This window comes from Gopherus flavomarginatus, chromosome 2, assembly GCF_025201925.1.
Source record: "Gopherus flavomarginatus isolate rGopFla2 chromosome 2, rGopFla2.mat.asm, whole genome shotgun sequence".
Lineage (NCBI taxonomy): Eukaryota > Metazoa > Chordata > Testudines > Testudinidae > Gopherus > Gopherus flavomarginatus.
Window position 1 is genome coordinate 129,152,911 of NC_066618.1, and position 144,179 is coordinate 129,297,089.

Sequence of the window (144,179 nt, forward strand, 5' to 3'; positions counted from 1 at the left end):
TGGTGGCATGTAACATGAGCGTTGTCCGGTGTCAAGTTGGGGAACCCCTTCCAAAGCTAAAGTAAGAGCGTCCATTGACACCGGAATTTGGGAAGGATCGGCCACAAAAATGAATGGCAAATTACTTTGTTGTTGCTGCTGGTTAAGATTTAGCGGAAATTGATTCGGGTCCCAAAGTACTATGGAGGCGCCGGCAATGCCCCATATTAAGTCATGGGGCGTTTTAAGGCTGCCTGGGGGAATATACATGCCTTTAAAGCTTCCTCTCATAGCGAGGATGGCTGCCGCCGGGGTAGTAACCGGCCAAGTTCCATTGTTTAATAGAGCGTGACCAGGGAACCTCTTTGACCAATTGGCCGTTTTAGCCAAGACGGCGGCCTTCTCCCTATCTACTGCTTCTGCCCCGTGGTCCAGGGCCACACGGCCTAGCCACGCCAGGGGTGGCTCATTCTTCCTACGCTGGGTTTCCCTCATATAGTCTTTTAACTCGGCTTTAGACCGGGTGCGATATTTGGTCGTGGTGATGGTCTGACCCGTGTTAGAGTCGACCTTGCTCTTAGTCACAGCAACGGGCATGGCTTCTACTCTAATCCCTTCCTCTGCCGACGGGGGGGCCGTGGGCAGAGCGGGGTATAGCGAATGCTGAGGCGCCTCATAAGGCGGGGGGAAAAAATCGCTGTCGCTGCCGGCGGGGGTTTTCTTTACCTCCCCTTCCTCGCTTGCCTCGCTCTTGCTACCCATGAAAGAATCCGAGGCTGCTTGCTTTGCTGCAAACATAGTACTTCCGTGAAGCACAGCACAGAGATCTAACGCTTTATTTAACACACAGAACAGAACAGTGGAAACATCCTCTGACTTATATTCGTCTGGTCTGAGTTTTTTAGGCTTTTTGACCTTTTCTAGCTCTTCTAACAGGTGGGTTAATAGTTTGTGAGCCGGATCGCCGCCTTGTACCTGCGGTGGGGGAATAAGTTTGGATATGGCGCCTCCTGATTTTTTGACTATACGACTGCACTCTCTCCAAATTTGGGAGGAGGCTTCAGTCCGATTGTTCTCTGCGACCCCCGTGCACTGAAGTTGCAGAGAACAATCGGCTGGCTGACACCTGAACGTCGGGTGACAGTGGAGGAGGCACCCTACCGCAGTTACTTGCACATTCCACACAGATAACAAGGAACAGGCTGACCCATCCCAATAACAGGGCCGAAAGGGTAATATGGATAGAGTTGTTTTGTTCCAACAACATGTACAAGGTGAGAGGCGGCACCTTACTACATAGAGGGGTTGTACCTTGCTGCGTAGAGGGGTTGCACCTCAATACGTCAGGAGTGATGTGTAACTTGTTTGTACCTGTGTATAAGAATGCATCCCTGGGGCGGTGTCTTTGTCTGGCCGAGGGGGCAGTGGAAAGTCCCGCCACTGACTGAGTCGAGTCCATTGTCAAGAAGCACTTTCTCGTAGTATGCCCTGTAGAGTAACAATCTAGAGGGAACTACTATTCTGTTCGATACGGCAATAAACCTGGCCGACGTGCCTTCGTAATTTACTGGAGTCTGTGGTCATTGGGGGTTCTCTTCGGGTCTGCTGTATCAGCTATCTGCGCAGAGCTGGAACAGCACACAGAGGGAACACACGCACGCAGCCGAATGATAGCAACACTGAACAGAGCAGAGCACCACACCGGTAGCATCTGACAACACCCACCTTATGCACTCGAAGCACCAGAGTGGGGATTCAGCCTTGACAGACAGTAAAGGGTCCCTTTTGAAGTGTTAACAACTTTCAGGGTACTTATAGCTCCAGAACCTCATGTAAGCTACGTGGATCCTTTTGTAGTGAAACGGGATGTCTCTAGACTCATCATGATAGAGCCCCAATTTTCACTCAAAAAAGTTATCATGCAAATTCAATTGCCAGTGGAGAGGAACGATAGATAATGTACCAGCTTTGTGACTCCACTGCTTATGGGTTGGGGGCTTGGGTGAAAGGAGTAATGCTCATGCCTTCTCACAGCAGAACTAAACAAGACCTAGTAACAAAGGTACTAGGCGGAGTTGGAGCAGCACTGGGTGTAGCTTAAAACCATGGACCAACAATTTTTAGTAGGACATATTGGGTAACTGGGCCATGAAGTGGCTGGCATCTTTGTCAGGTCCCTTCTCTTTCACCCTTACTGAGTTAGCTATCACTGAAATTAACCTAATTAAAATCCTATCTCACTGGCTTGAGGTCCAATCCAGCTTCGAGTGATTGGAGCTGTCATAAATATAAAGGGAAGGGTAACAACCTTTATGTATGCAGTAATATAAAATCCTTCTTGGCCAGAGGTACAGAAACACTAACCTGTAAGGGGTTAATCAGTTCAATTAACCTAGTTGGCACTTGACCAGAAGGATCAATGGGGAAAGAAGATACTTTCAAATTGGGGCGGGAGGGGAGGTTTTGTTTGTGCTCTTTGTTTGTTTTTCCACTCGGACAGAGAGGGACCAGGGCAGGAAAAAAACATCTCCTAAAAACATTCCTGAAATGAGCATCTAAGATTGCAAAAAGTGTAAGTAAGCAAGGAAATGCATTAGATTGTCTTTTGTTTTAGCTTGTGAATTTTCCCTCTGCTAAGAGGTAATTTTATTCCTGTTTTGTAACTGGGAAGCAGAATCAGAGGGGAATTCTCTGTGTTTTAAATCTTTTTATTACTCTGTAAAATTACCTTCCATCTTGATTTTACCCAGGAAAAGGGGTGAAGGGGTTTGGGGGGATATTTTGGGTGACGTTAGGGCTCCAAGTGGCCTCGCCTCTCCCTGTTTGTTTAAATCACTTGGTGGTGGCAGCAATACCATCCAAGTACAAGGAAAGAAATTTGTGCTTGGGGAAGTTTTAACCTAAGATGGTAGAATATAGGGGGTCTTTCATGGGAGTCCCCAAATCTGTACCCCAGAGGTCAGAGTGGGGAGGGAACACTTACAGGAGCATTATATATCCCCCAATCCAATATGTCTGAGGCTTTAGCCCAGGGGTCTCAAATGCAAATCACCATGAGGGCCACATGAGGACTAGTGCATTGACCTGAGGGCCGCATCACTGACACACACCCCTTGCTGCCTCTGGCCCCACCTCCACTCCACCCCTTGCATTAGGCCCCGCTTCTCTCTACCCCTTCCCTGCCCCGTTCCAACCCCTTCCCTGAAGTCCCCACCCCAACGCTGCCCCAGGGGGTGCAGAAAGGGTGCAGGGTGCAGCAGGGGCTAAGGGCAGGGAGTTGAGGTGCAGGATGCAGCAGGGGGCTCAGGGCAGGAAGTTGGTGTGTGGGGTGCAAGAGGGTGAGAGGTGCGGCATGGGGTCAGAGTGCAGGGTGCAGCAGGTGGCTCAGGGCAGGGAGTGCAGGAGGTATGCAGGATGTGGTAGGGGGCTCAGGGCAGGGAGTTGGGTGCGGGAGGGGTGTGGAGTGTGGCAGGGGGCTCAGGTCAGGGAGTTGGTGTGTGGGGTGCAAGAAGGTGAGAGGTGCGGCACGGGGTCAGAGTACAGTGTGCAGCAGGTGGCTCAGGGCAGGGAGTGCAGGAGGTATGCAGGATGTGGTAGGGGGCTCAGGGCAGGGAGTTGGGTGCGGGAGGGGTGTGGGGTGCGGCAGGGGGCTCAGGTCAGGGAGTTGGTGTGTGGGGTGCAAGAAGGTGAGGGGTGCAGCATGGAGTTGGGGTGTAGGGTGCGGAAGGGGGCTCAGGGCAGGGAGTTGGGTGCAGGAGGGGTGTGGGGTGTGTCAGGGGGCTCAGGGAAGGGAGTTGGGTGCAGGAGGGATGCGGAATGTGGCAGGGGCTCAGGGCAGGGAGTTGGGGTGCAGGAGGGGTGCGGGATGTGGCAGAGGGCTCAGGGCAGGGAGTTGGTGTGTGGGGTGCAAGAGGGTGAGGGGTGAGGCACAGGGTCAGGGTGCAGGGTGCAGCAGGTGGCTCAGGGCAGGGAGTGCAGGAGGGTGCGGGATGCGGCAGGGGGCTCAGGGCAGGGAGCTGGGGTGCAGGAGCAGTTCAGGGTGCGAGCTCCAGTCCGGTGCCACTTATCTAGAGCAGCTCCGGGGTGGCAGCGGCATGCACTGGAGCCAGGGCAGGCTCCCAGCCTGCCTGCCCTGGCCCCGCGCCGCTCTGTTCCAGGAAGCAGCTGGAACCGTGTCCCTGCAGCCCCTCGGGGAGGGGGAGGGGCTCAGGGTTCCCCGCATCTGCTCCTCTTGTCGCTCCTCCAGGTACCTCACCCTAGGAAGCTCCCATTGGCTGAGGTTCCCTGTTCGCGGCCAAAGGGAGATGCAGGGGGCAGTGCCTGGAAGGAGGCAATGCAAGAGTCCTCTGCCTCCTCCTCCCCCCCCCCCGACCCAAAGGGCATGCTGTCAGCTGCTTCAGAGAGCGGTGTGGGGCTCACAGCGCCACAGGGGGCAATTCCGAGGGTAGGCAGAGGGACGGGGGTGCGGGGAGCTTGTGGGCCACATGTGGGCTGCGGGCCACAGGTTTGAGACCCCTGCTTTAGCCTATGTCCAGGCCCAACAGTGACTATTGGACATCGCTCAGTCTATTGTGAGAGATGGCCTTAATAGTGTTTTACCTATAGAATTAAAACAAATTATGCAGACTAATGTACGTAATTTTGAAAAAGAGCACCAGCAATGGTGGGAGCTTGTAAACATCACGTATCTCCCCCTTAACAAGACCATAGTTGCTTCTGTGATAACCCTAAAGAATGCAATTAACAAAACAATCTATCCGATAATCCCTTTGGGCATGTATGTTAATGAATCAATGCCCATGCCAATGGAAGCCAGCAAGTGGGTTCATGTTAGGGGAAAACAATTATTTACCCTCAATATGCAAGCATGCACAGAACAGAAGGGAATGGGTTTCACTTGTATCACAAGAATATTGGGAAGAGTCACGTGTGTTTTAACTCTCAATATGGAAAATGTTATTATCAATGGCACAGTTCTTCACTCTTTAACGGCTCAGTGGTAGTTCAAGTAGACAGACATTGCATACGTGTGCATAGTTTATGTAAGCGCTTTATTGTTAACATATTCCATGAAAGTATAGATAACTCTAGTTTCAATCTGTCTTCAATATTTTCTATCCAAGATTACATTACATAATGTGCAATCGGAAATGTTTAGGACTCATTATGCAGTGTACCAATATATTGAACTGGTGCATATAGGGGCAGATCTTAATGCCTTAAAGCACCTAATGCACCATAAGCATTTGGGATATTATATACAACGACTGCAGGTAGAGGGAATGAGCACTTTACTAACAGTATGTCACTCTGTAGCAGCAATAAAATGAGTGCTAAAACAAGTGGAGGAAGAAATTCATCCTTCGCACTGGTGGGAGAATATTTTCCATACCAATTCAGAGGATATTAGGCAAGTGTGGGAAATAATGATGCACCCCATCATAGTGGTACTGATCATTCAAACATTAATAATCTTCTACCTTATGGGTTTGACCATATATTCTTGTTGCTCTCATAAAAAGAAAGTTGTTACTATGCCTTTTGATTTAACAAAGTTCAATTGTTAAGGTTTGCACTTTACATGCATTGTAATAATCATTATATTGCATAGTTATATTGCACTTTGTTAAATGACAGTTTTGTATGATCTTAAGGTTATTTAAATTGTTCTATTGTTATAGCACTTTCCACCTCTATGTGTCTGTGCAATGATAGTACCTTCAGAATTTACTCAGGACTATCAAGGAGAGGAAATGTAACATGTTTTTGCATATTAAATAGAGATTGAGTTGTTTTGTGCTTTAAAATAAGTTACTCTTTATGCCTTTACATTTGATTAAGGTATTTGACTATGTATTAGATATGGAGTCTGAAATTCAAAATGGCGTGCCCGACAAACAACAGTTCGACTCCATCTTTGTTTAGCTTCTTCTTGAAGTTTTCGTGCCCTTTTGGAACTTTGTCAGGAAAAGCAGTTAACGGTCAGCACAGAACTAGTTCAAACAGGTTCCAACCGGGAGCTACCAATTTTACCTCAGAACCTTGGTGCACTTGTTGTGCCCATATAAACTTTGAGCACCCGCTGCCTAGTTGCCGTCCATCCGGGAGGCAGCTACAGTATCATTGTGTTTGCACAGCAACATGGACCAAAAGATCATCACCTGCAAGGTAAAGAAAGACATCAGCATTAAGAACTGCGACTGTGCTTACCGACCTCTGAATTCCACATCATTTTCTGAGAAAGGTATAGAGATCCTGTTGATCACTCACCCTTGGGTGATCGCAGAGCCAGGCCTGTCTTCAGTATCATCAGATTCTCTTGATCTCCCTCTAAGAAGTAGTTGAGACCCAGGGTCCATCAGCTGCCTGTGACAACAGTGTTATACCATCTACTGCCTATCAACACCTGGAAACGGTGCAGTATCTGGGTTATTTTTGTTTTAGGTTTGTTTATTGCCAGGGTACCTATTTGGTTGGGCCTGGGTTTTAAACTCAAACTGTCAAACCATATCTCACTGTTGTTTCTTATTAAGTTATCTGTTTAAATAAAAGCTGTTATCTGTTACCTTTTTTCTTCTCTCTTCTTTATCCATTTGCATCACGGGATAGGGAGGCACACTATCTCTCCTTTCTAATCCCTGAGTGATAGATAAGGTCCAAGATCCTGCTGGATCCTGCTAATGAGCTGCAAATTATAGCTGGCCTATACCATCCTCACCAACATAGTTAACATTGCAGGGTTAACACTCTGGATCCCTAGTTTTGAACCTATGACCCCCCACTCCTGAACCTGTTATTCCTTAGTTATCCCCCCATCATCAGTTGAGTCCCAGGTCCAGTGACTCCTCCCACAAGGCTGGGGGAGGGGCCTTTAGATATGGGCGGGTTTGCACCTTCCCTCCTCCCAGAATTTCAGTAAGGCTGAATGAAGTCAAGGCTTCTCCCACCCACCTGTGTGTGTCACCACTCTGCAAAGATTGCTTCCCCATCTCCCATAGTATGAGCCATGGTCTAGCTAGCCACTTAAAGTTAGTAAAAGTTCTGCATTAGTAAGGACAGTGACATTAGGTCGGCAAATTGTTTTAAATATAAATTTAGGCTGATACTATAAATACAACTTCTGATTTAAAGGAAGGGCTCATTTATGCTTACTATGGTGCAATGGAGGAGAAAGGCAGGAGGAACCTGCTCCTGGCTAATGCACCAGTCTCTTCTGGCCCTGCACCTCAGCTAGCAAAAGCTGGTGTGGGGCCATGAATACACTTACTACATGTTGTCCCTATGAAATTTGTACAGCATCTGAACTCCCTGAGGACTGGGGGAACGTTGAGCCTACCTTTCAGAAGTGCTGCATACCTCTTAAAATCAGCCCATTGTGAGGCGACATCTACACTACAGGATAAATTCGAATGAGCTTAAACCGATTTTATAAAACAGATATTATAAAGTCGATTGTGCGCGTCCACACTAGGCACATTAATTCGGTGGTGTGCGTCCATGGTCCGAGGCCAGCATCGATTTCTGGAGCGGTGCACTGTGGGTAGCTACTGTAAAATAATGAGGCCAATAACGTCGATTTGCGTCCACACTAACCCTAATCCGATATAGTAATATCGATTTTAGCGTTACTCCTCTCATTTTGTAGGAGTACAGAAATCGATTTAAAGAGACCTTTAAATCGATATAAAGAGCAGTGTAGTGTGGACGGGTGCAGCGTTAAATCGATTTAACGCTGTTAAAATCGGTTTAACAGCGTAGTGTAGACCAGGCCTACCTGTGGGAGGCTCAGTGCCTCCAAGAGCTGATGCTGAAGGGTCATCACCCGAGTGTAGGCTGCAGCTTAACAGGCTGTTTAATTTACAGTAGTAACTGTGTATAGCTGCAGGCCAATAAATGCTTAAACAGCTGCTATGCCATTGGAAAACTTCAGCATAAGTAAGCACGTGGTTTGGTACATTCGAGAGAAAGCACTTAAGCATCTCAGCAAAGAAAGGGACCTGCTTCCTTAAAGCCAAAGGAATGTTTGCAACTGTTTTATTTGGGGGAGGGGTGGGGCTGAGCCTTTATTTATCCAAATCTCAGAGTGGGGTTAACCTGAGAGCTCTCCCCAACGTGCCAGCCCATGCACCTTCCTTTACTCACAGGAGACTGAAAAACAGTCCTTGCGTGTGGGAAGTGCAATATAACGCCGACAGCCCGGGCTGTCTTGGGCCGGTGTAGTGTAGGCTAGATACTGCTCTGTGTAGTACAATCTCCACGTATCAATAAGTGCTACCGGTAGCACATTACTACGCGGAGCGGTATCTGCACTACACCGGCAGCACGGGCTACACGGGGGCTGTAAGGCAGAGCGCTTGGTCGGGATGCTGCAGAAAGGCTCTCGCGAGTAGGACGCATGGACCAGTCACGCCGAGGCTGCTGCTAGGACCCGCCCTTGCTCAACACTGCGTAGGGGCTGGCTGTGCCGGGGCGCTCCACGCCACTGCCCCTCAGGGTGTCAGGGGAGCCCACGGCTGGCGCAGGAAAAACCCCGCAGCAGCAGCCCCGCGAGCCAGGCTCGCTCCGGAGCTACAGACAGTTCCACGCGGCAGTGCGCAAGCGTAGTAGGACAAAGATCCCTACCCTGCTCGGATTTTCCGGACGGTTCCAAAATTCCACGCGCCGGGAGATGCCGAAGGAACGTTCCGAGCCACCTCCCTCAGCGAGCCGGCACCACCCCCAGTGCGCATGGGCGGTTGCCAGGGCGGCCGTATCCAGTGAAGGTTTAAAATCTTCTGCGCATGCGCACTACTGGTTCTGGCTCCGGCAAGGGGACGCCACATTAGGGCAGCGACCGCCGCGCTTCAGGCAAAGCCGGGCCGGGCCACCCCGCGCGGCCTCCCACACCCCGAGCACGGGGCGCCAGAGCCGGGCTCTCCCTGCCGAGCCTCCCTCCTGATGCCGCTGCCCGCGGCGCGTGTTTAGCGCCGCTCCGGATCCGGCGCCGGGCGGAGGAGCTGCGGCGAGCGGGGCCGGCCGGGGGCGCGAGCGGACGGGGTGGATGGATCCCCGCGTGGCCTGGATCCAGCCCGAGCAGAAAGGCCCCGCCAATGCGCTGTGGATGCAGATCTGGGAGACCTCACAGGGCGCGGGCGGCCGTGGCTTCCCGCACTACCTCTGCCTCAACTCCCCGGCCCTGGACCCCGCCGCCCGCGGCCACGCCAGGCTTGGGCCGCCCGGGGGCGGCCGCCAGTGCTGTTCCCCGCCGCCCTTGCCCTCTCCCCCGGATCTGCTGACTGGGCTGGTCACAGCCGCCGGCTCCGCGGGGGGCAGCAGCGAGGGAGGGAGGCGGCTGCAGAAATCCCCCTCCGTGTCCTCGTCGTCGTCCTGCTCCTCCGTGGAGTCCGGCACCGAGAGCCCCGGCTTCTCCTCCTCGGGCTCCTGCAGCAGCGGCTCCTCCTGTGGCCGGGCCGGGGCTCGCGGCAGCGGGACTGGACCCGTGGAGTTTTTTAACTTCAACGAGAGCAAAGTGAACAGCGTGAGCGGCCAGTGCCCTGCGCACCAGCCCCCGCAGCCCGCGGCGAGCAGCCCGCACCAACCTCCGCCCGCCTCCCCGCAGCAGCAGCATCAGTATCACCCGGGCCGCAGGAAACGGGAGAATAAAGCTAGCACATATGGGATGAATTACCTGCTATCCGGCAGCCGGGGGGCCGCGCTGAACAACTGTCCCCGCCAGCAGGCGCTTCGGCAGCAGCTACAGCCAGCGCCGCAGAGCCCCGGCACACCCTGGAAAACCAGGCAATACAGCTTGGGGGTACAGGGGTGAGTACCCCCATCCGGGGGAGGGTGAGCAGCCCCCCCCGAGGGGCACGCATGGAGTGGTGGAGAGACGGGACTCTGCCTCTTGTAACCATAAACTATAGGAAATTTTCTCTTCCCTTGTTGTAGCCAATTCGGGGGGAACAGTGTTGGCTCCTGCCAGGGGTAGGTTTGGGAGGCAAAAACTAGTCTGGAAAGGGCTCCGAGCCGGCTGTAAAAATCGTAATAGGGTAGGAGGATTAAATGAGCTGCTAATAAAAATCATTTGCATAAATCACTGCTTTGGGCCCTGTACTGCGATCATACGCATTCAGGTAGCTCCGTGCTGGCAGGACAGGCCCTGAGAGGAGGTAGAATTAAATTTGTATGGCCTTCTTTGGCCATAGACATGAATATTGTAGAGTGGGCATTGGCAGCCAACCAGAGGATCTGTCACACTAGACGGTGAGCCCCGTTTTCCAAATACGTGAAGGGAAAGGTTGAGATTGAAATGTCATGTCAAAAACACTTTTGGATTAAAGGAGCATTGTAAGGAAATAACTCTAGTGTACTACTGAATGATTTGAAAAGCCATTCTGGGTTCTGAAAAACAATTGTAGATGATATAAAATAATTCATTACGTTGCTTGAAGAGTTGAATTGATGAATGTTTGAATGGAGTTCTTTTCTCAAAAATAGGAAAACACTGTAACTAGAGAAATCTCTACTACTCCATAATGCATATTTTTCTTAATCGGTTGATATTGCCATTGATAGGCTTTAAGGCCAGAAAAGGACCATTAGATATTCTGTGCTCCTGCAGAACAAGCTGTAGAATTTCACCTAGTTACCCTTGAGCCCAGTTACTTTTGAATTAAAGCATATAATGCAAATAAATTAATCTTTCACTTCATTTACTCAGCTTACTTCTCTTCAATCAGAAGAAAAAATGTATATGTAGAAAAAGTATTGAACACACTTTTTTCATATCAGCTTTGGAGAAGGGAAATGAATAGTCTTTCATAAACTTGCTTTTGGAACATACGAAATCTAGAGCTGTTGAATGTAGATAGAAGTAACAGATGCAATTCGTTTTTTCTAAATCTTCTGTAAATAGATATCTCTTACTATGGTTAGTATACAATGAGAGACAAGGGAGGGGTGACTGAATATAATTTCTAGAGGTACAAAAGATTACACATTAATTTGATCTTGCTAACTTTACTAATCTAGCAACAAGAGTAACATTTCCTTGGTTGTGTTATGACTCAACAAATTCTGCATCTTGGCAGGGGATTGGACTAGATTGCCCTGGGTTCATTCTAACCCTGTGATACTGTAACTCAAAGCAGCAGGTTTTCATAGTGCTTGTCAAAAATTGTTAAAGAACAATATTAAGAATGTTATTTCTTGTAACTTTAAAAAAGAACCATACAACTGAATTAAACTGAAATAGTTTCACTTATTTAATTTTCTGGGCCAGTTTCAGATTTGTACTAAATGGTATCAAGAGGTAGCTAGCTGTGTTAGTCTGTATCCACAAAAACAACAAGGCGTCCTTAAAGGCACCTTACCGTAAAGGCTAACAGATTTATTTGGGTATAAGCTTTCATGGGTAAAAAATCTCACTTCTTCAGATGCATGCAATGAAAAAGTAATGTTTTTTACCCACGAAAGCTTATGCTCAAATAAATCTTAGTCTTTAAGGTGCCACCGGACTCCTTACTGAACGGTGTTTGTCAGTGTTTCTATAACATGTTCTTTCTCTGCACCACCCACACTGACACTTGAAAAATAAAAATTCATTGCGCACTGAGAACAGATAAGGGTGTTTCAGAAAGTATTCAGTTGTGTTCAGTGTTAGTGCTTTGAATTTAGTTCAGACTTTCTTCATCTTGCAAATGCAATTAGCTTCTATTTCAGTATTTCTTTTTACTCAATCTCACCATGTGTTAACCGTTTTCTGTCTTTGGGCACGTCTACACTTGCCATTTAAAGCGGAAAAAGTCCCTTTTTGTGCAAAAACACTTGCCAATGACTTTTTGTGGTGAAACTCAGAAGTTTCACCGCAAAAAAAACCCACCTCCACAAGAGGCATACAGCTCTTACTGGTGATGCTTTTGTGGTGATGTGCAAGTGAAGACACATCCTTCTTGTTTACACAGCTTTTAGCCTCGAGGATATCTCACAGTGCCTTGGTGACCACTCTGGCCAGCAACTCTGCTGCTCTGATGCCAGGTAAACAGACATCTACCGCTCCCCCTGTAAAGCCCCTAGAACTTTGGAACTTCCCCTTCATGTTTTCTTGGCAAGTGCTCACTTATCATTTGGCCAGGTGACAATGCCTGCTCCACCAAGCAAATGATCCCCTGCTTGGAGCAATGTTGAGCTACTAGAGCTGATCAGTGTTTGGGGAGAAGGATCAGGATGCCCCCAATTATGCCCCTCCTTCCCACAAGATTCATTGTCAAAATGTAGAGAGCTGCACTGTGGGATAGCTGCCCTAGAATGGTTACTCTCATCAGCGATGGAAGTTTTGCTAATGTAAACACAGTCTGATGCCTGAGGAATTAAGTGACTACACAAACCAGCGCTTTACTTTCACTGGTTCCCTATCACCAGTGAAACTTACAGTGCAAAAACTCTGCAAGTGTAGACATACCCTTAGTGTTAAGTGCTTTATTCTCTTCTTTCCTTCTCTTCTGGGTAATTCACTTTTATAGCGTGCCAGTGGGAGTATGATGTGGGTGTGGGTTTTTTGTTTTTTTTTGTGAAAAACCATGTTATGTTGACATTTGATTCTTGAAAGAATGGATGAGCTATATACTGTAACATGCTTTGAGCCTGTCTTTAGTCTTGCTGTGAATACTGTACTGGTAAGTAGGCATTCCACAGATTTGAATAATCATATTAATGTAATATAGGATGTCTATAAAAACTTCTATCAACATAAAGAACTATTCTGGTCAGCTCTCATTGTAAATAGAGAAACCACTACAGTAAAAGCTTTTATTTAACTGGCATACTGGGGGTGCCAGTAAATTAAAAATGCCGGTTAACTCAGAGGGACCTGGTGAGGGCAGAGGCCTGCCTTTCCCTCAGCATGGCGGTGGTGGGATGTGAGGAAGGTGCGCTCCTGGCTCTTCTGCTATGACTACACCCGAGGTGCCAGCCGAGGGAGGGATGTGGCGATAGAGCAGTTGGAACTGGAGGTATTAGAGCTGGAGAGGCATCTGGCCGCTAGCCCCAAGGATCCATCCCTCTTTGGAGCGTGCTGGGAGAAACAGGAGGATCTCCGGGCCCTCGAGGACCATCAGGTCTGGGGTGCCTTTGTTTGATCCCGCATCCGCTTCTTTCAGGAGATGAATCGTGACTCCTGCTTCTTCCGTGCCTGGAGAAAAGGAGTGGGGCCAAAAAGCATGTAACCTGCCTCCTGGTGGAGGACGACACCCCCCTCACGGATCTGGCGGAGATGTGTGGGAGGGCCAGGGCCTTCTATGCAGGCCCTTTCTCCCCGGATCCGACCGATCCTAACTCTTGCAGAGTGCTCTGGGACGGACTCTCGACGGTCAGCATGGGCGACTGAGATGGGCTAGAGCTGCCTCTCACTCTGGCCGAGTTCTCGGAAGCCCTCTGCCGCGTGCCCACCAATAAATCTCCAGGCATGAACGGGCTGAGTGCGGAGTTCTACTGCGTGTTCTGGGACATCCTCGGCCCAGACCTAGTCACCTTCTGGGCCGAATTCTTGCAGAGCGGGATCCTCCCTCTTTCGTGCAGGTGAGCCGTGCTCGCCTTATTGCCAAAGAAGGGGACTTCCGCAACTTATGGAATTGGTGTCCTGTCTCGCTCCTCAGCATGGACTACAAAATCATGGCCAAGGCCCTCTCGCTGCGGCTAGAGTCCGTGCTGGTGGACGTGGTCCCCCCAGACCAGACCTACACCATCCTGGGCCTTACCATATTTGGTAATCTGTGTCTGGTTGGGGACCTCTTGGAGCTCGGGTGTCGGGATGGTCTGTCGTTCGCCCTCCTGTCCCTGGATCAGGAGAAGGCATTCAACAGGGTGGGCTGCAGGTATCTCCTGAGCACTTTGCGAGTGTTTGGCTTCGGACCCCAGTTTGTGGTTTTTCTCCGCAGAGTATCTGGTCAGGCTCAACTGGTCATCTTCGGGTGAGGAGTGCGGCAGGGCTGCCCCCTCTCGGGCCAGCTGTACTCTCTGGTGATCGAGCCCTTCCTCTGCCTCCTCTGCAGGAGGTTGACTGGGTTGGTGCTGCGAGAACCAGAGCTGCGGCTAGTCCTGTCGGTGTACGCCGACAAAGTGCTCCTCGTGGTCCAGGACCCAGGCGACTTGGCGTGGGTGGAGGCTTGCCAGGCCGTCTGCTCGGCAGCCTCCTCCACCCAGGTCAACTGGGTCAAGAGCTCTGGCCTAGTTGTCAGGGACGGGTGGCAGGCAAGCTCCCTCCCACCTGTGCTTCATGCCATCCGGTGGAGCGCAGGTCAACTGGTCTATCTTGGCGTTTCTGTCTTACCTTTCTGCTGTGCATCCATCTCCGCCGGAAAACTGGTACAGTTTAACGGGCAGGGTGACGGAGCAGCTCTGGAAATGGACTGGATTACTCCGATGCCTCTCCCTCCGAGGAAGGACACTGGTACTTAATGAACTAGTCCTGTCCATGCTCTGATACTGACTCAATAGCCTGGTCCCAGCCCCGGACTTCCTGGCCCACCTCTGGACGGTGATTCTGGAGTTCTTCAGGCCAGGAGTGCACTGGGTCTCTGCAGGGGTCCTCCACTTTCCCCTGGAGGAGGGAGGGCAGGGCCTGAAGTGTCTACACACTCAAGTCCATGTCTTCCATCTCCAGGCCCTGCAGAGGCTCCTTTATGGTGCATGGAGAGTACTGGTGCACGCCTTCCTGTGCCGCTTCCGAAGGCTCCAATACAACTGGCAGCTCCTTTATTTCCATCCAAGAGGTCATTCGCGAGACTTCTTTGGGCTGCTGGTCTTCTACCAGGACCACCTCTGGATTTGGAATCTGTTTTCAGTGGCCATGTTCATGGTGGCCACTGAGGGAGCAGATCTCCTCGCGGAGCCCTTGCTATACAACCCTGAGCTCCATGTGCAGATAGCGGACTCCCCATCAGTGTGCCAGAGGTTGGTCCTGGTAGCAGTTGCCAGAGTTGGAGACCTCCTGGACTACAACCAGGGAGACTGGCTGGATCCCTTGACGCTTGCTCAGCGCATGGGGCTCTCCAGGCCTCGTACTCCCCAACGCGTACTTCAGGATATAAGGGCCACTTTACTGCCCTGTGTTCGGGCCTACCTCGACCGGGTCCTGCAAGAGGGCATGCCTTGGCCACCCTCCACCCTAGGCCCTCCGGACCTTGTCATTGGGCCCCTGCCCCGTGGACCCAACCGCCCCACCCTCGCCTTCACTGTGAGCCGACTGCACAACTTGCAGCCAGTTCGTTTCCAGACCACGCCAAAGAAACATCTATACACGCTTGTGCTCCACACTCTTCACTTCGTTACCCTCGTGTCTTGCCCTGACACAAAGTGGTAGGGCCTCCTGCCACCTCTACAGGGTGAGGAGCCCCGCTGGGCCAACCTATATTCTGCCCCGGGGCCCGCCGGGGATATCAGTTCGTGGCTCCTTCATGGGGCCGTGAACATGAGTGTGTACTTGTCATGGTTTACCCCCGTCCCAGATGCCCGCCTCTTCTGCGGCGTGAGGGAGACCCTGACGCATGTTTACTTGGAGTGCACCGGGCTGCAGCCCCTATTCCGGCTCCTCACAAATATTTTGTTACTCTTCTGGCTGCACTTTTCCCCTCACCTGCTTTATCAATGCACTCCCCGTCTGTGTTCTCACAAAGCCACGGGACCTCCTGGTCAACCTCCTGCAGGCCCTGGCTAAAATGGCCATCTATAAAACCAGTGAGAGGAGGTTGGCCGATAGGCCCCACAGTCACAAGAGACCCCATTTCCGATCCTCCATCCGCTCATGCATCCGGGTAGAGTTCCTCTGGGCAGTGTCTGCTGACTCCCTTGACACCTTCGAGGAGCAGTGGGCACTGTCTGGGGTTCTCTGCTCGGTGTCCCCGTCAGGTTCCCTTTGTTTGACCCTTTGACCTCATTCCCATCCCTGTTATCTCATTAGTTGTCCTCTGGAATTATTTGGTTTCCAGGCCCTGTAGAACCTCCCCTTAGGCTGGGGTGGGGGGCGTTCTTTAGCAGTGGGCTGGCCAATAGGAACTCAGAGGGAGGAGTTTAAAGTGTGTGTAGGGGGAGGCAAGTCATGAGCTGTGGGGCACAGGCTCTGGGAGGGAGTTTGGGTCAGGGAGGGGGCTTGGGGCAGAGAGTTGGGGTGTGGGAGTGGGCTTGGGGTGCCAGATGGATGGGGGGGTCGCTTACCTCTGGTGGCTCCCTGTGCCTGCTGTTGCTGCTGCTCCTGGTAGAGGCGCAGCCAGGCAGCTCTGTATGCAGGCATGCTGCCTCCATCTGCAGGCACCACCCCCTGCAGCTTCCATTGGCTGCAGTTCTCAGCCAATGGGCTGGGAGCCGTGGAGTCTGTCCCCCTATCCCGAAGCACTGAGGCAGCGATTCTGCAGAGCCGCCTGGCTGCGCCTCTGTCAGCAGCAGCTGGGTTGGGGAGCTGCTAGTGGTGAGTGCCTCCCCCATCCAGCACTCTGAGCCCCTTGCACACCCTAACCTTCTGCCCCAAGCTCCCTTCTGGATCCAAACTTCTTTCGAGAGCGGGACCTGAAGCCCCTCCCATTCTTCAGCCCTCTGCCGGCCCCACACCAACTGCACTATAAACCAAACTTTCAGTGCAGATCAGAAATGCTGGTTTATAGAGCTTGCTGGTTGGTGAAGTGGCAGATAAAAGAGCTTTTACTGTTGTTTGTCTTACAGCAAGAGTGGAGTAGGTTTGGTGCTAAAATCTAACGTAGATGGAAATTGAGTATTTTTACCAATACAATAAAAATGCTGCGCAAGTAAAAAAATACCGGAACCCTATCTCTGCTATTGCTTATACAATTGCCGTGATCGGTGCAGCAGCATGACAGGTTCTAACATTTGCTGTGGAGACAAAGCCATTGAATTCAGTGTGTGTTGCATGCAACGTATCTGAAGGTAGAATTTGTCTTTTAATCTCTTTAAAGCATTGCAGTGATAGACTGGACAATTTGGGGGATAGTAGCATTTTATTATCTAAATACTGAACAGCCAATCTACCTACTTCATTTGTTTTCATAAATGGAGAATGGAGTCACCACAGGTGATGCCACCACAGGTCTGGTGAAAAGCAGTACACAATCATATTCAGTTTATGAAACAATACAGTGAAATGTAAACACTAAAACTAACGTAACTTAAACATGCTCTGAAATTTCAAGTTTATGTTTCTGTATTGTAATTAGAATAATCTCATTACTAGTAACTTAAAAGTAGTAAATGCCTCGCAACAATTTCATAATTTGCAATTTCATAATCGCTCTTTTGAAATAACATTTGGTACCTCATTTGTAAGGATAGGCATAATGTTCTCACCAGACTGAAAAAGATCTAGTAGACTGCCCAAGGAAAAGCCAAAAGTCATTCAGTGTACTCTGCCACTCCTTATTGGAATGAAAGGTTCATTAGGTAGGGTCCTATTAATTCAGATGCCATTACATTATTATTTTTAACTGTTTATAATTAAGGCCTTACCAAATTCACGACTGTGAAAAACGTGTCATGTACATTGAAATCTAGTTTCCCCGTGTGAAATCTGGTCTTTTGTGTGCTTTTATCCTATACTATACAGATTTCACAGGGGAGACCAGCATTTCTCAAATTGGGGGGCGTTTCCCAAATCTGAAGATGGCTCCTTTCCAGCAGCAGTGCCAAAGTAAGGGTGGCAATACCATACCATGTCACCTTTACTTCTGTGCATCATTGCCAGCAGCAGCACAGAAGTAAGGATGGTATGGTATGGTATTGCCTCCTTTTTCTTCTGTAATGCTGCCTGCAGAGCTGGGCCCTCAGCAGCTGCTGCTCTCCAGCTGCTCATCTCTGAAGGCAGAGGAGCCACAGCCAGCAGCAGCACAGAAGTAAGGGTAGCAGTACTGCAAATCCTCCCCCTGCCCATTACCTTGCCACCTCCCCACAACTCCTTTTTGGGTCAGGACCCCTACAATTATAACACCATGAAATTTCAGATTTAAATAGCTGAAATCATGAAATTTATCATTTTAAAAATCCTATGACCATGAAATTGACCAAAATGGACCATGAATTTGGTAGGGCCCTATTTATAGTGGTAGTCCTTGGTCATTTAAGGATTGCTAACCAGTAAGATCAGAATTTAAGTGAAAGTATTCCAGCAAACTTACATAAGAACTTCTACTGATGACATTGAAGTTTTGGTATGGAAAAAGTGTTCAGTTTTCTGTTTGTGTATTTTAGTCATCTATTGTTACACTTCATTGGTTTGCATTTAGTAGGATTTACGTGTACCATTTATGAAACTTGTGTTTGAAGAGAATTCATATAAAGTATACAGTAAATTGGCCTAATTAAGACTTGTAAAAATATTCAATTGCATTTCTCAGATTGCAGTGTTCTAGTCAGACAACGTGAATGTTTCAGTGTTAACTAAAATGTTACATGGCAAGGCCTAGAGGCTTTTCAGTTAATCAGAAAAGCTAAAAAACAAACAAACAAAAACTGCTTACTTATCCCTTAAACATACAAGCTCAAAAAGAAAATCTTCAGCATCATGCAGAAGGTGTCACAATATTTCTTTTCTTGTGACAACACTCCAGAGTCATGGGGTCGTCAACTGAAGACTCTGCCTTAGTACTTTTTGTGAGGATGATCAAATTGTCCAAATACTATTGACAGGAGGAAGGTGATTCCTTACATAGGTTAGTCTCCTACTGTTTAAGGCATTATGAGGCCTCTAGTGCAGTGGTTTTCAAAGTTTGGGTTGTGACCCAATACTGGGTCATGGAATGCAAGGCCCTGGGTTGCCTTGCTCAGCACCCAGGGACCCTGGAGGCTAGGCAGTAAGAACTTGTAGTAAAACTAGTAGTCCCTACCTGGAAGTGGCCAGCAGTAGGTCCGGCTGCTGGTGGTAACTCCCCTGTGCCCCAATCCCCAGCCCTGATCCCCCCGTCCTGCACCCCAGAGCTCGCACTCCCAGCCCGGAGCCCCCTCCTGCACCTCAAATCCCTCAGCCTCTGCCCATACCCCAACCCTCTGCTCCAACCCAGAGCTCCCTCTCACATCCCAAACCCCTCATCCTTGGCTCTGTTGGGTTGTGGGCATCAACAGTTTCCTTCAACTGGGTCGCCAGAAAAAAAGTTTGAAAACCACTGCTTTAGTGCACTGAAGGCTGAGAGACTCCGCTTTTGCACAACACAATAGCAATCTACAACTAGTTTTCAAGGCATTTTATTTAATGTTATAATACATAGATAATTGGAGCCCCTGGTAGAGGCTGTGGTGGTAGTCTAGTGTAGAAGTCATAAAAACAAGGATCACCATGGTGCCTAGAAACAAAAGCTGCAGCTTTAGAACTGAGAAAAATCTGCTTTGGACCACTTTTGAACGCTAAACCTACATATTTGGCTTGTAGTTTAAAACAGGCACTAAGCTGCTGTCTGCTTTTACAGGCTTTGCTTTAGTTAAGGGAAAGCAGCTACTGAGTAGACAAGAACCACCAGTACCTCAATCCAATAGTAATATAATGTTTAGTTTAAACTTAAGTAAACTAAGGTACTTTTAAACTATAACTCTGACTTTAATTTACTATCTAATTCCTCTTGAAACTAAATTCACATTATGCTCTAGTCCTCTGAATTAGAGTAGAACTCAGTGTCTGACCACTCAGATCTATCTTGGCACTTCAGTTTATCTCCTCCCAATTAATACCACATTTCAGCCTGCCTTTGACAACCTTTTAATGTGGCCAGGTGAGTGAGGTAATATCTTTTATTGGGCCAACTTCTTTTTGCATAAGACAAACTTTTGAGCTACACAGAGCTCTTCAGCTGCTTCTTCAGAGCTCTGTGTAGCTCAAAAGCTTGTATCTGTCATCAGCTGAAGTTGGCCAAATAAAAATTCTCGCCCACCTTGTCTCATGTGACATATTAAGCTAAAACCTTGTGGCTTTTTTTTAATATTAAAATCTTCTTCCCAAAACTACTTGTCTCTAAACCCAGTTCTGCCAGTTTTGGAACATACCATCTCTGCTATCACTTAGTTTAGTAACCAGGCGGGTGTTAGGTTCCTTCTTCTCCCTACACATTCCTGCTTCAAAGATAACTACCACTCTCTCCATTTTTATACTGCTGAAATTTGAGTCAGATCTTAATTTCCTATTTTGATTATTCTAACCTCATCTTCGCTTCCCTAACATCTCCCCAGTTTGCTTGAGGCACAATTGCTAAGGGGCCAGATCCACAGAAGGACTTCAGTGCTTACTGGCCATTTAAGATGTCTATGTCCAATCTTTAGGTGCCAGTGAAATTGTGAAAACTTTTGCCTAGCTGCTACCCAACCCTGTAAGTGCCTAAAATTCCCATATGCTTGTGTTTTTGCCAGCGATCACATGTACAATCACCTCAATCTCCACTTAAGCTAGTTAATTATACAGAGTGGAACAGCTTCAGCAGTAGAGCGAGAAACCCACACAAGAATATCCAGTAGTGCAGTGGTTGGGGTGCTCCTATGAGTTGGGAAACCAAGGTAAAATCCCTTCTCCACATAATCAGTGGGGGAAATGAATCCAGATTTCCTGCATGTCTGGTGAGCACTGTGCAAAAAGTTGAGAGAAACTACCACCGCCCCCTCCCTTCCCCCCTGCATTTATTGGGAAAAAATGAATTGGATGCTGAACTCCAGGAGAGGTTCCATGGCTAATAATACCAAGCAGAGGTAGACACCTCCCTTCTGCTTCGATTTAGGTACCATCCCCACTTAGCATGGTGGCTTTTGTGGATCCCCTCTTAGGCACCTATCTCCATGCACTACAGAGGGATCCAGAGTGCCTAAATCAGGATGTAGATTCCACTTTGTGGCAAGGGACTTTAAGGTTAGGTGTAGTAACAACGAAGTCCTGTCGTGGATCGGGGTCCAGATCTTTTTCCTATGTTGTTATTTTAACCATGTCACTCTGTTTAAAATTCTCTATTGCCTTCTTTTCCACCATACCAATTTCTTTGCTTTATGTTCTTGCTTTCAAGATCCAGCCTAACTCTGTCCTTCCTTACTTATCAACCCACTTCTATTACTTTGCTGCTCTCCTTTGTTATGCCAATGGTGCCAGCTTCTGTGACACTGAACTATGAGAGAGATCCTCCTTGATCTAATTGTACTGTTTACTAGTTGCCTGCAAGTAAGAATATGCAGAGGCTACTTTAAAGAGCAGCTACTTAACAGCAGCCATGATTCTTGAAGTATTTCTTCTGCATATTCATGGTATTACCTTAGCTTCCCTTCTGCCTCAGTTTTGCTTTCATAGGACTCTGAGGTTTGGCTGAAGGAATTGCATGTTTTGGGGTCTGCATGATCTGTTTAACATCTGGACTGAACATTCAGTGCCTTAAGGGTACTTTTTCACCTACAAAGGGTACTTTTCCTAGAGCTCAACAGCACAGTTGTGTGTATTCCACAAGTGTGAATAATCAGAAGTAACTATATGGACAACAGGTTTCAGAGTGGTAGACTTGTTAGTCTGTATCAGCAAAAAGAACGAGGAGTACTTGTGGCACCTTAGAGACGAACACATTTATTTGGGCATAAGCTTTCATGGGCTAAAACCCACTTCATTGGGTGCACGCAGTGCAAAATACAGTAGGAAGATATACACACACAGAACATTAAAAAATGGGTGTTGCCATACCAATTCTAATGAGAGTAATCAATTAAGGTGGGATATTAGCTGGAGAAAAAAAACTTTTGTAGTGATAATCAGGATGGCCCATTTCAAACAGTTGACAAGAAAATGTGAGTAACAGTGGAAAAAATTAGCATGGGGAAATAGTTTTTACTTTGTGTAATGACACATCAACTCCCAGTCTTTATTCAAGCCTAATTTAATGGTGTCCAGTTTGCAAATTAATTCCAGTTCTGCAGTTTCTCGTTGGAGTCTGTTATTGAAGTTTTTTTTGTTGTTGCAGAATTATGACTTTTAGGTCTGTAATTGAGTGACCAGGGAGGGTAAAGTATTCTCCGACTGATTTGTTTTTAAATGTTATAATTCTTGACGTCTGATTTGTGTCCATTTTATTCTTTTGCATAGAGACTGTCTGGTTTGGCCAATGTACATGGCAGAGGGGCATTGCTGGCACATGATGGCATATATTACATTGGTACACAAAAGCTTATTCCTAAATAAATGTTAGTCTCTAAGGTGCCACAAGTACTTCTCGTTCTATTTTCTATGGACAGCAGTTCACTAACATGATGGCTTCATTGTTCTGATAATGCTGACACACCACAGGTGGGGTCCTGTTGTGTTATATAGAGAGAGTCCCTGTGCTTTTAGGCCTTAGTCTAAGGGCATGTCTGTACTTTCAGTGCTGCAGTGGTGAGCTGTACTGATACACTGCAGCGACGCAGCTGTATGTGGTGAAGACTCTCTATGCCAATGGAAGAGCTTTTCTGTCCGCAAAACCATCCCTTTGAGTGGCAGAAGCTATGTCGGTGGGAGAGCTTCTCCCACCAAAATAGCTCTGTGTGTATTAGCGCTTACGTTGGTGTAACTTGCGTTGCTCAGGGAGGGGTGGAATAGTCACACCCCTGAGCAAGGTAAGGTTTGCTGACGTAAGTGGTAGTGTAGACATAGCCCTTAAAGGCAAACGGGGTTGGAAATGGGGATATAGTGTGAGCTGTTGAATATGGCGAAGAGTTAGTACAGCCTTGTTATATATTTTGTTGGCTTATGCATTATTTGGAGGGGAGAAATAGGATGAGAATGGGATAATTAGTAAGTGATGAAGTAGGGGAGGGAAGGAAGGAAGGCAAAGAAGGGACAGTCACAGCTAGCCACCTCCCTTGTCAGGATCAGCAGGTAACTGGTTTTTTTCATAGGTGCCTTGGCAGAGATGAATTTTAAAGAGAGACTTGGAGGAGGTGTGCTGAGGTAGTGGCTGAACAGATTTTGTCTGAGTCTTTCCCAGGTGTTACAGGTGGTATGGGGAAAAGCACACACTGTCTTAGGGGGAAACTGATTGGTAGGTAGGAAAGGCTGGGAACACTGGTAGAGCAAAGATGGCATTTTGTTTGGTGGTAACTCATTAGATTCTTTACCATCAATCTTGCCTAGCCAGTCTTGTATTTGCAGAAGTGAAGAGGCAGCCCATGTAGGAGGTGGGAGGGGACTGAAGCACTTTGAGGCCTGGTCTACTCTACGAGTTTATATTGAATTTAGCAGCCTTATATTGCATTAACCCAGCACCCGTCCACACAATAAAGCCATTTTTGTTGACATAAAGGGCTCTTGAAATCGATGTCTGTACTCCTCCCTGATGAGGGGAGTATTGCTGAAATCGACATTGCTGGTTTGAATTAGGGTTAGTGTGGATGCAATTGGACGGTATTGGCCTCTGGGCGCTATCCTACAGTGCAGCATTGTGACCACTCTGGACAGCAATCTGAACTCAGATGCACTGGCCAGGTAGACAGGAAAAGCCCTGCAAACTTTTGAATTTCACTTCCTGTTTGCGCAGCTTGGAGCACTAATCAGCACAGGTGACCATGCAATCCCAGAATCAAAAAAAGAGCTTCAGCATGGACTGTACGGGAGATACTGAAGCTGATCTCTATATGGGGAGATGAATCTGTTCTATCAGAATTCTGTTCCAAAAGACGAAATACCAAAGCATTTGGAAAAGATCTCCAGGGCTATGATAGACAAAGGCCACAATAGGGACTCAACACAGTGCTGCGTGAAACTTAAGGAGCTGAGACAAATGTAACGGAAAGCCAAAGAATCAAATGGACACTCACGGAGGGAGGGAGGTGGGGACTGAGGACTCTAGCTATCCCACAGTTCCTGCGCTCTCTGAAAAACATTTGCATTGTTGGCTGAGCTCCCAGTGCCTGAAGGGTCAAAAACATTGTCGCGGGTGGTTCAGGGTATATGTCGTCTGCCCCCCCCCTCGTGAAAGAAAAGGGGAAAAAATTGTTCCTCGCCTTTTTTCAATGTCACCGTATGTCTACTGGATGCTGCTGGCAGACGCGGTACTGCAGTGCTACACAGCAGCATTCCCTTCCCTTCCTGATGGCAGACAGTACAATATGACTGGTATCATCATCCTGTGAGGGCTCCGGGCTGGCCTCAGGGAGGTCGGTTGGGGGTGCCTGGGTAAAAATGGGAATGACTCCAGGTCATTCTCTTCTTTAAGTTTTGTCTAATGGAGATTCAGTCCTGCCTGGAATATCATGCCAGCTGGAGGCTTCTGCCTCAGGCTGCTCTCCCAGTCAGCAGCACCGCGCAGTCGTGCCTACCCCAGCCTACCCCTTGCTACAGGGCTCACAATCAGATACTTGGACATCTGCATTTTGCTGCAAATAAAAAAATTAAGCTGCTGTTTAGAATTGTCCCCCAACATACATATCCTGGGACATTTTGTATTTTACCAGAATCAACCAAAGGACCATACACAAATGGAGATTCAGTCCTGCCTGTGCTTCTATCCTAGTGCATATCACAGATTCCCATGTTCAGCTGTAAGCTGAGCAAGTGCAGAATGATGGTTCACTCTACTTTGCTGTAAGCCAGCCACCCTCCCCTCTCCCCTTTGATCTCTGCTTGCAGAGGCAATAAAGTCAGTGTTGTTTCAAATTAATGCATTCTTTATTACTTCATCACACAAATGGAGGAATAACTGCCACAGTAGGCCAGGAGGGGTGGGGGAGTAGGGAAGCAACAGGTGGGGTTATCGCAGGGCCACCCCTAGAATGGCATGCAGCTCATCAGAGCCCCAGACATCCCGCTGAAATGACCTGGAGCGGCTGTTTGCCTCTCTGGTTCTTTAGTAGACTTGCCTGATATTCTAGGCAGGACTGACTCTCCATTAGACAAAACTTAAAGAAGGGAACGACCTGGGAAGTCATTTCCATTTTTGTCCATGCGACCACGACCAACCTCACTGAGGCCAGCCAGGAGCACCCATGACAGCAGCAGACGGTACAGTAGGGCTAGTAACCATCTTTGTTAACTTGCAAAGGCAAAGGGATGCTGCTGTGTAGCACTGCCGTACCGCGTGTGTCAGGAGCATCCAGTAGACATACGGTGAAAGTGAAAAAAGGCTGAATGGGCTCCATGGTTGCCATGCTATGGCGTCTGCCAGGGCAATTCAGGGAAAAGGGCGCAAAATGATTGTCTGCCGTTGCTTTCACGGAGGGAGGATTGACTGACGACATTTACCCAGAATCACCCGCAACACTGTTTTTGCCCCATCATGTATTGTGACCTCAACCCAGAATTCCAATGGGCGGAGGAGACTGTGGGAACTATGGGATAGCTACACCCAGTGCAACGTTCCAGAAATCGATGCTAGCCTCGGTACATAGACGGACACCGCCGAATTAATGTGCTTAGTGTGGCCGCATGCACTCAACTTTATACAATCTGTTTCCAAAAACCGGCTTCTGTAAAATTGGAATAATCCTGTAGTGTAGACATACCCTTAGTTATGAACCAGGAAGAAGATGTTAGCAGCAGCGTTTTGAATAGACTTGAGAGAAATAACTTGGTAGTAGTAAAGACTGTAAAAGAGGATGCAGTAGTCAGGAACATGAAACGAGGGGCCTTGGGTGAGTTGTAGCTGTGTGGACAGGAAACATGCTTGTTTGGAATGAGTGCTTAGGGAAGGCAAAGTCATAGCTAATGCCTGGGTTAAGAAATATCATCCTAGTCACTAAGGCCATGTTCTAGTTGGTTATGGAGAAAGGAGGGTGTGGTGGTAGAGGGTGCAGCAAGATGAACAGCTCAATTTTTGGTTATATTGAATTATTGGTGTACACCTCTGTCAAGGTTTTTTCCCCACTTTGAACTTTAGGGTTCAAAAAGGGGGGACCTGCAGGATCACTTTTAAGCTTAATTACTAGCTTAAATCTGGTACGCTGCCACCAACCATAAGTCTGTGTCTGGCACACCTTCTGTTCCCCCAAAACCTTCCCTGGGAAACCCAAGACCCAAACCCTTTGGGTCTTAAAACAAGGAGAAATTAACCATCCCTCTCTTTTTCCCCCCAGACTCTCCCCTCCCTGGCTTGTCTTGAGAGGCTACACAGATCCAAACTCCTTGGATCTTAAAACAAAGAGGAATTAACCATCCCTCTTTCCTTTTCCCCCCCCCACCAATCCCTGGTGAGTTTAGACTCAATCCCTTGGATTCTAAAACAAGGAAAAATCAATCAGGTTCTTAAAAAGAAAGCTTTTAATTAAAGAAATAAAAGGTAAAATTTATCTCTGTAAAATCAGGATGGAAAATGCTTTACAGGGTACTCAGATTCATATAGACTAGAGGGACACCCCCCCTCGACCCCCAGCCTGAGATTCAAAGTTACAGCAAACAGTGGTAAAAATCCTTCCAGCAAAAAGCCACATTTATAAGTTAAGAAAACAAACATAAGACTAATCCGCCTTGCCTGGCTATTACTTACTATTTTGAAACATGAAAGACTGATTCAGAAATATTGGGAAGTCTGAGTGTACGTCTTGTCCCTCTCAGTCCTGAGAGCGAACAATGAACCAAACAAAAAGCACACACAAAGACTTCCCTCCACCAAGATTTGAAAGTATCTTGTCCCCCCATTGGTCCTCTGGTCAGGTGTCAGGCAGGTTCACTGAGCTTCTTAACCCTTTACAGGTAAAAGAGACATTAACCCTTAAACCATCTGTTTATGACAAACTCTTCTTGCAGTAGAGCCATTATCTTTTTTTCATAAGCATTGCAATAGAGCTCAACCGCTTAGATGAAGGACCCATTATACTAGGCATAGTGTACAAACACATAGGAAGATCTTAAATGGAAGCATATTATCCATTTTGTGATGTATTAGCCTGGCGCTAAATTGTTATCAGGGTGGATTTGATTTAAATAATGATTTAAATCAGTAGTCAAGAAAACTCCATTTAATCATGGATTTCAACATAAGAGTGCATTCTTATTTGTTGTTATAACATATTCTTCACAACTCAGATTTAGGTTTCATTTTTAGAAGGTACGTAATATACATTTTTTAAGTGACTTATTTTGAAACTTTTCAGATTACCGTAGTTTTATACCTATATTAGAAAATGCATGATTGTTTGGTTATTTCATTTACCAAAGGTAGTTGAAGCATATATTTATGAAGTCATTGGGGGAAGTGAACTCTCTCAAATGCAACAGGTTAATCATTAATATTTGGAGGATTTTTTTTGTCATGCTGTATTAGGTGGAGAACATCACCAAACAGACATTTTAAATTTTTATTTAACTAAAACAACAATGTTTTGTATTCTGGATTTTTTTCTTCAACAGCAAACATAGAATATTTTAACAAAGCCACCATTTGAATTTAGTTAAACATTCAAGTTTTTTAAAATCAGGTTTGTTTTTGTTAAAATTGTTTTTAACTAAAATAATTAAATGTAATTATTTAAAAAAAAATAAATCGACTGTGTCAGCCAGGTCAACATGAGAAACTTAAAATATTGGCGTCTGCAGGCGTCTGCAGCTAAGTCAGTCATCTTCACCTTAATTTTCCTGTTTGTTCGTAATCTGGAAAAGAAAAACAAGCTTTCCTGCTTTTTCAGGACTCAAACAATTTCTCAATTTGTAATGAATTAGTCCAAAGGAAGAAATTATTCTTTCTACACTGGCAGAAGAAGCTACTGCTGTTAAAGTGATAATCTCACTTTTATCAGTCTCTGAATCCAAGTGCTTACGTGACTTCTACCAGTTCACTGTTGTGACTTTCTTTAAAACATCAGCAAACATTATATTTCTTGAATGTTTTGCCCTTACCTCTGAAGTTTATTATAGTTGGCATTATGAGGGGATGATTGCTGGATGTCTATGTCATAGCCAACTCCTCTTCTTCGTCAGTTAAGGTTTGACCTTGGTACCGAGTTGTCATAAACAGATAAGTAAGTGTTAATAGAACAAAAGTGCTTCATTTCTCTTTTGCCTGGAAAGGGTTAACAAGAACAGTGAGCCTGGCTGTCACCTGACAAGAGGACCAATCAGGGGACAGGATACTTTCAAATCTTGAGGGAGGGAAGTTTTTGTGTGTGCTGTTAGTGTTTGATGGTTGTTCACTCTGGGGGCTCAGAGGAACCAGACGTGCAACCAGGTTTCTCTCCGATACAGGCTCTTATAAGTTCAGAATAGTAAGTACTAGGTAGATAAAGCGAGTTAGGCTTATGGTTGTTTTTCTTTATTTGCAAATGTGTATTTGGTTGGAAGAAGTTTAAATGTGTATTTGGGTGAAAGGAGTTCAAATTGGTATTTTGCTGAAAGGATTTTAATTTGTACTTGTATACTTAGGCTGGGAGGGTATTCCCAGTGTCTATAGCTGAAAGACCCTGTACATATTCCATCTTAAATTTACAAAGATAATTTTTACTGTTTTTTTCTTTCTTTAATTAAAAGCTTTTCTTGTTTAAGAACTTGATTGTTTTTTTATTCTGGTGAGACCCCAGGGGACTGGGTCTGGATTCACCAGGGAATTGGTGGGGAGAAAGGAGGGAAGGGGGAGAGAGAGGCTAATTTCTCTCTGTGTTAGGATTACTGTCTCTCAGGGAGAATCTGGGAGGGGAAGAGAGAAGGAGGGGGGAAGGTGCATTTTCCTCTCTGTTTTAGAAGATTCAAGGAGTTTGAATCACAGTGATCTTCCAGGGTAACCCAGGGAGGGGAAGCCTGGGAGAGGCAACGGTGGGGGAAAGGGTTTACTTTCCTTGTGTTAAGATCTAGAGGGTCTGGGTCTTGGGGGTCCCCGGGCAAGGTTTTAGGGGGGACCAGAGTGTACCAGGCACTGGAATTCCTGGTTGGTGGCAGCGCTACAAGTACTAAGCTGATAATTGAGCTTAGAGGAATTCATGCTGGTACCCCATCTTTTGGATGCTAAGGTTCAGAGTGGGGAATTATACCATGACACAAGTATTGAGAATATTTGCAAGAAAATGAGCTGGAGATAGTGCTTGTCCCATTCACTTTTTAATGTTTGTAATTTAACTCCGTCATTACAGAGATCTCTTTTTAAGATCTCACTCAGTTCCTTCCAGATTTCAAAAGCATCAGCAATAAAACAGCTATTTCCCTGCATTTTGTTTGACTACAGAAATGAGCTTCAGGGTGTACTCAGCACGTGTTTAACATTTCTCTTAAGCCCAATGTTAGGAACTTTGGCTGTTACACTGCCATCTATTTTTTTTCACAGTTTTGTTCACAAACTGTCATCAGATTAGGCCAGTTCTTGATACAGTGCTCAAGACAGTCCACTACTGAGTTCCATTGCACGGCTTGTGGGAGAGTTAGCTTGGTTCTTCCCACTTTTTTCAGAGCAGCTGCTGCAAAGTGTTTGTTAGAGGAGTATTCTGCAATTTCAACAACGTTACCCTTTATTTCTGGAACACTGAAGTCTTTTGGCTAGGAGATACATCAAATGAGCACTGCAACTATATGTTATTAGCCTGGGACTCTCTTCTCTGTTTTCTAAATAATTTCTTCTCATCTTGAATACATTTGCAGCATTATCTGTGACCAAGCTGCGTACTAGACATTTGAATTTTTTTTTTCAGTTTGTTTTAGCTTTTACTGCTATTTCTTGTCAATGTTCTGCTATGTGTGTATTTCCTGATGTATCAGTTGTTTCTGTAAGGAGGACATTCCCTTCTTCTGTTGTCACACAAGCACATTCAACAGGATCCTTGTGGACATTGCTCCACCCATCAAGGCTTAGGTTAACAATTTTACCCTCTCGACCTTTTGCACACTGCTCAATTTCTCTTTCATACACTTTATCCAGAAATTTGCTTGCGACATCTGCTCTGTTGGGTGGACTGCATCCTGGTCTTAATGACTGAACCATGTTTAAGTGTGGGTTCTCAGTCATATGAAAAGGAGAGTTTGTCTCATAAACAAACGGGGCAATTTTTTTCATCAGTTACCTCTTTTTGTAATCTGCTGGTTCTTATCACAAACTTACCTATGGTTGTTTCTGGATTATGGAGATTTTTTTCTTTTTGCTACAGGTGATAGACTGTGGCTATGTGACGTACATGATGTGACTGAAACGCTATCATTGGCAGATACTCTTAAACTATGGAAAATGATGGCGATCTTGAAGGTGGATAGTCTTCAGAATTCTGTATGTTGAGGATGGATTCTCCTAAACAAAATTAAGTCAATGCAGTTCTTTAATTATTACCATACTGCTCATTTAGTGTTACTCATTGCATTCACTGACACTCAGTACTACTTTAAGGTGAAATTGTAAAAGGAAGGTCTGCCTATTTCAGCTTATTATTTTTTATCACAGCTGCATCTAAAATGATAGTACCATTCAGTACAACTCTTATCTTTTGCTCAAACATGAGAAATCAAGAATAGTTCAGAAGGAAGACAGGCAGTCCTTAAGGAAGAAGTATGAAATAAAAAAGTTTACCAACCTGAAGATCCTGCATATTCAGACATGTTCCTTGCATCATCTTCAACACAACTTCCTCCTGAGAAGGAATACTTCTCATGATGTTGTTTCATTTGGGCATTGATGGCCTTGCATTTCTTTGTTGCACTTTTTGCATTTTGCACGCATGCCTGATTTACCCACAGGTAGAGGAACTTCATTAAAATATTCCCAAACTGGGTCTCTCATACAGCCTGCTGCCATTATAGGTTTTCCCTTCTAGTGAGATAATGGTATGGTACGTCTTCAAATTAATGAAGGCTATACTCAGAAAGACCTCAAGACTTCTGGAATATGGTGCTCAAACAGTTTCATTTTTGTTTCTACTGCCTATTCCTCCCTTCTCCTTGACTCCTGTCTCCAGACTTCTTCTCCTTGTCCAGATCTATTCTGCCTCCAACAATCTTCAATTCATTGAACTTTATGAAACTTTGCACTTTTAGAGAGGTAAGGGATTGACTCTGTGTACACAAATTTGCAGAAGGACAATTGGGTTGAGGTCTGTTATTTCTAACCTCCATTTATTTATTTATATATGAACATTTTTGCTGTTAACAAGCATGTTACCTCTGGGGAGACACATCCAGTTTGAGAACTGCAAAACTAAGCATCTCTGATGGTATCTTCTAGACTGAGCACTGAGTCCCATTGGGTAGATAGAAAGATTAACCTAAATCTATACAGATGCCCCTGGAACCCGTAAAATTGGGTCCCTAATCCATGAACTATTGGAACTCATTTAAAAAATTTATCTTAAACATTAAATGAATATATTGTCTCATACTGTAGATTTAGAATTTATAATCCCTATTCCATGATGAGATACATTATAGCTCAAATATATCTTAATTAAAACTATCTTTAGATAGCTTTTTTTCTTCAAAAGGCATTTGATCAAAAAATCTGCTTTAAAAAAATTTTTTTTTTAAATCTTTGATTTTTATCCACCCTGGTGAAAATCCTGCTAGATGCCTTCAGAGAAGCAGAATTTACAAGGCAAGTACAGGAGAAATTCATATTTCTTATGCATAAATTAGAATCTCTGTAATACTAAAACTAGCTTAAACTCTGTGGCGCTCACCATTTAAGAACCCCATTGTGTAATACTCAGGATTTTATGCATCTTGCCATTTTCCCCCTCATTATTTTGAAATAGCTTCCTTATTTTGGAAATAAGTAGCCAAAGTTGATCAGGCTTAAATTAGTGAGCTAAAGGGGGTTAGAAATCGGAATACCTACCAACAAAAGTATTTGTTGGGACTTGCTTCAGTTAAACGTGTACATATTTCTATTCTGAATGTATAGAGGCTATATAACAGGGGTGGCCAACCTGGTGGGTCCAGAGCCACATGCAACTCTTCAGAAGTTAATATGCAGCTCCTTGTATAGGCACTGACTCTGGGGCTGGAGCTACAGGTGCCAACTTTCCAGTGGGCCAGGGGGTGCTCACTGCTCAACCCCTGGCTCTGCCACAGGCCCTGCCCCCACTCAACCCTTCCTGCCTCCTCCCCTGAGCCTGCTGTGTCCTTCCCCCCCCCCCCCCCCCCCCGCAGAGCTTCATGCATGCCACAAACAGCTGATCAGGAGGTGCAGGGGGAGAGAGAGGGAGGTGCTGATCAGCTGCCGGTGGGTGGGAGGCACTGGAAATGGGGGTGGGGTGGGGGGCTAATGGGGCGGGCTGCTGATATTACTGTGGCTCTTTGGCAATGTACGCTGGTAAATTCCGACTACTTCTCATGCTCAGGTTGGCCACTCCTCCTATATAACCTATAAAGTACCAATACCTTGTCTCTAGACTTAGCACACATAATTAAGATGATAAAATATACATCAACTTAGATAAACTGTTTTTGAAACAAGGAATCTTTTTTGTAGAGTATCATAATTTCTAAAAATGATGTTTGGTTGAAAGGCTATTGACTTAAAAACACGTATATGGTGTTAGAGTATAAACCATTTTGTTTGTTTGTATTGGATAGAGAAGTTCCATCATCACTGTCATTGCTGATGCTACTATTTTATTCCCCACCCCCACCTGTAGGCTCCATGAAGAAATAATTGACTTTTATGACTTCATGTCCCCTCGTCCTGAAGAAGCAACTATGAGAAGAGAAGTGGTGAAAAGAATAGAGACAGTCATCAAAGATCTTTGGCCTACAGCTGATGTGAGTACCTCTCAAGTTTCAAATCAAATTTACTAGAACACTGTAGAACGGAGTTCATTTAAGTTCTATTTTGTCTTCCTAATGCAACCTTTTTTGAGTTCTCTCTCCATTTAACTTTTTAAAAATGAATTTGTTGCAACTGTTGCATTACAATATAACAACAACTGCTGGCTCTTACAACAAGCTACTCTTAACTGAAACCATCAAAGCGTAATACAAGAATTTCAAATCTAGGCTTCAGGTTGCTGAAGCCTAGTAGTTATCTTGCTCTCTAAATCTTCAACAATTGCCAAAACTGACTAAAGCAAAATTACACCCAAATTAGAAATTCTTATACATATCATTTCTTGAGTAATAGCTTATGATTAATGTCAGGAATTAAGTTCATATGTCAGTAATCAACTTAGAGTGTAGACTTGCTTTAGCAACACTAGCTAAATGTTGGACATTTGTTTTTTAGAACTTCTTTAATTTTTGTGGGTTTGGTATTGTAAATTATAAAGGAAACATGTAAAACCAAGCACTGATAGGCAAGCAGATACTTTTAAAACACTATGCCTTGAAGATCCATACAGATCTTCCTACGTTATGGAAGCAGTAGGATATCAATATCCCGTGGGAAAAACGTGATACAAAAGTATGACTAAAATATGCTTAAGGATTATTGAGGGAAAAGTGTGTCAGAGGAACTAAATCACAATGTATAACCTCCACCAAGAGGTCTAAAGAAGGAAATTAGTAATAGCAAGGTGAGATGCTCAATTGCTTGAGGCCATATTTTGGACAAAATTCTAGATCCCTTTCCTTTGGTTTTCAATAGCTTAAATAGTAAAATTTTTACAAGCCCTTTCTGGAAGACTGTTCTTACTTTTTGTGGTTCCTTTTGCTGTTACTTTTGCATACTGTTGGTGACTCTTATGTTAAGCAGCCTTTAATCAGATTTATTTGCAGCTGTGATGGTCTGCTGAAATGACCAAACATGAAGCAGAGAGACTTATTTATATAAAATACATTAGTGTAATAGGGAACGTTAAGTGGCATATGTTTGAGAGAAGTTTGTCTCAGAAATGATTTAACACATCTACTGTTTGTCTGTTAATTATGCCTGTAAACATATGGAGAAAATTTAACTGCTGTTGACTCTCTTTTGAATTTGATTGGACCAATTTCTGTTGGTGAGTGAGACATTACCCCACGCACCTTGTGTCTCTAATATTCTGGGACTAACACAGCTACAGCTACGTTGCATACCACAATCAAATTTGATAAGTCAGTCTTGCATTATAGATGACTTATTTTGTTTCTATTAAACTGTTAGCATTCATGTATTGTGTTTCCTTAATACTCACGTATGCATAAAACTTGGACACAATGACTTATTGGACAAGGACATTGTTTTTAATGTCTATTTAAATTGCTTGTGTTTTCAGCATGTCTGCAGCATCCTGAATTAGCTTTAAACAGAAGAAATATGATCCTTAGAGTAGTTTCAAAAGAAATCCTGGTGAAAGTTTAGTCTTGGATACTGTGTTCTTCATTGGTTTCACTTAAAGTATATTGAAGTAATCCCATTTACCAAGAATAATCCGTAACACATCCAGTTGATTAGTTCAGCCACAGGAATTGCCATATCAGATTCTAGTGGGGTGGCTTCCATATTTCAACCAATAAATAGGGAGCTATGATTTGGATGTTTGAAGTCTTTCTACAGTTCACTGGCTGTAGAATTAGTGTATTTACTTTGCTCAAGGTATTTTTAATATCTATTCCAAGACTGGATTCTTCTCTTGTCTTTTAAAATTCATTGCTACTGTCTTCAGATTCTAGCATCACTGGTTTAAAAAGTAAAGCTATCCCTGAGATTGGTTTTCCTCCGACTCTCCAATTATGCTTTTCTAAGAGGAAGGGATTATTCATTAACTTAAACCTCTCCAAGTGAGGTTAAGAATTGTTGCAATAAATGACTTAGGCCAGGTCTACACTACAGACTTCTACTGGCACGGTGTTCCTCAGGGATGTGAAGAAGTGACCGCTGTCTGATGTAACTGTTATAGCAGTAGTCGCTACTGTTTTTACAGTAATACTAGCAAAGCCACACTTTTACAAGTATAGCTTACTTTGCATGTAATGGATGGCTTTACTGTAGTGATTCAAAGTGCAACTTTGCCAGTATAGCTGTAAGCACACTAGGAAAGCTTTACTGGTGTAGTATACTTCTAGAGTAGGCATGGCCTTGCTTGCAGTAGTCTTTGTTCTGCTGCTTGTGGTGCTAGGCATGGTTTTCCTGAAGAGAAGTGACTACCCTTTCCTGTAAAGAATTAACATTTTAGACTTACTGTATTAAACTCCAAACTTCTCTCAATACTTGAGGAGTTGGGGGGACAGAGTGAGGCTAACTTCATACCGCATCTTCCTTTATGATGTATTAATCTAAACTTGACAGAATTTGAGCTGGGGTGGGATAACATTTGTTTACATTAGTCAGATAGAGTCCCAAGAAATAGTTTAAGTAAACTCATGTTTTTCTGGACCTATTAACTGTAAGACTTGTTTGGCTACATTTTGCTTTAATATTAATAATTGCAGGATATGTTTTAGTATTTAACTTTTCCTTTCAGGTTCAGATATTTGGCAGCTTTAGTACAGGGCTTTACCTTCCAACTAGGTAAGTAGCAAGTTACTTTGGTACATAACCTTTTTGGTCTGTCTTATGAAAGTGGTGATAACCCTCTAGAGGAGATTTGGTTTATTTTCAAATATTTGCAAACCAGAATGTGAAAATGTAACAAACATTACTGAAAGTTTGTATCTAATGTCTCACCTAACCAGGGAAAGAGCCACTGAACATACTATAAACTTTTGAAAGTACATAAACATTTTAATATTCTTTGTGCCACCATCCATACTCTCCATTGATTGCTGACTCTTGATTAAAATAGTTTCTCCTAGATGCACTCTGGGATAACACTTGTTATCTTTTGCGATAATTCATTCACTTACCCATACAAATTGAGCAGTATTGTGAAATATTTCATGCTTGGTGGGATAGCTAATATTTACTGTCTAAGCTATATAATAACTGAGGTAATCACTGAACATTAATTTTCAGTGGTTGTCTGTTTAATGATTAATTTCCCTATCTCTTACGAACATAAAAATCTTTTTAGAACTGAAATTTAGTGTTTACAAATTATGCCGTTTATCTTTTGCAATTCAGTCAACTCCGTTTTTAAAATTGTGTAGTTAGTTTCACTGTGAGTCACTAGCACAATGTGCTTGTATCTTTATTTACAATATTGCAGGCTTCTGCATACTTCCAAAGCTGCTTCTAGTGTTTGTTTAAAACCTTTTGTATTAATTTTTTTAATAAAATCACATTAGTTTTTTAAAACATTTTGGACTCCACAATTCTGTAAACTACTTGTTTGATCAACAGCATAATTAAACCTGAGTCTGCAGCAGTAATGAATCATATATCATTTTTATAGAACTGTATTGTTCCTTGATTTGAAGTAGGCTTCATTAGGAAAACGTTGGAGAAATTTACTTAATTATTTTTATAGACTTAATTGACCATTCCTATATCAGCATAAGTTACAAAGTATGGCAGAACTACCATACTTAAAGATTTGAGATTTTTGGGGGCTCTTTCAAAGTATTGTGCAGAAGATTAGTGTTGCCATTTATCTACAGGGGAATATTACTGTCTCATTTCAGTGGACTTTATTGTTATATTTTGTTTCCTGTCTATAGTGATATTGATTTAGTTGTTTTTGGGAAATGGGAACGCCCACCTCTACAACTGCTGGAACAAGCACTAAGGAAACACAATGTGGCTGAGCCATATTCCATTAAAGTACTTGACAAAGCTACGGTAAGTAATGAGAAACAAAACTCCTTTTTGGAAAAATAAACTGCTTTGATGATAAGGTGACATAAGTACAATCTAAAGAAAAAACTTATTAAAGATGGCACTTGTAGCTATTTTAGTGCTTCATGCATGTTGACCTGCTGTGTTCTTTTATATCATGTTTTCTGGATAACACTTTCGTAGGGTATGTTTTGACAGAATCCTTCTAATAATGACGTTCATAATCACTGTTCCAGAGATCTAGCTTCTTAGGAATTTTATTTACAGTGCTGAAAGTTGTTAGAGGACTTCCTCAATTACTGCTTGGTAGTTTGGCTTGCTATCATGTTGCACTTTGTTAAACTCCCTGTCTCTGAAAATGGAACCTTGCGTGCTAATTGTACAATGCTCTTTTACTTCAGCAACCACCTTGTCTCTGGTCATAACTACTTGGCTAACTAACCTGCAAAGTCTTCTAGAATTCAGAGAACCTTGATCCTATAGACTGTACAATCTTGACTTTATGGGCAGAGGGGAAACTAGACCAAGAGAAATGTGATGATTGGTTCTAGGTGCTGATTAAACCTTTTTAGCACTACTACATTGGTTGTGTAGTACTTAGTGTGGTAAGCAGCTCAGAGAGTACCCTGGATATGGATACCCATAGGCTCAGTTCTTTTCCAGTGCATGATAATTTCTGGCAACCACTCATTTTCAAGGCATATCTCTCACACCTTTCTTACAACCCTGATGAATCAGGTGTCATGCATGCTAAGAGACTTTCTGATGGAAATTATGTAATTGCATGATTGGACTAACTTTAGGGAGATGCTGTACAGAAGTATAGATTAATTCTCCAGGGAATAAAATGTGAATTCCTAAATCCCCTGTGAAAATGAATGAGTTGGCAATGTCAAAAGCAAATGCCCGGAAAGGTGTTGTTACTGTACTGTGATGGCAGAGCTAGTATAGTCCTCTGAGGTTGTGGCATATTATCTTAGTACTTTGAAACACTTTGAAAACTGTTAGGAGTCTTTTTTTGGTGGTTAGAGGTGCTAAAGCTCCTCTACTGCTTGGCATTTATTAGTCTAGAAGCCATTCTAATCTGTATTAGCCCTTCTGTAATCATTTCCTTATATTACTAGTGTGGATTAATGAGGTTATAATTGAAAACTGGAAAATTGATAAACCTCTAATTGAAAATGAACACGTGCATTTTAGTATAGGAATGTTTTGTGTTGGTCTGGATTTAGTTGGTCTTCTAATCCAGTCACTTCAAGAAATAATTGTCTGCTTAAATTAAAGATAATAGTTCTCTATGGGTGTGTTTGCACTGCACTCAGAGGTGGGACTAGGAGATGTAGACATAATATAGTTAGTTTGAATTACAATAGCATTGATGCTGTCACATCTTGAGTTAGCACTAGGTACCCAGGGAACCAGGTGGAGTTGTACAGCCTGTGCTGCCAGGGCTTCATTGTTACTGCTTGAGCTAGCTAAATCAAAGCTATCTTGGTAATTTTTACGTGCTGCATTCATGTCTGTGATTGCAATGCAGACATACCCTAAATCAGCCCCTTGAAGACCTTCATCTGATGTTGAGTAATACAGTATCACTATAGACCAGTTGTCTGAATGCCTTAAATTAAGGAAATGTCTGACTAATCAAATATCGAAAAGCTTCAGCCTACTATTTGGGGTGTATAAAATGTCTCTCTTCCATAAATATTTGCAGGTACCAATAATAAAACTTACTGACCAGGAGACAGAAGTGAAAGTTGACATAAGTTTTAATGTGGAAACTGGTGTGAAGGCAGCTCAATTTATCAAGGAGTACATGAAGGTACAAACTGCATAATTGATGCTACTAATCAATAAACATCAGTATTACTGTTTTGTCCTTTACTCTAAGGCATGTAAATTTGTGTCTTAACGCTAAAACATTTAGATGGAGGGAAATGTTATGGGTCTCTACCTGGAAGAGAATAACATTAAATTTTGTTAACTTTAACCAGTCTTGTGTTTTGTAGATTGGAGATCAGCTGTGAAAGCAGTTAAACTTTTGAAGGGCAGTGGGTTTTCCAAAGAGGCTCTAATAAAATTGGACTAGATACTGTTTGCTTTAGTTTTCTGGCAGTGTAGTTCTAACAATTTTCCAGAGGCTGTTAAGAACATAAGAATATCGATACCATCAGACCTAAGTTCCCTGTAAGCTGTGCAGCTACGCAGCAGCTTATTTAACGCTGCACAGGCACTCAGGGAACCCACCTGGCTTGGACCTGCCACGGATGGGGGGAGAGGCGCCATTCCCCTGACCAGGACCCAGCTCGGCCCCCAACGTGCTGGGGAAGGGGCGGACCGAACTGAGCCCCAGCCTGGGCCGGTTGTGCCCGGGGCGCTCCTTCCCCAGCCCCAACTTAGCCCTGGGCCTGCCATGTCTGCGATGCTTACCCTGTGCCCCCAGCCCTGGAGCTGCTAGGGGGGGAGGGAGAGCTGGGAAGAGTCCTCTTTCTCTCTCTCCTTGCTGTAACCCCGGAGCACTCTCCTGCACCCCCAGCTGGAGCCCTCATCCCCTGCACCTCAACCCTCTGCCCCAGCCCTGAGCCCCTCATCCCCGACCCCACCCCAGAACCTGGACACCCAGCCAGAGCCTTCACATCCCTGTACTCCAACCTTCTGTCCCAGCCCCACCCCCCCCCACACACTCCAAACCCCTCGGTGTGAACTCCCTCCCCCATTTTGTTATGTGCACCAATATGAAGGTGATGTGTATCACCCAATGATCCGATGAAGTGGGTATTCACCCATGAAAGCTCATGTTCCAATACGTCTGTTAGTTTATAAGGTGTCATAGGACTCTCTGCTGCTTTTACAGATCCAGACTAACACGACTATCCCTCTGATATTTGAGTGGTAAGAGCTAATTAGGACTCATCATTTTTATGTGTAGTTGGGATTATTTTGCAATGTGCAGTATTTTGCACTTATCAACATTGAATTTCATCTGCCATTTTGTTACCCAGTCCCCCAGTTTTGTGAGATTTCTTTGTAATCCTTTGCAGTCTGCTTTGGACTAAAATATATTGAGTAATTTGGTATTGTGTGCAGACTTTGCCATCTCGCTGTATACCAGATCACTTATGAATGTGTTGAACAGCACAGGTCCCAGTACAAAAATGACCATTTATTCCTACCCTTTGTTTCCTGTCTTTGAACTATTCATGAGAGGACCAGGAGCTTGGACTGTCCACAAACACTCATCCTTTATATAATATAGAAGCACAAGACACTGATCTATCAAGCCAACTCCTTTATAGTTGTGTAACAAGATTCTACTGTAACTTTAAAATAAGATATCCTAATTGGCTTGTAAGAGCTAAGAGCTACCTTAACCTTATCAGAAAGTTTCAGTATAGTAGAATGACTTCCATCGCAGTGAAAAACTTGAATATTATTCTCATCTGAAAATTTGGTACCCCCTAAGGTTACGTGTAACACGTAAGGCTACTATAAAAAGAAAATGAAATATCTTTCCCATTCTGTTTTGCTGTGCTTTGACATCACTTCATATTAGGCAGTTATTTGCTCATGTGTAGTCAGTGTCTCCATTGCAGACGAACCCTTAAACATTAAAACAACGAGGAGTCCTTGTGGCACCTTAGAGACTAATGAATTTATTTGGGCATAAGCTTTCGTGGGCTATAACCCACTTCATCAGATGATTGGAATGGAAAATACAGGAGCAGGTATAAATACACAAAAGGATGGGAGTTGCCTTACCAAGTGTGAGGTCAGTCTAACGAGACAATGCCACAAGGACTCCTCGTTGTTTTTGCTGATACAGACTAACATGGGTACCACTCTGAAACCTTAAACATGAAGACTTTCTGCTCCACTGTTTCTTTTTTTTAAAAAAATCTTTTGGTTTGAAAAGCTTAACACTTCATACTATCTTATCAGAAATCAAAAAAAATTTTTTTAAACTAATAATTTGAAGGGACTGTGCCAACTAGAGTGTTAATGGTGGGAGGTATTAGGTTAGCTGGCGGGGAAAATACGTAAGCTGAAGAGATTTGCGTGGTCGCATTTTGATCTGCAGTCATTTTTTGACTTTGTTTAAAAACATTAGACAACTTGAATCTCACTAAAATACTTGACTATTATATCTTAGATTCTAAAATCACATATTAGAATATCATTGTAATCACACTCCCAGTGAAGGTTAAGGAAATACTTCCTTGCCAAACCTTATTTTCTTCTTCAAGTAGTGTCCCTGTGGGTGCTCCACTGTTGGTGTGTTTCTTTGAGTGCTGGTCCCTATGTGCATTCCAAATATGGTTACGCATGAGCGCCATGCGCCGCAGCCGTAACTGTTCATAGTAGTGTCTGTTGACCCACATGGCTTTAAGAGGCTGTGCAGGTCGACACCACTCTAGTTCCTTCTTACTGCCGAATGGCCAGAGTTGGAACCACTATTCCTTGATGCTCTTAGCTTGCTAAGAGAACTACTCTTTTCATTGTATATAGTTTTCCCCTTAGTTCGTAGGTTTCTGCTGGACTTCTCCCCTCCAGGGATCTTTCCCTCAGGGACTGTGCCCCAGTAAGCTGGTTTTTAATACTGTGCTTCCTACCCATGCTCTTCCTTTGTGAGCGACTAGCACCAGCACTGAATCTATTGTCCTGGTGAGAATCACATCGGTGCCTGCTGCTCATCTGTCGCTCATTCCTGCCACATACCTGGGAAGCTAGAGAATTTCACCCTGTGCAAATTGCTTATGGAGGAGACTGTGCACACATGTGCACAATTGGATCTGGCGACCACAGATCTGTCGGGGATGCCCAGAACCGGCAGTCAGCACATCCACTAGGCCTTTCCCACCCGGCACTCGTGTCACCGGCCCATCCGGCCAAAGCCTAAACTGTGCACAAGAAGCATGCTCATGTGCATAAAGGTAGCTCCCTGATGGGGACTACATATAAGCACAGAGCCGTGCCAGGTCGGGTAAGAAATTGTGCATTGATCCAGATGCTCCTGCTCCAAAGAAGCCTCACATGGAGCATAAGTCCAAGCACTATGCCCCACCAGTGCCACTGCTGACCTCGGTGACTGATCCACTGCCAGGACCATTGGGTCTTTCGGCTCTGCGTTCACCAGGCCATCTCTCCCCTCTAAAGCCCACAGCTGAGTTCATGCTGCTATATGCTGGGGCACCTCTATGTCCCAGCCCTTCAGGTGTCTTTCGTCTGCTGTCTCCTGAGGATAAGACGCTCCTGCTCCACCTTTTTCCACAGTTGCCCTCAGACGCACCTTTTCTTCTCTCGGACTGTGCGTCCGTCACTGCACCAGTGGTGCCACCAGCTCCGATAGCCTGGTCTTCAGACTCTGAGTAGTCCTCTAAACCAGACACTGCCTTCACGCTGGCCTAGTCATACAGCCCAAATCCCCGGCACCAACCGTATCATCCAATGTATGCTCCGCAGGCCCTGTTAATGCCTGATGATCCCTCTGCTTGGCTCTACTGGGCTGCTTGGGACCTCTACCATGACTGCGTTCTATCGCTCCATCCCCATCATCGCCCTTCTCTAATGCATACCACTTCTTCCCCCTCCCTTCCATTCTCCCCTCCCCCCCCAGAACCTCCTGCTGTTCCCACTCCTTCAACATCGGTGGTACCAACAGCGCCATCGTCTCCTCCAATCTGTACGGGCACTTTTGTCCCCTGATGATCTTATCCTGCCCACACTCTCTCTCTCTCCTCCCAACGACTACGTGCAGCACCAGGACTTGCTACAGCCCTCAACTTGCCTTTTGAATATGTCCAGGATCCACAGAACCAATTTCTGGGCAGCCTGCAACCCCCTGGACTCTCCCATATGGCCTTCCCTATTCATGATGTCCTCATGCAGCCAGCACAAGCTGTTTGGCATAGCCCAGCATTTTGTGCCCCTACCCCAAAACTGGCAGAGTGCCATTATTTCATTCTCTCTAAGCGCACAGACTTTCTCTTCACCCTCCCCCCACCCCTGCTGATGCTTTAAAATATGGTCTTTGTACTACATATTTGCCAAATTATGCAAATAAAAATTTCTTAATGATATACAGTGACTTGCAGAGCAGTACATAATGTCTTTGAATTTGGCTTGATTAAATTTTCATTAAAATGTTAAAAATAAATAGCACCTCCCCTCCTGCCCCCTGCACAAAAAAAACAAAAACAAAGACCCCTCCCCAAAAATCTGAATTTGCAGAAAACCTAAGCAGCTTTTAAGTTAGAAACATTTCTGACCCAGAACTTGTCACAATCCAGTTTGAAGTCACTGTCTTTGAAGGTACCTAAACGTTAAGATTTGAAATATCAAAAATATCAGGCTTTCACTTTTTTTCTTGGTGACCTGAATTGTCATGTCTGCTGACTTAACCTGGGATGTCTATTTACACCCACCTGTATAGGCTTCAGAGTCTGAGCTGAACCTTGAAAGAGTTGTCCACAGAGCTACTTTTAGAGCACTAGCATGACCTTCAGTAGCCTGAGTCTGTTGCCCCAGGCTGAGAAGCTTGCTGCCGTGGTCTGTTAGACATACCCTTAGTGTTTTGTGTCTAAATCTTCATTGCCCCAGTATTCCAAACTCCAGTAGGTTTTTAGGTTAATGTAAAAATTGATTGCAGATTTCTGTTGTAAAAGTTAGTTTGATGACATTTTTGGTTTAATGTTTCAGTGAAAATTTGAGTGTTTTGTCAATATAAACTTTCATGAGTTCAGTTTCTGATGAATTTTTGTTTTTGATAAGCCTCTCAAATTTGTAGAACGGTTTCTAGAAAACCGCCTTTTTATTTCTGTTGTTTTTCCCAAGAAAACCATAATGAAAGCTACCAATTTAGAGTTTTTAATGCATTCAAAACTGAAACAGCTGAGCTGTCTATTCAAAACTAAGCAATTGCTTGTAGGCTGAGAGCAAGCTTGGAAACTGTCAGTCCAAAATGAATTTGATAAAATTCTGAAGAACTTAACTAGAACTCAGAATTTTTTTTCCATCCTAACATACCTTTTGTTTGTCATTTAAATAAATGGGATTGGTATGTCACACAGAATTGAAGTGAGCTGCCCTGAAGTTAGTCTTAAGTGAGGTAAGGCTCCACATAATACACTGCTTAAGAAACTATTGGGTAAATTAAGCATGTTGCACAGCCATCGTTCTGAACATTAATATTTTATTTCCCGCCTTTCCATGAATGACATGTAAAAAACCTAGCTTTTACAGAAGTGAATAGCTTCTATATATGAAATATGTAAAGATTGAAAGTCACTTCTTTCATGCTGAAAAGCAAATTTTTTGTATGCTAGGTACTCTTCCTATGTCTGTTAAAGAATTCAGCAGTCTGCCCACTGTGGTGCACCTTCAGTATGCTAGTATGCTGCTTTAAAGTCTTTACCTTAAATGTAGCACTCTTTTGTATGGGCTCAACACAGGTCCTGAATAGCTTTTGTACTCTATGAACTGAACTGTTTTCTTGGAAAGCTTAAATAAATGTGAGGCTGGTATAGTATAATGACTTGTTTCTTCACAACTTTGTTACTATGCATAAAAACTAACCAGCTTTAGTGAAACATTTGTATATTTGATCTGGTTTGGATTATTAATTATACCTATACTGCAAAGTTTTAGCTGTCTTCTGTTACTAAAATCAGCTGTTACTGCTGGTTATATCCCTCCTGCAATATAATTTGATGATCACTTTGGATAATGATGTCTTGGCTGATGGAAGAATTTAAAAAAGTAGCTTTCTGTGTTAACCTTAATTTTTCTTTTGTTAGGAAGATACAATATACCAAATTAAATACTGTACTTACACAAATAAAATGTGAACAGAATAAAATAAAGTGTTAACTGTTCCTTTGAGTAAACAGCTAGTAAAAATAATTTCAAATAGCCTGATTAAAAAATCCTATAGTCATGTTTTTGAGGAGAGAATTGTACATGTTAATGCCTCTTAAAATCTTTATAGAATTTGTAATAGATTATAACAGGCCTATTTTCCCTATTTGCAGAAATATTCATTGCTGCCTTACTTGATTTTAGTATTAAAACAGTTCCTTCTTCAGAGGGATTTGAATGAAGTTTTTACTGGTGGAATTAGCTCTTACAGCCTAATTTTAATGGCAATTAGTTTCCTGCAGGTAAGTTCTCTACTTTGTTTGTTACTCTGTTCTTTAAAATTTTAGTTTCTGCCATGAATTCCCTTATCGTCAATTGGCTGTTCCTCTTCTCTCTCCCTTAGTGACATACAGCACTCCGTTTGTTGTTAAGGCTTTGTGATCTCCATTCCCCTGCCGGCTGCCTCTCGTATCTGAGACCTCTGCACAGAGTATGGATGAGAACAGCAGCAGAGGCCTCTGAAAATTGATTATAATCATATAACGTGGAGAATGGCATAGTGGCCCTCTCCACACAACCTTTTTCTGAACCTGCTGCCTAGAACTGTCCCTTCCTCTGGCAGAGACTGCCAGTAGTCTGCCCCACCCCCTCTCTGGTTGGGCTGCAAGCCAGCAGGCCACCCAACATGGTAGTCATTTCAGTAGAAACACTGGAAACTGTTGTCAAATTATGGTAATGTCAGAGCCTTACTGATTTCTCCATAGCGACTCCTCCCTGATCTTTTTACTACTTCCTCCCTGTTGCCAGATAGAGGATGGATGGAGGGGATGCCCTGAAGGCATAGGGTGGAGCACCCAAAGGGAAAAATTAATGGGTTCTCTGCAGCCAAGCTCCCCCCTTCTCGCCTCCTTCTGCCCCCCCAGTGCACCATCTCCCTGCTCCTCCCCCTCCCTTCCAGTGCTTCTCCACCCCCCGCCCCGCCCGCCACCTAACAGCTGTTTGGCAGTGCTTAGGACTTTCCGGGAGGAACTGGACGCAGTGCACTCAGGGGAGGAGGCAGGGCAGGGGCAGGGGCAAGGACTTAGGGGAATGGGGGTGTGGTGAGGGGGGGTGGAGATAGGGCTGGGGGGTGGGTCAAGCACCCACCCAGCAGAGAGGAAGTCAGCGCCTATGCCTGAGGGTCCTTGCTTGCCCCTGAATTCCTTTGAAATCTTCTCTACATCCTTTGCTTGCTTCTCTTGTCAGCAGACCTCTTGCTGTGCTAATGGGAGTAGGCTTTGAACCAGGACAGCTGGCCCTGGCTGTTCTCTTACCCAAATGCCTGTTGTGATAAAGGCTACTTCTGATATACAAAGATGTATGTTTATGGACCACACACAGAATTTTGATACCTTGTTAAAAAGGTAAATTATGTGCAAATCTTGTGTTCAGTATATTATAGGTGAGGCTAGTTGCCCCGCACTCCATTATAAGACCTCATTTTCAGCTGCTTATAGCTTTGATTGGGCTGCAGTTTTTCCATTCTAGGTATTTCCTTCAGACAGACTTGTTGCAAATTTCAGCTGAAATGGTTTAAGCAGTTTCCTTGAACAAAGCTAAGGAGAAATAAAATCATAATTCAGTCCCTTGGTGTGGATGCGTTATGATTAGTCTTTTTAATTACATACTTGTTCCATATGGCCCATTTGTAAATGTTTGTGGAATTTCTAAATTATCATTATAAAGCCTAACTACAGTGAATTGGCAGTCAGTTAACTCAGATTAAAAACAGGGCCTCACGCTGATCTAGGCATACGCTCCAGCATAGGTGTTCTTTATGAGTAGCTTTGGTATTTACTGTATATACTCGATCACAAGCCGGTTCATTTATAAGCCGACCCCCCCAAGATGGATAAGTAAAAATGGAAAATTTTTATAACCTGTTCATAAACCGACCCTATAATTCAGGAGTTAGCAAACTTTGGCTCCCGGGCTATCAGGATAAGCCGCTGGTGGGCCATTATGGTTTCTTTACCTCGAGCATCTGCAGGCCTGGAGGTAAACCTAAGTAAACAAAGTGTCCTGGCATGCCAGCTGCTTACCCTGACAGGCCAGGACAGCAACTGGTGGGGAAATTTTTTGGGGAGGAGAAGCTGGGAGTCAGGGGAGTAACTCCTGTGACCCCACCCCTAGCCTGGGACCCCCACACTCTCTCCATCCCATCCCTTCCCACCTTATCTGGGGAGGGCCAGGGCAGGATGTCTCTGACCTGACTGGAGCTGCTCCGGCAGGCCGGGCAGCGTGGCTGCAGCCTCCTCCGGCAGGTCAGACTGGGCAGCGTGGCCGCAGCATGTTCCAGCGGGCTGGGCCTGGCAGCGTGGCCGCAAAGTGATCCAGTGCCTGGGTGGCGTGGTCACAGCCTGCTCTGGAGGGCGGGGCCGAGTGGCAGGGCTGCAGCCTGCCAGCCCCAGAGCTGCAGTTCCTTTGCAGGCTGGGGGAGGAGCAGCATGGCCAGAAGTAGAGACACTCTGGCCCCACCTCTTCCCTTCTGTCTCTGCTGGCTGTGCTGCCTCTTCTTGTTCCCTCTGTTGGGGAGAGGGGCTGTGTCTCACCTCTCCCTCTCTATACCCATTCATAAGCCAACCCCCATCTCTGGTGCTTCCCTTTTTTACTAAAAAAAATTCGGCTTATATATGGTAGTTATTGGCTAGTTGTCCGCTGTCTGAGGTGGCTGCAAGTTGTGTACATCTGGTAAAACGTGGGGATGATGGTGAGAGGCCAGCAATGCTTATCTGTTCTAGAATGCATAAGCATTTGTAGTGGAAGCACTGAGTTCTATTTTCTGTCCATCTTCTGAAAACTGCCACCACTGCAGAATCCCTCTGAAAACTTAAACCAATATTCCTTCATTTTCTAGGCATCAAATCTAAGCGGCAATTCTTCTGTGTTGCTTTTGGACTAGAAAACTGGACTAAGTAGAAAGATTCGATTAAGTACTGTAGGCTCCATATACTATTCAAGTGCTGCCCCCTCTTGGTTACATTTGTGAAGTGAAGTTTAAGGAAGGCTTAGGGGAATTTAGTTGGGAAAGGTAATATGATTGCAACTTTTAGGTTATGAAGTGGCTGTAATGGACCAGTTTTATGTCTAACCGTTAGTATATGGTTTGTCAGTTTTCTAGTACGTGCCTATAATCCACCGTCACTTTTTAGTAAGTATCAGACATTCTTCTTTACAGTTGCATCCAAGAATTGATGCCAGGAGAGCTGATGAAAACCTTGGAATGCTTCTAGTAGAATTTTTTGAACTGTATGGAAGAAATTTTAATTACTTGAAAACTGGTATTAGAATAAAAAATGGAGGTGCCTATATTGCCAAAGAAGAAATCATGAAAGCCATGACCAATGGATATAGACCATCCATGTTGTGCATTGAAGATCCTCTCCTCCCTGGTAAGATTACATAACTTTTTAAAATACTCTACATTTCTGATTTTTAAAGAAGTATGACAAAAAAGATCAAAGTTGTTCTTTGTTATGTGAAGGAACTACATCGTGTTGCTTTAAGATGTCCATACCTTGTATTCAGTTAAGTTTACAAAGTGCTAGACTAAAAGTGCACACAAGGAAAAATGTATAAATGATGTGTAACATTCAGAATTATGTTGGTATATGTGAAGATATCTTACAATTTAAAATACTTACTTGTCTATGAATATTACAGGGATTCCAGCTTTATGTGTTTGTTTACTGTATGTAAGTCTATTGAGTTCACCTGTTTTGAGTCACAGACAAATCAGAAAATGACCTTAAATGTTTATGGATTAATGTCCTTAAAAAAAAGCCCAAGATACTCCAAATAAGACTATGCTACATACCACCAGATCACACTAGAGAACAAGATGACTGGTTCCTTAAGTCCCTATCTGTAATACATAGGAAAAAAAGATTATGGGGGACTTCAATCTGAGTGACACCTGCTGGAGATCTCATGCTTCCAGTGCTAAACATTCTTGAAATTTCTAAATATTAAAGATGAGTTTGCTAACTCAGAAAATGTTGCATCCAGGCTTGTTGGGGGAAAGGAAAAAGGGAAGGGGAATCTTGTATTAGTTCGTGCTTGACAGATAAATAGGAATTAATCACAGAATTAAATAGTGGTAGGTTAGGTACAAATGATCATGACTTCATTACATTCTTTATCCAAACAGAATAAAGTCCAAACTAGTAATGTAAGTACATGGTGCTTTCAAAGGGCCAGTTTCACAAAGCTGTAAATGATTGAGCCAAACCAGGTGAGAGGATTTAAACATACAATTATGAATCATGAATTATTAGCAACTGTTCAAGAATATTTCACTAAATGCCTAGCAAGTCTGTCAAAAGAAGGCCATGCTAGTTAAAAACCAACATGAGTTGGAGGGGAAGTGAATGCAGCTATAAAAAATGAAACATATGTAACAAATTGAAGCAAGGGGAAATTGATAGTAATAAATTGGTAGCAAGGAATTGTAGGGAAGTTATAAGGGAAGCAAAAAACACAAATCTCTGGCCACCAGCCAGTGGAAATGGTAGAATTACTCAATGGAAATGGTACAATTGTCAATAATGCAGTAAAGGCAGAATGATTCAATTTGGGGAAAAAGTCAGATATATTTGTATGACATGATTGATGGCATACTTTATCTGAACAGTGATTTGGAAGAATGTTTAACAGTAGCTACAAAAATTAAACATCTTCAAACTAACTGTTCCACATCCAAGAGTTGCATTCAAGAGTTTTAAAAGAGCTGGTTGAGGAGTCTCTTGTTCCTTAATGTTGACTTCTAATGAGTCTTGGAACACAAAGTAAAGTTGTGCTAATATCTTAAAAATGGTGTACAGAACGACATGGGTAATTATAGGCCTGTCAGTCTGATATTGGTCCTGAGCAAAATAATGGAATTACTGATATGGAACTCTATTAATAATGAATTAAAGGAGATTAATACAATAAATGTTATTCAATATGTTTATGGAATATAGGTCCTGTCAAACTAATTTGATCTTTTTTGCTGAGATTACAAGTTTTGTTGATAAAGTAAAAGTGTTGTCATATACTTTAAACTTCTGTAAAGTATTGACTTGCTATCTCATGACATTATTTAAAAACTGGAATGCAAAATCAACATGCACATTAGGTGAATAAATAAAATATAACTGCAAATGAGGAACAAACAAGTGGGGGTATTTCTAGTCAGAATCTCATAGGGATCAGTTCTTGACCCTACACTATTTAACACTGTTTATCAATGATCTGGAAGACAACATAAAATCAATTACTGTTCTTCTTCGAGTGGTTGTTCATGTCCATTCAAAGCAGGTGTGCGTGCGCCGTGTTCACGCCAGCTGGAAGATTTCCCCCTAGCAGCATCCGTAGGGTTGACCCTGGCGCCCCTTGGAGTGGCGTCACTACGGCACCCTATATAGGGGCCCGCCGACCCTCCACTCCCTCAGTTCCTTCTTACTGCCGGTGACGGCTAACTGGAACTTCTCTTGCGCATAGCAAGTTAGCAGTGTCCTATCCTTGTATATAGTCCGTGTAGATAGTTATGTTATAATTAGTTTACTTAGCTCATTGTATATAGTTCTTGGGAGTTGGGGGGGTCCCCCTCCCAAGTTTCGTCACCCGCTGGGGCATGCCCGGGTCCCCCGGGTTTAAACTCTGCAAGGACTGCGGGAAATTCATGCTGAAGAGTGACCCGCACTCTGCTTGTTTGAGGTTCCTCGGAGAGAGCCACCAAAAGGACGAGTGCTCTATCTGCAGAGGCTTCCGCCCGAGAACTCTCAAAGACAGAGCTCAAAGACTTAGAGTCCTCCTGATGGAGGCTGCCCTATGGCCACCTCAGACCTGGAATCGGCTGAGGTGGTGCCTAGCATGTCTTCCTCGGTGCGGAGTGCCCCGGCATCAGGACTTAGGGCCCAGCCCAAGTCGTCTTAAACCCGGCACCAGACGGAATCGGGTCATAGGAAGTTGGCCTCAGTGCGGCACTGCTCACCGTCGCCGGTGCCCCCTAAGAAGAGAGAGCCAGTAAGGGAACGGTCACTCCACCAGAACTCGAGGCCGACGCCGTACGCGGGTGCAAGCGGACAGGCTGGGCTACAGCCCTTGGCTGCTCTGTTGACTCCCGCACCGCAGAGAGTGCGGTCGAGTCCGGACCGGCCTAGATCCCCAGACCTCAGCGGAGACTTGCGTCTCCCTTCGACACTGGAGGCGTTTGAGGTGGCCTCAGACTTGATGGGACTCCTAGCGCCAGCCTCCCCGCACTGTAGGGAGTTGCCAACCATGGCCCGTCCCCCAGTTCAATCGAGGGGCAAGCCGGCCATGCTGTTGCCTCCCTCCCCGCACTACACCACTAAGGTGGCACCGGACCAGAGAAGAGGCTCCCCGTCGCCTCAGCACTGCTCTCCAACGGCACCAGGTGCTGCTCCCCCCTAGGTCCTTGTACTCAGAGACTTCAGACTCGGAGGCAGACTCCTACCGCTCCAGCCGGTCAAGGAGCAGGAGATCGGTTTTGGGGGCAAGCCAATAGCGTTACCCATAGGGTCAGCAGCAATGGCATCCACCCTCGCAGTGGCCGTTTTGGGCCCCCTGGGCCTACCACCAGTTGGTAGACCAGGTGTTTTGGTCCTCGATCAAGGTCAGCCTAAGTCTCCTCGGCGTCGATGGCCCCGGCGCAGCTGCCTCCTCCACCGGCACCGTCGCCGGGCAGGGGTGTGCCATATCCAAGTTCAGCACCCCCTAGCTGGGCAGCGGCACTGGCAACGGCTACAGTTTGGGCTCAGCAGGCACTGCCCAATACGCCAAGCCGCTCACTGGCGACCCCGGTACCGGTTGCGGTGCCGCATTTAGAATCGGAACCGGCCCTGCAATCACAGTACTGTGTGCAGCAGGACCCCGAAGGACTGCACGCACCGGGGGAAGGGCTGATCCATGTAATTTCCTCATCTTCCTCCCCGGATGAAGTGGTCTCGGGCACAGCTGCGGCACCAGCCCTGGAGGACACCCGAATCCTCCAACAAGTGCTCCGGCGAGCAGCTCTGAGCCTCGTAATCTAAGCTGAGGAAATCGAGGTGGATGCGGACCATGTAGTAGACATCCTGGCTCCCTCAGGGCCATCCAGGGTGGCTCTCCCACTGATGAAGACCATAGCGGATACGTCCCGCACCTTATGGCAAACGCCAGCCTTGCTGGCCCCTACTGCCAAGAGAACGGAGCAGTGTTATTTCATCCCCTCTAAAGGGCACGAACACTTGTACATCCACACACCACCCCCCGGACTCCCTGGTGGTGGATGCGGCCAACCAATGGGAGCGTCAGAGATTTCAGGGGTCAACACCAAAGAGCAGGGTTGCTAAAGGACTAGACCTCTTTGGCAGAAAAGTGTACTCCACGGCAGGCCTACAACTCCGCATTGCCAACCAACAGGCAATTGTAAGTCGATATGGTCATAACACATGTTCAGCCATGTCGAAGTTTACGGAGCTCCTTCCCCGGGACTCAAGGTCAGAGTTTTTTCAGCCCTGGTGGAGGAGGGGAAGCTGATCTCCCAAGTCTCTCTCCAGGCCACCCGAATGTGGCTGACTCAGCCTCGCATACCCTGGCCACGAGCCTGGTCATGCGTAGGGGAGCCTGGCTCCAGGTCTCGGGCCTGCCCTATGAGGTCCAGCACATTCAAGACCTCCCCTTTGAGGGGCAGATGCTTTTGTTGTCAGAAAAGACGGACAAGTGTCTGCATAGCTTAAAGGACTCGCGGGCCATGCTTTGCTCGCTGGGCTTGCATACCCCTGCTACCCAGTGCAGGCAGTTTAGGCCACAGATGGCCCCACGCCCCTACCAGCCTCTCAGACTCGCCAGGAGCTGGGGTGCAGGTGGGGCAGAAATGGCAGGAGGCGTCACCAACGCCACCCCTCCAGCCAGGCTTCCGGTCAATTGAGACCATCGGGGCCTAGACCCCCTATTTGATGGTACGGTCGAGGGCTACCTACCTATAGAGACTCGGGATCCTTCTACCCTTACCTTTGGGTCACGTCTGTCCCCCTTCTACCGTGCCTGGTCCTGAATCACGTCAGACAGCTGGGTGCTTCGCACAGTAGAGAGGGGATATTGTATCCAGTTCTCCTCCCTCCTGTCCCTCTTCAGGGACCCTTCTCATGAGCAACTTCTAAGTCAAGAAGTGAAGTCTCTCATGGAGGCAGGTGCGGTGGAGGGAAGTCCCTTGGGAGCTCAGGGGCAAAGGCTTCTCCCAGTATTTCCTAATACCGAAGGCGAAAGGGGGCCTGAGACCCATCCTAGACCTGCGGCGGCTGAACAAGTTTGTACTAAAGCTCAAGTTCTGCATGGTCTCCCTGTCCTAGATTATTCCCTCCCTGGATCCAGGAGATTGGTATGCCACCCTTGACTTAAAGGACTCTTATTTCCACATTGCCATAATTATCCGACACAGTCGGTACCTCAGGTTTGTCGTGGCCGACACCCATCTGCAGTTCACGGTGCTCCCGTTCGGCCTGTCAGCTGCTCCAAGAGTCTTCACAAAGTGCATGGCAGTCGTGATGGCCTTCCTGCGCAGGCGGGGCATCCAATTATTCCCCTACCTGGATGACTGGCTCATAAAGGGCCGCTCCAAGGAGCAGGTGGAGACCCAGATGGTGTTCATCAGGTGGACCTTTCTCAATCTCGGCCTCCTCTTGAACGAAGCCAAGTCCACCCTGTCTCCGACACAACGAATAGAGTTCATAGGAGCAATTCTGGACTCCACCCTCACCAGAGCGTACCTGCCAGAATCCAGGTTCCATGCGATTTCCGAGCTCATCTTCAGACTGCGCGGCGCCTCGATTACCACGGCGTGAGTCTGCCTCCGGCTGTTGTGTCACATGACGTCGTGCACCTATGTGGTAAACCATGCCAGACTCCGGCTTCGTCCGCTGCGGTCCTGGTTAACGACAGTATATCGCCCAGCCAGGGACCCCTTGGACTCAGTAGTGTCCATTCCCCACTCCGATGGGACGTGGTACGCACCAACATTGGTACACATCACTCCTGCACATGTCCATTCAGGCGCCCCTGACGCTGCCCCTGCTCCTGGACCTGATCACGCAGGACCGGGACTCCCTCCGCCACCCAAACCTGGGGTCCCTTCACCTTACAGCATGGATGCTCCATGGCTGAACCCGGTGGAGATGAGGTGCTCCCAGCAGGTCAGACAAGTGCTGCTCCGTAGTAGGAAATCGTCAACTAGGGCCACCTACCTGGCCAAATGGAAGCACTTCTGCATATGGTTGAGTCAGCGAGGTCACAATCCGCTGGGGGTGCCAATCTCCATTGTCCTAGACTATTTGCTCCACCTCAGACAACTGGGCCTCTCCCTCTCCTTGATTTGTGTTCACTTGGCGGCCATCTCGGCTTTCCATCGGGGAGAAGGGGGTACCTTGGTGTTTGCGAACCTGCTGGTCGGGCGTTTCCTCAAAGGTATGGACAGGCTATTTCCGCATGTTCGTCAGCCGGCCCCTGCTTGAGACCTGAATCTGTTCCTCTCTGCCCTCTTGGGACCTCCCTTTGAGCCTCTGGCTTCGTGGTCCCTGTTGTACTTGTTGTATAAGACCACCTTCCTGATGGCGATCACCTCGGCCAGAAGGGTGTCGGAGCTCAGGGTGCTAACATCCGAGCCCCTGTATACTAACTTCTATAAGGACAAGGTCCAAATTTAGACCTCATCCGGCTTTCGTACCCAACGTCATCTCACAGTTCCACATGGGTCAAGATATTTTTCTCCCAGTGTTTTATCCCAAACCACACTCTTCCACTGAGGAGCGGAGGTTACATTCCCTGGATGTCCACAGGGCCTTGGCTTTTTTACACTGAGCGTACCAAGCCGTTCAGATGCTCAACTCAACTCTTCATTGCAGTAGCAGATAGGATGAAGGGGTTCTTCTTCGAGTGCTTGCTCATATCCATTCCAATTAGGTGTGCGCGCGCCGTGTGCACGTTCGTCGGAGACTTTTTACCCTAGCAACACTCGGTGGGCCAGCAGGTCGCCCCCTGGAGTGGCGCCGGTATGGCACCTGATATATACCTCTACTGGCCCGCCCGCTCCTCAGTTCCTTCTTACCGCCTGTGTCGGTTGTTGGAACTGTGGAGCACGGCTAGCCGTTCTCCACCTCCCTAGTGTTTCACTCTTCTGCAGTCTAGTGTATATAGTTCAGTTATTATAGTAATAGTTGTAGTTATAAAGTTAAGTAAGTATAGTTGTATATAGTTATCTGAGGATCGGGGGTTCGCCCCTTTTTCCTCCCTGCGGTGCCAGGGCCCATGCCCGGTTCACCCGGATTTAAGCCTTGTGCGGCCTGTCATCGGCCGATGCCAACAGGAGATCCGCACAACTCCTGCCTGAGGTGCCTAGGCGAGTCCCACCTTGTGGACAAGTGTCGGATCTGCAAGGCGTTCAAGCCCCGAACGAAGAAGGGACGGGACAGTCGCCTGAAGCAGATCCTGATGGAGGCAGCGCTGACTCCCCCACCGTCGGCACCGACTCCGGCACCGGGACCAAGTGTTGCCTCCGCTCCGGACCGCCCGGCGCCGGCGAAGGCTCCAACTTCCCGCTCGGCACCAGCCCGGCACCCTAGCCAGCACCGCTCCCTCTCCTCGAGGAGCAAAAAGCACAGGGCTCCTGCGGTGCCTGCAACTGCACCACAGTCAGTGTGCCTCAAAACCTGACCGCCCGGCACCGTCATCCGCCGCGGCACCGAGCGTCGTCGCACCGTCGACTCCGGCCCCTCAGAGACCGTTGAGTCCGGTGCCCTTCAGCTCCTCAGTGAGGACAGGGGTCGAGCTTGCCGCGCCCTCCACGCCGGAGACCTTCTCAGCGGCACGCGACATTTTCGCATTAACAGAGCCCGAGCTGCCCCAACCCCCGGCACCGCCGGAGCGGGTTATCCAATCGCTGGGCAAGCCCGCCATGGTACGGCCGCATTCGCTGGGTACTACCGGGCATTGGTCCCGTTCCAAATCGAGGGACCACTCCCAGCGTCGCCGCTCGAGATCTAGACGCCGCTCGCAGTCCCGGGACCACTACCTGCAGCACCGGTCGTACTCGCGGCACCGTTCAAGATCCCGGTCACCGTCATACTATTCTCGGCACCGGTCTAGATCGCGGCACCGACGTTCATACCGCAGCAGATCCCGGCACGGCAGTGGACGGCACCGGTCGACCTCCTGGTACCGAGCCGGTAGCAGGTCCCGGTCTAGATCACGGTATCGCCATGACTCCCAGTACCGTTCACCGGCACCGCGCAGCGACTTCGGGATGCGCAGAGGCCTGCCACAGTCTTCGGCGGCTCCTCCATGGCCTTCGAGGCACTCGTTCGCTTCTTCCCATATGGACAGTGCCTCTTACGGGGGTTCGGATGTGCACACCCGCACGGACCAGGGTCCACCCCAATGGTCCTTTTGGACGCCCTGGGCATACCACCAAGCCCAGGGCGAACCTTCGTGACAAGCTCGCTACAACCCATCGGAGCGTCGTGCACCAGAGTCACAATCAGTCGGCCCTCCCCCCTGGTATGGAGGAAGACCCCCACGGATACCCTGGGGCAGCAGGATGCCCGGGAAACGGAGGCCCCTCTGGACGAGGCTTCCGTGCAAGAACCACTCCTCCCTGGGGTGTCTTCGTCCTCTTCCCCGGATGAGGCGGTAGCGGGCACATCTTCATCAGGGCCCCCGCCGATTGATCTCCGGGCGCATCAGGACCTGCTGAGGCGGGTGGCCCAGAACATAAATCTTCCTGTAGAGGAAGTCCCGGAAGTAGAGGACCCGGTAGTAAGCATCCTCTCGGCGGAGGCACCGACCAGGGTAGCCCTCCCCTTCATTAAGTCGATCCAGGCAAAGGCGGACACCATCTGGCAGTCTCCGGCCTCCATTCCACCCACTGCCCGCGGCGTGGAAAGGAAGTATATGGTACCATCCAAGGGGTATGAATACCTCTACATACATCCCGCTCCCTGCTCCTTGGTGGTACAGTCAGTCAACGAGCGGGAACGCCACGGCCAACAGGCTCCTGCACCGAAATCCAGGGAAGCCAGTCGCATGGACTTGCTGGGCCGTAAAATTTACTCTGCTGGAGGCCTTCAGCTCCGTGTGGCGAACCAGCAGGCCCTCCTGAGCCGTTACAGCCACAACACCTGGGAGGCTGTCGGCAAGTTTACAGAGCTGCTCCCCCAGGACTCACGCCAGGAATTTTCATCTCTCCTGGAAGAGGGCAGGAGGGTCGCCAGAACCTCGCTACAGGCGTCCTTAGATGCCGCAGATTCAGCAGCGAGGACTCTGGCGTCGGGCGTAGCCATGCGCCGTATATCGTGGCTGCAGTCTTCCGGACTACCGCTGGAGCTACAATACACGATCCAGGACCTGCCATTCGACGGGCAGGGCCTTTTCTCTGAAAAGACGGATCCCAGGCTACAGAGCCTGAAGGATAACTGGGTCATCATGCGCTCACTGGAAATGCACACGCCCCAGACTCAGAGAAGGCCATTCTGCCCCTACCATCAGCGCACTTACCCCCCGCCTCGCCCCAGACAAGATTTCAACCGGAGGTGAGGCCGGCCAAATCGTAGACGACAGTCGGGTCCTCAAAGGGGTAACACTTCCGGTTCCGAAAAGCCACCGCAGGGACCGAAGGCGAACTTTTGAAGGTGTGCCCGAGAGCAGCTTACCAATCCCCTCTCTGGATCCACTTCATTTCCTCAACCGCCTCCGCCACTTCCTACCGTCATAGACCCAGCTGACTTCGGATCGTTGGGTCCTGAGCACGGTGCAGTTTGGTTACCATCTTCAGTTTGTTTCTCCACCCCCCTCCCATCCTCCCTCCTCGTCCCTCTTCAGGGACCCCTCTCATGAGCAACTTATCGTCCAGGAGGTCTGCAAGCTCCTGTCCATTGGGGCTATAGAGGAGGTGCCAAGGGAGCGAAGGGGCAAGGGGTTTTATTCCCGGTACTTCTTAATCCCCAAGTCAAAAGGGGGACTACGACCCGTCCTGGACCTGCGAGGCCTGAACAAATTCATCAAAAAGTTCAAGTTCCGCATGGTAACCTTAGGAACCATCATCCCTTCCCTGGATCCCGTAGATTGGTACGCCGCTCTCGACATGAAGGATGCGTACTTCCACATTGCGATCTTCCCCCCGCACAGACAGTATCTCCACTTTGTGGTGAATCAGGACCACTACCAGTTCACGGTCCTCCCCTTTTGGGCTCTCCTCGGCCCCCCCGGGTATTCACCAAGTGTATGGCGGTCGTCGCTGCTGCCCTGCGACGTCGTCGTATCTGTGTCTTCCCTTACCTCGACGACTGGCTCATTCGAGGCACGTCAGAAGCGCAGGTAACCGGGCACATCACTATCATCACGGAGCTGTTTGCGAGCCTAGGCCTGACCATCAATCCGGACAAGTCCACTCTGGTGCCTACGCGGAGCATAGAATTCATAGGGGCAGTGCTGGACTCCAACCTCGCGACGGCCAGCCTCCCCCGGCACCGATTCCAAGCCATAGTGTCCATGGTCACAAGCCTGCGGGCCTTCCCGACCACATCTGCCCGAACGTGCCTCGCTCTCCTGGGGCACATGGCCGCATGCACCTTTGTCACCAGACATGCAAGACTCCGCATGCGCCTGTTGCAGACCTGGCTCGCGTCGGTCTATCGACCAGGCAGGGATGCCACAGACACAATCGTAACGATTCCACCGAATGTTCTAGGCTCCCTAGGCTGGTGGACAACGCACTCCCAAGTGTGTGCGGGTCTACTGTTTCACGCCCCACAGCCCTCAGTGTCCCTGACAACGGATGCATCATCGCTGGGCTGGGGTGCGCACCTGGGGACCCTGTGTACACAGGGTCTGTGGTCACAGAGAGAGTTGACTCTTCACATCAATGTGCGGGAGCTACGGGCTGTTCGCCTAGCATGCCAGACATTCCAACGCCATTTGCACGGTCGTTGTGTTGCGGTATTCACGGACAACACAACGGCCATGTATTACATCAACAAGCAGGGCGGGACCCGGTCCTCCCTGCTGTGTCAGGAAGCAATACGTCTGTGGGACTTTTGCATAGCCCACTCTATTCATCTAGTGGCCTCCTTTCTCCAGGGAGTGCGGAACACCCTGGCGGATCACCTGAGCAGATCCTTTCTTTCCCACGAATGGTCCATCCGTCCGGACGTCCTCTATATGTCATTTTCCAGAGGTGGGGGTTTCCCCAGATAGACCTGTTCGCCTCCAGATCGAACAGGAAATGCCAGGTGTTCTGCTCCCTACAGGGTCGCTCCCCGGGCTCCCTGTCGGACGCGTTCCTCATACCGTGGACGGGTCGTCTTTGCTACGCCTTTCCACCCTTCCCTCTCATCCATCGAGTCCTGATCAAGGTCCGGAGAGACAAGGCCCGCCTCATCCTGATCGCTCCGGCGTGGCCCCGGCAGCCTTGGTACACCATGCTGCTCGATCAGTCCCTGGCGAATCCGATTGCCCTACCTCTTTGGCCGGACCTGATCACGCAGGACTTCGGCAGGATGCGCCATCCGGATCTACAGTCCCTCCATCTGTCTGCATGGCTCCTGGCTGGTTAAGCCAGTCCGAGTTGCGCTGTTCTGATGCAGTACAACAAGTGTTGCTGGGCAGCAGGAAGCCCTCCACGCGTTCAACCTACCTAGCGAAATGGAAACGCTTCTGCTGCTGGTGCAGTCAGCACGGCCACGACCCACTCGCCGTCCTAGTCCCCACCATCTTGGACTACGTGTGGTCTCTCAAGCAGCAGGGCCTGGCGATCTCCTCTCTACGCGTCCACCTCGCGGCTATATCCACCTTCCACCCAGGAGAGGCTGGCAAGTCCGTATTTTCTCACCCAATTGTGTCAAGATTTATCAAGGGCCTGGAGCGACTCTACCCTCAGGTCAAACGGCCTACCCCTACTTGGTACCTGAACCTGGTTCTAACCAGGCTCATGGCGCCCCCCTTCGAACCCTTAGCCACATGCTCGCTGCTGTACCTATCCTGGAAGGTGGCCTTCCTAGTCGCGATTACGTCGGCCTGGCGAGTCTCTGAGCTTCGGGCTCTGACCGTGGACCCTCCGTATACGGTGTTCAATAAGGACAAGGTACAGCTGCGACCGCACCCGGCGTTCCTCCCGAAGGTCGTCTCCGCCTTCCATATTAACCAAGACGTCTTCCTGCCAGTCTTTTACACAAAGCCGCACTCATTCCGAAGAGAGCAACAGCTCCACTCCTTGGATGTCCGAAGAGCTCTCGCGTTCTACATTGAGAGAACTAAACCCTTCCGGCGTTCACCACAATTGTTTGTGGCAGTAGCAGAATGCATGAGAGGCATGGCGATCTCCTCCCAGCGTATCACATCCTGGGTCACGTCCTGCATCAGGGCATGTTACGACTTGGCCACTGTGCCAACGGGCCCCCTTACCGCCCATTCTACCAGGGCTCAGGCTTCCTCGGCCGCGTTTTTGGCTCATGTCCCCATACAGGAAATCTGCCGTGCGGCCACATGGTCTTCCGTGCACACCTTTGCATCACACTATGCACTGGTCCAGCAAGCTAGAGACGATGCCGCTTTTGGCGCAGCGGTTTTACAGTCTGCAACGTCTCGCTCCGACCCCACCACCTAGGTAAGGCTTGGGAATCACCTAATTGGAATGGATATGAGCAAGCACTCGAAGAAGAAAAGACGGTTACTCACCTTTGTAACTGTTGTTCTTCGAGATGTGTTGCTCATATCCATTCCACACCCGCCCTCCTTCCCCACTGTCGGAGTAGCCGGCAAGAAGGAACTGAGGAGCGGGTGGGCCAGCAGGGGTATATATCAGGCGCCATACCGGCGCCACTCCAGGGGGCGACCTGCTGGCCCACCGAGTGTTGCTAGGGTAAAAAGTCTCCGAACGTGCACGCGGCGCGTGCACACCTGATTGGAATGGATATGAGCAACACATCTCGAAGAACAACAGTTACAAAGGTGAGTAACCATCTTCTCCCAGTCTCCTCTCAGCGAATCTCTTCGGGGATTGCCACCTGCATCCGAGAATGCTACCGCATAGCTAAGACCCCTGTCCCTCCAGTCACGGCCCACTCCACTAAGGCACAGGCCTTTTCTGTGGCGTTCCTGGCTCAGATCCCGACTCAAGAAATTTGTAGAGCGACCACGTGGTCCTCCATCCACATGTTCTCGTCACACTACGCCATCACGCACTAGGCTAGGGATGATGCAGCCTTCGGCCGTGCAGTACTCCAGTCAGCAGTGATCTCCGATCCCGCCACCTAACATTAGGCTTGTGAGTCACCTACTTTGAATGGACATGAACAACCACTCGAAGAAGAAAAAACGTTTACCCCCTTTTAGTAACTGTTATTCTTTGAGATGTGGTGTTCATGTCCATTCCAATACCCACCCTCCTGCCCCTCTGTCTGAATGCTGGCAAGAAGGAACTGAGGGAGTGGAGGGTCGGCAGGCCCCTTTATAGGGTGCCGTAGTGGCGCCACTCCAGGGGGCGCCAGGTCCGACCCTATGGACGCTGCTAGGGGAAAATCTTCCGGCTGGCGTGCACGTGGTGCGCGCACACCTACTTTGAATGGACATGAACACCACATATCGAAGAACAACAGTTACTAAAAGGGGGTAACCGTTTTTTTGCAGATGACCTAAAAATTAGGGCAGAGGTAAAGAATGATGTGAACAGGTCACTGATGCAGAGTGATCTGGGTAACTTGGTAAACTGGGCACAAGCAAACAATATGCAGCCAAATTTGAAATTCTGCATCTAGGAACAAAAAGGGAAGCTGTGACTTGGGGTGGTGGTGGTGAATAAAACAAAAATACTTGGTGGTCATGGTGGATAATCAGCTGAACATGGGCATGCAATGCAGTGCTCTGGCTGAGCTAATGTGATACTTGGATGTATAAAATTGGAATCTCAAGTAGGAGTAGGGAGATTTTATTACCTCTGTATTTGACACTTGTGTTACCTCTACTAGAATACAGTGTCCAGTTCAGGTATTCAGAGTTGAAGAAGGGGGTTGATAAATTGGACAGGGTTCAGAGAAGAGTCACAAAAAGGATTAAAGAAATGGAAAACACATCTTATAGTAAGACTCCAACAACTTAATCTATTTAGTTTAACAAAGAGAAGCTAAAGGGTGACTTTATTAGTCTGAGTACATACCTGGAGACCAGAAGTCAGGTAAAAGGGTTATTTGGACTAGCAGCCAAAGGTATAACAAGATCCAACGCCTGGAAGTTGATGTTATTCAGGGAGATCCTCTGACCTGTGTTATCCAAGATATCAGATTAGACTATCACAGTGGTCCCTTTTTGCCTTATCTATAAATCTTGGCTTTTGGGCATTCAGTACATCTTTGAACAATTCTGAGTTTCTATTAACACTCCCCGCCTTAAGTTTGTTCCCAGTCTATTAAGCCAAAAATTGGTTCAGGCTTTGGAAAACTGGCCCTTCTTAATATACATAATTACTGGGGAGTGCTGTATTCTGTTTGCACAAGGTAAATATATGCTGATCATTTTCACTAGTACTTAGGCAACAGCTAATTTTTAGGTAAGCAGTTAAGACTTCATTCCGTCAGAATGAAGCCCCATATTGAGTTATCCTATGATGGGTTCAGGATTTATGTTAAAACTTCCTTGGAGTTTCTAAAAATAATAGTTAATTTATTACTGACCACATGACCTATCCCACAGATTCTCTCTTCTACCGCTACCCCCCCTGGTTGCACATTAGATGCTTAGGGAGCAGTTTGTTCTGTTCAAGTTGAGGTTTGGCAGTCTAACAGGTGCCCACCAGTCCCCTATCTTTAGTTTTACTAGTTTCAGTGCTTCTGGATTAAACTTCTGAGGTCCTGTGATTCTGAGTAGTTTGACTGTGTAACAGGTAACTGTCTTTCATATAGAGTGCCTACCTTCCTTCCCTTTTTCCCATCCTATCCTTGTGGAACAAGTTGTAGCCATAGATTTTAATGTTCCAGTCATGTGACCTATCCCATCAAATTTCAATAATACTAGCCATATCCTATTTCCTTTCATACATGTGCATCTCCAGTTCCTCTTATTTATCTAGGCTGCTATCACTAGTTTATATTGACAATTAAAAATTTCCTTATATGCCTTCTGGTGCTTGGATTTGTCATATGCATGATGGGTTGGGCTGGCATACATATTTGAGCATTTGTTCCATTATTGCCTTGTATATATGGATATATACCTATGTCATAGAACTGGAAGGGACCCTGAAAGATCATAGAGTCCAGCTCCCTGCCTCCACTAACAGGACCAAGTACTGATTTTGCCCCAGATCCCTAAGTGGTCCCCTCAAGGATTGAACTCTCAACACTGGGTTTAGCAGGCCAATGCGCAAACGACTGAGCTATTGCTCTCCCCATTCATAGTTGGTTTAAAGCCCTCTCCTTGCGCTAGCTAATATATCACTCAGGACATTGGTAACATTACTACGGAGAGAGAGGATGTCAGAACTGTACAGGCACCTCTCTGTAGTAAGAGCCCCAGTGTTCCACAAAACCAAAACCTCCCCCTTTCCTTGGTTAAGTAAGTATCTTCTGCTAGGTAGGCATATCTAACCTAATCAAATCCCTGCATTGCATTTTTGGTATTGGTGGCACCTGTCTTGGTCTTTCCTGTCCTTTCCCTGTGGCACACAGTCTCCTGAGTACTGAAGGTCTAAAGTCTTTGGGCTTAAGATATGTGTATCTGTGAAAACTAGTGTCCTGTGATATACGGGAGGATCCAACTAGATAATCTAATAGCCCTTTATGGCCTTAAATTTTATGAAACTAAGAATTAGGTTTTCAAAGGTATAGCTGATGTGAACTTATCAAGGCAATGTGGTTGCATAAGCGTAATTAGGGGCTTAATTTGGTCTGCAGAAACCTTATTACTGGTAATAAGTGAAGTGGAAGCAGTTGGTTTCTGGGGCTTCAGGCCTCAGAAGATAATTGAGACAGACTAGCTCTACAATACTACATTCAGTGGACTAGAAATAAGGTTCTGCTCTGAAAAGTGACTAAACTTCACTTTAATATTGTGTTTCATCTAACTAGGATTTGGCATGAATCATGCTACTGTCTTCTTAAAGTGACTGATCTTGGATCTAGGGGCAACTGGAGGAACTGTTCTAGGTTTTGCTCTTAAATGTTTGGAAAAGAGGTGGTTATCAAGCATCCCTCTGATGCTTTATACCTCTTCACTCAACTGCCCTTAAAGTAGCGTTAATAAATTATCTTGTTTGTTTGTTTTTGTTTTTGTTTTTTTTGTTTCTGAAATATTTAGTCCATGAATTGCAATTTCTAGTAACAAACTCTGAAGTTGCAATGCTAGTTTACAGGCTTTCCTGCCTTTTTGTAAAGATCTATGTACAGTACGTATCGTTCCTTTTTGGCTCACAAATAACTTAGGTTGTGTTGGTTTGGAGTTTTCTTGCTATGACAGTTGACAGGTGATGGCAGTTCCCTGTCTAACCTATGGACAGCTACTCATCTAGCCTTGTTTTGCTTTTCAATCTCTGTAGCATATTGAGTCTTCTGGTTAGCGTAGATGAGGTAAGAACAGGAGAGGCAGTGAACTCCGAAGTAACAAAAACTGTTAATTCAAAAAGACAAGAGATCAGTCACAGCAGCGTTCAGCTGTGCTTTATTACTCACAATAATATATAACTTATTCTAAAATTTCAGATACCTTCCCCATACAAATAATGCAGGGTAGATTGAAGCTACTTTTAACAGGGATTACTTAAAATTTGTTTTATAAGTTTTAGTCTAATCCTCTTTATTTCTTACGTCACCACACGTTAAAAACTGGCATTCGTAAAGTGCTAGGCTACACTGGCTGCCCTAATTCAGTTTGGCAGTTTTGTTAGCACACTTTGGTGTTCAAGGACAAATTTTCAGCATGAGATGCTTCGGATAATCAACTCTCACCATCTGTGGTGAAGCTTCTTTGGTACTGTGCTTTCAGGCTGACAGGATTTCTCTGGATACTAGTTTAAAAATGCGTTAATTGATAATTGTCACATTGTTACAGGAAATGACGTTGGCAGAAGTTCTTACGGTGCCATGCAAGTGAAACAAGTTTTTGATTATGCCTACATTGTTCTTAGTCATGCAGTATCGCCGCTTGCAAGATCATATCCAAATAGAGATTCTGAGAGGTAATAGTCCACTTCTTAAATATGCATATGTTTAGGTAATCAAATAGGAATATCTGAAAATGCTTATTAAAATCTTCTCAAATATAAGACGGGGTATTTATATGTTGTATACTGCTATTCTGTTGAAATTTGCACAGAAGTATTCATACTAAACTTTGTGTTGTAAGAGTGCATGTTTTGGTGCACCTGACTTGAAGTGTCTGTTTAGGGAAATGTAGCAGACTGTCTAGCAAATTTGGTGGGAGCTTTTATTCCTCTATCTCCCTTCCCTCAGCATGGATGGAATCTAGGCGATATGCTGGTCTCTGTTCTGGATACATCCTCTTCTTTTTCTCAAGCAATCTGTTTTAAATATTACTCAAAAGTGTGGATTGCTTTCTTAAATTCAGTGGTGTATTTGTGAATGTGTAGCTATAAGATGCAAAGAATTAGGAGTGCTGGCTAAAACAGACCACCTGAACAAAGCCAGGTTAGTGTTTATGCGGTTTTTAAATACTGCTTTCATAAATCACTAAGATGACATTATTCATGCTCAGTACATAATTTTCAAATGGCCATAAGTTTATATGTACTAATTAGCTTTTTATTGTCCTTAAAAAAAAAAAATTGTCAAGCTTCAAGATTTGATATTTATATTGATAGATTTGATATTTATAATGCATGTAACCTATATAGCATTTTACAGCAAAGTGCTGGTAAGTCGTTCAAACTCTCTGCATTTGCAACTCCGGATGGACATTGCATGTGTGAACGTGTTGAATTAAATCCCTCAAGCCATATTGGAGGCAGCTCTGCTGAAGATTCTTGCTTAAGGCTTACCTACATGGGGAAACTTTTATTGGCATAATTGAGTATAATTATACCACTAGTTATGGAATAAGTATCTATATGGGGAATTACCCCTGTATAACGAGTGGATTCATTATGCTGGGAAATTTCCCCATGTAGTTAAGCCTTTTGTTTGCAGAGTTGGAATGCTCTGAAAGGCTAGATGTGCAAAATGCCTCTTAACTTTCTGCTTCCAGCAGAAAGTATTATTATCTCTGCTCTCTATCACAAAGTGGATCCAGTCTTTCACACTTCTGGCCTGTTGCAAGTGGCCTAATTCTTGCTTTTAACATGGAGACTGTGGATCTCCAGGCTTTCTTTCCTGTCATCTGATGTGCATGACCTCCCTGCTCACTTGCTTCTAGACTGGACCGCTGATACTCAGAATTAGACTTTCCACTTATCACTAAGGCAGAGTCTGTCAAGGAGGGGAATATAACAAGAGTAGTGCATACAGAGCTATACAAAGTTAATCCCTCTGTATTTTGAGGTAATTCTGAGAACTAGCTATCAAAGACTCTGCATCCAACAATCTCTCATTCCCTCTGCTTCGGTAGCAAGGTATGGAGCAGTTGAGGGGTCCTGGAGGTTTGTTAGGCCTTTGTGTGGTCATGTAGGGAGTTGTGTTCTGTTCTTGTGCCGCAAGCTCTTGCCGATAACCTCTTACTTTGCCAGTGCACTTAGTCAAACATGACAGAGGCACTCTAGACAAGGAAGCTTTAGATATCATTTTGTATTTCTTGGTCCTTTCAACTCCTAGATTGAGAACAAATCACACAATCCATCCCTCTTAAACGAAGAACCGACACTTCTGATGAAGGGGTAACTTCTCTGAATGTAGAAGTCTTGGATTTGGGAAGCACATGAAGGCTCTCCAAACTCAAACAAGATTCATAAAGCTCTAAAGCCTCAAGTCCATAAGATCATTTATTAAAAACAAGGGAGTAGCTCAGTTTCTCTATCCTGGAATCCTACCTTCCATTCCTTAAGGCTTCGCTCCAATTTTCTTTCCTAGGATAGATTACTAGTATGGCTTTTCCTGCACTGTTTTTAGTGTGTCCCCCCCACCCCCCCGCCTTATCTTTTCCCCCTATTTATGGTATGAGCTGTACCTCTTTTCCTCTCCAAATCTATCTCAATAGTTCTCTTAATTCAGGCTACTCTCCCTCCCCTATCCTCCTGCACATATTATCTTCCCAATTTGATTAACACGCAAGCTTGGAAAATTTACCAGCATTAACAACCAGAGAACTAAACTTACTTGCCTCTGTTCAATATTGAAGGACAAATGGTCAACCATTTATATAGAAGGGAAACTTAATGTCTGAGCAGACTTGGGAGTGAGACCCAAGTTGTACCAGATTTTCACCAGATTCTGAAAGTAGGCAGACTCTACCAGACAACTAGATCTCTTCAGATATTTGGATAAGATACATAAGTTCTTCGAGTGACTGCTCATATCAATTCCAGTGAAATGTGTGCACGTGCCACGTGCACGGATGTCGGAAACTTTTTCCTTAGCAGCTACCCTTCAGGCCGGCTGGGGAGCCCCTGTAGTGTTGCCAATATGGTGTTCTATATAAGACCCTGCCAGCCCGACCCCCCCCTTCAGTTCCTTCTTACCGCCCGTGGCGGTTGTTGAAACAGTGGTCTCCTGTCTCATCAAGTGCTCCACTTATCCCTAGCTTCTCTTATCTTGATTGTTGATTGTTATTAGTGTTAAGTGTTTCCTATAGTATTAAGCGTAGTTTAGTAGTTGAGGGCAGTCCCATTAACGACTGCCCCGTGGGGCTCTGGGGCATGCCGTCCTAGGGCTTCAAGCCTTGCAACTCTTGCAACAAGCCCATGCCTACGGGTGACTCCCACTATTCCAGTCTCAGGTGTCTGGACGAGGGCCATCAGGCAGACAAGTGTAGAATCTGTAAGGCGTTCAAGCCCCGGACGTGAAAAGAGAGGGAGATTTGACTCAAGCAACTCCTCATGGAGTCTGCTTTGCGGCTCTCTCAAGATGCAGGCCCAAGTGCTTCGGTGCAGAGTGCCCCTCCTGCGGTACCCTCTTCAGCACTGCAGAAGACCCTTCACTCATCTTGGGACCGGCGATCTCCCAGGCCCCAAAAATGCCTGCCTCAGCACTGCTCCTGTCATAAACAGATAGTTAAGGGTTAATGCCTCTTTTACCTGTAAAGGGTTAAGAAGCTCAGTAAACCTGGCTGACACCTGACCAGAGGACCAATAAGGGGACAATATACTTTCAAATCTTGGTGGAGGGAAGTCTTTTGTTTGTGCTCTTTGTTTTTGGGTGTTGTTCACTCTTGGGACTAAGAGGGACCAGATGTCAATCCAGACTCTCCAAATCTTTCTGAATCAGTCTCTCATGTTTCAAACTTGTAAGTAATAGCCAGGCAAGGCGGATTAGTCTTATTTTTGTTTTCTCAACTTGTAAATGTTCCTTTTTTGCTGAGAGGATTTTACCTCTGTTTGCTGTAACTTTGAACCTAAGGTAGAGGGGGTTCCTCTGGGCTATATGAATCTGATTATCCTGTAAAGTATTTTCCATCCTGATTTTACAGAGATGATGTTTTTACTTTTCTTTCTTTAATTAAAAGCTTTCTTTTTAAGAACCTGATTGATTTGTCCTTGTTTTAAGATCCAAGGGGATTGGATCTGGACTCACCAGGGATTGGTGGGGGGAAAAAAGAGGGGATGGTTAATTTCTCCTTGTTTTAAGGGTTTGGATCTGTGTTCACCAGGGACTTGGTGAAAAAGCCTCTCAAGGCTGCCCAGGGAGGGGAAGGTTTTGGAGGGGACAAGAAGTGACCCAGACACTGAAATTTCTGGATGGTGGCAGAGTTACCAGATCTAAGATAGTAATTAAGCTTAGAAGTGTCCATGCAGGTCCTCATATCTGTACCCTAAAGTTCAGAGTGGGGAAGGAACCTTGACAGCTCCCATTCCCTGGCTGCTGGGAAGAAGCAAGCCTTGGAAGGACCCCTTGTTAGGGCTGAAGCAGTTTCCTGGCCCAACTGAGCAAGACTCTAACCAGGCCTCTAAGTAGAACATGGCCGCCAGGCCCAGATCTGCTTATCCCAGCCCTGCACAAGAGACAATGCAAGTGGAAGAGATCACATTACCTTCCACACGGGATACCTTCGAGGCCGCCAGAGGGCTTATCAAAATGACAGCTCCGGTGCCTCCGGCCCCAACCCGAGTCTCGGTACCATCCAAGGGTAAACCAGCGACGTTCGGAATGGCAGCCTTCAGACCAGTATGTTCATGCCGTTCCGAGTCCCGGCACCGCCACAGGTACCAATCTCACTCGTGGCGCTGGTCTAGCAATCTGTATCCTCGGATCTGTTCCCGCTCGAGGTAGTTATCAACTGTTGGGTCATGGTCCTGCTCCAGATCCAGGTCATGATCGGTGACCTCATGGCACCGTTTGGACCGACACAGTTTAGAACTCCGATCCCCGCGTTGATTGTCACACTGGCCCACGGCCCACCACCGCACTCCATCGTGGCATCGCTCCCTGGAGCAGCGCCATTCATTCACCAGCCCAGCACCGCTCTTCATAGCGGCACCAATCCCCGCATGACCCAAGCCTACCAAGGGATTCTGTGCTACCTTTGATTCACTCGCGCACCGCTCCTCCTTGGCCATCGCGATCTCGGTCCCTTTCTGGCAGGTCGGAGAGAGCTTCAGGGTTCTCTGACATTCCCCGGGCCCAACTGGGGACCTCGGCCAAGATCCCCCAGCACCCAGCTGGCAGCCCCAGTGGCAATTTTGGACACCCTGGGCATATCACCAGGCTCAGGGCAGTCCCCCCTCCACTTGCCCGGTTACTGTCAGGATTGAGCGCCCAGCTCCCGAGGCGACTCTCAGCCGTCCCCCCTCCGGACCTGAACTAACCTGTGGAGCCAGCGCCCGCAGTAGGGGCTCCCCCAGGCGCCCCAGAGGAACCACCCATACCTGACCAGGAGACAATCTCTGCACCAGCCCTTCCAGTGGAGTCGTTTTCGTCCTCCCCTGATGAGGCTGTGGCTGGCACGTCCACGTCTGGTCCACCCTTGATGGGCTTTAGGGTCTTTCAAGAACTATTGAGGCGCATAGCCCTGAATATGAACCTCCAAATTGAGGAGGTTGTGGAGGAGGAGGACCCTATGGTGGACATTCTAGGCCCGGAGGGGCCTTCCAGGGTGGTCCTCCCCCTGAATAAAACCATCCATAACAATGCCAAGTCTCTGGCAAACCCCGGCCTCCATCTCTCCCACAGCTAAGGGGGTAGAAAGAAAGTACTTTGTCCCCACCAGGGGTTATGAATACCTTTTTACCCACCCCACCCCATGCTCGCTTGTGGTGGACGTGGTGAACGTCAAGGAAAGGCAGGGCCAACAAGGGCCTGTTCCCAGGTCAAAGGACGCTAAGCGGCTGGACCTTTTTGGGAGAAAAATTTATTCTACTGGGGGTCTCTCGCTGCAGATCACTAACCAGCTAGCGATCCTGAGTAGCTACACTTTTAACTCTTGTTCTGCGGTCCTCAAATTTCAAGAGCTTCTCTCAGCAGAAGCTCGTACAACTGGGGGCCATTGCTGAGGCGGGTAAATTGGTTGCTCGGACCTCCCTCCAAGGTTCTCTCAATGCTATGGACGCAGCTGCGCGCACTCTGGCATCAGGTATTGCCATGCAGCGGAACGCCTGGCTTCAGTCTTCAGGCCTTCCACCCAACGTTCAGCACGCTATCCAGGACCTACCCTTTGATGGCCAGGGCCTGTTTGCAAAACAAACTGATTCTCGCCTGCATACCTTAAAGGACACGAGGAATACTATTACATTGTTAGGTATGCATACCCCAGCTAACCAAAGGCAGACATTTAAACCCCAGACCACTCAGCCAACGCCTTTTCCCTTCTAGACTGAGGCAGGACTTTTCTCGTTGAAGAAGTAGATATGTAGAGAGTCTCGCCCCCCTCCTCCGGGCAAGGTCAAGCACAGTCCATTTTGAGCATCCATTTTGAAGGTGTGCCAGAGGACCGAATACCAGCTCTTACCCCGGACAGTCATCCCTTTCTGAACAGTCTATCCCATTTCTACCATGCCTGCTCCCGTATCACATTGGACCTCTGGGTCCTCTGCATGGTGCAGATGGGATATTCTATCCATTTCCATACCATCCCACCCTCTCACCCCCATTCCACATCCCTCTTCAGGGACCCTTCTCACGAGCAGCTCCTCATTCAGAAGGTTCATTCCCTCCTTGCCCTAGAGGCAGTGGAGGAAGTTCCTCAGGAGCTCCGGGGCAAGGGTTTCTATTCCCACTATTTCGCTCTCCTCAAGGCAAAGGGAGGCCTAAAACCTATTTTGGACCTCAGGGAGCTTAACAAGTACATTGTCAACCTGAAGTTCCCTATGGTCTCCTTAGCCACTGTCATTCCCTCACTGGATCTGGGAGACTGGTATGCCACCCTTGACATGAAAGACGTGTACTTTCACATTTTGATTACTCCGTCTTACAGATGTTTCCTCTGCTTCGTGGTGAGCAAGATGTATTATCAGTTCACAGCCCTCCCATTCGGCTTGTGCAAAACCCCTTGCATCTTTTACCAAGTGCATGGTGGTCGTGGCAGCCTTTCTTCGCCGACACCACGTGCACGTCTTCCTGTACCTTGATGACTGGTTTATACGGGGCCGGTCTCACCATCATATCCAGTCTCAGGTACATCTAATCACGGACACGTTCACTTGCTTGGGTATCATGGTAAACATCAGCAAATCCATCTTTGCACCCACTCAAACAATAGAGTTCATAGGTGCAGTCCTGGACGCAAACCAAGTGAGGACTTTCCTTCTGGAAGCACGGCTCCTGACTATAGCAGGCATAATTACCAGCCTATGCAAATTTCCCATCACCACAGCAAGGCAGTGCCTCAGGTTACTGGGTCACATGGTATCCTGTACCTACGTGGTGCAGCATGCCAGACTAAGACTCAGGCTGCTACAGACGTGGTTGGCTTCAGCCTACCGACCTGGACATGACAGTCTAGAAATGGTCCTCATGGTCCCGAAGTGCACACTCTACTCCCTACAACGGTGGCTAGATCCTCAGATGGTGGGTGCCGGGGTCCCATTCCATCCCCCCCAGCTCACCCTTACCCCGGTCAAAGATGCATCTGCCCTGGGATGGGGGCCCCCCTCGGGAACTTGACAACGCAGGGCTTATGGCATGAGAACGAGCTGTCATTGCACATCAACATCAAAGAGCTCAGGGCGAATCACCTTGTGTGCCAAGCCTTTCTCCTCCACTTGCAGGGCCACTGCGTAGCAGTCCTAATGGACAATACCATGGCTATGTTCTACCTGAACAAGCAAGGTGGAGCCTGGTCATCGTCGCTCTGTCAAGAAGCCCTCCTTCTGTGAGACGACTGCTTAGCCCACTCCATCAGCCTTCAGGCCTCGTACCTGCCGGGTGTCCAGAACATTCTGGCAGACAGCTTGAGCAGGCGTTTTCTTGCTCACGAATGGTTGATACGTCCGGATATTATTCATTCCATTTTCCGCACCTGGGAGTTTCCCGAGTTGACTTGTTCATTTTACAGTCCAACAGGAAGTGGTCAGCCTTCTGTTCCTTCCAGGGTCACAGCCCGAGCTCGATAGCAGATGCCTTCCAGATCATGTGGTCGGGTCAGTTGCTTTATGCCTTCCCTCTGTTCCCGTTGGTACACAAGGTGCTCCTCAAGGTCCTCCAGGACAAGGCAGATGTAGTCCCTGCCTGGCTGCATCAGTGTTGGTACCCGTTCCTGTTGGACCTGTCAATCCAGGTTCCCCTGCGTCTCCCTCTCAGCGCCGACCTCGCCTCTCAAAACCACTGTCATCTCCTGCACCCGGGCCTTCAGTCACTCCACTTCACTGCCTGGAGGATTTGTGGCTAAACCAGGCTGAACGTGCCTGTTTGGATTCGGTAAGGCGGGTGCTTCTTGAAAGTTGCAAGCCGTCAACAAGGCTTACATACAAAGCCAAGTGGAAAAGGTTTTCCAGCTGGTGCACTCAGCGGCAGGTGCCCCCGCTTCAGGCTCCAATTCCGTGCATCTTGGACTACCTGATATTCCTAAAGGACCAGCACCTAGCCTTTGGATCCCTTAAGGTTCACCTCACAGCCATCTCTGCGTTTCACCCAGGCGCGGCTGGGAGCTCCGTGTTTGCACACGCGGTCGTGCGGCGTTTCCTTAAAGGCCTGGAGAAAATCCATCCTCCAACGAAGCCACTCGTGCCTGCATGGGATCTTAACTTAGTCCTCTCTTGCCTTATGGGCCCTCCTTTTGAACCGCTGGCCTCCTGCTCACTTCTCTCTCTCTCCTGGAAAGTCACCTTCCTAGTGGCCATCACTTCTGCATGTCCAGTGTTCAAACTACGGACTCTCACATGTGAGCTGCCCTATACAACCTTCCATAAAGATAAAGTTCAACTAAGACCTCACCTGGCCTTCCTACCAAAAGCGGTGTCCCGCTTCCATGTGAGCCAGGATATCTTCCTGCCCGTTTTCTACCCAAAACCGCATGCTGACCTTTGTGAACAACATCTCCATTCTCTTGTCGTTCGAAGGGCACTCGCTTTCTACATAGACCAGACAAAGCCCATTTGTAAAACAACCCAGTTGTTTGTCGCCATTGCGAAGCAGATGAAAGGCGCCCCAGTTTCTTCTCAACGAATATCTTCATGGATCACCGGGTGCATTTGTGCTTGCTATAACTTGGCAAACATCCCTCCGCCTGCTATTACAGCTCACTCCACAAGAGCTCAGGCATCATCATCTGCCTTCCTGGCACACATTCCTCTCCAGGAAATCTACAGGGCTGCCACATGGGCCTTGGTTCACACCTTCATGTCCCACTATGCCATCGCCAGCACTCTTGGGATGATGCGGTCTTCAGCAGAGCGATCCTCCAGTCTGCGGTTCCTTGACTCCGACCCCACCTCCTAGGTAAGGCTTGGGAGTCACCTAACTGGAACTGATATGAGCGATCACTCGAAGAAGCAAAAACTGTTAAACATCTTTCTGTAACTGTTGTTCTTCGAGATGTGTTGCTCATATCTATTCCATTCCCACCCACCTTCCTCTCTGTTGGAGTAGCCGGCAAGAAGGAACTGAAGAGGGGTCGGGCTGGCAGGGTCTTATGTCGAACACCATGTCGTCGCCACTCCAGGGGGCTCCCCAGCCGGCCTGACAGGTAGCTGCTAGGGAAGAAGTTTCCAACATCCGTGCACCGGTGCGTGCGCACACCTAACTAGAATAGATACGCGCAACACATCTCGAAGAACAACAGTTACAGAAAGGTGAGTAACCATTTTTTCTTTATGGTCATACATCTGGATATACCTTCACTTCTCTTCTCTGGGCCATGATGGAGGGAAAAAATTATTGTGCTTTGACATACCAAACAAGGTATGCCTAGCCAACTTGCTGGTTTTACCATAGCTTACGTATGAAAATTGGCTCCACATCACCTAGTGTGGAGTCCAGTCTTTATTTATATCCCAGAATTCTTCTTTCTTGTAGAACTGAGTGCAGAAGAGTGAATTTAGTATACTTCAGGTAATTCCTTGGTTGATAGACACTCCAGTGTTCATAATTCCATTACTATATACAAGTGGGTCTTGATGGTGTCTGATGCAAGGAAAGTGGATATCAATATTGCACACATTAGATAGCCTATCCCTACTTTTTAAATTCCAGGAAGACCTTAGTCACAACACCCTGGGTAAAGTTACCAGCAGTGGGAACGCTGTCCTTTTAGGAGCCAGAACAATCTTCATGTATCCAGCTTTTTTAAAAGAAGGCTTCATGAACAGGATCTGTGAACCTGGTTTTTCAAACACTAACTTTACCTTTCAAATGACTAGGGTTTCATTTGATAAAAGGACATTACATTCCTTTGTGCATGGCTGAGGCTCAGTTGCTCCCCTACTAAGGGCAATCATCATCTGAGGATATACCAGTCTTGGGGGAGAATAAGATCTGCTTCAGTACAAAGGCTATGAAGGAGAACAGATTCTTCAAGATGATCATTTGAGTCGAGGAAAGGAGACTGTAATAGAGGCTTGCAAAAGCATTCCTGTGATGTGAGGACTTGCAGTTTATTCTATGTTAACTTGATGGGTAATAGAACCAACATCCCCTGTGTTTGTATGCCAGTAATATTGGTGTTACTAGGCTTTCCCCAGTCATTACAAGATAGGCTACTATTTTTGTTGCTTTAAGAGTTTGGGTTATACAAGCATAATGTTTAATTACATCTAGGTTTGGAAGGATTAGATTTATTTATATGTAAATATGGATAACTGTTGATTTCACCATACACAAACTGATACATATTTCCATCCCACAGTGCCCACACTGACAATACATTTGATACAAGCGCTCTTGGTGAGGATGTGCATCACAGAAACAAGGAGCCAAGTGTGCCTGCACACACATTTTTATAATTGGGGGGGGCTGTAAGCTGATGTAAGTTAAATTGACATAATTCTGAAGGTTAGACGTGGCCTTAGGTGTAGACTTGCCCAATGCAACACATGAAGTTAATGCTAGAGGCAAGATTTGTCTTTGGGTTCTGCTGTAGATCATGCCTTGAGTCTGCTTTTCTAAAATACCGTTCAGGCTTGTAAATTAGAGGGCTAAGTGATTGTAGGCTGCTGGTAATTGAGCCTTCTTAGTAAGATAGGCTATTGAGATGTATTTTTCCCCTTTTCTCTAAACTTAAAGGGAAAAAGCTACCATAAAAAGGCATGAGGATAGAGGACAGGTGTGAAGTATGGAGGACAGACCTGTTGTATTGTATAGTGGTTTTTCAATCTTTTTTCATTTGCCGACCTCTACAAAATTTCAAATGCCAGTGCAGACCCTTCAGAAATTAAACCTGCAGCCCACAGACCCCTGCTATAAAATCCTTACTGTAATGGGGTCAGCACCCACCTCTTTTGAGCACCCTTCTGGTTGGGTCTGTCTGCATTCTTTCAGTTGTGATAACACCTTTCAGTGGTTCTCAAGGCGCTTTTTTTTTTTTTTTTTCCCCTCAGTGATTCAGCCCTCCAGATGAGTCTCTCTCACACACGATCCACATGAGAACCAGAACAGACGTCTTCCAGGGTATACAGTCTACCAGGGCCTATCTCAGCACCTCTCTGGTGGGGTCTCTTTTTAGCCCTCCCTGGGTTCAGTCTTTAAGTAGTCCCAGTCCTGGTATGGGGCCGTATCCCCAGGGCTTCCTCCCCAGAGACACTGTCTTCCTGCAGCCCTCCCCAGGCTCAGTCCCTACTTAATCCCAGCAGCTTGCCAGGAGCTCCTTCATTGCTCCCCTAATACCTGCCAGCAAACTGTCTTTGGATCAGTCCTAGCAGCCAGGCAGACTCTCACTTCCCCAGTCCCTGCCCTGACTTATCTGTCTGTGATTCTGCTGGTCTTCCATCCAGGCACTCAGACCTTTCTTCTCCAACTCCAAGCAGCAACTAACTGCTGTGCTGTTCTGCTGCTCCTTTTATATGGCCCTCCTTGCCCCTGAGTGGCTGTTCCATCAGCCCCTCTGGTTGCTTCCTTGCAACCACTCTGGGCTGCTTGGAGGACCTCTCCACTGCTCCTTTGCTGGGATGGGTGTGGCAAAACCATGAGGCCTCCAGCAGTAAGCCTTTAGGCTAGTCCACTCCATCTCATCTCACCTCACCCTTCCCTCCCCTCCCTGATAGGATTGGGGTGATAGTTCTACTAGTCTCTTGTCTCCTCTGCTTTAGCAGGGTCTTCTCTCTCCTCGACCTCTATCTGGAGAGGGGTTTTGTGTGTCCTTTTGCCCTGTTTAGTCAGGGTCTACTCTCCCAGGTCTCTTATCTGAGAGCATTTAAGAAGCCTTTCAGTTCACCTTTGCCTCTTGTATTTTGGGGTCTCTGTATGCCACAGCTTGTCCATCCCTGCATGACGAGCTGTCTCGAGGTCTTTTACCAAGTGGAGCAGGTGCTTTTTTTTCCTCCTTAGCAAACTGGAGATCCATGGCCAGTTGCTCCCTCCAGCACATAAGATCCTCCATTTTGCCCTCTGTTGACTCCAGCCATTTAATTAGCTCGTCAACACTTAGGAGGGAACTCACTGATCTGGCCTGCTTTACCTTCTTTCCTTGGGGAGACCCTGTCTCAGTCCTGTGCTAACCTGTTCACTGTGAGGTCCAGCTTGGGTTCCCACCCGTAACCGGTGACCTTGACAATCTGTTGGGGTCCCATCTATATCCTGTTGTTCCTGGGAATCTGTCTGCATCCCTATATTATCCTGTACTTGGGGCTCCATCTGAACCCCTTTTGCCATCCTTCCTCTGGTTCACTTACCTAGTTTGTCCCAAACCCTCCTGGTCCTAGGGTGCCATCTTGATCTCTCCTGCATGAGGGCCAAGAAACCCACCCAGTCTCTCTTTAGACTGTGTCTCAGTCTTGCCTCAACCTGGGATATCCTTCTTTCCCCTTGTTGCCCTTCCTTTCTCTGAGAGGGCAATATCTCTTTAAATGCCCTGCCATCCTGCAGGCAAAACACACAGCCTTTTCCCTTGCTTTGGCCATGGGCTGTGTATTTCTTGGGGCCTTTGCAATAGCCCTACTGTCCTGCTGCCCAGAATCACCCTTGCCTGGTTCCCCTATCAGTTCTGGAGAACCTACCCCTAACTCATAGGAATTTGCACCCAACATTCCCATCTGGTCTATCCTTGGGGCCCTTGCCTTTCCCCTTGCATTGCATCCAGCCCTTTAAAGGGCAAAATCTTTTTATGCTGCCCAATCAAAGCAATTAAACCTTGCCATTCCTGCCAGGGCAAGCCCTTTTAAATGCCCCAGCTGTCCACACCCATAACATCTCCGTAGCTGGGTTTCAGGCCTCTCATCTGCTAAACTCATAAGTTGCCAGATGTGATGTGACTGAAGTGTCTCTGCTCCTGCTTCTTGGAGTGGCTCTTCCACCACTGCTGTTATGTCGCAAACTTGGCCACCTGCAGGTTCTTTATCAGATGCATCAGCAGGGTCTGGGTATGCTGCTGCTGCTCTTGCTGCTGTTGCACCACAGTTATCTGCTGCTGTTGGCCTGCCACCAACAGGTGGATCACCTCCTCCATAATCATGCCCCTTGTTAATCGGGTTGGTCCGAAGAATCACACTGCTGGTACCAAATGTAACAGGGTCAGCACTCACCTCTCATGAGCGCCCCCTCTGTTTGAGTGTGTCTGCATTCTTTCAGTTCTGGTGATCCCTTTTGGTGGTTTTCAGGCATTTTTTTTCAGCGACTGCTGGAGGGCTGAGTCACGCACATTGTCTGCATGTGAACCAGAACAGACCTCTTCTGGGGTATACAGTCCACCACTGCCTATCTCAGTACTTCTCTGGTGGTGTCTCTCTAGCCCTCCTTGGGCTCAGTCTTTAAGTAGTCCCGGTCCTGGTGTATCCCCTTGGTCAGCAAAGAAACTTGTAGTTGTTATCTCTGCAGTCTAAATCTCAGAGATTTAGGATTGCTTCTAATAAACGTAAATAGTATAGTTGTCAGAAATATAATTTTGCTTCTTGGAGTTCAGTGGCCAGGCAATCCCACACCACTTGCAGCAGTTTTTCTCTATTCCTGGTGTCTCCAAGCCACTGTATGCTGAACGTTAATACTGTGCATTATTTGTAGAGATTTAATATCCTTTAATTCCCCAATTTTTTAAATCTATGGCAAAAGATTGAAGGTCTTTCAGTGTCAAAACCCGTCTGAGACCAAGACCTGTATTAACTGAGGTTTCTATTCCATATATTACTTATAGTCTAATTGAGACTCCATGAAGGATATAAGGAAGCTATGATTATTTAGTTTCTCTAGGGAATACTTGTAATCTCTGAGGTGCTCTTGTTATCAAGTATAAGTATTTTAATTATTAAAAGTGTTACTACAGAAAAGTTTGGTTGAAACTTGTGTTTCTGACAGAGTCCATTTCAACTATAGGGTCACTAACACTAGTAAAGGTAGGAAGTGCAACAAATGTCGTTTAATAGCAAGTCTGCATTGCCAGTGGCTTAAACTGAGTAGTAAGCAAACGAAGTCATGAAAACTAAGATAATACCTTGGTGACTTCTTTATCACCTCTTTAAATCTTAAACCAATCTAGTTCATTTGAGTAGTTCATGTAGAATATAGTTTTTGAATATCTAACCTCTTTGTTTCTCCACTTAGTTTTTATATTAGTCTACAAATATAACTTTTGTTTCTAGCACATTAGGTAGAATCATCAAAGTGACACAGGAAGTGATTGACTACAGAGCATGGATTAAAAAGACATGGGGAGGCAAAAGTAGTCTGTCACCTGATATCGGTAAGTACAAGAGTTGATCTCAGAAGCTTCAAATTACTAAAATACTTTCTAAGAAATACAGAGAACTTTTCTTGGACTGATCCAGTTGTCAATATGTTCTCTGTACTGGGCTAGTCACAAAATTCTGCAGTAAGGTCTCATGCACCTGAATTTAATTTCAAGATGGGGGGGCTTGCGTATTTGGCTCTGCTGTTTGGATTATGGGGGTGTGAATAGCCGTGTGCACCACAGTATTGCACTGAAACTCCCCTGTGTGGATGTTGCAGGCATGAACTAAAAGGTTTCTAGTTCTCATTATTGTAATCTTTGTTAAAGGTGACTACGGTAATGCAAACTGGGAACCTTTTAGTTCATTCCCTCAGTGTCTTCATGTGGGAGTTACCATAGCACTTTGGTGCACACAGTTATTCAGTCCCATATTGTCCAAACTGCAGGGCAGCGTAGATGTAGCCTGAGACTCTTGCTGTTGAAAATTTTTAACGTTAGCTAGTTAATGCAACTTTGGGAAATACTTTTTTCTACACTACAAGGTGATGAGGTTTCATGTGCTTCTGAATGATGATCATGTTTTTATCAACAGACAATAGAATGAAAGTAAGAGAGCACATAACTGCATGCAGTGCAGAACAACAGAACAGAGGCTCTGAATCACCCTTCAACCAACACTTGGCTTTGTCGTTAACTAGTACTCAACAGTTGTCCTCAGGTTCATCTGCCTCGTCTGTATCATCGCTCTCTGGCAGTGATATTGTAAGTTGTTTGGGTTTTTTTTCTTTAATAGATGAAATTACCAGAAAGTTCCTCTATAAAGCTACAGTGGTCTGTTAGTTAAAATGGCAGCACTTATTGCAGTACTTCATTTTTTTTAAGTAAAGTTTTCAATACATCATTCTAGCCTGCCATAATAAGTTGATATTCTTTTGTGTTCTTGTCTTCATCAAACTTACTAAAACATAAACTAGTAGTCAGTAACAAGCTGTTTTACCCCCTTTGTAACTGTAAGAATTAAACAATCTATTTAAACAGTTTATCTGAAGTTCTAGGCACTCTTTGCAGTTTTCTTTAAAACATCAGCAGATATAAAACCCAAAATCCAACAGTAACCTGTAAAGCGAAAAAGTGGGGGAAAAGTACCCCTTCCTGATGATGCCCATCAAGCAAAATTTTCCTCATAGAACCCCACATGAGGAGATGAGCCTCACAGCATGCCATGAAAGTGAATAAACTTACTATTTTTTGGACCAAGGGGTGGGGTTTAAATTCCAAAGCCAAGGAGCCCTTATGAATAAAGCCATGCTATCAGCATCTTCTCATATTGAGATTTTGTGCCAATGCTGAATTTAACTGCAACAGTATGACGTGAAAAAAGGTGGTTTGTAATTAGGTAGCCCCTCATACTTTTTATAATTCCTTAGGTCAATAACAGTGCCTATAAACTCCACACCAAAACCCACAGGTGGACAGTATTGCTTATAAAGCACCGCTGTAATATGCTCATAATGAGACACTTAGCTCAAGGCTACTGCAGCATTCTGGGCCAGGTACAGATTTTGAATGGATTAAAGATGTAGAGCCTAAATAGAACAAATTGCAGTAATCTAGTCTTACTAGTGTCAAAACCATGAACCATTGTAGATCTGCATCTGGAGAGACTTCACTATACCATCTTGTCACCATTGCCGAACAAGTTCTAGAAGGCATTCTGAGATGGTAAGAGCCACAAAAAGCAGCACCATTCTTCTGCCTCGAGGTACATCACCTTATCAACTGTATGAAAGGCAGCTGAGCTACATGTCAGCAGATACTTGATCTTCATTTGTTATTACGAGACTAAAGCAGTTTCTGTATCCTATCCAGATTAACACAGATCAAGGAAAGTAAGGCATCTAAGACAGCTGTCTTGTCACAATCTTCAATCTTAATCACACAGGAAAGATGAAGCACAGAACAACAGTTAGTCAGGTTGTCATCAAATGGATGGCTCCCTTCAGCAGTAGTGCCACCCACAAGCATTCAGAAACAGATGCCAAAAAATCAAACTTGAAAAAGTTAATACATGGTTTTTCATTTGTTTTTAGTCTCAAGAGTAAATAGAATCACAGAATCATAGAATATCAGGGGTGGAAGGGACCTCAGGAGGTCATCTAGTACAACCCCCTGCTCAAAGCAGGACCAATCCCCAATTAATAGCCCTTCCCCAATTTGTGTTCATTTCAGGTTCAAAATTCAACCTTAAATTTATACAGAACGTGTATCTCCCTGCTCTGGCTGCTTGAAATATTCTTTTCATTGTGAGTTAGGGGAACTGCTATACTTATCTTTCTCTCATTCACCTGCCTTATGACTGCATAGTCACTTCTTCCGCTTAGTCTCCTACTCCTCACCTTGCCTCTGCACAATTTCTTCCCACTTTCCCCTGTTCCCTTACATTGCTTGAGTGCGGTCTATTACTTTAAATTTGAGACTGAAGTCAAGAGTGCCCATTTTTAAATAAGAACAAAAACTTGCAAGGCTTCAGAAGATCATGAGATTTAAATAACCCCAAATAACACGATTCTCAAGTGAGCAGGTAATTCTGCAGCAGTATAGGATGCACTTAAGAAGTTGGCAGCCTGCCATTATTTGATGCACGGACAGATTCCACTAGAAATGGGCTAAGCAGTTCACCAGCCAGAAAGGATGTGGATCCAGGTGGTAGCACCAAACTTCCTCAGGCCTGTGGAGCACTCCTGGCAGGAACTAAAATAGATGAAGAATTTGTTTTAACTTCTCATGGACAGTCTGAACCCAATCAGTTTTTTTTCTCTGCAAAATAGTAGGCATTTCCCTCAAAATAGGAGGTAATGTAATCTGCTAATGAGCAGGGACATCCACAATGAACCAAGCTGTTTACCTGAGATGTATATGTTTAAGATCTGACAAGCTGTGGTGAAAGGCAAAATAGCTCTCCTGGTCTTCCACAGAACCATAGGAATCTTAAAGATCTTTTAAACAATTGATCACCTGGAAATTTTCAAATCAAAATTGGATGTTTTTCTAAAAGACATGCTCTATTTCGGACAGGAATTAACTCAGGGGAAGTCCTGTAGCCTCTTATGTAGGCTGACCTGTATCATCAATCATCTCTTCTGGCCTTATCTGCAAGTCTGTGATCTGATTCAAACAGTTCTGCCACCCTGGCTCCACCCACCTTCCCTTCAGCTTCCTTGGTTGCAGATTAACTTGTCAACCAAAATGACCTTTGAGGACTGAGCCTGAGAAGAACGCTCCTAGAGATGGAGAACAAAAGCTTTTTTTTTATAGGACCGCCCAAATCATTGATTGTCAAAAGAACACTCTGTCCCTGTTGGTGATTTAAATCTCATAGCATTTTTCTAGTGCTCTGAGGGCAGACTGTCTAATAGGTTTAGTGTCCTGACACAGATGTGATTTAGCTTCAAAACAAAAGGTAGTGACCGCTTCAGGCCATGAAAGAAATTCAAGTGCTTCACCTCAATCCCATCCCAATCACTACAGATCAAGAATGTGGCTGGCCATAGGAGCTGAGCTACTAACCACCTTGAGTTCTCAGTAGTAGTCATGGTTTGGAGAGGGGTTAGGGGAACCACACTTGTCCTCTGGGGATGTTAATCAACAAGCAGGATTATCGAGGGCTGTTGCAACACCATCACAGTGAAGAGCTCACTAGCTTATATCAGAGAGATATAGCAGAGTTCGTCTGGATCTGTAAAAAAACGACAGTGACCTGTGGCACCTTATAGACTAACTGACGTATTGGAACGTAAGCTTTTGTGGGTGAATACTCACTTAGTCTGTTAGTCTATAAGGTAGACTTTGTGTCTTTGAGGTAATCTGAATGCAAAAACTAGTTTCATTTTCACCCTGTATCAAGGACACGTGAGAGAGAGACTGTCTGGTCCAGTTCAGGGTGGGCAAGCATTTGCACTAAATGTACACTTACATTGTTTTAATGTCAAGTATTTAAGCTTGCATTCAGGAGGTAGAAAATAGGGGTGAATTCTGTGTAAATTGAACTCTTTAAACCATGATTTGAGAACTTCATTAACTCAACCATAGATTAGGGGTCTATTTCAGGAGTGGGTAAGGTTCTGTGGCCTGCAGTTTGCAGAAGGGTGATACTAGATGAACATGATGGTCCCTTCTGATCTTAGAGTCTACGAGAAGTTAACATTGAACAGAAAAAGAAGAATGTGATACATGCAACACCTGTTGTAAACTTAACAAATTGAATTCAATTGTACAGCTGTGATATTAGAGTATGGCAACTTTATGCATTTTCTGTTGGCTTTTTCTGGGTTAGGTCTTTGCAGTAAAACATAACTTACTTGAATTAAAGTATAATATTTACAGAATATTGTGTAATGCAACAAACTGCAGAAATCCTAAAATTGAGGGGCACTGTTTTCCATGCCTGCAAATCTTTCCTTTTCCTAATATTAAGGTAGTTTACATATGTTGAATGTCAACAAAAGAGCAAATGAGCGTAACAGCCCACATTCAGAACTGGCGGAAGACTGTGCGGTGAAATTAAAGGGTATCATGCATGTTTTAAAAATCTTAATAGTGGCCAACTTGGCATATTCAGTAAACTTCCAGTTTAATCTTGTTAACATTTTCCGTGCCAAACAAAGTAAAGGCACTAATCCTCAATGACTGACCAATTTCAGTCCCCTACTCTTGTTTTAGCCTTGCTACTTTTCAAAGTACTTTTTTCTTACAATGATCCTTCCCATAATTTAAAAAATTCACCTCCAGGCAGAGAAAATGGCCAGTTGCTGTCCTAAATATGAAGGCTTTGTAAAATATGTGGGTTTTTTTTTAAAAAAGCATTTATAATGAAAACATTATTATTATTATTATTATTATTAATAATATTTATTATTAAAATAATATAAATAACACATGTTCATAAAATCCGTACCTCATAATCTGCTGTGGATAGAAAAGCTTTCTTGGGTATTTCTCCTTCCCACGTTGCTCAAGTGGTGATTAGACAGTGTTATGGCTCCTCATACCAAGTAGGAAAGAGACATGATGGTCTTAATTCATATATCTCATAGAAATGATCCCTCTGAAGGAGGAATCCAGTGAAGTGGCTAGTGCACTGAACTAGGAGTGAAGCCTCCAAGGTTCTATTCCTGCTTGTCAGTGAACTGTTGTGAAGTAAATTGCCCAAAACTGCACATTGCTGCTTTGTAATACTTACCTTCCTCTATCAAGCACTCTGAGATCTTGGTATGAAAAAAGCTGTGTAATACCGAAGTATTAACATGTAAACACCAGTGTGCTTGCTTTCTTTCCATTTTTTTTCTTTCTGGGTTAGAAGTATGACGTGCAGCCCTATGCCTCAATTAGCTCGCATTTGGCCTCTCTGACGACTTATCACTCCTGTAAATAAGGAGAAAGGGGGGGAGGGGAAAAGTCCAATTCACGGTAATGTGGACAATGGGGAAGGGCAACAAGGAAAAATCCTTTGGTGCAGAGACTTCCTACCTATTTAATAATTAAAAAGGGCCTACAGGGAATCCATGGGAAAATTTCATTCTCCTCAATATATCTTCTTTTCTGGATTCTGACTTCTCCCTGAAGTGCACACATGAGCTGTACCCTTTTATTGAAAACAGGCAATCCTGTCTAGTCCTTTCATCCTCAGACCAGATTATTTTCCTCTGGAAGCGCAAGCAGCTTGGCAGTTAAGCACTCCTGTTTTATACATTGCAATTTTAGCTCTTAAAGCTGATTTTTTTTTTTTTTTTGGAGCAGCAACACATGAAATCTCCAATTCCTTTCAAGTGACCAAAATTTCCAGATTTTAGTCCTTTTGGGAAATGAAACAAGCCAAAGAACAGTTCGCCTGCAAGGAGTCCTTTTCAGGAACTGTGAAAGCAGGAGTGTTGCTGTAACTTCTTGACCACAAAAAAACCACAATATTGAGGGGAACAGGTTTGGTCTGCATAGCTTGCGTGGGCTTTTGTATTCTTCTACACCATCTGAGACTTCACAAGATGATGATTTATCCTTATCTTTTTAGACTCAACAAACAATTATCCTTGACAATTTGAGAACTTCTCAGGATTGGCTTCAAACCTACTTGTCTAGTTTACCTTTTAAAGATAAGGCCCAGCAACTCATTCCAGGCTTAAGTGGTTATTCAAATCGTGTTTCAAGAACTCAAGCATCCTTTCTTTCTCTCATTCTCAACAAGAAGACCTCTGAAGCACTTAAGAAAAACAGCTGTTAACTTCGTCTCCAAATATTAGATGAGGGGTGCTGGGATTCAGGACCCCTTCACTAGGCTATTAGCTAAAACCCAAAAGCAGATTTTAGATAGTAAGTTAGTCTTCTGCTGATAACCACCCTCCTTTTGAAAGACAAGGGCATAAAAATCTCCAAAAGCTAAAAATTTCACCAAGTTCTAGTGGCTACCCTGAAAAAATGAAACCATTCAAATATGGATCATAACACTGAGACAAGGAAGCAGGAGACACTAGTTTTCTCTGTTTCAAACCATGGGGAGAAAGTGGATGATTGCCATTGAGAAGCCTGCCAGATGAGGGCAATGGCTGAACAGACTGACATAAAGGGCAAATATCTGTCGTCCAAAATTGAAGCGGAAGTTGCCATCTTCCCTTCATTTATCTTTTGAAGAAGTTACTCAGGATAGTGAGACACTCCCACCAAAGAAGATGGCTCACTCAGGCCTATAAGTCTTGCACAGTACTAGAGTGAAACTATTTTCTTGTCCTACCCAAGATGGTTGTAGTAGTGGTATCCCTTTCGGAGATATGGTAATTCCTGTTGAGGGCATTCGTTCCCAGAAGACTGTATGCAAAAAGCACCCGAGAAGGGACTTTAAAGCTGCTTTGGTCTGCCAATGTACTTGATCACAGCTGTAAGGTCCCAGTACAAAAAACTAAAAAGCCTACACTCCTAAAACCAGGACAAACTTTTTTTCTAATTACTGTGTTGGTGGGGGACAAATCTATGGACTACCTGGCCACATCTTGCCAGGCACAAAAGTGTACTTTTTTAAAAAAAATCATGTTAGCCTGCATCTTAAACATCAAGAGCTTAACACAATTGAAAAACTAATATAATTGAATACCTCTTTTTTTGCCAATCAAAACAGGACTCCTGAGGCTGGCTGCAAGACCTGTTAGCTACTTCAGTAGCCAGGCACCAGTTCTGGAAAATCTCATGTGCCTCAGAATTCAGGTGGGATCCTTTCTGGAAGAAGTTTGACACAGTCGTATCAGATAAGACAAGCCAGCTTGTCTTTCCTACTCTCTTAAGGGAAGATGCTCCTTTTTGTTCCTGGTTACAGAAAAGGGACTCTTTCCAAAGAGGAAAGATTTAGAACATGAGGGAAGTCTGTCATGGAAAGGGTTCAACCCTCCATTTAGTCAGAGTAGTTAATATGACTACAACAAAGGGTTTGCCTTTGTCCAGACACAAGGACAAGTGATCCCACTTTTTAAGAATAAATACACTCTGGAGCTCCATGATCTTTCCTCCAACTCCAAGAGTAAGAAAAATCAGAGATCACACTTCCTTGAGCCAAGAGCAAAATAGAACTTGTCCCTCCAGATAAGTGCTTAGAGCCTTGTGCTTAGTCAAAGTGACTGAACTGGTTGGTGAAAGATGAAATTCAGGCTGAAACTACTCTAATATTTCAGTAGACCATCTGGCAGAAGCTTTATCCATCTATTCTGATCAGGCCTAGTCCCTGGCAACTTCTGTTTACCAACAAAAAAACCTCAGTATAAAACATTACTGTTTTAGTCTTTCTGAACTACCAATGTTCATAAATGTGCTACTTTAATAAACTGACTGAGGGTTTAAGGACTCATGCTCCTATATTTAAACTGCTTTCATCACAGCATATGATGTGCAAGAAAAAAGTTACTTAAGAGGCTCCTCTCCATGCTTCAGAAACATAGGTTGTGTTAAAACCTGAAGAACTCCTAGTCTTTCTCCAGTTAAGTTTGAGAGCCAGAGTCTTCCAGGCACAGGAATGGTTTGATCTAGGCACTGATCTGAGGTGTCACCACAGCATTATCCATATATCTTTACCTGCAGCTCATAGGCTATTTACACTAGCCTAGTGTCAAGTCAAGATGGCTCGTGAGAGTTTTAGGGATTTTGCTTATGTCCAGAACTGTTCCCACCTGGAGTTGTAAAACAAAAGGGAATATACCATTCAGAGCTTCAATCCCTCAGTTGATGGTGACAACTGAGAAGGGAGGAGTAGTCAGGTTGGCACTCAGGATCAACTGAGAGGAAATTCAATGACACAATATGATCATGTCTTACATAAGTCACCAAGGGGTCACAAGAAGTTGAAGTCTAAACATTAAAGCAATAGATTTTTTTCTCATGGACTGATGATAGTCAACACAATCCATATAAGAATGGAGACATTGTTTGGCCAGACTGTTTTTGCATTTGGCTGAAAACTTGAAGCAGCCCTTGAAAGCGGAACTGTTTTAGCAGATACCTGGGGAACTGGGCTCCCTCAGATTTTCTTGCATCCACAAAAGTGAGATTCTTTTTCCCCAAGGAACAGATGCTTTGGCTCACATTTCTATCTGCTGCTTGGGTTTACTCATCTTCTGCTCATTGATCAGAAACCAGGTGCTCCAGCTCTTGCAGATTCTTAGTGTAGATTCTTACTGAATCCTTTAATTTTAGGATTGCAACATGTCACAACTACTTTTTTGTTTCTTTGTTAAACAGAGTCAAAAGTGCAGGCCTGTTTAGGTGTCTTGTAGGTTATGTAGTGGTAGCCTCTGGTAAGGTAGTGTGTTGGTTTGGATCTGCCTATAGTGCTGGAAGTTTGAGAACTCTTCCCTTCAAATTGGTCAGCTAACTCCTTGTACTTCCTTTCCATAAGGATATGGTTGGTCACAGTTGTTTGAGCAAGAATTCCCAAAAATCTCTGCTTCCAGTCTAGGTTCTTGCCCCTCATCCTCATATCTGAGTGCTTCTAACACTAATGGGTTTATCTTCACCACTATGTGAGCTTTAGTATAATCTCATTTTACAGATGAGGAGCTGAGGCAAACTGAGTTGTCCAAGGTCACATAGGAAGTCTGACGAAGCTGGGAATTGAACCCAGATCTCAGAATAAGGCCGGATGGGAATCTCAGAGTAACTCTAGCATCTTAAGTTGAACACAGTTTTTTCAGATAATAGAAGACTTGAGCCCTACTACATCTTTCATGAGCATAGGATAGTTCTTCTTACTTCAGAATTCTTTGTTAAAGGTAGATTCTCTTGCTTCTATATTTCATGTGGAATATTTGTGTTTTTGTTCAAATTAACATCCACAATGTTATGTTACTTGCTAGATATGAGAAGCAGTGAAAATATACCTTATGAGAGAGCTATATTTTATTAAACCTCTTTATTTCATTCAGCATATTTGGGCTTGAAAATATCCATATTCTATATAATGTTCCATAGCTAGCTGAGTCAAGTGGTGTGTTACAACCCTTTTCAGTGCATTCCAAATGACATAAGACCTCGTTCAACAAACTTAACTGCAGCCTTCTGAGCAGAAAGGGCCTGGACACCACAGAGGAAATCTATTAAACTACTATCTGGTCATCCACTAATCCCGAATAAAGTGCTACAGGCTTTGCTTTAATTCCTTGCAGAAGCATCCTGAGCAATAAGGTGCTTTAAGCAGTGGTCATGATTAAAACCTGATAATTCGTTGGCTGGGTACTTTTTGCCTCCTGGTCCCTCTCTGCGTACTAATCTTTCTTTTATTACATCCCAAATATATTGGTTTGAGGGAGAAGTCAGGATCAAAGAAAATGAGATGACAAATTTTCATTTCTGGGACCAACCTCACCTCTAGTCTGCCTTACCCAGTTTAAGTGCGTCAGGAAATTTACAGGTCTCAGCCCATATACCTAGTTAAGTTGCCAGTGTCTTTTAAAACAATGTCAGTGCAGCTTTGGAATAACTATTTTCTGCACAGAGGGTGAAAGTGATATGAGCAAGCCCGTGAATCCCATGGATAATTCTGAATAGCCTCTGAACTGATTTCTCCTCCAATTAGAAATACTCAGGCTATGCCTTTCTGAAAATACCAAAGGGGAAATACTCAAGTTACTTATTTCCCACCCCCCAGGGCTCTAAACTGACTGCTCAGAATCAGTCCTCTCTCATTCATGAAGTACTGTTCCAGAGCCTTGGGCCCCATCTTTCTGCATTGTCTGGTTTCTCTGCCTATGTCACATAAGCTATGATAGCCTGAGAGCTCTTCATCTGGTTAGACCCCTCTGAAGCCTATAGGTTTGAGTATTGGCCACCATTAGCTACCAGTAAGACCCACTGTGATGGCTCTGTTTTAGGAAGCTTTGTGTTTCCATACATTCCCTCTCTTCTGTATGTTGTCTGCAGTCTCTTTTGCCTCTCTCAGGAGAGTAGGGCAATCTTTTTGGATTCCTCTAAGCCAAGCAGCTGCCAAAATTTGGGAAACTCCCCTTTTGGCCATGGAATCATAGAATATCAGGGTTGGAAGGGATCTCAGGAGGTCATCTAGTACAACCTGCTGCTCAAAGCAGGACCAATCCCCAACTAAATCAACCCAGCCAGGGATGATGACCTTGAAAACCTCTAAGGAAGGAGATTCCACCACCTGCCTAGGTAACCCATTCCAATGTTTCACCACCCTCCTAGTGAAAAAGTTTTTCCTAATATCCAACCTAAACCTCCCCCACTGCAACTTGAGACCATTAGTCCTTGTTCTGTCATCTGGTACTACTGAGAACAGTCTAGATCCATCCTCTTTGGAACCCCCTTTCAGGTAGTTGAAAGCAGCTGACAAATCCCCCCTCATTCTTCTCTTCTGCAGACTAAACAATCCCAGTTCCTTCAGCCTCTCATAAGTCACGTGCTCCAGCCCCCTAATCATTTTTGTTGCCCTCTGCGGGACTCATTCCAACTTTTCCACATCCTTCTTGTAGTGTGGGGCCCAAAACTGGACACAGTACTACAGATGAGTCCTCACTCATACCTAATAGAGGGGAATTAACACGTCCCTCGATCTGCTGGCAGTGCCCCTACTTATACAGCCCAAAATGCCATTAGCCTTCTTGGCAACAAGGGCACACTGACTCATATCCAGCTTCTCATCCACCGTAACCCTTAGGTCCTTTTCTGCAGAACTGCTGCCTAGCCATTCGGTCCCTAGTCTATAGCAGTGCACGGGATTCTTCCCTGCTAAGTGCAGGACTCTGCACTTGTCCTTGTTGAACTCCATCAGGTTTCTTTTGGCCCAATCCTCTAATTTGTCTAGGTCCCTCTGAATCCTATCCTTATCCTCCAGTGTATCTACCACTCCTCCTAGTTTAGTGTCATCTGCAAACTTACTGAGGGTGCAGTCCACACTGTCCTGCAGATAATTAATGAAGATATTGAACAAAACCGGCCCCAGGACCGACCCTTGGGGCACTCTGCTTGATACTGGCTGCCAACTAAACATGGAACCATTGATCACTACCCATTGAGCCCGACGATCTAGCCAGCTTTCTATCCACCTTATATAGACCATTCATCCAGCCCATACTACTTTAACTTGCCAGCAAGAATACTGTGGGAGACCATATCAAAAACTTTGCTAAAGTCAAGGAATAACACATCCACTGCTTTCCCCTCATCCACGGAGCCAGTTATCTCATCATAGATGGCAGTTAGGTTAGTGAGGCAGACTTGCCCTTGGTGAATCCATGCTGACTGTTTCTGATCACTTTCCTCTCCTCGAAGTGCATCAGAATTGATTCCTTGAGGATCTGCTCCATGATTTTTCCAGGGACTGAGGTGAGGCTGACTGGCCTGTAGTTCCCTGGATCCGTCTCCTTCCCTTTTTAAAATATGGGCACTACTTTAGCCTTTTTCCAGTCATCCGGGACCTTCCCCGCTCGCCATGAGTTTTCAGAGATAATGGCCAATGGCTCTGCAATCACATCCGCTAACTCCTTTAGCACCCTTGGATTCAGCACATCCGGCCTCATGGACTTATGCTCGTCCAGCTTTTCTAGAACTACATATCCTTTTAGTAGCCATTCCTGCATTGCAACTGGCCCTCCTTTCTCACTTTCCCTGGTCTCTTATCCCTCAGAGGCTGTCTGACTTCAAAAGGATTTCAAAGGAGTGTTCTAGTCCTGAAACAGGCTGCTATCTCTGTCCACCACTACTCCTACTTGGTGAGTTGACTGCCCTGGAGTTTTGTTTCAGATATTGGGCACTGACTGCAACTAGAACCTGCAATAGCACAGAGTTCAAACTCTGCCTATGTTTTAAGGGCTGCAGGTCCAACAGTATCGCTTCTGCCTCCCTACCTAAGTTAGTGTGATTTTATGGTAGCTTCTGGTCCTTGCTTGGACTTATTGTCCATTGAAATTCCCCAGCTCCACAACACACACAGCCTCTAACCCAACACCAAGGACTAAGCATTTTTTGGGAGGGAGTGTGAAATTTCAACTACCCATCCATATAGTCTAGGTGTCTTACCTGTTAGGGTTATAGTTCTACAGCACATAGGTTGCATGTTTAAAACTGCCTGGGAATTTCAGACTTTGTATTTGTTCCATGGCAGGTATCCATTACCATGTCTTTGATCTGGTAGGTAGCACCTGTGCATTGATTTATCGCTAAACTATCTCCCTGTGGATTACAAAGATCTTTCTTCAGTGAGTGAATTCCTTCTGCCACTTTGCCTCAAGATGCAATCAAACGAGAAGATCTAACTATTTTCTGTGCCTTCCGAAGTCTGCAACAGTAACTTCTTCCTACTGCTCAGAGGTGCTTGTGGAGTTTCTCTCTTTTTCTCTCCTTTTTCTGTGGCAGCCCATTAGATAAGTGCTTTGTTCAATACCTTCTCATAAAGAGACGATTGTATTCTTGTTCTGGATGTTGATAGGCTTCTCATCTTTATTTCTACACCACCCAATATTAGGTTTTGAAAGCCTATTTTTATATCCCAATCCACCCAGCTCATTGGCACTTGCTTGTTTTGCCCTTGGATACACTTGACTCAGTTCTGTAAACTTTGCTGATCCCCTTCTGACATAGAATGAAACATAATGCTTAATTCTTATATGGATAGCATTGTCATCCAGGCCCCTCTACTGCAGAAATCAAAGGAGAGGATTCTTCAGTATCTGGATTATGGAATTCTCATCATTTGTAGAAGATACATCTCTGACCCTCTTGCATAACTTTCCAGTTGGGAATTCTTTTTAAACAGACTGCTATGGAATTTTTGCCTCCTAGCAAATCATCAAACACCAGTCTTCACTTTAGTAAGCATGTCTGTCAACCAAGAGTGTCTGACTAATCATCTCCTCACTCCAGGAAAATTTGTTAGCATTATACTCCTGGAGCATCTGGTTATAAGACTGATTCTTCAGTCCTGGGGACCTTTCAGTTCTTACCACATCCTTGTGAGCTTACAGCTGGATAGTGACCCGTGTTAAGAGGGAGTCAACTGCCTGTTCACTTAATCTCGTGATAAATTTCAGATCGGTGTGTCTGTTGCACCTGTGTTTGTTTTCTCTTTTGAAATGGAGATTTTTTTAGCTGTATGTCGAGTAAGCCCTGAATTAAATCATCTTGCATTAACAATTTTAGAAAAGCTACCGGTTCATTCTTTTTTATATTTGTCACGACATCAGTGGATTAAAAAGTCTTATGTCCAAATGACTAAAATCTTCTGTAAGGTGCATGACAGTTTCTTGGACTCAGAGTAGAAGAATCAATCGTTAATATTTGAGACAGCTACCTGGCTGTCTCCTTGCATCTTCATCTGATATTAATAGCTGGAACTGTCCTTGTCTGCTTATTTTGTTGGCAGTTAAGTGCTACAAGCACCATAGTAGTAAGACCACCGCCTCTGGCTCACCGCTTGTCTATAATTGATGTTGGTCATGATGGGAGAAGAGGGCATATGGAAAGCAAATTACTGACAGGTAATTGTCATAGTATTCCTTTCTATCAACCTTAATCCTTCTCTCGTCCCCTGGTGCAGTGTCATTGTCTTCCAAAGGAAAGTAGTAGATAAGATTAGAGAACTTTAACCAGAAAGAAAGTGGATGATTTGGTGCTTGTATATTAGTCATGACTGGCAGATCGTCTGTCTCCTTGTTTCTTGGTAGGTGGAGCCCTAACTTTGCTGTTGCTGGGTAGGATGGGAGAAGACTATAACAATTACCAGTGAGTAACTTCTCTGTACAGATAAGTAAAAATAACTTGAATTACCAGCAAACTGCTCAATTCTTGGTATAGGATCAGAACTTTAAATTCCAGTCCCTGTGTCTCTACCAGTGCTACTCTCCTTTGTTTTCTTCTTTCCTACTTTTGTCCCCATGACTTTTAGCTTGGGAGAGTGGAGAATTTAATTTCACATATGGCTGTAGTCTGAGCTGAGTGGAAATTGATCTGAGACCACCGTTGATAGTTAAACTGTTTTTCTCAATGCAGGTTTTCAGAGTTAACTCTTAAAACTACTACATAAAGTAAATGTAGCGCCAGCGTGTATTTAATTTCACACTGAAATGACTTTAACCCAGATTTTACAGTATTTACACGATCAGTTACTGAATCATTGCATTTACAGATGCATAGTCTGTGTATACTGTACTTTCTGTAAAGTTGCTTTTCTTTTCCCCTTTTTCTTTGCCAAAAGGATTCTGATACGCCACCTTGCACAACTCCTAATGTTTACCAGTTCAATCTGCAAGCACCGACTCATCTTATGGCCAGTTTACCACCAGCATTGCCTATGTCAAGTGGTAAACCTCAGTCTGCACCTACGAGAACCTTGATAATGGCCGCCAGTAATCAGGTATGAGCCAACTAATTGGAGTAACTTTTTTTTAATGAGGTAGTATTCAAACCACAAGTGTAGGCCATTTGCACTGTGCTGTACTAGTCTTATTTTAAAGAACTTTGAACACCTGTAGGAACATTTCATAAAAAGACTCTTTGGGCTTGCTGAAGCTTTTAACAAAAAAGTGCATTTCTAACAGCAAAATGAAAAGAAATTAATCATTTGAAGATGCATCCTAGTACATGTGGCCCATCTTACAACATGCTCTTTGACTCTCATGAGAATAACACTGAAATAGAAAATGTCAAACTTTTTATTGCTTTATGCAAGATCTGGGATTACCTGTGAGCTCTCAAATTTTCAAGGTTTATTAACTTCCTGTTTTAAAAAAAATGCAGTTCTTCCTCCATACCACCTTTGTAAACTAGTATTTTACTTATCTTAAGAACTATGAGTCTTGGTGGCTTTTTCTGTCCAGGACTTGTGTGGTGTTTCTGAGAATTTTGGGTCACTACAAGTCTATCTAAACTTCATGTTTTCTGTACTAAGTTTTGGAAGATGACTACAGAGTTGTATGCTTGTCAACTGTTCTTTCTTTAGGGGGTTATTTGTAAAACACATTCTGTGTAGAACCCTTATCTGTGTCTTGTTTGTATTAAATCTATGCCAAAAATGTTGTAGGTGTTGTACTCACAGGAAGACAATCACAATAAGTGACAACATACTATTTCTCCCCTATCCCAGTGCCCTCTAGTAAGGAGTAGGAGCTAATTAGCTGAAATGAAGACTGCCCTTCTAATGCTTGCAGTTATGGGCTGGTTGACATTTTACAGTTATGGATTGTATTGAAAGCTGGTTGAGAGAGGAATCTGAAACTGCTGCAGAGTGGTGAACTGCAGGGGTAGTATATTTTGTCTGTGTATTTACCTTTTCAAGTAAGAAGAGCGTTTGTTGTCCCCCCCCCCGCCCCGCCCCTTGGTGTGTGTTAGCTTCTGAAACCTGGTCTCAGTTACAGACAACATTAGATATAGGTTTTTTGACTCTCTGGAGGGGATGAGAGGTCTGCTGTGTGTGGGATTTTTATGGTCAGAGGATAACTTTATCAGAGTTGAGGACATTAATAGGGTTCATCTTGGCCATCCAGGTTTGTATTTTATGGCCCTGGTGTGTAATATATCTTGGTCTGGTATGACTCGGATGGGAAGATGGCCTTTGTGTTATGCTTTCAAGTCTACTTGTGCACCCAGTTATGCCACTGCTGTGGTGTTTATGGCCCTTCAGTGGCCATGACATGGTGACAGAGCTGACATTACTGTGATAGCTTGGAGATTTGGAAGAGCATAACGAGTCAGTAGTAACTATACTGAAACCATTTCCTTCAAATGGCGGGTGACCTAATGAGTACACCTCTGTGTAGGAGGTACTCTGTAGATTAAACAGCTGTAGATATCTCTGTGAAATTGATCATTGCCCTCATAGCTCAAATGTGAGAGTTGTGCATAGTTGCATGTTTCCCAAAGTAAATGCAGTGATCCAGTTTCTTTCAAACACATTCCAAATTGAACAACTGCCAAACTACCATCTTTTCTTGAGCCTGTTTTTGTCAGTTTCTTGAAAGATTCTTCTGGCAGTCCCTAGATTTTTCCTTGATTCTGGAATGCCCAAGAGTTATTCTCAATTAAATGACTTTTGCTTTTTGGTCTCACATGGCAGTAATTAGATCACATTCTTCGAGTGGTGTCCCTGTAGGTGCTCCACTTCAGGTGTGCATTCACCTCTCTAGCCCTTGATCAGAGACTTTCCATTAGCAGTGTCAGTTCAGCTCATGCATGTGCTCTATATAACCTTGTGTCTCACCGAGTGTAGAGAGGGCTGTGTGGGCGAAATAGCTCTGTTCTTTCTTTACCACATGGCCTGAGGTGGAGCTCTATCATATCAGCCTTGTGCATGCCTTAGCATGTTTTTCAGTTGTTCTGCAATTAGTTCAGTGTTTCTTGTTCAGCGTTTGTATAGAATTAGATAATAGTGAGAGGTTTTGGATTTTTCCTTCTTCCTTTTTTCTCCCCTTTTTCCTAGGGAGCTTAGTTGGCCTGGCTGGGCATGCCAGGCTTGCCAATTTTCAAATGCTGCCTCTCTTTTCAGGAGGCTAACCTGGTCAGCAATGGACACTGTGTATCCATTGCTCGGGAGGGCCCATATCTCCCAAAAGTGTAACTTTTTTTGCCCGGCTGTCAAATCTAGGACATGGAGAATCAGGAGACCAAATTGAAACTTCTGATGTAGTGCTCGCTTTGACCAGCTAGGTTAGGAGACCCGCCAGTATGTCTGGCAGTTGGCTGATTTAGTGCCCTTTCAACCTTAGCAAAGATCTCCCCCAAGATGGGGAGGACTTCAGAAGGCTCCAGAGAAAAGGAGCTCTATCTCCTACCACAAGGAACCACCTCCAAAAAGATGTCACAAGATTATTGATGGGTGGGGGTTTGTGGTACTGCTACCCTTACTTCTGTACTGCTGCTGGCAGCGGCACTGCCTTCAGAGCTGGGCAGCTGGAGAGCAGCGGCTGCTGGCTAGGATCCCAGCTCTGAAGGCCACTCTAGGCCAATGAGGGCGGCAGGAAGTGACGTCCAGCACATCCCAGTGGGAGCTGTGATCGGCCGAACCTGCAGACGCAGCAGGTAAACAAACCGGCCCGTCCCGCCAGGGGGCTTACCCTGGCGAGCCGCGTGCCAAAGGTTGCCAATCCCTGGTATAGGTAAAATCATACAAAAGACCAGATTTAACTGGGGAGACCAGATTTCACTGTCTTTGAGACATGGTTTTTATTGACACAAATTTGGTAGGACTCTATAGATAAGTCATCATCCCCACTGCTAATGGTTACTGAATGATTCTTCGTGCCAAGACCTGTTTCCAGATTACCATTGTGTCCCTGTAGCACAGGATTCGCTGCCGTTTTCTCTTCTCCTCTATCGAATGTCTTCTGCATTCTCCTCAGTGTCCTCCAATAAGTTCTCTTATTATCAGTGTGGGGTTCCTCACACATCATTACAGGAACCCATACTTGTACAAGGATCCTCATACACATTAGGAATGGTAGAATCAGTCCTGGATATCGCCCTCTCCCATTTATGTGTCTCCCTCCTAAATAGCTACACTGGGATCCTTGCGTGATATATCAGCAGCAATTTGCCAGACGTCTGGCTCCATTGGACTAGGAGACTAGGGTTTCACTGATTCCTCCACCAATCGCCCACTATGAGACCTCTGAAAAATAGGAGGCTAGGATGGACAAAGAGACCACCCTTCAAACTCCTTTTGTTCTTATTTCTGGACTAGGCAATCGTGCATCCACCATAATTAATGGACAATGATTTTTGGCAATTCCAAGACTTTAACCTCCTCAAGAGATATTTGGAGAGTGTCAAGACTCACAACACAGGCTCTTGGACATTCTGCAGCTGGTAACACCTACCCACTTTGCACTACCCATTAATGAAGTGCTCCTGGATCCACCAAAGATTGTGTGGCAAACTCCCACCACCAACTTATAAATGGGTGGATGAGAAATATTATGTTCACCCCTGGGACTCAGAATTTGTTTTTGCACCCCTCGCTTAATTCCCTGGTGGTGGATGTTGTAAACAAGTGGGGTAAACAGCATTATTCTAGGTATACCCCTTATGATAAGGACCAGAAGAGGTTATGCCCTTTTTGCCACAAGGTGCACTCTTCTGTGACGGTCCAGTTTTGGATAGCAACCTATCAGGCGATCATGGCAGAGTAGGACTTCATGAATTACAAGTTTACAACTTTTATTGAATATATTCCATAGGAGCACAGAATGCACTTCCAGGCCCTCATTTAAGAAGGGCCAGTTTATTAGCCAGAACCTCACTCCAAACATTCTTATATGCTGCAGATGCTGCCACTAGATCCAGCTCCACAGCAGTTGTCATGCACAGGGCATTGTGGCTCTAGCTGTCAGGGTTGCTGAGAGACGTTTGGAATACTGTTGAGGACCTCATGTTTCATGGTCAAAAGCTCTTCTTGTGGGCTACAGTTAAGTCCCTGCACATGCCAAAGGACTGTAGGGCAACGCTGAGGTCTCTGGGCATATACTTCTGTGAACAAGCGGAGATTTAGCAGTTTTCAAGCTGCCCTGAAATCATATCTTACTCAGTTCTCTGGATTTCACAGAACTACTTAAAATGCTAGAAATAGACAAAAATTCCAGAAGAAAAGAGCTTCTCATCTTCCTTCACTAAGGATACCTAATCACTGAAACAAAAATTTTGATGGGTTGGTCGAGGCCTCAACTCCTCCCTCAACTCTAGTTTGCAAGCTGCAGCCTTTCAACCACCTTTCCTGTTTCCAGCAGGCCTGGCAGCATGTTACAAGAGAGAAGTGGGTCATGGAGAGTGTAGCATTGGGCTACACCATCCACTTTTCTTCCCTTCCTCCCCTTTCCCTGTGCTGTGCAGGGACCCCTCTCACAAGACTATACTAAATCAACATACTCTCTCCTTTGTTTAGGAGTGGTAGATCTGGTCCCATCCCCTCACAATGGGAAAGTGTTTTAGTAAAAGTATTTTCTCATGCCAAAGAAGGATGGAGAGTGGAGATGGATCTTGAATCTAAGACAACTGAACAAATTTGTAAGGTCTCAAATGTTCAGAATGGTGATTCTGGCAGCTATAATCCCTTCTCTAGAGGCAGGAGATTGGCTTTCAGTCCTTGACCTGCAGGTTTCCTATTTCCATATAGCAATACATCCCACTCACTGGAAATATACATACATTTCACCATGGGCCCAGGATCATTTTGTATACTGAGTACTTTCCTTCGGCCCCAAGGGTGTTCTCAAAGATTCTAGCTGTAGTATTTGCTTACCTTCTGTGAGAAGCAATTTTAGTCTTCCTGTATCTCAAGGGCCGATCTTACAAAGCAGTACTTAATTCCATCAATATAGCCCTTTCTCTCTTCCAGGAATTGGATCTCCAGATAAATGTTTAAAAAAAAAAAAAGTCCATGTTAGCACCTGTACAGAGAATACTGTTAATAGGGCATAAATGGATTCGCTGGCAGCCAGGATCTTCATTCCTTTCCACAGACAGATTCATAACTTCAGCGAATCTGGGGGGATACAATTAAAGGGAACCCCTCATACTTCCTTACTGAAGTGATTGCAGTTCCTGGTTCATATGGCAACTTACATCTTCATGATCAAGCATGCAACACTATACATCCACTGGTTCAGAAGGATCTATTTCTCAACCAGAGACAGTTTGGACAAACAGGTCACAGTTCCCTTTCTGATGAAGAGCTCCCTAGATTGGTGTAAAAATCAACTCTGCGTACACGTGTCGATTTCATCCACCTAGCTCCAAAAGTATCTGCAAGAATGGAGGTATCACTGTTAGGGTGGGGAGAACACCTCAGGACCCTCACAACTCAGGGCAGATGGTCACCTCAAGAAGTCTGTTTCCATGTCAACCTGTTACAACTCAGGGAAGTCAAATCAATCAAGATCATGATGGACAATGTGACTTGCATGTTTTATATCCTCAAACAGGGAGAAGCAAGATACTCCTTCCTGTGTGGTGAAGCTATGAAGTTGTGGAACTGGTGTATAGCCCATCAAATTCAGATCTCAGCTGTTTACCTTCCTGGAGTCCAGAATGTCTCATCTGATATGCCCAGCAGATGCCTCTCCCACGACAACAAATGAGATTTGGACTGTCAAATTTTTCATGGGATTTTCCAAAGGTCAGGACTTCTGGAGGTGGACCTATTTGCCACATTCAGCAACAAAAAGTATCCCTTATTCTGTTCAACAGAAAGCATAGATCATCACTCTTTGGGAGATGCTTTTCTTCTTTCCTTGTATGAAGGGCCTGTTCTATGTATTCCTTCCAACACCACTAACTGTAAGAGTGATGAACAAGATCAGACAGACCAAGACCAGGGTTATCCTTGTAGTATCAACCTGGCTGGGGCAAGCTTGGTATCTTTACCTGTTTCACCTGAGTGTCCAATCAGCATTCAAGCTTCCAACCATCCCAGGATGCAGGGTGTGTGCATCACCCCAACATAGGGGTCTTCCACCTCCATTCATGGTTCCTTGATGGTTCATGGGATTAGATTCTGCCTGCTTGGCAGGCTTACAACAGTTATTACTAAACAGTAGAAGGGAGTCAGCTCTAATTGCTTACCTTTAAAAATGGAAAAGGTTCAACCACTGATGTCGTCAGTGTCATCGCCTTGTGCCTGAACAGTCTCCACTCTCGGATACCTTGGGTTATCTACTGAACTTGATGAAATTCACAGTTATTAGTAAGCTCTAAGGTTCATCTGGCAGCAATATCAGCAATTAATTCCCTTTTAGAGCGGTTTTCTATATCTGTGTATCTTGTCATCTAGATTTATTAAGGGTTTTGGGAACCTTTCCCCACATGTTGAGGAACTTACTCCAACTTAGCATTTCAATCTTGTACTTAAATGGGACTTCCAATTGAGCCTATGGCAACCTGCTCCTTGCTTCACTTATCTGTGGTGATGGCCTTTCTATAGCTATTACATCTGGTCACAGGGTTGGGGCCTTGATGGCAGACTCCCTGTTTATGGCATTTTTCAAGGACAAGGTCTCCTTATGGCTGCACCCAAAATTCTTGGTGTTTTTAGATTTCCATCTTAACCAGTCTATTCGTCTACTGGTATTTTTCCCTATTCACATAAATGTCAGCATGAGACCTCCTTTCATAAATTAGATGCGAGACAGGCATTGACCTTTTATCTGGATAGAATTCAACAATTTCAGAAATAAGCCTGATTGCTTGTCTCCATCACAGAAAGATCCAATGGGTCCACTATTTATTCAGAGATTTTTGAGGGGGATCTCTGAGTGTATTTTCTCGCTACAATGCAGTTGGTGTTTTACCTCCCCAAAGGATAATAGCACACTTCTATATCTTTGCTCAAAAACATTCCAGTATCCAAGAGATGCAGAGTTGCTACATGACCCACAGTGCATACTTTTTCTAAAGCGCTATACTTTGGTTCATGTGATCAGATCTTATGCAGCACTTGGTTCTGCTTACTCAATCTCGGACTTGATTCCGAAGCTCCTTCCTCCCTGTTGGGGTGCTGCTTGGGAGCCACCTGAAGTGGAGCCACCCATAGGGAAGCTACTCGAAGAGGAGGTTACTCCTTTTGTGCAGGAACTGTGGTTCTTTAAGATGTGTGTCCCTATGAGTGTTCCACTACCTGCCTTCCTTCCCTTCTGCTTTGAACTGTTCTTCGTTGAATATTCAAATAAAGAATCTGAAAGCAATTTGCCCATGCAACCACCTGTAGCCTCAGAGCGCAGCACAAGGTTGTATAGAGCACATGCACAGGCCAAAGGGACATTGCTAGTGTAAAATCTCCAATCAAGGGCTTGAGATTCACATGTATCTTGAAGAAAGACAGTTACTGTGTAAGGTGAGTAACCTCCATTTTCTGAGTGTGATGCAAGGCTTATTTCAGTTTCAGTTTGAGAAGGACTGCCTGAGTATTTTGGTTTTGTATTTAGCTAAAAGAACAACTCTCTTTTCAGGTTTGTTTCAGTTAATTTGACTCGTATAAAGTTCGCTAGTAATGTGTCCAGAAAGTATGATGTCCGCACTTCTGCACATTGAAAAATAGAAACATACAACCCTTTAGGAAAAGTTGTGAATGAATGCCAAGAAATGTTTGTTTAAATGCAAGATGTAGTTAGTAGTAGTTTTGGATAATTACATATAGTATGCCATACTTTTAAAAATAGGATCTGTGCATTGAGTTCCTGTATAGTGTATCCTGGCCGCTTCACTGACATATTTTTCACCCCTCTTTTTTACTTAGACAAGGTTTACTGTCCCTCCGCCTACTATTGCTGGTCCGCCACTTCCCTGCAGACAGGTTGACACTGAAGGGACACCATCTCTGAAAACTGTTCACCACATGCCCTCTCCTGCTGTTCCCTCTGCATCCCCCAATCCTCTGCCAAGCCCCCACTTGTATCAGAAGGTATGCTTTTGTTTTACTTTAATTTTATTTTGATTCCATGGATTCTTTCCTTAAACTATCCTCCCTTGTATCTGATGTTGGTCATAGCATGTGTAAACAACTTTCCTGATGGTGAATTCTTCATATCTTAGCAAGAATATAATAAATATTTTGCTTTTAATTAGACTATATAATTGATAACGCATACTGCAAGTAAGATCTGACATATCAAGTAAATTATTTATATAAAATAAAATAAGCTATTTTTAGGTAGCCCATTCTGGTTAATACATAAACTGCAGTCCAACCAGCCTTTTTCCTAACCATCCTTTTTGATAAAGATAGTTTAACATCTTAACCTTGCCAGCAGAGGATATAAATCTTAATCTAGTTTCCAGAGGAGCAGTTAGTGGTATAAATGTGGCTGGGGTACAAGAGTTCATCCTTCAGTTACCAAATACTGGAAGGATTTTGTGTACGACTGCAAAGAACAACTGTAAGTTTTTTGTAAATAGTTGTCTCAATGTCTTCCAGTAATTCAAGTATTCACGAGGCTATCCACTCAAAACCATCTAATTTCTCCTTAGGCCTTAATTATAAGGAAACCGTTCTGACAATAAAATCCTGAGACTACTTTTTGTACCTCTTTTTTCTTTATGGAGAAGTTTGAGGGCAGTTGTCGTCTGGATTCTGTTGAGATCTGAAAGATTTTCTGCAGTAATTTGCATTTATACTTTTTCACCTGTTACCAGGTACTATTAATAGCAGATACTCAAAGCTATATAGACTGACTAACTTGGGAATGTCTGCACAGATGTTTGCTCATGTTCTATGAGTCTTTTTGCAAAGGATGCTTCCTGTGGAAAATGACTCCTTTATTTTGGGGGTGGGGTTCCTCCCTCCTCCCCCTCACTCAGCAGTTTTTTCTCACTCAGTATAGCTTGTCCTCCATCTGTAGAGGAGAGGATCTTCACCAAAGCCTCAGGGTAGATTACCAGCTCTTGTCAGTAGATAAGCTCCAGCAGCAGCAAAGGTTTGCTGTTCCTGTACTCAAAAGAAACTTTGCCCTTGAAATGGAAGGCAGCTGCCCTTGGGGCAGATTTTCTTGGCACCAAAGCGTTCGTCTCATTTACTACCTCTTGGAAAAACCTTGGTGCACTTCCTCATGTAACCAGGAGCATAACTGCTCCAGCTTTGCTACTTGTAGATTAGGGTCATGCCAAGGATTTAGCAAGGCAGCTTTCTCTCCTGACATAGGCTTACCTCACTGTCAGAAACACAGTCATGCCCCCATAGCAAGTAATTCTTCCACTTGGCTGGAAAACAGTTTGGAAGTGCAGTGAGGACAGCAGCAGAGTAGACTCTGAACCAGCATTGCCTTTCTGATTACTAATGGAATCTGCATCATAGCAAAAATCCTGCAAGCATGTTCAGATCAGGGGAGGAAAACTCCTTCAGTAGTCATCACAGTGACAACTGAAACCCCATATTCCCAGCTTCTGCACATTGCCCTTCTCTCCCCAGGGCAAGATGCACTTGCTTTCCATGTGCTCTTTCCTGAATCAACAGCTCACTGACTAGCTTTAATCTAATCCATATGAGGAGATGGGAAAAACTTCATGTGACTGTGCTTGGATGTGAGCTAGGATTCCATGATTTCCTTAAAGCCGCAGGTCCCTACTAAATCTTAGACTCAAAGGACCCTAAAAGGAAGCAGGACTATTTAGAAAACTCTAACTCTCTTAATTTTTGCCATATTCACATCTGGCCTGCCTCAGTATTTCCAAACACGATGACTTGAAAGGATAAACTTGAAAGGACTTTGCTAGTATGTCTTATGGTTGAGCCCAAGAAAGGAAAATGGGAGAGGAATTGATACCTTAAGCTTGATTCTGAAGTAATGAATTGAACTGTTTTTATAATCACAGACCAACAGCAGATTGATTTCTTCATATAGTTTATTCTGCCCTTGTCTGGCTTCATTGTGCTTCATTGTGTTAGTCACTCATACCATCAGCTCAGCAGTGATATTGCTGCTTTTTCCCTAGGATAGACTGGCAGTAAACATCAGGACTAACCAAATAAATAAAATAAAATGCAACAGTTCAGTAGAGTCCGAAGCAGATGAGAATTACTTTTACCAATCTCTTGCATTCTTAAGGCAGGGTTTAGTGGACATTGCCACTGATCTTTCTTTGGCTTCTCCCAAACAAGAGTTTAAAAAAAAAAAATCTTTGAACTGGGGCCTATCATCTGGGTTAGGACTGAATACATGTAAAGTCATTCTCTTCAAATGGTGTAGATATGAGTTAAATGTTTGTCAAGACTGTTTTGTGGGCTACTGTACCAAATATCACCTTTTGAAAAGACCAAATAGAGAGAGTTGAGGCCACACCTTTCCTTAAATATTTTGGAAAAGCATGCAGTACTGTACAATATTTAGAGTTTCGTTTACTTTCCTATATCTTGTCAGGACGATGTCTTTCAGCCACCTTGTTCATGTGAATGCAGTGTTTCACTTTGACCTACTACAGACTCTGAATTGATAGTTGATCCTGTTGAATGCAAGGTGAATCTTCTTCTGGTTTGGGATTCCCTAAATCAGAGGAAATTAATCATTTTTTTAAACTCTAATTCTGAGTTTCTCCCTCTTTAGATAGGTGCTTTCCAAATGCTCTAATATAGTAGTTTTTACATTTGCTGACATGGAGGACAGAAGGGAAGGGAAAAAGATGTAGAAACATATATCCTAGTTTCAAGGGCATCCAGTGTCATAAAAGTCATCTAATATGTCACTGGTTCTCAAACTTTAGCAACCCAAGGACCCCCATTTTGATTTTAAATTTTTCGCGGACCCCCACTCCACCCCTTCCTCCAAGACCTCACCCCTACTCCTGCTCTACCGCACCCCTCCTCTTCCCCCGCCCCCGAGCGCACCCTGTCCCACTCATCCCCCCTTCCCTCCCAGCACCTCCTGCATGCTAGGGAACTGAGTATACTCCTGGGGGTCCGCAGACCCCAGTTTGCGAAACACTGTAATCTGTGATAATCTTAGTCCAGTTGACCTGATGCATTTATACATTCATGCCCTCGATTTGCAGTTTCTCTTCACTGGAAACTGGATAGCAACTGTCTTGGTGATAAATGCTGTTGTTTATTTTATTTGTAATGACCACGTTAGTTTCAGCCTCAGTTATCCTCCCTAAATGATTAGTGGGCTACGGTTACTGTTTACTACTTCCCATGCATATGAACTTCTGTACAGAGCAGTGGGTTTATCGTGGGAGAACAACAAATAGTTTGCCTGTAATTTTGATTACTCCCATATGAATCTGCAGTGCTAGACAGACATGGATGCACACAGGATATGAAATGGGATTTGATTGTCTTCCAGCTGAGGCAAGAAGGGATGGAGCCTGAAGTTAAAATGCCACACTATCTTAGTGTCTCAAATTGTGTTCTAGTTTTCTCTTTATTTTTGGCTGTATTAGTCTGGGGAAGAGAGTGCTCAGTTCACGCATATTTGCCAACAGGCTTTTAATCTCAAAAAAGAGGAACTCTGCTTCCACTCAATTAGACTGGATAAGTGAACATGAATTATTAGATCCGTTGTCCCAGACAGAAATAAAGATGTCAAAATTACAGATAAGATTGATAAAGACAAATTATCAATCTACAAAGAAGGGGCTTGCTTCCTGACTTCTGGTCACTCTTCAGCCAATACCTAATCACATGACTCTTAAGTTTTCCATCACTCCTCAGCCCCTGTCGTGAAACTAGGAGTCTTGCTCATTAGGGGTAAGAAGCTACTCTTCAGCCACACTGAAGACAGCAACCTGTTGGCGATTAAGAGTCAATACAAACACTCTTCGTGACAGAAAATCTAGATTAACTTTGCATCCATCCATGATAAGAGTTCTAGTATTTTACATACATCTTGGGAATGCCGTGAGAAGGACAATTGTGCCTGCCTTGGATCTTTCCAAACACTATTTTTAATCTATGTGCATCTATAGCTCATTATTTAAATTCAGCAAACTTTGTACAGGTGAGGCCAAGAAGTGCAGCTAGAAGTTGTCTTCTGATTCTTAACTTTTTGTAGGATTTTTCCACTCTCCAGTTAAAAGAATTGCTAGATTTATGGTATATTCCTGGGTTTTTCCTTCAGCTTCAAGACTTGGGGCTTCTTTACCAGAAGTACTTCTTATAGAGCCAGGATCAGCTATCTGTTCTCTTCTTGAGGTCCTATCTAGAGGGCAACTTCAGTAACAAAAGAAACCTGTGTGTCTTGTTTGCTGATGTCTTCTTGCTGAGTATTTTGAATGTTAAACAACAATTCATTGTTTTTCCTTTCTATTTTCAGTATATTTACTAAATTTCTTTGATACATAGGTAAAATTATTTGCATTATAACTGATTCACTTATTTACAAACTTGTTTAGAATAGAAAATTTACTGTGTAGGAACTAAGAGTCTTGTCTTAATTCCTAATAAACATTACTTTGAGTTTGCTGCTAACGAGAACACCGCTGAACAGCATGACTTTTTGTTTCAAAATCAAACTACTAAAAATCTAGTGTCTCAGAAGTTATGTCTGTTAGTTTAAAAAAACAAACAAACAAACCAAAACCCACATGGTATGTTGGTAATGTTCCAGGTTTGTGCCAAAATCCTTAGATTGATGAAGTAATACTTTTGGCAAACACTTAATCTTTTGGTGGTGATATATTTGGGTAAACATTTGGACACTCCAGTCTTCTCCAGAGTTGGTGCTTCAGGTGTTCCCTCTCGTCTCCCTGTCTTTCCTGATGATGATGATTATTTGAAATAAAATATAACCATTTCTAGTCCAGGAACCAAGCTTTCTAGATACCTGATTAGGATGACTCACTTTTTTTTATATCCTGAATTTTTCATGACACACAGATCTATTGTTTGTATTATCATAGCACCTAGGCAGGTGGTCTGAATGACTACTTCTGGATAAAGGCAGGAATATACATGCTGCACCATAGTCCTACACTAGTTCCAAATGAGTTAATTTAGATAAGGTAAAAATGTGTTTTCTATCGGCATTGTTCATGAGCCCTATCGTGCACTCATTGAAGGAGTCTTCTTATTTACTATTGACTTCAACAGGAGATGGAATAAACTCTGTACTTCCTGCTACAGTTGCTTTCTTGCCACTCTGCAGCTCATATTAAACCTCAGCTTGTTAATTCCCTCAGATTTCCAAGTTCACTTTTTTCATTGTTCTCTACCTGATGCAGTTATGTTGGCCTTTCATCCATTTTAATATGTTATTTGAATAATAAAATATGGGCTAGATAAACTTAATGCGGGCTCAGTTGTACAAATAGACACAGTTTCTAAGACTTACACAATTGCTGTTACTTCAGACTAATGTGGAAACGTTTAGTCAATTAGTTGAAGAAACTTCTTTATTATTCTAAGAAATTAATGGACTAAGTCTTGTAGATACTGTACACACATGTATGCAGGTGATTAACTACCAGTATAAAATTCTCTGCAATTATGAAAGCCTGTTGTGAAAATTAAGAAACTCTGTTTTATGTATTGAACTAAAATAGGTGGTGATAAAAGGTAATGAATAGTTTTGATAACTTAGATGAAAATGTCTTCAAAAAGAGGACATTATCAAATACTCTATAAAATTATTTGTCTGCATAAAAAGAAACTAGTGGCCATGCTTCATACCATACTTATTTCCAAGGCCTCGTGACTTGACTCGAGCTGAAGTTACCTATTATCAAAAGTAGTAGCTTTTTTTGTTTCGAGGCCTCCTTATTCAAGCAGTATCTCACTTCATTTGGACCCACCAGGGAGGATACCTGTTCACTGTCTATAGGTGATTAGAATATACCTTTATCACCCGAGACGGTAGCAGATTTACATTGGCTGCCATTAAAACTTTTACCAGCAGTTACCATGCCGTGGTATCTGAGAACATAGTTAACACCTATCACAACACAAGTCCTGATGCTTGGATCTCAGATACCAGTGTGGTAACTGCTAGAAAAAGTAAAAATTCTTCTTCGAGTGATTGCTCATATCCATTCCAGTTAGGTGTGTGCATTGCGCGTGCACGTCTGCCGGAAACTTTTTACCCTAGCAACTCCAGTGGGCCGGCAGGTCGCCCCCTAGAGTGGCCCCGCCATGGTGCTTGATATATACCCCTGCCAGCCGGCCCGCTCCTCAGTTCCTTCTTACCGCCGTGTCGGTTGCTGGAACTGTGGAGTGCGGCTTGCTGTCCTCCACGTCCCTAGCTCTCCTTCGTTACTGTCAATAGTTGTAGTTGTAAATAGTTTAATAATACAGTTAGAGTTGTATAGTAATTAGTAGTTATTGTATATAGTTTATAGAACTTATTCGCGGGTTGGGCCGTTGCCCTTCCCGGCACCCGGCACTGGGCCCATGCCTGGTTCACCGGGCTTCAAGCAGTGCTCGGCCTGCAAGAGGCCAATGCCAGCTAGCGATCCCCATGACGCGTGCCTGAAGTGCCTCGGGGAATCGCATATCGCCGAGAAGTGTCGCATCTGCAGGGCCTTTAAGCCTCGAACAAAGAAAGAGAGAGATCAAAGACTGCGGACTCTCTTGATGGAAGCGGCACTGAATCCGGTACCGTCAGCGCAGCCGGCCACCTCTACACCGGCACCGGACCGCGCAGGCACCGGAAAGACACCCCGGCACCACCCATCCCTGGCACCGGGATCCAATCAAAGACCCTCGATGTCTGCGACATCATCTCAGCAGGCTCGAGTGGAGCACCCGGCACCTACCTCTGCTGCGGCACCGTCTTCAGGGTTGCCGTCGACTCCGGGCCCGGAAGGTCCGTTGAGTCCGGCCCCTCCAAGCTCCCCCTTAAGATCTGGGGTCGAGCCATTAGTCCCGTCCACGCCGGAGACCTTCGTTTCGGTGTGGGACTTGATAGCTCTGACTGAGCCATCCCAGCCTCAACCCCCGGTACCTCCGGTGCAGGTCATCTCCAGAGGCAAGCCGACGTCGAGAGCGCCATCGCTGGAATCCAGGCATCGATCACCTTCGAGGCCCCGACGACATGGACGCTCGCGCTCTCGGCGCCGCTTGCAGTCCCAGCACCGCTCTCCTAGGTGGCACCGGTCGCACTCGCGGCGCAGGTCGACGTCGGTACGGTCCTGGTCTGGCTCTTCTCCATACCGGCACCGGGACTCTAGGAGCCATTCGCGTCGGCGATCAACTCCCCGGTCGACCTCCCGGCACCGTGTCAGTGGTAGGTCCCGGTCCCCAGCGCCATCCCGGCACCGCATCGGACGTAGATCGCGGTCCGGATCCCGGCACCGAGCTGGAGGCAGGTCCTGGTCCGGATCCCAGCACCGAGTACCAGACCGATCCCGGTCCCGGCACCGGTATGGCTCCCGGTACCGATCCTCAGCACCGAGAGGATCGTCGGCGTCGGGACTGAGGGAGGCCTATCAGCTGAGTTCGGCATCTCCATGGCCTTCGAGGCAGCCATCGGTCTCCTCTCAGGCGGACAGCGTTTATACGCTGGGCCCGGACAGACACGCGGCCCTCTTCCAGGACCCTCCGCCTCAAGACCAAGGGCCACAGCAGTGGGGGTTTTGGACTCCCTGGGCGTACCATCAAGCCCAGGGTCCGCAACATACTTCTCCCCAGCCTGCAGCGGACTGAAGACCACCAGAGTCAACGCTGTCTCGCCCCCCTCCCTCTCCGGAAGGCGAGGACAGTTCCAGCCACCAGGACCCAGAGCTCCCTCCACAGCCGGAGGGCCGGGTCCAGATGGAACCCCCTGTGGACGCTCTGCTGCCAGAGGTCTCCTCGTCATCTTCCCCTGACGAGGCAGTGGCAGGCAGCTCGTCCTCCAGCCCTCCCCCTCTTGGCCTCAGGGCACATCAGGACCTCCTCAGGCGCGTGGCGCAAAGCTTAAATTTACAAGCGGAGGAGGTCGCTGAGATCGAGGATCCGGTGGTCAGCATCCTCTCCGCAGATGCTCCCACCAGGGTTGCCCTGCCTTTCATTAGGACCATTCAGGCCAACACCACCACTATCTGGCAGTCACCGGCCTCCATCCCTCCTACCGCACGAGGCGTGGAGAGAAAGTACATGGCCCCCTCTAAGGGCTATGAATTCCTGCACGTCCACCCGACACCGTGCTCCCTCGTGGTACAGTCGGTGAACGAGAGGGAGCGCCATGGACAAGAGGCCCCAGCGCCCAAATCTAAGGAGGCAAGGCGGATGGACCTCCTAGGCCATAAAGTCTATTCGGCGGGGGCGCTACAGCTCAGGGTCTCCAATCAACAGGCCCTCCTTAGCCGCTACTCATTTAACTCCTGGGTAGCGGTGGACAAGTTTAAGGAGCTGTTGCCGCAGGAGGCACGTCAAGAATTTGCGGCGATTCTTGACGAGGGCAAGAAGGTCGCAAGGACCTCGCTACAGGCCTCATTGGATGCTGCAGACTTGGCCGCTCGGACCCTTGCCTCAGGGCTTACGATGCGCCGCATATCCTGGCTTCAGGTCTCTGGCCTTCCACCGGAGCTCCAGTATACCATCCAGGACCTCCCCTTCGAAGGCCAGGGCCTGTTTTCAGACAAGACAGATCCCAGGCTAAAGAGCCTTAAAGACAATTGCATCATCATGCACTCTTTGGGGATGCATGCACCCGTGACGCAGCGCAGACCTTTCCGGCCTCAGAACCAGCAGCAACAATGCCGGCCGTATCCCCAGTTCCGCCCACGGCAGGACCTTAATAGGCGCCAGGGCAGGAACAGTAGGCGCAGACAGTCAAGTGGCCAAGAGGGGCAGAACCAAGGCTCCTCCAAGGCCCCACCCGGACCCAAGCCTTCATTTTGTGCCCGAGGGCGCAGTACCAGTTTCCCCTTCAGATCCTTCCCCACAGTTTTCCAACCGTCTTTCGTTTTTCCTCCAGGCGTGGACCTGAATAACATCAGACCGTTGGGTCTTATGCACTGTACAGGCCGGTTACTGCCTGCAGTTTTCATCGCCCCACCCCCCACCCTCGTCCCTCTTCAGGGACCCCTCTCACGAGCAATTCCTCTGTCAGGAGGTACAGACACTCCTTGACAAGGGAGCTATAGAGGAGGTTCCAGAGAGCGAGAAGGGCAAGGGGTTTTATTCCCGTTACTTTCTGATCCCCAAGGCCAAGGGAGGCCTCAGGCCTATCCTCGACCTGCGAGAACTCAACAAGCATATGGTGAAGTTGAAGTTGCGCATGGTATCCCTGGGGACCATCATCCCATCGCTGGATCCTGGAGACTGGTACGCCGCCCTCGACATGCAGGACGCTTACTTCCATATCACCATATTTCCACAGCACAGGTGTTTTCTTCACTTCGTGGTCGACCGCAAGCATTATCAATTTGCGGTCCTCCCATTTGGCCTTTCTACGGCCCTGAGGGTATTCACGAAATGCATGGCAGTCGTCGTCGCACATCTTTGGCGCAGCTGCATTCACGTGTTCCCCTACCTCGACAACTGGTTGGTCCGTGGCACATCAGAGCTGCAGGTCGGCGACCACGTCCGCAGGATCAGCAACCTCTTTGCTGCCCTAGGCCTCATTGTCAACGTGGACAAGTCCACTCTGCTCCCCACGCAGAGGATAGAGTTCATCGGGGCCGTTCTGGATTCCACCTTGGCCAGGGCCTTGCTACCATTGCCCAGGTTCCAGTCACTATCGGCCATCGTTCTGCGCTTGCAGGCAGCCCCCTGACCTCCATAAGAACATGTCTGACCCTCCTGGGCCATATGGCGGCCTGTACGTTCGTGACAGTGTATGCTCGACTCCGCATGAGGCCTTTCCAATCTTGGCTCATCGCGCAGTACCGGCCGGCCAGACATTCGTTAGACACAGTTGTCACCATTCCCCAGGGGGTACTGGACTCCCTCCGGTGGTGGCTAGACCAGTCCGTCGTGTGTGCAGGGCTACCGTTCCATCCGCCCCAACCCTTGGCATCCCTGACGACGGACGCCTCAGATCTGGGCTGGGGGGCGCACAGCGGAACACTGAGGACTCAGGGCCTGTGGTCCCCCCAGGAACTGGACCTCCACATCAACATACGGGAGTTGAGAGCAGTCTGTCTTGCTTGTCAAGCGTTCGTCCATCACCTTCAAGGTCGCGGTGTTCACCAACAACACGACGACCATGTACTATATCAACAAGCAGGGCGGCACCAGATCCTCTCCCCTATGTCAGGAGGCGACGCGGCTCTGGGAATTGTGTATAGCCCATGCCATTCACCTCACGGCCTCCTACTTACCTGGAGTACGAAACACACTGGCGGATCGCCTGAGCAGATCCTTCCGCTCACACGAGTGGTCCCTTCGCCCGGACGTCGCCCTCTCACTCTTCTAGAGGTGGGGTCATCCCCGGATGGACCTCTTCGCGTCCAGGCAGAACAGGAAATGCCAGGCATTCTGCTCCTTTCAGGGTCGGGAGCCCGGGTCATTAGCGGACGCCTTCCTTATCCCATGGGCGACCCATCTGTTTTATGCATTCCCTCCATTTCCGTTGGTCCACAAGGTCCTCCTCAAGGTGCGCAGGGACAGGGCTTGCGTGATTCTGATAGCCCCAGCATGGCCCAGGCAACATTGATACCCCATGTTGCTGGACCTCTCAATAACCAACCCAGTTCCCCTGCCCCTTCACCTGGATCTGATCACCCAGGACCACGGCAGACTCTGTCACCCGGACCTTCGGTCTCTGCATCTCACGGCGTGGCTGACCAGCTCCGAGTTACGCTGCTCTACCCGGTTCGGGAGGTTCTCCTGGGCAGTAGGAAGCCTTCCACTAGAGCTACGTATTCAGCCAAGTGGAAGCGTTTTTCCTGCTGGTGCTCGGAGAAGGGTTTTCTCCCCATGGAGGTTTCCATCGCCAATATTCTGAACTACATCTGGTCCCTCAAGGTCCAGGGTCTGGCGATATCGTCCCTTCGGGTGCACCTAGCGGCCATCTCCACCTTTCATCCGGGAGGAGATGGCCGTTCTGTCTTCTCCCACCCTATGGTGGCAAGATTCCTGAAGGGGCTGGAACGTCTCTACCCACAGGTCCGTCCCCCTGCCCCTTCATGGGATCTCAACCTCGTTCTGGTTCGGCTCATGGACCCTCCATTTGAGCCGTTAGCGACTTGCTCCCTGCTCTACCTCTCTTGGAAGACCGCCTTTCTAGTGGCCATCACCTCAGCTAGACGGGTGTCGGAACTCCGGGCTCTCACGGTAGACCCCCCATATACGGTCTTCCATAAGGACAAAGTGCAGCTGAGACCGCACCCTGCCTTTCTCCCTAAGGTGGTCTCAGCCTTTCACACTAACCAGGAGATCTTCCTTCTCTTCTTTTTCCCAAAGCCCCATTCGTCCCACAGGGAGCAACAACTCCACTCGCTGGATGTCCGTCGGGCACTAGCGTTTTATGTGGAGAGGACCAAACCGTTCTGCAAGTCCCCCCAACTCTTCGTGGCGATAGCGGACCGTGTCAAGGGCCTTCCTATTTCCTCGCAGAGGATATCCTCCTGGGTAACGTCCTGTATCAGGACCTGTTATGAGCTGGCTCACATCCCTACAGGCCGTGTGACTGCACACTCTACCAGGGCGCAGGCGTCATCACTGGCTTTCCTTGCCCGAGTGCCGATCCAAGAGATCTATAGGGCGGCGACCTGGTAATCGGTCCACACTTTCACTTCCCATTACGCCTTGGTCCAGCAGTCCAGAGATGACGCGGCCTTCAGCTCAGCAGTGCTCCATGCCGCGACTTCTCACTCCGACCCCACCGCCTAGGTAAAGCTGGGGATTCACCTAACTGGAATGGATATGAGCAATCACTCGAAGAAGAAAAGACGGTTACTCACCTTTTGTAACTGTTGTTCTTCGAGATGTGTTGCTCATATCCATTCCACACCCTCCCTCCTTCCCCACTGTCGGAGTAGCCGGCAAGAAGGAACTGAGGAGCGGGCGGACCGGCAGGGGTATATATCAAGCGCCATGGCAGCGCCACTCTAGGGGGCGACCTGCCGGCCCACTGGAGTTGCTAGGGTAAAAAGTTTCCGGCAGACGTGCACATGCGGTGCGCACACCTAACTGGAATGGATATGAGCAACACATCTCAAAGAACAACAGTTACAAAGGTGAGTAACCGTCTTTTTCTCCAACAGTAACTGATCTTATATTTAACATTTACTTGTATTCCTACTAAGTCCCTACAGAAAATTAACTAAATGTGAAACAAATTAATCACATCTCTAGTCAATATATTTAAATGAACTGTATATTTAATGCAAAACTAAAGGGTTCTTAGGACACTTGCCTTTGACCTAGTACCTTTACATTTGAGGAGCATACTTCAGAAGAGGAGCATACTCCCTTCGGTGGTGGTGGTGGTGGTGGTAGTGCGTGTTAGTTAACTTTCCACACTTGACTAAAATGTACAAGAAACACCCCATTTGAGAAACTAGCTAAGTTATCATTACTTGTTTTGATAGTTGCTCTGACAATGAGTAGCACATTGAGAAAGTACATACGGCTGGTTAGAGAATTGATGCACTTTGTTTTAACTGACTGTAGTACTAAACTGAACGCTTCTGTATTTTTAGCAGCACAGTGGAATGAAGTTTTCTATGAAAGGAGCTCATAATCCTAACCAAGGGAATGGCTTTAGTCCAGTCAGCAGTGGAGGTGTGAGGCAGCCAGTTGGCAACAGAGGACACCACCAATATAATCGTAACATCTGGCGAAGAAAAAAACACAGAGACGGTTTGCCTATTAGTCTCAGCAGATAATGGCAAATGCCAGGATCATCTTCCCCCATTTTAGAAACTGAAGCTGCGTGAACGATACTAGACGGGAATGGAGACCAGCATTCAGCACATCAGTTTGTGGGTGTTGCCAAATATCTGCAGCTGACTTTTTGCATGTTTCTTCATGTGGTGGTCAAGTCCATCTTAAAGTAGTTGTGCTTATTTGTGAAGCCTCATTAAATATGGAAGGTTTTTGGTTTTGTTTTTTTGCCTTCCCATTATGACTCATACAGTGCCGAAGCAGCTCTGGCCTTAGAACTGCAAGAACGTTATAAATACTGTAGCATTTTTTCTGTAGCTGCACCTGTTCCTTTGTGGGGATTTTGTTTCGCTCTTTTGTTTGAGGAACAAAGGAACTTCAGTCCTTGACGTTTTTATTTGTGATAAAATAGTTTTGCTGCCCCTCCTGTTTCTATTTCAGATTTCAAACTTTTTTGCTCTGTAAATATTGAAAAAGTATAATTTGTGCAATAATTCAGAATTTTTAATTTAATTTCATTTTGTCACATAAGTTGTATCTAAAGGGAGGAGGTTGGGTTTTTTAATTTACAGATCCTTTCCCAGGTCCTACAATCTAAGGTGGGTTTATTGTTTTGGCAGGTTGTCTGAGCAGTGTTGCGAACATGACATCATTTTTGGTACTATTTGAGGCTTCTTGATTCACAACGTGCTGATTTGGCATATGGTTTTATGAAGGTATTAAGCTCCAAAGTGTTTTGACCATGCATTTTAGCTCATTGTCTGGCCTCTGTCAGTTGTCTTGCTCTGACCAGTGGGTTTTAATTTATTCCTTGTAATAGACAACAAATCCAGCATTTAAAGTGCCAGAAATATAACTTCTTAAGGTTGAAAAAGGGTTAAGTCTTGACATGAAATTTAAGAATTGTGAACTATATGCTTCTGTCAGATTTAGTAATGTACCCCATTAATGGTTGGGGCTGAACATCATTATTGAACAAAGCTACCCAGCTTGAGGAATGTGGAGAAAGGAAATATGTTGATTCCATTAAGGAATCTGTATAGCAGTATGCATTCGTTCTGTTAAGAGCAAATATATAAAGTACTTCAGCTGCTCTAAGCATTGCAAGAAGCGTCTTTTAATATATTGGAGGAGAGCACAGCCCAGTGTTGGACACAATCTGTGGCTGGCACTTAATTTACAGATGCATACAGGTATACTATGCAAGTGTGTATTGCCATTACAGCCACTGTCTTTTTGTTAACTTTTTTGAACAAGGAAATATACATCCTGCCTGACCCTGAGTTTTTAGAGCACCACAGTTGTCCTGGGGGTTGGCTGCATCTCATGCCCTCTGACTTCCCATTTTTAAAGTTAGGGTTCTTAACCCTACTGAACACTACAGGTTGGTTATCTGAAGTCCAATTAGTGCAGGAAGCTGAAAAAATTCTATTACCATGACATCTAAATGTACAGAAGTGGAATATTTTAAAACTGATATCTGAATGTTGAGATAAAAATGAGGCATCTAACCTGATAAAGTGCAGGACTAGCCCATATTGTTACTATGTCTGTCAGCTGCAAACAGATCTCCTTGAGATGAGAGGGAGCAACATTCCAAAATAGAGTAGCACATTTGTCTGCAGTACTTAATGATCCAGATTTACCACAAATTATTTTTTAAAAATTGTGAACATATTCATTAACCAATATTTAAGGGCTGATGCATAGGCCTTTAGTACTAATCTTTACACACTAGCAATATTGAGCATAAACCTACATTATGGAAACTTCAGAGGCTTTAGTTGGTGTCTTAACTATCGTCCATTTTAAAGCAAAATTCATTGAAGAATAAACAGGTATCATGTTCCATGTCAGTCATGGTATACCAAATAAATTGGCCTGGTAACCGCTGTGGTTATTTGCTACAGGTTTAAAAAAATCATGTTTAGATTTTTTTGTGGAGACAACAATGTGGAAGCTAAAATTGACATATTTTTATGTAAAATTTTCTATTCTTTGATTTTTAATAAACTTTGGAGACCAGTTGTTGTTCTGTGTGTATAGAAAGATAGATATTCACAAGAAATCTAATGCAAGGGTTTAATTCACTCTTTAACGCCACATTTTAATCTTTATTTTTAACATCTACTGCAGTGCTCCTATGAAACAATACTTCTATTGTCTTTTAAAAGTCTTATACCTTCCCAGAACAGTAGGAAGGAAAGATTCACTTAGTTGTAGTTCAATGTCTGTAGTAACAATAGTTTCTGATTAAAGCAACCATATATTATAACTTTGGCAAACAGTTAAGTAAATCTTCAGTTAAATTTCAGCTCTGTTTTCTTTGTCCCACTTCATTTGCATAGAATTATTTTAAAGGAAAAATACCTTGCTAACATACAGGGTTTTTTTTAGCTTGTTGTTTTGCTCTCAGCAACTGATGCAAAGGTAGGGTTGTCCTGGCAGGCCAAAATAAATGGCAAAGAGAGGTAGCGTTCTTAAGGTAAGGATGAAACACATAGGGAAGGAGTATGGCAGGTATCTTGGTTTCTCATCCAAAGTGTTACTTAAGATTCCACTGATCTAACGGAGATGGTAATGTTGTAGTTTATCACATCACCTGTTCAGATGAGAACGCTTTTTGAGATCAGGAGAACAATGTAATAGTAAATCTCATCAGCGCATCTTGTGGTGGTAGCAACGGTGATAGCTATGATGGCAGTGCTGGTTAATTCTTCCTGCCATATGTCAGTTTTTTGCCATGCACTCTTTTCTAAGTAAGTTGTCAGTTGTTCCACTTGGACATTGCTTTTCTGTGAGGTGGCAATCCTGTCCCATCATTTATGGGAACATCATTTGTTCTTCGAGTGATTGCTCATATCCGTTCCAGTTAGGTGCACGCGCCGTGCATGCACGTTTGTCGGAAGACTTTTACCCTAGCAACTCCAGTGGGTCAGCAGGTCGCCCCCTGGAGTGGCGCTGCCATGGCGCCTGATATATACCCCAGCCAACCCGTCCGCTCCTCGGTTCCTTCTTACCGCCGTCTCAGTCATTGGAACTGTGGAACTCAGCATAGCTGTCCTCCACATACCTAGCTTCTCCTTGTTCATTTGTTGTATATAGTTATTAGTGTATAGAGTACTTAGTTCTTAGTTGTCAATTAGTTTTTGTGTATATAGTTTAGCGGGTTCGGGCCCTAGCCCTTCCCTGCACCCGGTGCCCAGGCTCATGCCCAGGTCGCCGGGATTCAAGCCGTGCTCGGCCTGCAAAAAGCCGATGCCCACGAGCGATCCCCACGACGCCTGCCTAAAGTGCCTTGGGGAATCGCACATATCCGAGAAGTGTCGCATTTGTAGGGCTTTCAAGCTGCGGACCAAGAAGGAGAGAGACCTTCAGTTGAAGACTCTCCTCATGGAGGCAGCTCTCAACCCTCCTTCTTCGGCACCGAGTGCCGAGACTGCTCCGGCACCGCGAAGACGCCTCGGCTCCGGCCTTCCCCAGCGCCGGGTCCCGACAGACGAACATCAGCGGCTTCCACTCCTGCGACGCAGACTTGTGCGGACCGCCCGGCACCGACTCCTGCTGCGGCCCTGATGCCAGTAATACCGTTGACTCCAGGCCCGAGAGGTCCGTCAAGTCCAGTCTTGGTGAGCTGCCCGGGGAGACCCGTGGTAGAGCTGACGGTCCCATCTACGCCAGAGACATTCTCATCGGCCAGGGACCTGATCGCGATGACCGAGTCTGCTCTGCCTCAACCCACGGCACCGCCGGTGCGGGCTCTTCAGTCTAGAGGCAAACCGGCAGCCATGAGACCTCCGTCCCGGGAGTCGATGAGCCGACACTGATCTCCACCTAGGTCCCGGCACCGCTCCAGGTCCCGTGGAAGATCTCGGTCGAGGCGTCGCTCACCACGGCGGTACCGGTCGTACTCACGGTGCAGATCTGCCTCCCTGTGGCTAGCACCGTTCCGGTTCTAGCCACCCCTACCAGCACCGAGATTCCCGCAGCCACTCATGACGTCAACGTTCCCGATCCTGGTCAACCTCCCGGCACCGAGCTGGTGGCAGGTCCCGATCGCGGTCTCGGCACCATTATGATTCCCGGTACCGGTCTCCGGCACCAAAAAGGTCTCCACCAATGGGGGCAAGGGGCCCGTACCAACCTTGATCGCCCCTCCCCCCGGCCATCTCGCCAACCGTCTGTGTCCTCCCAGGTGGATAGCCTATATACCCCGGACACGAATGTCCCGGCCACGTTGTTCCATGAACCCTAGCCCCAAGAGCATGGACTGCAGCAGTGGGGGTTCTGGACACCTTGGGCGTACCATCAAGCCCAAGGCCTTCAGCCAGGGCCCCCACGCTCCAATGTCTCAGAGCACAGGGTCCCTGAGGCCACGATTTCCCGTCCTCCTCCTCCTACCACGGAGGAAAGGTTGTCCCAGCCTCAAGACGCGGAACCCCCTGCGGAGCCGGACACAGTTCTCCAGGCAGAGCCCTCCGCAGACCCACTCCTCCCAGGTCTCTCCTCGTCATCGTCTCCGGACAAGGCTGTTGCTGGGACATCATCTACCAGCCCACCTCCAGTTGACCTTAGGGCGCACCAGGACCTCCTCAGGCATGTCGCACAGAACATGAACCTGCAGGCCGAGGAGGTCTCGGAGATACAAGATCCAGTGGTGGACATATTGTCAGCGGATGCCCCTACTCGGGTGGCCCTTCCATTTATTAAAACCATCCAAGCCAATGCCACTACCATCTGGCAGTCTCTGGCTTCTGTTCCCCCCCTGCACGAGGGGTGGAATGTAAATATATGGTCCCCTCAGAGGGGTATGAATACTTGTATGTCCACCCTTCCCCTTGTTCCCTCGTCGTCCAATCTGTGAAAGAGAGGGAGCGACATGGTCAGCAGGCCCCAGCCCCAAAGTCCAAGAAGGCGAGACGCATGGACTTACTCGGCTGCAAGGTCTACTCTGCCGGGGCACTCCAGCTCCATGTCTCTAATCAGCAGGCCCTCCTCAGCCACTACAATTATAACAGCTGTGCCGCAGAGGACAAATTTAAAGAGCTGCTCCCTCAGGACGCGCATCAGGAGTTCTCTGCGATCCTAGATGAGGGCAAGAAGGTCGCGAGAACTTCCCTGCAGGCTGCCCTAGATGCTGCGGACTCAGCCGCGCGTACTCTGGCATCTGGCATTACTATGCGCCATATCTCCTGGTTGTAGGTCTCCGGCCTTCCCCCAGAACTCCAATATACCATCCAAGACCTCCCATTCGAGGGCCAAGGCCTGTTCTCCGACAAGACTGACCCTAGGCTACAAAGCCTAAAAGACGTCATTATGCGCTCCTTGGGGATGCATACACCTGTAACCCAGCGCAGACCCTTCCGGCCACAGCAGCAACGCCAGCCCTTCCCCCAACCCCAGCAGAGGCAGGACTTCACCAGGCGGCGAAGCAGGAATGGTCACCGCAGACAATCCGGCAACCAAGGGGGCCAAAACCAGAACCCCTCCAAGCCTTCTTCCAGGCCCAAATCTTCCTTTTGAAGGTGCGCCCGAGGGTGTTGTACCAGTTTCGTTTATAGATCCATCCCCTCCTTTTTCCAACTGTCTTTCCCTTTTCCTCCCTGTGTGGTCCCAGCTAACATCGGACCGCTGGGTCTTACGCACGGTGGAATCTGGATACCGCCTGCAATCTGCTTTAACTCCTCCCTCCCACCCCCCTCCCTCGTCCCTCTTCAGGGACCCCTCTCACAAGCAACTCCTCCTACAGGAGGTACAAGCGCTCCTCGCTAAAGGAGCCATAGAGGAGGTTCCACAGTTCGAGCGGGGCAAGGAGTTTTATTCCTGATACTTTCTAATCCCCAAGGCCAAGGGAGGTCTCAGACCTATTCTCGATCTGAGGGAACTCAACAGATACCTACTAAAGTTGAAGTTCCGTATGGTATCCCTGGGGACCATTATCCCATCCCTGGATCCTGGAGACTGGTACGCTGCCCTCGACATGCAAGATGCCTACTTCCATATAGCCATCTTCCCACCCCACAGGAGGTTCCTCCGGTTTGTGGTCAACCGGCAACATTTCCAATTCGCGGTCCTCCCGTTCGGCCTATCTACAGCCCCAAGAGTGTTCACCAAGTGTATGGCTGTAGTCGTCGCCTACCTTCGCCGCAGTCGTATTCACGTATTCCCCTACCTGGACGACTGGCTTATCCGGGGGACTTCCGAGGCGCAAGTCCTCAGGCACGTCCGCATGGTCACAAGCCTGTTCATAAGCCTAGGCCTCCTGATCAGTGTGGAGAAATCAACGCTAATCCCCACACAGCGGATAGAGTTTACCGGCGCCACCCTGGACTCCACCCTTGCCACAGCCTCTCTGCCTCCCTCGAGGTTCCAAACTTTGGCAGCCATCATACGGAGACTGCAAGCAGCGCCCCTAACCTCGGTGCGCACCTGCCTTACCCTCCTGGGCCACATAGTGGCCTGTACGTTCGTAACAAACTATACAAGGCTCCGCCTAAGACCCCTCCAGTCCTGGCTCAACGCCCAATACCGTCTGGCCAGAGACCCAATCGACATGATTGTCACAATTCCACAACACGTCTTGGACTCCCTTCAGTGGTGGCTGGACCCTTCCGTGGTGTGTGCGGGGCTCCCGTTCCATCCACCCCAACTCTCGGTGTCCCTGACAACAGACGCCTCCTCCCTGGGTTGGGGGGCTCACCTTGGGCTCCTGCAAACCCAAGGCCTGTGGTCGCCTCGTGAACTAGCCCTCCACATCAACGTCCAGGAGTTGAGAGCAGTCCGCCTTGCTTGTCAAGCGTTCTGTCACCATCTACAGTGCCGTTGTCTCCATGCTCATCGACAACACGATGATCATGTATTGTATAAACAAGCAGGGCGGCACGAGATCCTCCCCCATGTGTCAAGAGACCGTACGACATTGGGACTTCTCTATGGCCCATTCCATTCACCTCATTGCGTCCTTTCTCCCGGGGGTGCGGAACATGCTGGCGGATCATCTCAGCAGGTCTTTCTTGTCCCACGAATGGTCCCTTCGCCTGGATGTGGCTCTTTCGCTCTTCTGGAGGTGGGGGTTTCCCCAAATGGACCTCTTCGCATCCCGCAGGAACAGGAAATGCCAGATGTTCTGCTCCTTCCAAGGCCTCTCACCGGGTTCGGTGGCGGACGCCTTCCTTGTTCCGTGGACGACGCACCTGCTATATGCCTTTCCACCGTTTCCGCTCGTCCACAAGGTCCTGTTGAAGGTGCGCAGGGACAGAGCCCACTTGATCATGAGAGCTCCAGCGTGGCCTCGGCAGCACTGGTACTCCATGCTGCTGGACCTTTCCATAGCCGACCCTGTCCCGCTGCCCCTTCATGTGGACCTGATCGCTCAGAACCACGGCAAGCTCCGTCACCCGGACCTCCAATCGCTCCACCTCACGGTGTGGCTCCTGAGTGGCTGACCCGGTCTGAGCTCCGTTGCTCTACCCCAGTGCGGCAGGTGCTCCTGGGCAGCAGGAAGCCTTACACCAGAGTGACGTATTCGGCCAAATGGAAACGCTTCACCTGCTGGTGTGCGGAACGGAGTTTCGTTCCCACCGAGGTCTCCATTGCTCAGATCTTAGACTACATATGGGCTCTCAAGCAACAGGGCCTGGCGATTTCATCTCTCCGGGTTCACCTGGCAGCCATCTCCACCTTTCACCCAGGCGGGGATGGCCGCTCGGTGTTCTCTCACCCCATGGTGACTAGATTCCTTAAGGGCTTGGAGCGTCTCTACCCCCAGGTTCACCGCCCTGCTCCCACCTGGGACCTTAACCTGGTTCTGACCCGGCTCATGTCACCTCCATTTGAACCTTTAGCGACTTGCTCCCTTCTATACCTCTCATGGAAAACCGCTTTCCTGGTGGCCATCACGTCAGCAAGAAGGGTCTCGGAGCTTCGAGCCCTCACGGCAGATCTTTGTATACCGTGTTCCATAGAGACAAGGTGCAGCTGAGACCACACCCAGCCTTCCTTCCCAAGGTGGTGTCGGGTTTCCATCTTAATCGGGAGATCTTCCTACCTATCTTCTTCCCAAAATCCCATTCGTCTCGCAGGGAGCAGCAGCTACACTCGCTGGACGTCCGTAGAGCGCTCATCTTTTAGATCGAAAGGACTAAGCCATTCCGCAAAAAACCCCAACTCTTTGTTGTGGTGGCGGAACGTGTCAAAGGGTTACCCGTCTCCTCCCAGAGGATTTCCTCGTGGGTAACTTCCTGCATCCGCGCCTGTTATGAGTTGGCGCACTCCCCCCCAGGTCACATGACTGTGCACTCCACCAGGGCTCAAGCCTCGTCGGCTGCTTTTCTGGCTCATGTGCCTGTTCAGGAAATATGCCTGGCAGCAACCTGGTCTTCTGTCCACACCTTCACTTCCCATTACGCTCTGGTCCAGCAATCTAGGGATGACGCAGCCTTCAGCTCCGCCATGTTGCACTCTGCGACGTCTATCTCCGACCCCAACACCTAGGTAAGGCTTGGGAATCACCTGACTGGAATGGATATGAGCAATCACTCGAAGAAGAAAAGACCGTTACTCACCTTTGTAACTATTGTTCTTTGAGATGTGTTGCTCATATCCATTCCACACCTGCCCTCCTTCCCCACTGTCGGAGTAGCTGGCAAGAAGGAACTGAGGAGCGGACAGGTTGGCAGGGGTATATATCAAGCGCTATGGCGGCGCCACTCCAGGGGGCGACCTGCTGACCCACCGGAGTTGCTAGGGTAAAAATCTTCCAATGAATGTGCACGCGCGGTGCGTGCACCTAACTGGAATGGATATGAGCAACACATCTCGAAGAACAGTTACAAAGGTGAGTAACCGTCTTTTTTTTGTCTAGTCCGTTTTGGACACCTCATCTTAACATGCTGGTCTGTTGCTGAAACAATTGAGACATCACTTTGAAGTGAAGGAATGGTAATTAGTTTGAATGTGCAAACATCTAGTTCTTTGAGTGCTTGCTCATGTCCATTCCATGTTAGGTGTGTGTGCTCTTCATATGCACTGGTGCTGTACATTTTTCCCCCCGTGGTACATGTGGGAGAGTGGCTCTGGCGCCCTCTGGAGTGGCATGCATATGTATTGGTATAAGGGGCGCCTACCCCTCCCCCCGGTTTTTTCTTACCACCAGAGACAGTGCTGGAATGTCTCCTTACTTCAGCACGTGCTCTTACCCAGTGGTTCTTCCTATCATTCATTGTGTAAATAGTTCTTAGGAAAGTAGTTCTTTGTTCTCTTAATAGTTTCCTAATAGTACTGTAGATAAATTAGATAGTCCCCTGAGAGATTTAGTCCAGGGGTGGGGTATGCACCGATCCCTGGGCTTCAAGCCTTGTGATCGCTTCAAAAAGCCTATGCTGATCAGCGACCCTCATCAAAGCTGCTTGAAGTGTTTGGGGGAAACCCATATTACCTATAAGTGTTGCATCTGCAAGAGCTTAAAGCCAAGAAGTATAAAGGAGTGGAACGTAAAATTGTGATCCTCATGGAGTTGGCCCTCACACCAGTCTCCGAGCCGCCGAGATTGGACTACACAATGAGCACAGTGGCATTGGTGCAAAGTACACCTCCAGCACCACCCTCCTGATGCTGGCCCGGTTCCTGATACCTGCTAAGAAGCAGAGGAAGCACACCGGGAGAGGGAATTCCCTGACATCCCATATTGGAAAGGGAAAGTCATAAGAGGAGCATAGGCCCCTGCAGGACAGAATGTCTTCGGAGCCTAGCCAGGCACTTGCATCCCTGGCTAGGCTATCCAGCCCTCCTAGGGACCCACCAGCCACCCTGGGTAGTGGCAAAGGTCCCCAGCACCTGCAGGTCCCATCCATGCCAGAGACCTTCCAGTCTGAAAAACACATCATGTCTTTGCTTATGCCACCAGTGCACAAGGGCCCATGCAATGGTCTCCGTCTGTGCGGCATTGCTCCTTGGCACCGCGGTGATCAGCGTCGAAGCAGCGATCTTCAGGGATGCGCTTCCAACCTGCTACACTGACCAGAGTTCCTGGCATGGTTTGCCAGACTCTTGGCACTGATCCCCTGAGGAATGGCATCACTTGCCCAATGATCAGTACTCGCCATAGTACGCCATCAGTCCCCGGAATCATAGCACCGGTCATCAGAGTGCAGGCATCGCTCTTTGGGGCAATGAGGTTCACTGGGACAACACTGGTCCCCAGGACTATGGAAGCAGTCCCCGATGCCAAGACGTAGTTTGCTGGACTCACAGCACCAATCCCCAGGGTCGAGACGGTGTTCTCTGCCGTCTCGTTCTCAGTTGCTGGACTTCCAGGGCCGTTCCCAGAGCTCTAGGCTTCAATTGCTGGTGTACCGTCGCCGATCCGCTGAGCTCCACCTCCAGTCCCTGGACAGGCAGCATCAGGACCTCAGGTCCTCGCCTGTCCCCCTGCCACAGATGCAGAGATGGTAGGTGTGGAGGTGATATGGACGTATTATCGGCATCACAGTGGTCCTCAAGGCAGGAACTTTCCTACTTGGGCTCAGAGGCTGAGGAGATAGTGGGTCCCTCAGGTCAGGTGCACCCAACCAGACCTGAAGGGGCTACTCCAAGGCCACCAGCCAGAGCATGGCCCCAGGGCCAGTGGCCTACCCCATGGCATTTTTGAAACCCATGGAGGTTCCCCCAGGTATTGAAGAGCCAGATGTAGTGTTTAGTGTCAGGGATGTCAGATGACAGTCTCCTACCTCCCTCTAGACTCAGAGAAGGGGTCTGAGCAAGATGCCCAAGAGCACCCTCCGGCCTCAGTGGAGACCTCCCATAAGCGGGGGATGCTGAACCAGACCCTTCCTCGGCTCTCATCTCCTCCTCGTCCTCACCTGATGAGGCAGTAGCGGGACCATCCCAAACAGTGCCATAGGATGATGATAAGGCACACCAGGAGCTGCTAAAGTGGGTGGCAGCAAACCTGGGATTGGAAGCAGAGGAGTTGGCAGAACCCTCTGACACTTCATTTGACGTTCTGGCCGCAGTGGCCCTATCTAGGGTGGCGCTCCTGGTACACAAAGGGTTAGTAAAGCTGGTGACAGCCTTATGACAGACACGGTCCCTCTGTCCGCTTGGAAATAGACGGGAGAGAGAAGTGTTACATCCCAGTGAAGGGGTTTGAATATTTATATTTCTACCCTGCCACAAACTCTTTAGTGGTCTCTGTGGCCAACGAGAGGGACAGGCAGGGGCCACCCAGCCCAACTCTCAAAAACAAAGGGTATGTCTACACTACGAAATTAGGTTGATTTTTAGAAACCGATTTTATACAGTTGATTGTGTATGTCCACACTAAGCACATTAAGTCGACAGAGTGCATCCTCACTAGCATCGATTTAAGGAGCAGTGCACTGTGGGTAGCTATCCCACAGTTCCCGCGGTCTCTGCCACCTGTTGAATTCTGGGTTAAGCTCTCAAAGATTGATGGAGCAAAAACATTGTCGCGGGTGGTTTTGGGCACACGTCGTCAGTTGCCCCTCCGTAAAATCAGTGGCAGACAATCATTTCACACCATACATCAGGGCGATTGGAAGAGCACAGCAAGGCGCGCTGTGCATCAGAGACGTTTTGAAAACCAGTTTCATGACTGGCCAGGCTTTGGTGACAATTGTGTGTGTTTCTCCTTGATGCAGACCCACCCCTTTTGTTTAGTTTAATTCCCTGTAAGCCAACCACACTCCCCCCTTCAAAATAAAGTAGCTATTTTGAAACCATGCATTCTTTGTAGCCACACTAAAGATCAAATTGTTTGAATGACAGCCTTCTGTTGCTTGGCCATCCTCTGCAGTGAAGTGGCTGGGTGCCTGGAGCTTCCCTTCTCCGTCGTGTTCTTGGGAGTCTGGGTGAGGAGGCTATGGAACATAGGGAAGAGGGCATGCGGTTATACAGTGGATGCAGCTGGAGTCTGTGCTCATTGGCTTTTCTGCAGCTCCAGCAGACACTTGATCATGTCCGTTTGCTCCCCCATTAGCCTCAGCATCGCACCCTGCCTCAGCTCTTTGTGCTCACTTAATTCTTTCCTGGCCTCTACCGCTGAATGCCTCTATGCATTAAGCTGTGCCCTATTAGTGTGGGAGGACTGCTTGAGCTCAGAAATCATGTCAGCGTGAGTGTGTGTTTTTTTTGCCTTCTAATCTGCGATAACCTTAGGGATGGAGATGATAGGGGGAGCAGAAAAACAGTCTACACTCTGATTCTGGGGGGACTGCATGTTCACCTGTGCTGCTGAGTTCGCCATGCTGACCAAACAGGAAATGAAATTCAAACGTTCCCGGGGCTTTTCCTGTGTACCTGGCTAGTGCATCAGAGTTCAAAGTGCTGGCCAGAGTGGTCACAATGGAGCACCTTGGGATAGCTCCTGGAGGCCAATACCGTCAATTTGCATCCATACTACCCCAAATTTGACCCAGAAAAGTCAATTTTAGTGTTACTCCCCTCGCCGGGAAGGAATACAGAAGTTGATTTTAAGAGTCCTTTAGGTCGACAGAGCGCGGTTGGTTGTGTGGACACATTCATTTTTAAATCGACCTAACACAGCTAAATTCGACCTAACCCTGTAGTGTAGACCAGGCCAAAGATGGAAAGAGACTAGATTTATTTGGTAGAAAAGTTTATTCATCTGCCAGCCTCCAACTATTGAGTGGACAACCATTAGGCCTTACGCAGGAGGTATGATTTCAATGTGTGGCAGTCTGTGGCCAAGTTTGTGGACTTGCTGCTGGAGGATTCCAGGCACGAGTTCCTGGCCATTTTAGATGAAGGGGGAAATGTGGCAAGGGCCTCCCTTCAGGCCACCTCCGACACAGTGACCAGGTCCATTGCAATGGCCGTGTCAATGAGGCAAGCATTGTGGCTGCTGTCTTTCTGGCTGTCAACAGAGGCTCAACAATCAATCCAGGACCTCCTCTTCGATGGCCTAGTCCTGTTTGCAGAACAAATGTACACAAGGTTACATGGGCTTAAGGACTCTCAGTCCCTCGGTCTCTATACACCGGCCCTTGCAAGAAAGCTGCTGCAACCTCAAAGACCAAGCTGTCAAGTGTGACCCAGAGCCCTACCGCAAGAAGGGCAAGGGCTATAAGCGCCATGAAGGCCAACAACAAGCCCCTTCTTCCCACTCCCACTTCTTCTCACTACCCACCTGGAAACAAGCAGGCATTTTGAGGATGCACCCAAGGGTCACCTCTCAATCTGCAGCCAAGATCCTGCACCCCTCTTGTTTTCAAACCGTCTTTTTTCTTTCCTCCCTGCTTGGGCTGCTAAAACATCGTACCGGTGTGTCCTCAGCACTGGAGCAGTGAGCTATACCCTGCAGTTTATTTCTATGTGTCCCCCTGCCCCAATCCTGCCTTCCCTGTCCCTCTACGGGGCCCCTTCTCACAGGCAACTACTCGCCCAAGAGGTGCAAGCCCTCCTGAAAGTATGGGCCATACAGGAAGTCCCCATACATTAGATAATGGCATAGAGAGTACACTAATAAGGTTTTGCAGATACCACCAAGCTGGGAGGGGTGAGAGGATAGAATTAAAATTCTAAATGCTCTGGACAAACTGGATAAATGGTCTGAAATAAATAGGATGAAATTCAGTAAGGACAAATGCAAAGTACTCCACTTAAGAAGGAACAATCAGTTGGCACACATACAAAATAGGAAATGGATGCTGTAGTGGGGTGGTTACCCACTCCTGCCCTTTGGGTTAGAAAACCAGCCCAGGAGAGGGCTGTGGCTGGGACAAGAAGTCTGGGCTGATTAGGGAAGGTAGGCTCAGCTGTGACCAAGCCCCAATCAGGCCCAGCTGGCCCCTATAACAGGCAGTGAGCCAGGAGCCCACTCAGTTCCCTCTGGCTGTAGAGGGAGAAGGGCCTGGCTGCAGGGAGCTAGAGCCAGGGTACCTGAGTGGAGCAGGGCTGGGGAAAGGGAGAGGACCTCGAGAGGCTCCAGCCTGGAAAGCCCCAGGCTGCGGCCTAGCATTGGGCTAACAGGTACTGGTGGTTGCAGAGGGCAGCCCAGGGGTAGGCAAAAGCAGCCGGTCCAAACTCAACCTTGCCAGTGATCAGTAGGCTGATACTGCAGTCTGCCCCAGGGTGTGGGGGCTAGATGATGACTGGCATAGCCTTATACTGAGGCAAGGTGGGATAGTGGGTGGGGGTTTCATGGGGAGGGGAGACCCTGAGAGAAAGGGGTTACTGCCAGGGGGCAGCACCTCAGCTAATAAGGCACCAGAGTCCAGAGAGAGACATGGAGGCCCAGCGGCAGTGGATTACCAGCCTGCAGAGGGTGCTCCAGGCTGGAAATGCAGCTAATTCCCTGAGAGAACCAGCAGGAGGCGCCACAAGGGTGAGTCAATGCCTCTACATATGGTGGAGAAGGCAAGCAGTGCAGGCTGCCCCTGAAACAAGAGGGCTAGGGCAAGGACTGGGACTATTGCCTGAGATGGAGAGAGAGAAAAAGGGGATGATGGATCCTGGGTACACTGGGGGGTATTATGCAGAGACCCCAGCTGCCATCCCTTGCTGGGCCCCAGGCTCAGTGCCACAAAGGAAGGGGACTGACAACATCCAGGGAATCCGGGAGGCCCAAGAGGGACTTTGCGAGGCTCTCCATGGTCAGGTGGCCCAGCTGGTGAGGGAGCAGTGGACCCTGGTGAGACTCTTCCACCAGGAAGTTAGGAGGAACTGCCGACAACTGGGAGCAGGGTGTGAGAAGCTGACCAGGGGCAGAGCGTCGGGCTTGCTACGCCTGCGGTCGAACAGGACACTTAAAACCAGACAGTCTCTATGGGGCTGGAGGTGGAGCTCTCAACCCGAACTGGGACCGTGCCCAATCTCTCCAGCAGCCTGCTGGGCAAGGGAACCCAGGCAGCTATGGGCATGTTAGGCTTGCGGGCGAAGGCGGGAGTGCCCCTCCCCAAGGAACAGGGTCCAGGGCAACCCAGGGAGGGTTGGCTCAACAAGGGACAAAAAGGGGACGCTGAGGCCCAGAGCAACACGGAGGCGAGATGCCTGCTGGGGCTCCCGGGCATATAAGGAGGCACTGCCCCTTCAGAGGAACTGATTAAAAAGCCAGAGGAGGTGCCTGTGAGGCCGGAAGGGCCAAAACTGCTGGAGGTGGTGACTGAGATCCCTGCAGGAGGCAGGAACCCAGACCGGCCCGGGGCTTGTCGCCGATGATGAGACCCAGACTGAGTGGGCCCAGCAAGAGGCTGAGGCCCAGGTGGTAGTGAAACAAGGGACTAAATGGACCCAGACCCTGAGGGAAGAGGTCCTGGGAGACCCCAATCTGCGAGCGTGCCTGGAGACCATGGAATTGGCTCGGCGGAAGGCGGAGGCTCACGCTTGGAAAATGGGCTGAGTTTGGGAGGCAGCCAAGAGGAGAGCGGCGGCCCTAGAGGGGCAGCCCTGGAGGGCCAACTTTGGAGAGCTGAGGCCATGAGTTCCCCCCACCCCCAGGGGTGGGGGTTTTGAGGGTGTGTGCGCGCAGCAGGGTGGTTACCTGCTCCTGCCCTTCGGGGTAGAAAACAGCCTAGGAGAGGGCTGTGGCTGGGGCAAGAAGCCTGGGCTGATTGGGGAAATTGAGCTAATTCCCTGAGACACCAGCAGGAGGCGCCACAGGGGTAAGTCCACACCCTTACAGCTGCCTAGGGAGGAGAACTGTGGAAAGGGATCTGGGGGTTATAGTGGATCACAAGCTAAATATGAGTCAGCAGTGTAATGCTGTTGCAAAAAAGTAAACATTCTGGGATGTATTACCAGGAGTATTGTAAGAAGGACACGAGAAGTAATTCTTCCACTCTACTCCACACTGATTAGGCTTCAGCTGAAGTATTGTGTCCAGTTCTGGGTGCCACATTTCAGTAAAGATGTGGAAAATTGGAGAAAGTCCAGAGAAGAGCAACAAAAATGATTAAAGGTCTAGAAAACATGACCTCTGAAGGAACATTAAGAAAATTGGTTTTGTTTAGTCTGGAGAAGGGAAGACTGAGAGGGGACATAAGTTTTCCAGTACATAAAAGGTTGTGACAAGGAGGAGGGAGAAAAATTATTGTTCTTAACCTTTGAGATAGGACAAGAAGCAATGGGCTGAAATTGCAGCAGGGGTGGTTTAGGTTGGACATTGGGAAAAACTTCCTCTCAGAGTGGTTAAGCACTGGAATAAATTGCCTACGGAGGTTGTGGAATCTCCATCATTGGGGATTTTTAAGAGCAGGTTGGACAAACACCTGTCAGGGATGGTCTAGATAATAGTACTGCCTTGAGTGCAGAGGACTGGACAAGATGACCTCTCAAGGTCCCTTCCAGTTCTATGATTTATCTAAAAGGAAAAGGATTTTACTCTTGTTATTTTCTGATACAGAAGGGCAAGGGGTTCTGCGCACCATATTGGACCTGCGAGGCCTCAACAAATACCTCAAGACATTGAAGTTCCACATGGTCTCCCTGGCCTCCATTATCCCTTCCTTGGAGACTGGTATGCCACCCTCAACTTGAAGGATGTGTATTTTCATATTTCCGTTTTCCACAGACACACAAGATTCCTGCAGTTTGTAATGGGACAAACCCGCTTCCATTTGGCTTGGCTACAGTACCAAGGGTGTATATGAAATGCATGGCAGTGGTCGCAGCCTACGTGAAGTGCCAAATCTACCCATACCTAGACGATTGGCTCATCAAGAGTCATTTGTGGGCACAAGTCCCACGCAGTATCCGGTTGGTGCAAACCACATGCCAAGCACTGGGTTTTTTTGGTAAACAAAAATTCACATTAGTCCCAGTGCAAAGAGCAGAGTTCATCAGGGGCAGTTCTGGACTCTACCCGAAGTAGGGCCTTTCTCCCAGTACCCAGATTCAAGGCAAGGGCAGGTCTCATTGCCCAACTCACCAACCACCCTATCACCACAGCCAGAGTGTGCCTCAGGATTAGATTATTCCTGGTCCTGACTTTGGCAGCATTTTTGGATGGTGGTGGTAAATCAAAGAGTGGTCCAGTGTGATATTAAGGTAAACTGGGTTTTGCCTTATGTTTCAGTTGTTATCCATTGAGGAAAAGCAGCAAAGAATCCTGTGGCACCTTATAGACTAACAGACGTTTTGGAGCATGAGCTTTCGTGGGTGAATACCCACTTCTTCAGATGCTCATGCTCCAAAACGTCTGTTAGTCTATAAGGTGCCACAGGATTCTTTGCTGCTTTTACAGATCCAGACTAACACGGCTGCCCCTCTGATACTTGACATCCATTGAGGAAGACATCCCACTTATGTTTAGCGCTTTGAGATGGAAGACGCCTGAACCTGTCTTGGTCACACTTGACTGAAGGATCCAACTGCTACAGTAGTCTACCATCTTGGCCAGGTTGGCATTCAAGATGTTCTCCAATTCAGTGAAAGAGAGTGACTGGGTACAGCAGCAGATGCCATCTGCATAGATAAACTTGCATGTCTGAGTCAGTGGCAGGTCATTTGTGTACAGATTGAACAGGGTGGGTGCAAGCATGGAGCTCTGGGGTAAGCCGTTGGATTGTCTTCTCCATGCACTTGTTCTATCTCCCATTTGTACCCAAAAATGCCTGTCATGAAGTAGAAGTTCAGCAATGTCCACTACCCATGCTGGGAGAACTCTTGACAGTTTTGCCAGAAGACCAGTGTGCCATACTGTGTCATAGGCTGCTTAGTCAGGTCCAAGAGATCAGCTCCTGTCTTCAAGTTCTGTTGAAACTTGTTTTCTATATATGTAGCAAGGGTTATAACTTGGTCACATGAGCTTCAACCCTTCTGGAAGCCAGACTGGTTGATGCTGAGAATTGCCTCCACCTCTGGAGATTTACACTGGAGGATAAGCCACCACAGGACTTTGAGACAACAGATAGCAGAGAGAGTGGTTGGTAGCTTGCTGCATTATGTGGGTCCTTTCTGGGTTTTATAAGGGCAATAACTTTTGAAATTCTCCCAGTCCTTGGCAGGTTACCCTCATTGACAACCTGGGTCAGGAATTTCACTGCTCAGTTGTAGTTCACAGGTGCTGTCACTATGGTGATAGCTTCATTGGGGTGTCACAATGGGATCTTCATCCCATCTTTCTGTTACAGGCTCTCCTACCACTGGGGCTCAGGCAGGGGCAGGGATAGGCGTAGGCACAGCCAGGGTCAGTTTACATTGTTGCTATAATAATGGAATTTCTTTCCACAGGTCTAACAGTGCACAAGCACCAAAACCCATACAGAAAGGGCAAGAGAGAACTACAAGTGTGACAGCCAGAGAGATCAGAGACCATCAGCAAATCCCAGGAGCCCTTGGAGAAAGTTCACATTCTGTCTTGCACCCACACCTGCTCCAGCAGCAGAGATTGAATTTTGTGTGTGTCATGTTTAGCGCTGGACTGTGAACCCCTCACTCCTGTTGGGGAGCAGTTACTCACACAAACAGCCTCACTGACTTCAGTGGAACTAACTCAAGTGCTCAGCTGGGTGAGAGTGGGCTTCACCAACCAGCTTTGTCTGTCAGTTCTTTGGGGCAGGGACATATCATATCTGTGTGCTTGTTAAAGTGCTGTGTATATACAGTACTACATCAGGGTCAGATTCTATCATCACTCAGGCTAAGGAATCCCTTATTCTGCAAGAAGGGCCACTGGAATAAAAGGGGCTGCTTGCAAAGTAAAGTATTACTCAGAGTAAGGAAAGAGAGAGAACATGGCCCTATTCATTTCTAATACCTTCCCTCCAACATCCTGAATCTCTCACTTCCAGTCCTTGCAAAGAAAACAAAGATCTGCTTTGCTGCCTCGACTTAGCATCTGTATTGTGTATGCGAGATAACAAGGAATCTCATGCTTCAGGGTTTCAGCTGATCACCAGCACAAGGTGAATGACTTCTTCCTCCATTCATAACTGGCCAGGAGTGCAATAGCTGTTACCAACTTGCTATTATAACATGCAAAAAGATATTGAAGGGTTTTTTTTAAAGTAAGAATAAACATGCTACTTAGCTGCTTGTTGAAAAATGTACAAAAACATGTTGCTGGTTTGTCTGCCTGGATCCAAGTGCAAGCAACTTGCTTCTGCTGATTAGGCTCACTGCATAATGATTCCCCTCATTCAACATAATAGGTAACTTTTTGGTTTCTACTCCAAAGTTCCTACTATCATTACAAGGAGGATTATGGGATTTTTCCCTCCTTCCTGAGAAACATCAGATATTTACCACAGAAGGACAGACGAGAGGCACCAAAGGCCTGATGTGGTTCAGCAAATCCTGTAGTCCTAAGTGCTTTGCAATATGACTCTTGCTCATGTGCTCAGGGTTAAACTGAACATCAGATTTGGGATTGGGAAGGAATTTCCCTCCAGGTCAGATTGGCCTGCAGGTCATGCAGACTCATTGGGGTTGTTTTTTTTTTTTGCCTTCCTTTGCAGCACTGAACAGGGTTCATTTCCTTGGATCATCTGGGCCTGTCTCACATAGGTATTTCCTGTCATTGCAGGGGCCTCAGACATTGGGGACACATTGGTCCTTCCTGTTTCTATCTGTGCCTAAAAGCAATGTAGGGTCCTGGAGACTCGATTTTACAGGATAATTGGCCTGAATTTGAATTTTGTAATAATGAGTTTAGATCAATAAAATTCATTTGGAAAAACTACAAAGTGAGTTGTTTCATCTATAGTCATCTTTTGGTGATATCAACACATTTTCCCAAAGTTTGCAGTCAGAGTTCAAATGTCATTTGTTCAAAGGTGCTTAGTTTTATGAACTAAAGGAACAAAATGAATAATTTTATGAAAGTACAGAGTTCCATACTGAACCCATGGGGACAATAAAGAATGACTTAAGTCTTCATGGAGCACCTGGTGAAGTGCTTTAAGTGTGAATACAAACTAAATGCTGCCTAGCTGGCCATGTGACGTGGAAATGACATGCTTTTCCTTGATCTGAAAGATGATGGATTTGGGAAGGCATTTTTGGGTAAAAAGTGGTGTTTGGAAGGTCACTTCCCTTTTAATGTAACCTGATGCTCTGGGGTGACAACCTGAGCTTGTTTAAATAGCACAGTAGAAATAGGCATGTTTCAAATCCATAGAGCAAAGAAAATCACCTAGGAATAGAGAGAGAATAGATCTGGTTTTCTCCAGGCAGAATCATGACTTTGCAGATCTCCTTGTCGAGGAGGCACATATCAAGAATGTTTTGGAACCGCTCATGTGTTTCCAAATCATGAAAAGCTGGGAGTAAAATCTCAGATCTTCCTCCTCTGGAGGGACAGTAGCCAATGGATCTTTTGTTGAGGCAGCCTGATGGAAGGCTGATGACTGGGGGAGAATTTGAATAAATACCTATTGAGGACCATCACCCATGCTCTAGTATCGTACTTCTCATGCAGACTCATTCTCATCTTTCTATATGGACAGCCAACAAAACATAATTCTTTGACTCAGATGAGTTTTGGCTCAGAATTGGCAGTGCCTGGAAGTATTTCCTGTGGGCTTAACCATACTGTGACCTATTGGCCTCTTAGTGCCAACTGGCAGAGGGCACAGGGTTTTACAGGGATCCCCTGGGTCAGATATATCAATAATAGTTCCCCGAAGGGTGATATGTGAGATCTCTACCAAGAGCCAGTGGCCTGCTAGTCATCATAGCCTTTGGAACATGAAGGTAAAGATAGTAATGGAGGAATTGTGATTCTAAACTGATAATTATGTTCTTAAAAATTTGGGATTAAGAGAGGTCATGAGGTGGTGATGTACCTCAGGATGTGATCCTTTCAGGCAGGAGATGACTGACACTAATCTCTCTGACTGGCCACTAGTATTATGTACTGTGTGTCTCACAAAGGAGGACTATTTTCAGACTGAGACAGGTAACAGAAAGTCTGTAAAAGACTACAAGAGAAAATCTACAGGGAAAACCAATTAGTTGGATGGTGTCCTAATCAAAGGCTTAGTCTTGTATGTCACCAGGGAGACAACTGGAAGCCTAGGATGTTTTTTGAAAAAGGGGTCAAAGCTAGCCTGGCTACAAAGCACTGGTGAGCAATATTTATTAGATATGAGGGTATCTTGTTAATTAAGTCTAGGCTCTGGAATGCACGTTATACTTTTTATGTAAAATTGTTCGTTTCCAATGCTTCTTGTTATTAATTGAAACCCTATGCTTTGTTAAATAAACATACTCTTGATTTCATTATAAACATTTATCTAAGTGCTATATGCAGTGTTGTTGTAGCCATATTGATCCCAGGATATTAGAGGTGTTAGGATATTTGTCTCTCATCAACAGAAGTTGGTTCAGAAAAAGATATTGCCTCACCTACTGTGTCTCTGTAATATCTAATTGCTGTGAGTTAAGCAGAGCAGTGATCTGAGGTGGCATTAGTAAACTGAGGTGTACTGCTTGTTTGGAAGCAGCAGATCTGTGAATACTACAAGTGTCCAGCAGATCAGGACTGAACACTCCACAGAGATGCTTGGAAGGCTCTGGAGTTGGAGTCTGCCTATCTCTAACCTACAGAGAGACAGCAGGTCCTGCAAAGGCCTAGAGGAGAGGGCTTGAGTTGCCTGTGGTGGGTAGAGTCAGGGAGCTGACTCCTGACTGGCACAGACAAGGCATCCTTGCACTAAGGATAGGTGGTAATGAGGTGCCCCACAGCCAAGCGTACATCTGGGAAGCATCACACACACGTTTATTGTGATGAGGCATTAAAATGATGTTTCACTGTGTTTCCTTTGCTATAACTCCATTTTTATTTCATCTGTGAAGCATTTACCTCTTAAAGAGCAAACATAAGGCAGGAAGAGTTTATTGTTGATGCACCTTTTTCTTTATCTCGGGCTTACTAAATTGTACTTGCAAATTCTAGGTCATAATACTGTAATGAGAAGAAACTTACTTCTATTGAGGGTAATACCAAAAGCTGATGTCCCAAGACATTGGCTTCATCTTGATTAGTATCAATAATTCTTCTTCGAGTGATTGCTCATATCCATTCCAGTTACGTGTGTGCGCGCCGCATGCACGTTCTTCGGAGAAACTTTTACCCTAGCAACCCTGGCGGGTCGGCTGAGCGCCCCCTGGAGTGGCGCCGCTATGGCGCCCAATATATACCCCAGCCGACCCGGCCACCCTTCAGTTCCTTCTCACCGCTCGTGTCGGTCGTCGGAACTGTGGAGTGCGGCTTCGCTGACCTCCACACTCCCTAGCAGCTCATTTTCTCCTTATCGTTGTTATACCGTAGTTGTAGTTAATTGTTGTGGTGTGTGTGTGTGTGTGTGTGTACATATATATAACTGACTGTATAACTATATTATATATATAGTTAGTTAGTGTTAATAGTGTAGTTGTTAGTTATCGTTTGAGGGGATCGGGGATCACCCCCTTCCCCGCACCCGGAACCGGAGCTCATGCCCGGCTCATCGGGTTTCAAGCAGTGCTCGGCTTGTCACAAGCCTATGCCAGTTGGAGACCCCCATGACTCCTGCTTAAAGTGCCTCGGGGAGTCGCACTTATCAGCTAAGTGCTCGATTTGCAAGTCTTTCAAGCCGAGAACCAAGAAGGAGCGGGACATTAGATTGACAGCTCCTTATGGAAGCGGCCCTGACACCTCCGCCCTCGGCACCGAGCACAAGCCAGCCGGTAAGCAAGGGCACCGCCACAGCACCGAGCGCTGCCACCAAGTACTCACGGCACCGGCCCCCGCCGGCGCCGAAACAGGCTCCGAGCCGCTCCCTCTCCCCGAGGTCAAAGATGGCGAAGGCGCAAATCATCCCGCCGACATCCGCCTCGCAGCCAGAGCCTGCGCCAAAGCCGGACCACCCGGCACCGATACCTGCTGCGGCATCGACTAAGCCAGCACCATTGACTCCGACCCCACGAGGGCCGTCGAGTCCAGCACCTGGCTGCTCCCCGGTGCCCACAATGGTAGAGCCTGCTTCACCATCTACCCCGGAGACGTTTGCCGCAGCGAGGGATCTGATTGCGATCACCGATGCGCCACCGCCCTTACCCCCGGCACCGCCAGTGTGGGTACTGCATTCAATGGGCAAGCCGACCCTGACCAGACCAGCTTCGGTCAGCGTAGCAGACCGTCACCGCTCCAGATCGCGGTCCTGCGGACGCTCTACATCGAGACGTCGTTCACACTCTCGACGGCGATCTCGGTCTCGGCACTGGCATTCACCTAGGCACCGTTCAGGCTCCCGGCACCGACCTTCACCTTGGTACCGCTCACGCTCCCAGAAGCGGTCAGGCTCCCGGCACCGGTCGACATCTCGAGCGTCAACCTGATACTCGCGGTACCGCTCCAGGTCACGGCACCGCGACGGGCATCGCACCTCCAGGAGCAGGTCGAGACAGAGAGACTCGAGATCTTGGTCGACCTCCCGGCACCGAGCCGGTCGCAGGTCCCGGTCTCGCTCTCGGCACCGTCATCAATACCGGCACCGGTCACCACAACCCAGAGGTGTAAGGTCTGTTGGAACTTCGGCTCCAACTTTCGCTGCTCCACCATGGCCGTCCAGAGGCACGTCGGCATCCTCCCAAGCGGGTAGCTACTACGACCGGGACCAGGATCCCGAAGTACCTCTAGGAGTGTTCCAGGACCCCCGCCCGCAGGACGTGGGATCCCAACAGTGGGGTTTTTGGACACCCTGGGCATACCATCAGGCCCAGGGTGGCCCCCTGCCCCAGATCCGTTCTGCCACCTCAGAACATCGGGTATCAGAGGCCACTGTTTCCTGCCCCCCCCGCGGTTGAGTCGGAAAAACAACTGCCACCAGACTCCCCGGGTCAACTAGAGCAGGAACCGGTCCAGGAGCAGGAGACCACCCAGGATGCCCTCATCCCTGGAGGATCCTCCTCCTCCTCCTCCTTGCCAGATGAGGCCGTGGCCGGGTCTTCAGCTTCAGAGCCCCCACCGATAGACCTGAGGGCCCACCAGGACCTCCTCCGCAGAGTGGCCCTTAACATCAACCTACCTGTGGAGGAGGTCCCAGAGGTTGAGGACCCAGTAGTAAGCATCCTCTCTGCGGACGCTCCTACCCGAGTAGCCCTCCCATTCATCAAAACTATCCAGTCCACCGCCGATAACCTTTGGCAATCTCCAGCCTCCATTCCACCGACGGCTAAAGGAGTGGAAAGAAAGTACATGGTACCCTCTCGGGGGTACAAGTACCTGTACGTCCACCCTCCTCCCTCTTCCCTAGTTGTCCAGTCTGTCAACGACAGGGAACGACATGGCCAGCAGGCACCGGCCCCCAAATCCAAGGAGGCTAGGCGGATGGACCTCCTGGGTCACAAGGTGTACTCAGCTGGGGCCTTGCAACTCCGTGTGGCCAACCAACAGGCCCTATTGGGTCGATATAACTACAATATATGGGCGGAGGTGGGTAAGTTCTCCAAGCTACTACCCCAGGACTCACGCCCGGAATTCAATGCGTTCCTGGAGGAGGGTAAGAAGGTGGCCAGGACCTCTCTACAGGCCTCCCTCGACACGGCCGACTCAGCAGCCAGAACCTTGGCCTCGGGAATCACCATGAGGCGCATTTCCTGGCTTCAGGCCTCCACCCTACCCCCGGAACTGCAATATACCGTCTAGGACTTACCCTTTGATGGGAAGGGTTTGTTCTCGGACAAAACGGATTCCAAACTGCAAAACCTGAAGGACAATCGAGTCATCATATGCTCGCTGGGGATGCATACCCCTTCCACCCAACGTAGACCCTTCAGGCCCCAAGCACACCGCCCATACTTCCACCCCGCCAGAGGCAGGACTTCAGTAGACGGCGTGGCCGGGGGGGCCGCAGACGCCAGTCCAGCTCCCAGGGAGGCCAAAACCATGGGCCCTCCAAGGCACCACCGGGCCCCAAGTCCAGCTTTTGAAGGTGCGCCCGGGGACGGCGTACCAGCCTCAAGACAGGATCGTTCCCCTACCTTCTCCAACCACCTCTCCCACTTCCTCCTGGCGTGGTCCCAATTAACATCAGACCGTTGGGTGCTGCGCACGGTGAAGCATACCACCTACAATTTGCTTCCTCACCCCCTTCCCGCCCCCCTTCCCAGTCCCTCTTCAGGGACCCCTCTCACGAGCAAACCCTCCTGCAGGAGGTCCGATCTCTCCTCGCAGCAGGAGCTATAGAGGAGGTACCTCTAGATGAGAGAGGAAAGGGGTTCTACTCCCGATATTTTCTGATTCCCAAGTCCAAGGGAGGTCTCAGACCCATCCTAGACCTGCGAGGCCTCAACAAATGGATGCTCAAGTTGAAGTTACACATGATCTCCCTGGGAACCATTATCCCATCCCTGGATCCTGGAGACTGGTATGCCGCCCTCGACATGAAGGACACGTACTTCCATATTGCCATCTTTCCACCGCACAGGAAGTACCTTCGCTTCATGGTCAGACATCAGCACTTCCAATTCGCAGTCCTACCCTTTGGCCTCTCCACGGCCCCGAGGGTGTTTACCAAGTGCATGGCCGTCGTGGCCGCCCACCTCCGTCGGCGGCAAATCCACGTGTTTCCGTACCTCGACGACTGGCTCCTCAAGGGGTCCTCCCAGTCACAGGTGCGGCAGCATGTCGAGGTGGTTATGGACCTCTTCTCCCAGTTAGGCTTGCTTCTCAATGCCGAGAAATCCACCCTGGTCCCCACGCAGAGGTTGGACTTTATAGGTGCGACCCTGGACTCTACTCAAGCCAGGGCTTACTTACCTCAGCCCCACTTCCAGACTATTTTCTCGATCATACGGAGCTTGCAGGCCTCCACAATCACCTCAGCCCCACTTCCAGACTATTTTCTCGATCATACGGAGCTTGCAGGCCTCCACAATCACCTCAGCTCGCACCTGTCTCGCACTACTGGGGATATGGCCGCATGTACTTATGTGACAAAGTATGCCAGGCTCCAAATGAGACCCTTCCAAACGTGGCTTCATTCGGTATTCCGCCCGGGCAAGGACCACCTAGACGTATTGGTGACAGTCCCCTCCGGCCCCCTCCGCTCCCTCGACTGGTGGCTGACCCCATCCCTAGTATGCGCAGGGATGCCGTTCCACCCACAGCCACCGTCGATGACTCTAACAACCGATGCATCATCCCTGGGTTGGGGGGCCCACCTAGGGCACCTACGTACCCAGGACCTCTGGTCGTCCCAAGAGTTGTCACTCCACATAAATGTCCGGGAGTTGAGGGCAGTCCGCCTCGCCTGCCAGGCATTCCAACAACATCTGCACGGCCGTTGTGTTTCCGTATTCACGGACAACATAACGGCCATGTACTACATCAACAAACAGGGGAACCCGTTCGTCTCCCCTATGTCAGGAAGCCATTTGACTCTGGGACTTCTGCATAGCCCAGTCGATAGATCTTGTGGCATCCTTCCTCCCAGGGGTCAGGAACGCACTGGCGGACAGACTCAGCCGATCCTTCCTATGCCACGAATGGTCGATCAGATCGGATGTCATTCATTCCCTCTTCCAGAAGTGGGGATTTCCCCGCATAGACCTATTCGCGACCAGGTCCAACAGGAAGTGCCAGGAGTTTTGCTCCTTTCAAGGTCTCTCTCCCGGGTCGATCACGGACGCATTCCTCCTGCCATGGAGCCACCACCTATTGTATGCCTTCCCTCCGTTTCCTCTGGTGCACAAAGTCCTGTTGAAACTCCGCAGGGACAAAGCGTGTCTAATCCTGATCGCACCTGCGTGGCCCAGACAACATTGGTTCACCGCTTTGCTGGATCTGTCTGTGGACCCTCCAATCCCCCTCCCCCTCCACCCAGACCTGATCACACAGGATCACGGCAGGCTCCGTCACCCGGACCTACGAGCCCTCCACCTCACGGCGTGGCTCCTGCATGGCTGAACGCAGCGGAGTTGAGCTGCTCCGCACCGGTTCAACATATCCTCCTTAGCAGCAGGAAGCCTTCCACCCGCTCAATGTACACGGCCAAGTGGAAGCGCTTCTCTTGCTGGTGTGCTACTCAGGGTGTGACCCCTTTGGAGGCTCCAATTCCCATGGTCCTAGACTACCTCTGGTACCTTAAGCAGCAGGGCCTAGCGACATCCTCCTTGAAGGTACATTTAGCGGCCATATCTGCCTTCCGACCAGGAAGTACCTTCGCTTCATGGTCAGACATCAGCACTTCCAATTCGCAGTCCTACCCTTCGGCCTCTCCACGGCCCAGAGGGTGTTTACCAAGTGCATGGCCGTCGTGGCCGCCCACCTCCGTCGGCGGCAAATCCACGTGTTTCCGTACCTCGACGACTGGCTCCTCAAGGGGTCCTCCCAGTCGCAGGTGCGGCAGCATGTATTCTCCCACCCCTTGGTTGCTTGATTCGTTAAAGGCCTGGAGCGTCTCTACCCCCCCGTATGCTGCCCTGCTCCTACCTGGGACCTTAACTTGGTCCTAAACAGGCTCACGCTTCCACCATTTGAGCCACTGGCGACTTGCTCGCTCCTGTACCTGTCATGGAAGGCGACCTTCCTGGTGGCCATTACATCGGCCAGACGGGTCTCCAAGCTGAGAGCTCTCACAGTGGATCCGCCCTACACCGTTTTCCATAAGGACAAGGTACATCTGCGACCCCACCCGGCGTTCCTCCCTAAGGTTGTGTCTGCCTTCCATACCAACCAGGACATCTTCCTCCCGGTCTTCTTCCCGAAGCCCCACTCTTCTCGGAGGGAGCAGCAGCTACACTCCTTAGATGTAAGCAGAGCACTCGCTTTCTACATTGAGCGAACAAAGCCATTCCGAAAGTCTCCTCAACTGTTTGTGGCGGTCGCAGAACGGATGAAAGGTCTACCAATCTCCTCTCAGAGGATTTCCTCCTGGGTGACTGCATGCATTCGCGCATGCTACAATCTAGCTGGTGTCCCCTCTGGCCACCTCACGGCACATTCCACGAGAGCTCAGGCGTCATCCGCAGCCTTCCTGGCGCACGTACCTATCCAGGAGATATGCCGTGCAGCAACCTGGTCATCGGTCCACACATTCACCGCACACTATGCACTAGTCCAACAATCAAGAAATGATGCAGCCTTTGGCGTAGCAGTTCTAAATACCGCCACATCTCACTCCGACCCCACCGCCTAGGTAAGGCTTGGGAATCGCCTAACTGGAATGGATATGAGCAATCACTCGAAGAAGAAAAGACGGTTACTCACCTTTGCAACTGTTGTTCTTCGAGATGTGTTGCTCATATCCATTCCAAACCCACCCTCCTTCCCCACTGTCGGAGTAGCCGGCAAGAAGGAACTGAAGGGTGGCCGGGTCGGCTGGGGTATATATTGGGCGCTATAGCAGTGCCACTCCAGGGGGCACCCAGCCGACCCGCCAGGGTTGCTAGGGTAAAAGTTTCTCCGAATGTGCACGCGGCGCGCACACACCTAACTGGAATGGATATGAGCAACACATCTCGAAGAACAACAGTTACAAAGGTGAGTAACCGTCTTTTCTTCAACTTGTCTGAAAACAAGTCAATATCTGACGTAAGGCATCCACTCTAAACTGTATGATTGTCACCAAATATGTTAATTACACAGTTTTCTCTTCTCGTTTCAATGAAAAGGATGTTTGAAGCAACCTCACAGCATACAGGTGTTTGTGACTGTATATAGGGGAAAGTGGAGGGAAGTAGTCTGCTTGTGTGGGGATTTTGTCAAAGAAAAAAATAATAAAAAAGACTAGTACCTTCACTTTGCTGATAAGAACTAAACAGATTCAACATTAAAATTGTTTTTATATTAAAAAAAATCTGCTTCCTTGCATTTATTTCTTGAAAAGACAGTAGCGGGTGGGGGTGGAATGAGGGTGGGACATGCTCAGGGGAGGAGGCGGGGCAGGATAGGCATTAAGTGGAGGGTGGGGCGTGGGGCCTGGAGCGGAGCAGAGGTTGAGCACTTCTGGGGAAATGAGGAAGCAGACGCCTATGCCTTAGGATAAGAGTTTTTATACTCTGGGCTTCCCTGAGACTTTTTTAATAAAGTTGGGGCTAAACTTACTCTTGAACCCTTCATCCCTTTTTAAACTGGGGGATGCTTACTAAGAGCCCTGTTTTCTACATATTTATCTGCTATTTCTGCAGCCCATAAAAGTGAATCAGGTTCCCTAACACACATTGCAGCTTTGATATCTTCTGAAGCTATTTTTAGCAGTTGCTCCAACATAATCAAATATAACATCTTGTCAAAGTTACCATAAGCTTTTGCCCCCATAACCTACTTGTTACATAACCCAACAATTTATGAACATACTACACAAGTGAAGTCATTTGAAATTTAGAAATCTCAAAATGTCTATCTATAAGACTCAGGAGTGGCCTTAAGCCATTTAAATATAGTTTCCTTAAACTTTACAAAATCCTTTTTCATCCCCACCTCATTTAATACCTCTCTGGCCTCTCCAGTCAATTTGGTTAATTGGACAGGCATATATTGGCTGTCAGGAATCTTGTGACTATCATACAGATGTTGAAAGGGGAACAAAATTTCCCCCATATCTTCAGATTCTTTATAAATAGGGCAGATTCTATCTCAGTCTCTACTGTTGAGAGGAGCTGGAATTCCAGGCTGTGGCAGACTTTTTTGCTCTCCCAGTATTTGGAGTTGGTGTGTGACAGCTTTCATCTGCTTTTGATGGGCTTCTTTGTCAGCTTGCAGCAGTTCCATTCACCTCTGATGAGCAGCTTCTTTCTCAGCAGCTTTCCTCCCCTACTTTTTCTATCTCAGCTAATGCTTTTTT

At 46.9% G+C, this 144,179-nt stretch overlaps 1 protein-coding gene and 1 long non-coding RNA gene across 5 annotated transcripts; one reads left to right on the forward strand and one right to left on the reverse strand.

Moving 5' to 3' along the window:
* Positions 1 to 5,013: 5,013 nt before the first annotated feature.
* On the reverse strand, positions 5,014 to 9,130 carry LOC127043985 (uncharacterized). Its single transcript, XR_007772371.1, has 2 exons — positions 8,602 to 9,130; positions 5,014 to 6,140 (listed from the first exon to the last, which is right to left on the reverse strand). It is a non-coding gene; the product is annotated as an uncharacterized LOC127043985 (long non-coding RNA).
* Positions 9,020 to 115,944, forward strand: TENT4A (terminal nucleotidyltransferase 4A). 4 transcript variants are annotated; one of them, XM_050938171.1, is made up of 13 exons: positions 9,020 to 9,780; positions 32,470 to 32,593; positions 35,212 to 35,258; positions 36,347 to 36,467; positions 38,179 to 38,286; positions 44,492 to 44,620; positions 47,536 to 47,749; positions 64,428 to 64,554; positions 78,640 to 78,740; positions 79,321 to 79,490; positions 93,460 to 93,618; positions 101,485 to 101,649; positions 114,246 to 115,944. In XM_050938171.1, the coding sequence occupies exons 1-13, from the start codon at positions 9,020 to 9,022 to the stop codon at positions 114,429 to 114,431; spliced, it is 2,412 nt and encodes an 803-aa protein (XP_050794128.1). In that variant the 3' UTR covers positions 114,432 to 115,944. The 4 variants fall into 4 exon arrangements, with proteins under 4 accessions (XP_050794128.1, XP_050794129.1, XP_050794130.1 ...); XM_050938172.1 differs by having other exon boundaries at positions 114,249 to 115,944; XM_050938173.1 differs by lacking the exon at positions 93,460 to 93,618.
* Positions 115,945 to 144,179: the final 28,235 nt, after the last annotated feature.

Coding starts and splice junctions, on each gene's coding strand:
- TENT4A (XM_050938171.1), top strand. CDS start 9,020: ATGGATCCCCGCGTGGCCTGGATCCAGCCCGAGCAGAAAGGCCCCGCC. Junction 9,781..32,469: donor TACAGCTTGGGGGTACAGGG/GTGAGTACCCCC, acceptor CCCCACCTGTAG/GCTCCATGAAGAAATAATTG. Junction 47,750..64,427: donor TGAAGATCCTCTCCTCCCTG/GTAAGATTACAT, acceptor ACATTGTTACAG/GAAATGACGTTGGCAGAAGT.